The 125,893-nt window shown below is 46.5% G+C and overlaps 7 protein-coding genes and 1 pseudogene across 15 annotated transcripts; 3 read left to right on the forward strand and 5 right to left on the reverse strand.

Annotated features, from left to right (window-relative positions):
- Positions 1–2,152: 2,152 nt before the first annotated feature.
- Positions 2,153–8,887, reverse strand: ZNF691 (zinc finger protein 691). Of its 2 annotated transcripts, none has more exons than XM_019957690.2 (2): positions 8,762–8,887; positions 2,153–4,895 (listed from the first exon to the last, which is right to left on the reverse strand). In XM_019957690.2, exon 2 carries the CDS (start codon positions 4,884–4,886, stop codon positions 4,038–4,040), a length of 849 nt encoding a protein of 282 aa, XP_019813249.2. In that variant the 5' UTR covers positions 4,887–4,895; positions 8,762–8,887; the 3' UTR covers positions 2,153–4,037. The 2 variants fall into 2 exon arrangements, with proteins under 2 accessions (XP_019813249.2, XP_019813248.2); XM_019957689.2 differs by having other exon boundaries at positions 2,153–4,995; positions 8,762–8,823.
- Positions 8,888–11,280: 2,393 nt separating this feature from the next.
- ERMAP (erythroblast membrane associated protein (Scianna blood group)) lies at positions 11,281–46,182 on the reverse strand. The gene is made up of 10 exons (XM_070786718.1): positions 45,764–46,182; positions 22,195–22,284; positions 19,506–19,622; positions 18,814–18,846; positions 17,784–17,816; positions 15,662–15,682; positions 14,880–14,900; positions 14,758–14,784; positions 14,605–14,631; positions 11,281–13,028 (listed from the first exon to the last, which is right to left on the reverse strand). The coding sequence occupies exons 1-10, from the start codon at positions 45,945–45,947 to the stop codon at positions 12,304–12,306; spliced, it is 1,278 nt and encodes a 425-aa protein (XP_070642819.1). The 5' UTR covers positions 45,948–46,182; the 3' UTR covers positions 11,281–12,303.
- Positions 25,201–27,442, reverse strand: LOC109557102 (peroxiredoxin-1-like; annotated as a pseudogene).
- SVBP (small vasohibin binding protein) lies at positions 45,510–52,219 on the forward strand. 3 transcript variants are annotated; one of them, XM_070786723.1, is made up of 3 exons: positions 45,510–45,542; positions 46,182–46,356; positions 51,789–52,219. In XM_070786723.1, exons 2-3 carry the CDS (start codon positions 46,243–46,245, stop codon positions 51,873–51,875), a joined length of 201 nt encoding a protein of 66 aa, XP_070642824.1. In that variant the 5' UTR covers positions 45,510–45,542; positions 46,182–46,242; the 3' UTR covers positions 51,876–52,219. The 3 variants fall into 3 exon arrangements, with proteins under 3 accessions (XP_070642824.1, XP_070642825.1, XP_019813252.1); XM_070786724.1 differs by having other exon boundaries at positions 45,528–45,542; positions 46,207–46,356; XM_019957693.2 differs by lacking the exon at positions 45,510–45,542 and adding an exon at positions 45,831–45,906 and having other exon boundaries at positions 46,207–46,356.
- On the reverse strand, positions 47,462–77,602 carry TMEM269 (transmembrane protein 269). 5 transcript variants are annotated; one of them, XR_011565923.1, is made up of 8 exons: positions 72,489–77,602; positions 71,093–71,201; positions 67,867–68,005; positions 62,964–63,061; positions 62,147–62,290; positions 61,304–61,504; positions 59,343–59,507; positions 58,597–59,245 (listed from the first exon to the last, which is right to left on the reverse strand). XR_011565923.1 is itself a non-coding variant. In XM_070786719.1 (7 exons), exons 1-7 carry the CDS (start codon positions 72,501–72,503, stop codon positions 48,903–48,905), a joined length of 843 nt encoding a protein of 280 aa, XP_070642820.1. In that variant the 5' UTR covers positions 72,504–77,602; the 3' UTR covers positions 47,462–48,902. The 5 variants fall into 5 exon arrangements, 4 of the variants coding, with proteins under 4 accessions (XP_070642820.1, XP_070642823.1, XP_070642821.1 ...); XM_070786719.1 differs by lacking the exons at positions 58,597–59,245; positions 59,343–59,507 and adding an exon at positions 47,462–49,039; XM_070786720.1 differs by lacking the exons at positions 58,597–59,245; positions 59,343–59,507 and adding an exon at positions 55,913–56,585.
- Positions 77,603–77,739: 137 nt separating this feature from the next.
- On the reverse strand, positions 77,740–85,300 carry C3H1orf50 (chromosome 3 C1orf50 homolog). 2 transcript variants are annotated; one of them, XM_019957694.2, is made up of 5 exons: positions 85,153–85,300; positions 84,923–85,038; positions 79,283–79,369; positions 78,635–78,766; positions 77,740–78,262 (listed from the first exon to the last, which is right to left on the reverse strand). In XM_019957694.2, exons 1-5 carry the CDS (start codon positions 85,229–85,231, stop codon positions 78,062–78,064), a joined length of 615 nt encoding a protein of 204 aa, XP_019813253.1. In that variant the 5' UTR covers positions 85,232–85,300; the 3' UTR covers positions 77,740–78,061. The 2 variants fall into 2 exon arrangements, with proteins under 2 accessions (XP_019813253.1, XP_019813254.1); XM_019957695.2 differs by having other exon boundaries at positions 85,162–85,286.
- Positions 85,301–85,510: 210 nt separating this feature from the next.
- On the forward strand, positions 85,511–105,082 carry P3H1 (prolyl 3-hydroxylase 1). The gene is made up of 15 exons (XM_019957696.2): positions 85,511–86,058; positions 89,339–89,491; positions 91,513–91,702; positions 91,902–92,033; positions 93,101–93,240; positions 98,187–98,276; positions 98,546–98,598; positions 98,773–98,894; positions 100,877–101,004; positions 101,170–101,265; positions 101,933–102,083; positions 103,207–103,324; positions 103,733–103,808; positions 104,064–104,204; positions 104,609–105,082. The coding sequence occupies exons 1-15, from the start codon at positions 85,567–85,569 to the stop codon at positions 104,762–104,764; spliced, it is 2,238 nt and encodes a 745-aa protein (XP_019813255.2). The 5' UTR covers positions 85,511–85,566; the 3' UTR covers positions 104,765–105,082.
- Positions 105,083–110,967: 5,885 nt separating this feature from the next.
- On the forward strand, positions 110,968–116,954 carry CLDN19 (claudin 19). Its single transcript, XM_019957697.2, has 6 exons — positions 110,968–111,096; positions 111,770–112,518; positions 113,780–113,944; positions 114,053–114,137; positions 115,950–116,102; positions 116,817–116,954. Exons 2-6 carry the CDS (start codon positions 112,296–112,298, stop codon positions 116,863–116,865), a joined length of 675 nt encoding a protein of 224 aa, XP_019813256.1. The 5' UTR covers positions 110,968–111,096; positions 111,770–112,295; the 3' UTR covers positions 116,866–116,954.
- Positions 116,955–125,893: the final 8,939 nt, after the last annotated feature.

Consider the following 125,893-nt stretch of genomic DNA (forward strand, 5'->3'; position numbering starts at 1 on the left):
GAGTTCACTCATTTTCCCTGGGTGTCTCTCAGGTTTGTGAGATATACCCATGAATAAGCTTGTTTTTCTCCTGTTCATCTGTCTTTTGTGACATGAGTCTCAGGCAAGAACTCTGAAGGGTAAAGTGGTAGTTATTTCTCACCTCTTCCTGGAGGCTCCTCCCTCTCCCATCACTGGCCTGCTTCTGCAGGTGAAGCTCTGCAGGTTGTACCCTGGTCTGCTGTCTCACATTAGGGTTGGTGAAAATTAAACCCAGGGTGGGAGCCTCAGGGCAGTAAGCTGAGGCCCGGGGCAGTGTCCCAGAGCAGGGGAAAGACAGTCAGCTTCTCAGTGTCCAATGAAGAGGAAGAGCAAGCCCTGGTTGTCCCAGGGTCCCAAATCACCATGGGGACTAGAGCAAGATGTTGTACCGCCCAGAAGACACCCTGTGGGGGAGGGAGAACAAGGAGGAGCCTCACAGGGCTCCAGCTGATCCCTGTTCTTGTTCAGACCTTACCCTCAGCAGCCTGGCTTTGGCTCAGTACACCCCATCTTCTCTAGGAACATCAATTCCTAGGCCAAGCCAAATAACCATGATAGAGATGTGAAAGAACATCCTTCTGGGTGGGATAGGACCACTCTAAGGAGTAGTGGGACCTGACAGGGAGTGGGGGTCCAGGGAGCAAGGCTCAATTACCATGTCATTAAGAAGGCCTTACTATCGGGTCTGGGTTGGTTAAAATCCCAGGTGAGCCACCTAGGGGCCCCATGACCTTAAATGGGCAAATTACTTAATCTAACTGAACCTCGATTTCGTTGTCAGCAAAATGGAAACAGTAATTACCTCGCAGAACTATGAAGACTTAAAATTAGGATCAGTAGTAAATGCTGTTACAATCACCATTTCCCAGTACCCAAACCTGTGTAGGGCTGGTTCCAGGCCTCTCTTCTGGGCTCCATCAAAAGCAATCCTGTAATTTGCCTGCATTATGGTTTTTGTGAGACTGAATGGGAAAGAAGTATTGTTACCCAAATCCTAATGGGATGACGTCTCTCTGTGGACTAGAGCCTGGGAAAATGCCTGGATTCCAAGGAGTACTGGATGGTAGGTGGCAAGTTACATGTGGGCCTCTGCTTTCATCTGGGATCTCATAGCAGAAGGAACCCAGAACTTTCAGAGCATAAGGAGACCAGGGGTGACTGTCCATCCCAACAGAAGTCAGGACCCAGGAGCTCTGTCTATGGCTGTGTTGATGTCCCTTAGATCTTTCCTATCATAGAGAGTTCAGGGGTTAAGGTTCTCCAATGCTGAGGGGAGAGGGCCTGCACATAGGCTATGCGTGCTCAGCTTTTCCCTTCTCCACACCTACCCACAACATCCCTTCCCTGCTGCAGACCCTCTCAGGCATCCAGTTAGGACCCCCTTAGGTGAGGCAGGGAGAATTCCCTGCTTCCTGACGCGTTAATAGCTGCTTCATAAATGTTGGTGGATGGAACTGAATTGCATGCAGGCTGATGGGAAGTCCAGGGGCAGGGAGGCCGTGGGTGGTCACCACACCAGGATCAAGTGCCAGGAGTTGATGGGAGCCCCACCCTTCCAGGTTTGCCTGCTGTTGAAACCTAGCAGCCACCCCACACTAGAGAATACAGAAGCCATATCTTCACTGTCAGTATTCCTAGTAACTAGGAGGAAGAGAGAGGAAGAGTGGGGAGGGAGGAAAGAAGGGGAAGGGAAAGGGAGGAGGAAAAAGGAATGAAGAAAAGGAAGTTAGCAAAAAAAGAAATCAGAGTGAATAAATGGACTAATCAGAACTCAATAGCCTGGACCAAGACCAAAAACATAGCCTATGCAATTGTTAGAAAAGGGTAAATGAAACGGGCCAGCAAGCTCAAAGCAGGTCCTAGGTCTTACTGGCAAGACTCCAAGTCACAGCAGTTGTCACTAAGGCTCTGGGTCTGGAAGGTTAATGTTACCAAGCTCCCCAGACTGAAAGACCACCAGCAGACCTAGCTTGGTAATGAGCAAAAACGAAGAGCTGGCCTAACTGGAATCCCAGCTCAGCCATTAAGTCAGGTCATTTAACCCCTCAGAATTTCCTTATCTTCAAAATGGGGATATTGCTACTTTGCAGATTAGTCATGCAAATCAGAAATAACTGGCACTCAGTAGGTGTTAGATGGCAACTTCTTAAGTTTTATTTTTGGCCACGCGGCATGTGAGATTTTGGCTCCCCAGCCAGGATCAAACCCACAGCCCCTGCAGTGGAAGCAGTCTTAAGCCACTGTACAGCCAGGAAGTCCCTGGCAACTTCTATTATTAGGGAGCAAGATATACATACAAGTTGGGTGACTATATGTTTAAAATACTTTGTATGAAGATTTTCAAGGAGCGGGAAAATGTATATGAAATAAAAGTCCTTTGTAAACTGAAAAGGACCCTACAAATATCAGGGAATTGTTTGGAAGTCATGTTTTATGGTTAGAAAAAATAAAGGCACATCCCTTCCTGGGTGGGTGGCAGGATCCCTTTGCAGTAGGTCAGGTCATCAGCTGTGCCAGTCATTCTGCCAGCTGGTGACAGATGAGGGCCTCTCACCCTGGAAGAACAGAACCCCAGAGTGGCCAGAGGCGGGGTTGGGGGAGGGTGGTCTTTTCTATTTGTTGGAGGAAATCTGGGTGAACTCTACAAACTTTAATGCAGAAAACACTGAAAACTTGCCACATGGAGACAGGCCTTCAGAAGGGCAGGAAGCCAGGCCTGACCTCTACCAAGCTATCCCAACCTTAGGAACTAAACTGCTGCTAAGGGCAAAGACTCTCTCTAGGTTCATCTTGTCCCACCCCTCAGCCCCTATTCCAAGTTCCTGTCATATTTCCTAGGCACAGAATAGTGTCAATCAATTATCAATCTAAAGCTGAAAAGGTTCTCATGCTTGGCACTGACGTCCCAGAGCAAAGGGTCCAGGACTGTCTCAAGAGGCCACGCGCCAGCTCCCACTTCCAGGAAATCACCTGGTCCCAGGCCAGCTCCCTAAGTGGCTCCTCCTTCAGAAGCCAACAAGGTGAATGTAGTCAAAGAGCCTCAGCTCAGAAACAAGGGAGACCCAGGTCTGAACCCTGGCTCTATCAACATACCCATGTGACTTCACAGCAAGCGATTTCACCTTTCCTCACTTGTCTCCTCCACATACTCCCTTGCAGGCTGCTGCAAAACTAAGTAAAGAATGGGAATGTGACCTGTAGCATTGAGGGCACACAGTAGATGCTCAATTAGTATTACTTCCCTCTCTCTCCCCTTCCTCCTCACAGACCTCAGTCGGCTGCTTCCTTTTGCTTTTCAGAGCAGTCACCTGTTCTTTCTTGAAATTCAGCTCCCTTCCAGACTGGGGGCCGTGTGACCATCTCTCCACCTCTTTGATGCCCCCAAATAAGTACACAGGTCCTTTTCATTAAAGGGTTTTACTGCTAATCCTGGAGAAACAGATGCACCCTGGGCTGGGGGTGACAAGTCACAAACATGAGGGAATGTGAAGGTCCCTGGATCAAGGTTCCTTGAGGGTTTCCCTTTCATTCCTAAAGTAGGACCTGAGACCTCTTCTCCAGGCCTGGGAAGCCACTTCCTCCCTGTCCAGCTGAGGCACAGTGGGTGGAATTAGTGGACCCCTGCAGTGCGCCCTAAGCTCAAGCAGTCCATACACAATACAGAGACCGTCCAGACAGCGATGCTTATCTCACAGGCACTTCCTTAAAGGCCAGGAGAAGGTCACCCTAATGATATAAGCAAGTACTAAACCTACCCTATTTCTCTTTCACCCCAAGGAGATGAAACTAAGATGGAGTCCTCTGACTATCTACCACAAGAAACTGGCCTGGAAAAATGTAAAGATTTTTACTCAGAGTCCCTTCTCTGACTTCCTGGAGATCCTGGCTTCAGAGGCAGCAGAAAACCCGTCTCCAAAGTGGGAGAAGGGCTTGAGGTCAATGGAGCAGCAGCGGATCCTAAAGGTCTTTCTACGTAGGCTGGGGCCCCTTGCTCTGTCCGCGCTCCCTCGGCCTCTTCAGCTGGACTCTCTCCCGGCCTGCTCTCCCCGGTGTGTTTTCTGGTGGCGGATGAGATTGGAGCTGCGGGAGAAATGCTTCCCGCACGCGGTGCACCGGTAGGGCTTCTCGCCCCTGTGGGTCCGCTGGTGCGCCCCGAAGTTGGAGATGTCGCTGAAGGTCCGCCCGCACTCGGTGCACTCGTAGGGCCGCTCGCCCGTGTGGGTGCGGTGGTGCACGCCGAAGCTGGAGCTGTTGCTGAAGCTCTTCCCGCACTCGCAGCAGATGTAGGGCGCGGGCTCCAGGTGGGTCCGGTAGTGCACCGCCAGCGCCGAGCTCTGGCCGAAGCTCTTGCCACAGAGGTCGCAGCGGAAGGGCCGCCGGCCCAGGTGGTCCTGCTGGTGCGTGGTGAGGTCCGCGTGCCGCCGGAAGCTCTGCTCGCAGTTGGGGCACTTGTAGTGCTTCTCCTCCAGGTGGATGCGCTCGTGCCGGATCCGGTTGGAGCTTCTGGAGAAGCTCTTACCGCACTCGGAACACTGGTAAGGCTTCTCGCCCGTGTGGATGCGCTGGTGCGTCCTCAGGTTGGAGGTGTTGTTGAAGGTTTTGCCACACTGGACACATACAAAGGGCTTCTCATCCACCTCGGGCCTCCGATGAGCAGAGAGGTCCTCCGGCTCTGCAGCAGAGACAGCGACTTCCTGCGTGGGCTCTTCTAGACTGGGCCCTTGTGGCGTCTCCGACGGGTTTGCTTGCCCAGGCTCTTTTTCCCCATCCGGTACCTTGGAGTCATCCACTCTCCAGGGCTTATTACCCCGTTCCCCTTCCTCGGGTAGGTGCTGTTCTGGGCTCTGCTCCTTCTCACTGCCCATCTCTGAACCCTGAGAATGAACACAAATGGCCAACACCTTTATTCCATGGGTCAGGCCAGCCCCCAGCGAATCTTCTATCCTGGGTTGATTCTGTCCCGGTACATGATCCCTATAGAAAGAACCATTTCATTCCATTAATTGGAATACTTGGAAGAATGCCTTTACTAACTTCCAAGTGACAAACCTCCACAGATATGTAAAGTTACCCACCACAGCAAAAGGAAGGCCCCCAGCTTTGTCCACCCCCAAAAGATGTTATCTGTGAAATTTGCATAATGCCACTTATCTTACTACCACACTAAACCATAAGTCTAGACTGTAATTCACCTGCAAGTACAGGACCTTCCATTAGGGGGTGAATTTGATTTTTCTGCCTAAGTTAACTGAAATTCCCATTCTGTTTAATCTTATCTGGAAAAATCTTCCTTACAAGTATCCCTCTATCTGCCTGCTTTCAAACTGAAAATAACAGAACCTCTAATTCCTGAGGCTCTCCTACTCACTTACAAGGCCGAGCTCTGAATCCTCTGAAGTGTTCTGCCACCCTTCCCTTCGCCACATCTCACCATAGTCTAACAAATAAAGGGTAACATCTGGGTCCTCCAAGATCCACTGCAGAGCCTGGACTGTGTCTGTTCTGCCTGGGCAGTGCCCACTTCCACTCACACACCCCACAGAACAGTGCCTACACACACAGTCTCACACCACACACACAGTCATACTCACCATACACACACACTCTTACAACACACGTGCATATCATGCAATCACACCTACACAGCCACACACGTACCAATCACACACACCATACACAGCCCTCCCATACAAAGAACCATATACATGGCTACACCACCACACACCATACACACACGCAGCTACACACTCACACCACACAGTCTCACAGGCACACACTGCCCCCTCTGCCCCACTGCCCCCCACACAGTCCCCAGCACGGGGCCTATTTGTGCATATGTCAGTAGATGCTCGCTAAGCCACTCAGACTCCTTTAGAGTTCCTACAGACACGGACGGCAAGTGAGGGAGAGAAATACTGACAAGAGGAGAGTGGTATTTCCTCGGAACCTTGAGGAAATAATGGCATTTCAAAAGGCAGAATGGACTGGTGGAAATACCGCAGAGTGACATGAACAAGGGGATGTGGGAGGCAAGCCCGGGCTATGACGGGACACTGACAACAGGGAATGAAAGATTGGTAATTCTGCATCCTTTGTGGAAAACAACAACAAACAATAATGGAAGGGACACCAACTACATTTAGGGCTGGATCTCAATGGTGACATATACTGTCTTTACAACTCTGCAAATTACTCAACCACTCTGAGCCTCAACTCCTGTATCACTGAAACTGTGAGACCAACTGACACAGCAGGACTGTTAGAGGAAATGCCTATCATATGCTCAGTGTGAAGTGTGGCATGTACTAGTCATTCAGTACATGACAGCTGCGATTAACTGCTGAAGACACTATATGCTAGCCCTGTAAAGAAGGCAAGAATGAAAAAGATTCCTTATATGATCTTGTTAAAAATTCAATTAAAAAAATGGTACAGTATATATAATCTAAAATGTGAAATATGGACAGTACATTAAACCTTTAAGGAGTGGGGTGGGGGGATGGTCAGTAAACTTTTTCTGTAAAGGACCAGGGAGTATATATTTAGTAAATATTTGGGGTCATAGGATCTCTGTTGCAACTACTCAACTCTGCCATTGTATCATAAAAGCAGGCGTAGAAAATCCGTAAATGCTTGGGTGTGGCTGTATCCTAACAAAACTTTATTTCAAACAAAAGAAAGCAAACTATAATCTACCAATCTCTGTTAAGAGTGTTTCTTTTTTCAATAATCTAGGTAAGTAATGTTTAAAAAAAAAAAAAAAAAAAACCAGAAACTATTCCTTGATACTTAGTCACTATCTTCTGACCATCCCTTTAAAAAATTACAACCCCTCCAAAACTAAAAGTTAAAAATAAAAATTATAACCCCTTCCCCCACACTCAGTTCCCCCTTGCCCCATAGCATTTCTCACCTTCTAATGATCTGTTCTTTGTGTCTATTATTTAGTATAAGCCTCCCCTTGCAAAACATAAGTCCCATTAGGGCCAGGTTCTTTGCCTTATTCATTAATGTAAACCAAACTCCTAGAGCAGTGGCAGTCATACACAATAGATCCTTAATAAATATTTACTGAATAAACTGAGTGAAGACCAGGTCTGTCTCCACAACCCATTTTATGCTTACCTGTGTCTATTCTCACCCACGATTCCTTAGCAATCTCTTAATTCCTGCCCACTTCCTCCTTTATGCACTCACAGAATTTTGTACTGGCTTTTACGGTGTTTTGCAATTATCTGTTTACATGTTTGTTCCCAGTATTAGTTTATTAGCAATTTGTGGGCAGGGACTGGTCATTTTAGTAATGTCTCCAGCACAAGGCCTGGTGCTCAAAATTTTTTAAGTATGAGTGAATGGATATGATCTTAATTTACCTCCTACTCCTTCCCATCCCACCTACGGCTCCAATATCTCTCTCTATGCAATGAGCTACACGGCCTCCACTCATAACCAATCCCACTATACTGAGAATTCACAATATACCAAGCCCTGACTCTTCCCAGAGCTGAATGCTGAGTTGAATAAGAAGATTTAAGACTAGAGTCACCACCCTAAAAGACTTTATGGTACAGTGCAGCGTCATGGGCCACCAACTCCAGAAACTGTCATGTAAGTGTAGAAGGTTAAGTTCCAGGCGAAGCAGGAAACTTGTAATTCGCCCAAGGGCACACACCAAATGAGTGGCAGAACTGGGAGCCATGCCCATTGCTCCAAAGCCAGTGCTTTTAAGCGCTACACCAGTAATAAATACAGTCCCGTGGGAGTTCTGATGACACAAGCATATCTCCCTGAAGAGTTCAGGGATAAGCAGCTTCATGGAAAAGGTAGTCTTTGAGTCAGGACTTGCAGGATGGATGAGCAAGACTGGAACTGACACAGATGGGGAACCCACCATCTACTAAGAAGACAGTGCCAGGTAAAGAAGCATTTCCATATCACATTTCAGAGATTGGGGAGAAAGGGACTCATGGGGTTTGTCTTCCCAGGAGGTTCAGAGGTACAGGGAGGACCACAGGTGGAAGGGACTGAGACGGTGTGCAAAAGGAGCCAGATCTAACAAGTTAGAGCCAAGAAGATGGGGCTTGTGATTAGAGATGCTGAAGGCCAAGAGCCTGGGTTAGATGGAAGGGACAAAGCTGGAAAGTGGTCTGAGGAGCCTTTAGGGTCATGTCAAGACTTGCAGGGAGGAAGGAAAGAGGGGAGCTTGGAAATATCAGGGGAAATGTGTGAAAGAACTGCGAACTGAACGGGGAGGTGGGGGTGGTGGATAAGGAGTCAGAGAGAGAAGAGGACCAAAACAGTCAGAGGGTCCGAGGAGAGACTGGTTAGGGTTGGGAACCCGACTCAAGAAGCTAGGTTGTGTGCAGACGGGCGGAGTCTGAGGTTGGAGCGGTCTACAGGAGCCAAGTTCAGAGCTGCCGGGCGGGCGTGGGGCCGGAGGGGTGAGAGAGAAGGAGAAGCTGACCCCAAAGATATGGTCAGTGGCAGCGGAACTGGGTACTCAAAGGCCAACAGAAGGGCGGGAAGGCAGGGGCTTGGAGCCAGACGCTGGCCATGCAGGCGGGAAGGGGCTCCAGGAGTTGGGACGAGAGGCCACAGGGCCCCGTTTGTTCCCCAGGGGGTCCGAGGAACAAAGCCACAGCCCCAGCTGCCCGGTGAGAGGAAAGGGACTAAGCTGAGAGTTCCCCCGCGAAGCCACTAGCACCTCCCCACGGCAACCTCGGGCCCGACCCCAACCCACCTAGCTCCAGCGTCTCGCGGTCAGGAACAGTACCGCCTCTCTGAGCCGGGGGGCGGAGCCGGAACCGGAACCCGGAAAGGATCCGCCCTACCTCTTCAGGATTGGTTCCTGAGGATTCCCTTTCCTTTCTACTGGCTGCCACAACGCTAGAATCCTGGGAGTGGCCTGCTGGGAGTTGTAGTCCTGTGGAAGATAATAGGCTCGGAGAAGAAATTTGAGAAGTTTAGAATTTAGTGGTGGAGACTGGATTCCCTCTAAAGTCGAGGGCTTCCTGCTGCGCTCCGGCGTTAAAAGCCCAAAGTGTGGGCCACCAGTGTGGTAAGTAGTAGGCTATGTAGCGCTAACCTACATGATCTCCTGCTGCTGCTAAGTCACTTCAATTGTGTCCGACTCTGTGCAACCCCATAGACGGCAGCCCACCAGGCTCCCCCGTCCCTGGGATTCTCCAGGCAAGAGCACTGGAGTGGGTTGCCATTTCCTTCTCCACATGATCTCCTGCTGCTGCTGCTGCAGCTGCTAAGTCGCTTCAGTCGTGTCCGACTCTGTGCGACCCCATAGACGGCAGCCCACCAGGCTCCCCGGTCCCTGGGATTCTCCAGGCAAGAACACTGGAGTGGGTTGCCATTTCCTTCTCCAATGCATGAAAGTGAAAAGTGAAAGGGAAGTTGCTCAGTCGTGTCCGACTCTTAGCGACCCCATGGACTGCAGCCCACCAGGCTCCTCCGTCCATGGGATTTTCCAGGCAAGAGTACTGGAGTGGGGTGCCATTGCCTTCTCCAACATGATCTCCTAGGGGCCATGAATTCAGAATTTCTTCTTCACTCTAAATTTGACACCCTTGGTGGTCCTGTAGACATCCCCCGAATCCAGAATCCCGCGCCCCACTGGAGGTTTTTAAAGTCAAAGGATTTGGGAACTGGAAAGGCGTCTATTTATTATGAAGTATAGGTGATTTACAATAATGTGTTAGTTTCCGGTATATAGCATAGTGATAAGGGGTAGTTGTTGTTTACAGATTATATTCCATGATAGGTTATTTCAAGATATTGTGTGTAATTGCCTGTGCGTTACAGTAAATACATGTTGCTTATCTATTTTATGGATACTAGTTTATATCTGTTAATTCCGTACTCCTAATTTATGCCTCCCCCTGAAAGGGAGTTGAAAGATCAACTAATCCCATACCTACTAATCCAGTACCTTTGTCGGAGAAGCTAAACATTCCCTGGCCAAGGAACCACCTCCAGTTTCCCAAAGTCCCTGCACAGGGATTTTTCTGAGTGCTACTTAGTTAAACTTGACTTTTGTTCATCAATTCAAACACAACAAGACCACTATCCAGGATTAAGACTTTTTTCTTTCAGGTTTAATTTTTTAAAAATCTAATCACTGCAGATGGTGATTGCAGCCATGAAATTAAAAGACGCTTACTCCTTGGAAGGAAAGTTATGACCAACCTAGATAGCATATTCAAAAGCAGAGACATTACTTTGCCAACAAAGGTCCGTCTAGTCAAGGCCATGGTTTTTCCAGTGGTCATGTATGGATGTGAGAGTTGGACTGTGAAGAAAGCTGAGCGCCAAAGAATTGATGCTTTTGAGCTGTGGTGTTGGAAAAGACTCTTGAGAGTCCCTTGGACTGCAAGGAGATCCAACCAGTCCATTCTAAAGGAGATCAGCCCTGGGTGTTCTTTGGAAGAAATGATGCTAAAGCTGAAACTCCAGTACTTTGGCCACCTCATGCAAAGAGTTGACTCATTGGAAAAGACTCTGATGCTGGGAGGGATTGGGGGCAGGAGGAGAAGGGGACAACAGAGGATGAGATGGCTGGATGGCATCACCGACTCAATGGACATGAGTCTGAGTGAACTCCGGGAGTTGGTGATGGACAGGGAGGCCTGGCGTGCTGCAGTTTATGGGGTCGCAAAGAGTCAGACACGACTGAGCGACTGAACTGAACTGAACTGAATCAAATATGTAGACTAAAATTCTACAATCCTCTCACATCTTCAAGGTATTTCAGTGCAAAGAGAAAAAAGAGTATTGTCTTCAGAGACAGATACACTAGGTTTATAAACCCAGTTCTACCACCTTGCATTATTTCCTTCCCTTATAAAATCCCTGGCTGAATTACTGTAAGAATTAAATAAGTTAACATATGTAATACTTCTACCACCACAAATGTCAGTTCTCTTTCCTGTTGGTAAGTTTTCTTGGGTGCAACCAGTGTGAACAATGTGAATCAGTTTTAAGACTGGGATAGTCACAAATTATGGTTGAAACTAAATATGGATGAGTGAAATATAAATTGCCCACATACACTACGACTTTATAAATGGATATAAATGAAATACTGAGAAGGCAGACTCAGAAATAAAACTGTGGCTTTATTTTTAACTGTGGTTAAACTCTCATGGGTGGAATCAAGGCTCTTCAAAAGCAGTCTTGTAATGTGCCTTTTGCTTATCAGCCCAAAGCCTTTCCCCACAACTTCTCATTCCCAATGAAAATAAGAGCATGCCAAATACCAAGCTTTTATTTAAGGACTGTACAAAAGCAAACAAAAAATTCCTCTCTGAATCTCAGAGGGGATTCAAAAGGATCAGTGTAACACAGGGCCTCACTCACAGCTGCTTTTTCAAGGCCACACACAGCTGGGCTACTCTGTATGAAGCCTTGCTTCCTATCTTCCTGATGGTGATCCTTAGGTTTTTCAAAATTAAGGTTACGGCTACCACGTTTAAAGTCCCCATACCTGGCTATCACCAAGTTAGCTTTGAAAACATTCTCTGGTGGCTCAAATGGTAAAGAATCTGCCTGCAATGTGGGTGACCTAGGTTCCATCTCTGGATTGGGAAGATTTCCTGGAGGACGTCATGGCAACCCACTCCAGTATTCTTGCCTGGAGAATCCCCATGGACGGAAGAGTCTGCAGTCTATAGGGTCGCAAAGAGTCGGACACAACTGAGTTACTTAACACACCCATATATTAGTTCTGCTTGTCACCAAAGTATGTTGTAGATAGCATCAAGGAAATAGAAAACAATGACTTTCTTTTTTTAAATCCCTCTGGCCCTCTGCTCTATATTCCAGAAGAAAGAAGAAACAGTACGTGATCCAAAAAAAGTTTGGTTAGAGGCCTGAACTGAGAAAAGGAGAAAAGCAATTCTTGATGTGATAAGTCAGGACTGGGCATCCTAACTTCATAACTACAAGCCTGAGTGCAGGATGAGGCAGGATGAAGGCTTTTAAGAAGCCCCTTGAGTACAGAGTCCCTATATCTCAGTGACACACATTTTACACTGTCACCTAAACCTAATCTGATTGTTCATTTGGTTTTCAAGAATTCTTCCAGGGCAATAGAAACTTCAAGTTCCCAGAAATTCTAAAACTGAGCCCTGGGAGAAAGGTGGTGCAAGAGAAACCATAAAGGGGTTTGGGTTGGGTGAAAGGAGAGGAGATGGTCCAGAATCACTGGGCCAGAAGACTGAAGTCCAGGGCACTGGGCTAGAGAGTCTGAGAATCAGGTGACGAGGCCCATCCCTAAAAAGAAGGAACCTTGAGCCCCTGAAGGGCTGGGCCAAGGTCAGAAGACCAGGACAGGATCATATCTCTGAGTGGGATGAGCTCTGATGCCTGAGCAGGGAGCAAGAAAGGGTCCACTTGCAGGGCCACATCTCCATTAGCCTGGCCTTTTTCTTCTGTGTTGGGGACAGTTGATTCCTCTGGTTTCTGGAGTTCAGAACAGATAATTAGAGGTGCCGTGTTTTTCCCTCCATCATGAAGGCAAGGTTCAAAGAAAGGGCGGAGGGGGCCGGAGAAACTGTGGGTGAAAGTAAAGATGTGGGACTGGTTGGTCACGTTGTAGAAGGAGATGACTCCTGCTTCATAGTCCAGGAAAATCCCCACGCACCTCATGGGCTCTTTCAGGCGGAAGGAGGTCTGCGGGGATGTGAGGGCCTCGTACTCATTCCCGTGATTCTGTCGCAGGAGCCAGTGTCCGTTGGCGGGCGAGGCGGTGACCTTCCCCTTCCTGCTCACTGACTCACTACACACCCCCAGGGCCCATTTGGTCTTGTCTGCCACAGACACCTCCCAGTAGTGACAGCCAGCTATGAAGTACTCGGAGCCCAGGACGCTGACAACGAAGTCAAATCGCTCGGGATTGTCGGGCACGGGCTGCCTTGTGTCTCCAAGCTTCACACACTTGCGGTCCTCAGACAGGATGAGTTTGGGATGCGCTGTATCTGGGTCCAGGGTCACAGTCACTGCAGAGAGTCACAGAGAGATGAGGTTTAGGAAGCTAAGTCTCCAGCGACCTCTGAGTAGCTGTGGAGGGAATAATCATCTCTAGGTCTGCAACCATGGTGCCGTCATCCCCACATGTCCTGGAACTAAAAAAAAATACATTGTCCAGTCTTCTAGATCTACTCGTGGATTAAGTAAAAGAGGGCAAAGTTTTTCATCTGTCTGTGAAGCTGTCTTAATCCTTAAGAAATATTGCCTTTGTCTTTGCTGGTCCAAAGGACTCTCACATATGAAAATAAACAAGTTTTGATGTTAGACCCAGTAGCGTGATAGCATATTGGAGCCCCAGCTATGTCTTACACTAGTTATGTGATACTGGGCTTGTTATTCATCTCTAAACCTTCATCTGTAAAGTGGGAATAATAGCAACACCAATGTTGGAGAGTTGTTGTGCAGATTTGATGAGCTAATGCACTAGATAATGAGTGTGTGATGCTCATTTTCTTAACTAAAATTATTGCTTATAATCATCATCTTAAAATGCTAATGTAGAGAGATAACTTCCTTAAAATTATGGATTAGGAGGGTGACAATGAATCTCCTTCCTTCCCCAAGTCAAAAAACAGGCTCATTTTGGAGAGTTAAATCCACAAAATGCACACTCAGTTAAGCAGTGGGAATGAATCAGACTGGGAGAGTGAAAAGGGTTTGTGAGTTCCCAGAATGTCAATAGAGGTGACCCGGTGTTTTCTCAATGGGCCGACTCATGGATTCTATTGATCCTGCCTAAACAAAAACCTTCTGAATGGAAGGGGGATGAGCATCTTGGAAAACACAGGAAGGGCAGAAGAGCAGTGAAAATAACAGGTCTCATTCAAACAGCAACAAAAAATGTGATCTATGAAAAAAATTGAAGAGATGTGCAAATCTTTTCAAATAAAACTATGAAACCTTTTTGTAGTCTACATTGCTGGGGCTGCTGCCCAACTCACTCTCTTCTCTGAGAAGCACCACTCACCAAGGAAACGGATCTTCAGAGAAAGAAGGATGTGGCAGATGCGCAGAAAGAGACAGGAGCACTGACTAGCTGTCCAGTAGTGGGAAAGGAAGGAGTGCTCAACCTGAAAGCACAGGAGAGACTACAGGAAAAGACGAATAGACTTGACCACAGAAAAATAAAACACTCATGCTTCAAAAGAGGACATTAACATGCGAAAGAAAAACTCAGAAACATACTGTGTGAAAAATACGACCAAGGGTTAATACGGCAAGAAGTCCCCACAAATTGAAAAGTAGCCAGAATAGGACAGGAGCAGACAAGTCACAGAGAGAAAATACAAATAACCAATGAACCTAAGAAAAATCTCAAAAATCATAAAATACCCTTAAGAAGAGTAAACCAAATATTTATCAGTGTTTTTAAAAGAAAGGAGACTTTCTAAATCTAAATTTGATCCTCCCAAAATAAAAGATTGTCAAAATTTGAATTACAGATAAACAGATTAGATTTAAAATTTGTTAAAATTACAGTCTGCCTCCTAAAGGAACAGAGTCATGGGCTCTCAACTGTGGATCCATCTGACTGGTGTACCTTACCAAAGTGCAGCCGGGCCCTTCTCCAGCCTGAAAGACAGAAAAAAAAGGCATTGTTAGAGTGACGGAGAAATAAATGGAGACTTTCTGATACAGGGTGGGGGTGGGGAATGGTGGAAGGATGAGTAGGGGCTGGATGGGGAAAGTGCATCTCACCTGAGTTTGCTGCAGCTCTTTTTAACTCTACAAAAGAAGAAACACAGAGAATGAGTTTTCATTGGAAGCAGAATCAGCAGGAAAGAAGATGTTATGGCAGTTATAAGAGCAGGGTTACTTACTCAGTTCTCTCCGGAGTTTCTCTAGAGAATAAAAACAATTTGACAAATCAGAATGAGGGCTTCTACATGCCTGTGATGCTCCAGTCCCATCCCAACCACACTCCTAGAGCAGATCCTTCCCCCATGACAGTGTTTCAACCGCAATGACTCCCAGCCCGGGTCCCCAGCGATAATGCAGAGGGTCAGCAAGTTCCTATGGGAGCCAAAATGACCTGCAGACTGAACGTACAACGCATCTCACGTAAATGTATACAATGTTGTGGGAGAAAAATAAAATATAGATTCATTTAAAACTGGTATTGAATTTCCATTAGATTTGCTAATGCATATTTTCTCAGTGTGAAATCATATAGATACGTCACGTGTTTGAGGATTTGGGGTAGTTGTTGTTATAACGAGGTTCTCATACATGAAAGGGTAGAGAAGCACTGCTCCGTATATTCACTTGAATGAGGATCCATCTACCTCGGATTCCACCTAACCGAATGTCATGCCTGAGTGATAGCAGTGTCTTCCTGATGACTTCACCTGGAGGAGGTACCTCTCTTCTTGCTAAAACATGTCCTTTTTAGAGACCAGATAACAATTGTGCAGGAAACAGGAGCAGGGAATATTTGAGGAAAAAAAAAAAGAGGCCTTTATGAAGCCAAAAAGTTCCCAACCCATATGCTTTAAGTACCCTTGCCCCCTCTCTTCTGCCCCAGGAGGTGAATCTGGGACTCTCATCCTAAAACAAAGATGTCTGCAGAAGGTTTGGAGCACAGATGAGAAGCAGAACTTACTGAGGGCTTTATGGAGTCGTCCTAGAAAACAGAGAAAGAAGCACAAGTGAGCAGGAGGGCTCATCATGCCACCCCCGCACCGCCCCCTCCCCCCCCCCCCCCCCCCCCCCGCCGGTGGAAAAAATGATGATGATCCCATCAGCCCCCAGTCCAGTCACATCTCCCTAAGGGCAGATGTGGAAATTCACTAGTGCCCGTTCCACTTTCCAGATGACCTGGACTACCATGACTGTGGTTCCTCTTCCCTTCCCTTTGTCTGTCTGGTTTCCTTTCCGCTGTCTGTATGAATTTTTCCATATGTTTTTAACTAGTGTCCATAAGTGTATGCCTTGCTGCTCTTTTATAACTGTTGGGCTTCCCTGGTGGCTCAGATGGTAAAGAATCTGCCTGGAATGCAGGAGACCTGGGTTTGATCCATGGATCAGGAAGATCCCCCGGAGAAGGGAATGGCTACCCACTCCAGTATTCTTCCCTGGAGAATTCCTTGGACAGATGAGCCTGGTGGGCCAGAGTCCCTGGAGTTACAGAGAGTCAGACATGACTGAACACGCCGTAATATCTATGGTGTAAAACCAGCTGAAGACCCACTGTCCACTTACTGACATGTTCTTTTATTCTCTACAGTAGCCCTCCCTGAAGAACTGTGACCCCAGGAGGTCTGGGACATGTGCATATGCTTCTGTGCTGTGGGGGAGTGCCTCCAGCTTCTCTGGAAGGGTCACCCGTCCACGTTTCCACTCAGCACTGGCCCCACCACAGAGCTGAAGTTATTCATCTGAGTTTACTGTCAGCCTTGTGCTAAGGGCTGGGCATGCATTAGGTGCTGGGCATTGGGGCAGTGAAGCTGAATATGATACAGCCTCCCAACAAGACAGTATTTTATCATTCTCACTACCAACAGCCTCCATTCATTGTGTCCTGTTCTTATGACGTAGGTCTTGAATCCTCTCAACAATGTGAGGTGCATATAATGATTATTCCCATTTTACAGAGTGGTGGCCTGGGGCTCAGAGGGACGTGGAAATTTGTCCAGATTATCCAGCTAGTAAGTGGCCGAGGAGGCAGGATTCACACGCAAGTCTGTCTGACTCCTAGCTGGAGGCTTTCATACTACCCCACACTGTCCCTTCCCTTCTAGGACAGGATGGTCATTGCACGGTCATTGCATCCTTGAGGCTGCATCCCACACTTTAACCAGCCCGGAGGAGATGAGATGGGGGAAGGGAGGAGATGCCGAAATCATTGCATGTGGAGCCATTTCTGAGCTAGAAGACAATGATTTGTCTTCCCAGATAGACTTTCAAAGGGCAGAGTCCCACCTGCTTTTTGAATCCAGGGTTCTATCTTTTACCCTCAGTGGCCCAGAGCAAGCATTTAATTAATGAAGACAAAATGGTAATAAGAGAAAGGTTTCAGGAATTGTAACAGGAGGGTGTTTTTTTTTTTAAGTTGTCTTTGATAATACTGAAAACAATCAGGTGAGAGGATTTATTATCACAGTTTTACAGATGAGGAAACCAAACCTCAGAGTAGTAAAGTGACTTAAGCCAGGCCTGTAAGTGGCAGATCTGAACCAGCTGCTGCTGACTCCAGCACCTACGATCCTCCCACTGTATCGCACCACCTCTGTCGATGCAAAGTTTGTATGGATCCTTGAGATTCTCGTACACCCTGTAATACCTTGTTTTAAAAAAAAAAAATTGGGACCTGTACCACACAGCCTGCAAGGTCTTAGTTCCCCAACCAAGGATCACATCTGTGCCTCCTGCATTGGAAGTGCAGATTCTTAACCACTGGACCGCGAGGGAAGTCCCCCATATACCATTTTAATATATTTTTACATAGTATATAGATCTTCTTTTTAGGTGATTGGTGGAAAAGCCAATGAATGGACCAATGAACTCTGACCACAGGCATCCCCTCACCCATAGCTACCAACCCTTGATACTGGAAAGCAAAGTCCAATAATACGAACAGAGGAGATATGTGTGGGGAGTGTGTGCGTGTGTATGCACATACACACATGTATATTGTATGTTTAACAAGCGACTGTCAGCATTTATGTAGAAGGAGAAAAAATATGCTATCTGTTCCCTGCCCTTTATGCTATACATATAATTACCTTTTTCTTTTGCATGGTCTGAGAGAAGATTTTCTAGAGGAAGGAAAGTAAAAGGAAATGAGATTCTATGCCATTTTCTTGAGGATCCCTGCTTCTTACTGAGTTTAGGGCTCTTGAACATATCCTCCTCTACCTCCACCTCCTCCTCCCTGATCCAGGCCCTCATCACCTCCCATCAGGATGCCAGAAAGAGTGGCCCAAATTGCCCTCACGTTCTGTCTCCTCCCTCTGGTCTCCTTTCAACACAGCAGCCAGAGAGAGCTTTCTGGAAGCATAGTTCTGGTCGGGATATCCCACTCACAGCTTCACCACTGCTCCAAGGAGAAAGATGAAGACCTTCATGGGATCCCCAGGGCCTCACACGCTGGTCCCTGGCTCACTCTGCAGCAGCATCTGCTGCCACCTTCCCCTCACTCAGGCACCATGTCTCTTTCTCAAGCTCTTCTGCTGTGGGTGGCTTTCTGTGCTCCCTTCCCCCATGTCAGTCCATCCTCCAGGCCAAACATCACTTCCTTTGGAAAGTCCTCTTCTATCCCTGAAGTCTGGTTAGTTTCACCCAGTCACCGTCTCTCCAGCCTTCAGAACTTCCATCTGTGGCATCTGTCTCACTATTAAAGCCAGGTGTACCTCCCTGACGGGATCAAAGCTTCCAAGAAGGCAAAGACTGTGCCCACTTTCACTCACCATCGTGTCACAAGCATCTGGTATAGTCTGAACCACTTAGTAGAGAATTATCAATTATTTGTTGAATGAATAAACATGTCCCCTGTCTTAGACCTACATGACTCTTCCAGAATCAGATCAAGCCATGGGTTCACAGACAAAATCACCAAACACATTGGAAGGCAAGAGATTACAAAAAAGAATCATCAGAAAGTGGAAATGACAGGTGCTGATCCCCCACCCCACTACTGTCACCAGCAAGGACAGCAGATGCCAGGATCTGCAGGTCCAGAATTTAGATTAGTGGGTCCCGGGGACACAAAATGAACAAACGGAGAAACATCTCCACCCAGCCCAGGACACTTACCTACCTCCATCGCATGTTCATAGAGAAGCCTCTCTGGAAGGGAGAGAGAGAGATGTGAGCTTAAGGAAGGGTCTTTTCCTTTTTTTTAAGGAAGGCCCTTTTCTAACACCCACTCCAGTGTTCTTGCCTGGAGAATCCCAGGGACGGAGGAGCCTGGTGGGCTGCCATCTATGGGGTCGCACAGAGTCGGACACGACTGATGTGACTTAGCAGCAGCAGCAGCAGCTTTTCTAACAAGCAGAGCTGTCCACAGGTGGCCTGAGCAGGATTTTGCTCCCTGTCACTATGAGTGTCTGACCATTAGAAAGGATTAGAGGGTCTTCAAACCATCAGATGCAGAAAGGAGTGTTGGATTATGTGATTTTTCAAAGTCCTTTGCAACCCTGAGAGCCATGAAATGCAACCCTATTAAGGGTTTCATCCAATGGATACAACTGGAGTTCTTAATTAATTAGAAGATTGGCATGATGTGTTATGTGCTAATTTCTCTAAAGATGAGAATTCACAGCCCTGCCCAGGAGCTTCCTATTGATCCGCTCTGCAATGTGGACTCCGAGAGCATGGCTTTACCAGTTTTCTCCCAGACAACCTACCGATAACTGTTGAATCTGTGTCAGCATCCTCCCAGCCTTTCCCTAGAGAGTCTGCAGTACTATTTCCTGCCAGTCTGGGCTCCCTTACCACTCAGTTACCTTTTGACCTTCTTTGCTTCCAGATGATGTAAATGCCCACCATGATGAAAATCCCCAGAACAGGTAGGATCACAGTAAGAGCCACGGCTGATGGCGAGAAGCTCCCTGGAGATTCGGCTGAAACAGAAACCACCTGTGACCACCCACTCAGAGCTTCTCCCATGCCAAGGGCCCCACTTTGAATGGCAGGTGTCTCAGGCACATCCCACAGCCTTTGTCACCTCAAGAGACACCTTAAGCCAAGATGGTGAGGGGCTCTGCTTCTCTCAGCAACTCAAAGCCCAGATGATCAAGGGATGACTTTAAAGTGAGATGTTTATCTCTCAGGATTGGTTTCAATGACCCTGCCTGAAGACAATGAGTCAAACTCAGCAATTTGGACTTCCCTGGTGGTCCAGTGGTTAAGAATCCTCCTGCCAATGCAGAGGACACAGGTTCGATCCCTGTTCCAGGAAGATTCCACAGGCCATAGGACAACTAAGCCCGTGCATCACAACTACTGAGCCAATACTCAGGAACTACTGAAGCCTGGGCACTCTACAGCCTGTGCTTTGCAACAACAGAAGCTGCCACAATGAAAAGCCCGAGCACCAAAACTAGAGAGCAGCCTCTGCTCACCACAACTACAGAAAGCTGATGGGCAGCAAGGAAGACACAGCACAGCCAATAATAAAGTAAATTAAAAAAAAAACTCAGCATCTAGGGACTTCCCTGGTGGTCCAGTGGATAAGACTCTTTGTTTCCAATGCAGGGGGCATGGGTTCAATTCCTTATTTGGGAGCTAAGATCCCACATGTTGTGCAGCATGGTCAAATAAATTTAATTTAAAAAGAATAAAAGGTGTTAGACAAGACAAAAAAAAAAAAAAACTCAGCACCTAAACCACAATCTCACCCTACCCTATATGGAAAAACTACCCAGAGACTTTGCAGAACTGGAGGTGTGCCCTCAGGAATCCCCTATCATCTTGTGAGCACCCACCTGCTTCCCCTTCAAATCCTCACTCCAGGATAGAACAGCAGTCAGTAAACCCTTTTCCCTGAGCCCTATTGGCCAGGGCAAACCAATTTCAATAGAGCTACGGCAGCAAGCCAAATGTCTAAGCAGGAGAGAAAGGAGAAAGGAGAGACAAAGTGGAGAAGGAAATAACAGCAGAAGAGGCTCTTTGACAAGCGGCGAAGAGCATAAGCTGGATGCGAGTCTTTCGCTCAGCACTGCGTGACCCCAGGCCAGAGACTGAGGCTCACCAAGCCTGGCCTGCCAACTCTATTGCATTGGGTTCTTGGGAGATTTAATGAGATCAGGTACTTAGCTCTTAGTGAGAGACAGTGACAGTAATAAGAGAAGCGGGGGAGAGAGAAAAGACAAAAGAGATTGGCAGAGATCCATGACTCCTCCCCATCTGGGACCCAAGACCACAGTCTTTCTTGGCTCTAAAACCACTCTGCTCTGCCACAGGGCTCCATGTTTCAAGAGTCTTTAAAAGAGTCATACCCTTTTGACCCATTAATTCTACTTCCAGAAACACATTCTAAGAAAACAATCAGAATCACTTCCCAAAATGTGTGCTAAGATGTGCATTGCACCATTTATTATAATATAAGGAAAAAATAGAAACCTTCAGATGTCTAGAAATGGAGATCTGAATAATTGTATTATGCTATAACCACACAATGAAATACTATGCAGCCCTTAAAAACCATGCTGCAGAGAATGACTTAAGGACATGGGTGAACAATGTTCATGGCATTGTAAATGGAGGGAAAAATAAACCTGAGCAGAAGAATACATACACGTAAACACATAAACACACAGAGATACAGACATACAAGAAAGTCTTCAAAGAAATCCCTCCACTATATACGTATGTATAGACATATATAGTGTGTATATATATTATATATAGTGTGTAGACATATGTATGTCTATATATATAGATCTATGTAAAACTGAATCACTTTGCTATACATCTGAAACTAACACAACATTGTAAATTAACTATGTTTCAGGTTTTTTAATGGTTAAAAAAAAAAGAAATGCCCCCAAATGTTAGCAGTTGTTCTTTCCAATTTATGAGGTTCTAGGTCATTTAGCGGAGAAGGCAATGGCAACCCACTCCAGTACTCTTGCCTGGAAAATCCCATGGGCGGAGGAGCCTGGTAGGCTGCAGTCTATGGGGTCACTAAGAGTCGGACACGACTGAGCAACTTCACTTTCACTTTTCACTTTCATGCATTGGAGAAGGAAGTGGCAACCCACTCCAGTGTTCTTGCCTGGAGAATCCCACAGACAGAGGAGCCTCGTGGGCTGCCTGCCGTCTATGGGGTCGCACAGAGTCGGACATGACTGAAGCGACTTAGCAACAGCAGGTCATTTAGGGTTTTCTTTAAAATGTTCTGTATTTTTTCAAATTGTCCACAATAAACATTTGTTATTGACAGTATTTTAAAAACCCCCAAATTGCTTTCTTAAGTTTCAACTAGCATAGGAGTTTTCTCTGGAACCACCAGGGACTTCAAGCTTTTTTCCTACCCTGCATTTATCTCCTGTGACCATGGCTACGGTCTTCTCTTGGCCGAGGGCCATGCTGCAGATGGTGCAGTACACATTCCCCAGAGTGCTGTCCCTGCCTCTGTTGGACACCTTTGCCCAATGTCCCAGGCAGGGAAAGAGGTTCAGAAACTCTTACCTGACATGTGCAAAGGCAGCTGGAGGAAGACCAGTGTGATGAAGCATCTGGAGAGCCAGGAGCCTGAGCAACTTGGCATCTTCATCCAAACTAGGAGGACAGACACAGGGAGACATCAAAAGGAGTCAGTGAGCTTGATGTGAGAAAGGGTACCACCTAGCAGATGAGGCGGAGATGGAGGTTGCATAGAGTATGCTCCGGTGTCACAGAAACAAGGTGTCTAATCCCAGCTCTGCTGCTTAGCTCCATGTAAGCTGAGTCTCTGGGACTCAGTTTCTCCATCTTTGAAATGGGTATACTTACTGTGCCTCCTGGCAAGATTATTATGAAGACTGAAGGAGGCTGGCAACACAGAGGCTGGCACCATGGTTTAGTCTATAAATGCCTTTAGTGGGGACAGGAGGGTGAGACACCAACTATGAGTTAGAGAGCACAGGGAGGAGTCTGGAAGAATGAGAACTTATATCCAGAACTAGCCAGATAAACGTGGTAAGGACTGAGTGTTTTTGCATTTAGTGTCCCAGGTCAGGCTTGGAAAGTGCCTGTTGCAAGCCGATCATGGGCCCACGATGTGGCCCGAAGCACTTCCCTGACAGCTTTTCAAGTCTGACTGTTGGAAAACAAGAAACCAAGGCAGTGAGGTCCCTTCATTTCATCATGAAGGCACTAATTCTACAATTTCAGCATCTGGAGTTAGAAAGACCTGGGCCCAAGGCATAGCTCCATCCATGCATTAGTTCTGTGTCCCTGGGAAAGTTGTCTTTTTTTTTTTTTTTTTGATAGTGCTGTGCTGCCATGGGGAATTTCTTTGTTCCCTAACCAGGAATCAAACCCATGCCCCCTGCAATGTAAGCCCTGAGTCTTAACCTCTGGACTGCCAGGGAAGTTCTTAACGTACAAAGAGGGGACCTTCTTCACTTGCCAATGTGAGGGTTCAAGGAAATGATGCATGTAGAGCACCTGTCACCAATACCCGTTGTTATTATTACTAAACTGAAAGAGACCAATCATCCCTGGGAGGTGTGGGTCACCATCTGCACTTGCTATTGTCTGAAATTCCTTGTTGTTGTTTTTCAGTCGCTAAGTCATGTCCAGCTCTTTGCGACCCCATGGACTACAGCACTCCAGGCTCCCCTGTCCTTCACTATCTCCCAGAGTTTGCTCAAATTCATGTCCATTGAGTCGGTGATACCATTCAACCATCTCATCCTCTGTCTCCCCCTTCTCCTCCTGCCCCCAGTCTTTCTCAGCATCAGGGTCTTTTCCAATGAGTTAGCTCTTTGCATCAGGTGGCCAAAATATTGGAGCTTTAGCTTCAGCATCAGCCCTTCCAGTGAATATTCAGGGTTGATTTCCTTTAGGATGGACTGATTTGATCTCTTTGCTGTCCAAGGGAGTCTCAAGAGTCTTCTCCAGCACCTCAGTTTGAAAGCATCAGCTCTTCAGTGCTCAGCCTTCTTTATGGTCCAACTCTCACATCTGTACATAACTACTGAAAAAACCATAGCTTTGACTACATGGACCTTTGTCGGCAAAGTGATGTCTCTGCTTTTTAATACACTGTCTAGGTTTGTCATAGCTTTCCTTCCAAGGAGCAAGTGTCTCTCAGTTTCATGTCTGCCATCAAGAAATTCCTTGGTCAGGAAACAAATCTTTCATGCCACCCCTGGGGTTGAAGTGCAAATGCAAACCCTCAAAGAAGAGAGAATCTATCTCTTACATTCTCTTCAAGATTTCAAATCTTTTCCAAAAAGTCACAAGGCTGGGTCCCTGCAGGTCTTGGGAAATGGCAAAATGGAGCTTGGAGTGGGTAGGACGGTCAAAGCAAGGTTGTGAAACTGAAGATGGACTCAAGATTTGAACACATTTCCAGTTCTGTTTATCTCATGGCAAACAGCATACTGGTTTAGGGTTCTATTGTTAGTTTTTGCTTTAAAATTGTGATGCATGCATATAACAACTATGCATAGGGACTTCCCTGGTAGTCCAGTGGTTAAGAGTCCACCTTGCAATGCTGGGGACACAGGTTCTATTCCTGGTCAGGGAATTAAGAACCCAACCGCAGCTGAGCAACTGAGCCTACGCGCCACAGCTAGAGAGTCCGTGCACCACAGCTAAAACCCGATGCAGCCAAATAAATAAATATTTTTACAAAAATTATGCATCGTCTGATACAATTTAGGGAGAAGATGCTTAGAGAAAAGTCAAGAATGCAGACATTAAGCAGTGGTTATTTCTAAGAGTGGGAGAGGAGAACAAAGATGATCTTTACGGTTTTCTCTGTGTATTTTCTAAATTATCTACCTTGAATGTGTATAACTGTGATTATCAGGAAATAAATCTATTAAAAGAAGCAGTAGGAGGATGACCAGGAAGAAAAGGAGAAAAAGGAGGAGAAATAGAGTTCACTTTGGGCAAAGGAACACACAGTCCAGGAGGCACCTCTCTCATTCTTGCTATTGGTGATTTGTGTCTCTTTTTTCTTGATCAGTCTGACTAGAGGTTCATCAATTTTATTGATCTCAACGAATCATCTTTTGGTTTCATCTATTTTCTCTAATGTTTTTCTGTTTCTTATTGTATTCGTTTTTGCTCAGATCTTTATTAATTCCTTTCTTCTGCTTACTCCGGATTTAATTTGTTCTTCTTTCCTTGTTGCTTAGGTCAATGATCTGTGATCTTCTTTCCTAATGTTGTCACTTAGTACAATACAGATGACTATATTACTCATCTTTCCTAATATAGTCATTAGTCATTTAGTCACAAATTTCTCCTTAGGAATTGCTTTAGTGACATCCACCAAATCTTGATATGCAGTGGTTTTCATTTTTGTTACAGTCAGAATACATTCCATACTTCTGATTAAATTCAGGCATCCGTGGACCCAGGATACACGGAAGAACCAGGTGGAGAGAGGCATTTTAGGGTGACAGTGAGACAGTAGGGCTCTGAGCCTGAGTCACCACTTACCAACCCATTGTTTAAGCAGAACTTCTAAGCCTCAGTCTCTGTCTTTGTGAAATTGTGAATAAAGACAGTGCTCATTTCAAGAAGTAAAAAAGGAAAAATGTTCTAATTTCCTTTTAATTTCTTCTTTGAATTAAATGTGTTATCTAGTTTCCAAATATTTGAAATTTTTTGAGATGACTTTCTGTTAGTTTCTTTTTTCCCTTTAGCTCACGTTTCATAGAAACTACAAAAGATTAGAAGTGATACCCTACTACTATGCACCCTACTACTGAACACATCAGTTGGCCTGCCCCATAACACAGCTCAGGTCATTCCGTCCAGAGGAAGAGAGGCTTGCCTCCCCAGCTCCTGCAGGAAAGGCCTGTCCTGTACCATACCACATCTAGAATGAGTGTAAGGTCTTGGTTTGAAGCATGGCAGTAGGACAAAGGAGGTTTTGTTCTCAAGGCCCTCTACTGCAACCTGGCCCTAAAATGGCCCAGGGCTCAGTTCTACCTGGAGAAATATTCTTTGCTCTTCTGGACATCAGACTTGACGGTATTACTGCCAGGCTTCCAGCCAGCTGGGCATACTTTTCCACATGTGTCAATAAACTGAAAGTCCTGACCTAGTCTCAATGTCTCATCCACAGAGTGGCCAACAGGAAGGTCGTTGGTGGTGATCTTTCAAAGGATACCTTTATCGTCAGTAGTAAAGAGTCTGAATGAGATGCCTTCATCAGCCTTTAAGACCCCATAGTCCTGAGCAATGGTGCCCTTAGGGTCTGATATCAAGGGAATGTTCACGGGCCCCAGTCCTCCTTGTTTCCTGGGTGCATTAATCCACGCCAGATGACAAGAAGTGAAAATCCACAGAGACATCCATCACTTGGCAGTTGAGTCTCTCTTTTTTTAAAATTTATTTATTTTAGGCTGCACTGGGTCTTCATTGCTTCTCGAGGGCTTTTGCTAGTTGCAGCGAGAAGGGGCTGTTTTCTGTTGTGAAACAGAAAACCCCAGGCTTCTCGTTACAGACGCTTCTCTTGCTGAGGAGCGCAGGCTCTGGGGTGCACAGGCTTCGGTAGCTGTGGCATGAGAGCCCAGTAGTTGTAGCATATGGACTTTGTTTCCCCGCAGCACATGGAATCTTCCCAGACCAGGGATCGAACCCGTGTCCCCTTCTTTGGCAGGCAGATTCTTAACCACTGCACCACCAAGAAAGACGGGCAATTGAGTTTCTTCAATTCTTCTGCCATATCACTGAAAGCAATGATCTCCATGGGGTACACAAAGGTGAAGTCAAGAGGGTAAAAGAAGGACACAGCACATTTTCTCTATAGTCAGATAGGCTGATATCTTTGAATTGACCATCTGGCACAACAACTATTGCTTTGAACTGAGGGGCACGGTGCCCAGTTTTGGCATTTCCTGAAGACATATTGCTATCAGCAGTTCTCAGGCAGGAACCACGGAGACCAGTCAGGAAGAAGACACACCTCTCTTATTGATTTCTAGTTTAATCCTGTTGGGGCCAGAAAACATACTTCGTGTGGCTTCAACCCTTTGAAATGTATTTACTTATTTTATGGGCTAGTATATGGTCTATTTTGGTAAATGTTTCATGTGTATGTTGCTGTCATTGGGTAGAATGTGACTCACGTGACATGAGACTTGAGCATTTTTATTGAAGGTGTGAATGTTATTCCTCATAATCTCATATGAGAAGAGCAGAGAGTAAACTACTTGACAACATTCCCACACATCTAAGGTTAAATAAAACCAAGAGATAAAAGAAAGGCTTATGTCCCTAGTGAATTGAGGACTAGAGCCAGATGCTTGCTTTCAGTCTTGGCTTGGGCTCTCTATCTGTGTGACTTTGGAGCAAGTCACTTAAACTCTTAGGCCCTGATTTTTCATCTTAAATTGGGAGATTGACTTACATTTGCTGAGTACACTGTCAATTGGGAAGTAACAAGAGATAAGGAAATGTATTTGGCTTTTGATCCAGTAAGAAATATTCTGGAAATCTACCCTAAGGAAAGAATCTGAAATACAGAAGTTTACGTGATGCCAGTAGTATTTGTATAATAGTGAAAAACGGGACCATCTGTAAGTACATCAATAAGGAAATGACTAAGTTAATTACAGTTCATCAAGCCCATGCTTCAAATGTAAGATAATGATGTGTCAAAAGCAAAAAAAGAAAGGCCTATAAAATATGAGTAGTTATTAATCATTAAGGTGTTGGAAATATGGGCAATTTTTTCTCATCTCTATTTCCCAACTTATTAATAAAGTATGATATATTGATGAACAAATGTGTAACATGAAACTAAATTTAGCACAAAGGAAATGTATTTAATTAAAGAATTTTGACTAGATGAAGCTTTAAATCCCTTTCCCCAGCTCCATTATGCTATAATCTTGCTTCCTAAAAGGAAAAACAACATATCAAGGATGTCTAACTTTCAGTTCTCCATTCAGTTCAGTTCAGTTCAGTTGCTCAGTCATGTCCGACTCCCTGCGACCCCAGTTCTCCATTAGAAATATCCTAATTTGGAAAGTTGATACTTCAGATAACAAAACTACTGAGTTAAGAGGGGCATTATTCAAATTCTCTTTTTGAGAGAGCCTTCAGTGGGCAGAGCAATGGTAAAGGAAAACCATGTTATTCAATGGAAGTTTCCAAGCCAGATGGGAACTGGAAACTAGAAGATGGTAGAGGGGAGACAAGGCAGAAGAAAAAGACTGAAAACATAAAAGGGTAAACAGATGGTGAGGAAGAGTTTGCCATCATCAGCTGTCTAGATGTTACCTTTGCTGTAAGTCACCTGTAGGACACCAGGTCCAAAAATTGCTATATGTAAAAGAGTATTTTTCCATTGCTATTCATGTGATTTTAATTTTTTCTTGTATCCATCCTACTCTAAGGAACTTAAAGTCCTCTCTTCTTACTATCTCCCCTAGTCTTTAAAAAAATTTTATTAGAGTATAGTTGATTTATAACATTGTGTTATTTTCAGGGACACAGCAAAGTGAATCAGGTACACATATACATACGTCCACTCTTTTTAAGATTCTTTCCCCCATAGGCCATTATAGAATATCGAGTAGAGTTCCCCATGTTATACTATAGGTCCTTATTAGTTGTCTATTTTATATACTGTAGTGTGTATATGGGCTTCCTGATGGCTCAGACGGTCAAGAACCTACCTGCAATGCAGGAGACCCAGGTTTGATCCCTGTGTTGGGAAGATCTCCTGGAGAAGGAAATGGTAACCTACGCCAGTGTCCTTGCCTAGAGAATCCCATGGACAGAGGAGCCTGGCGGGCTATAGTCCATGAGGTCACAAAGAGTCGGCCACGACTGAAGTGAATGAGCACACACGCACAGTGTATATATATCAATTCCAATCTACCTCTCCCCCATCCTTACTCTCTGGTAACTGTAAGTTTGTTTTCTACATCTGTGACTCTATTTCTATTTTTTAAATAAATTTATTTGTACCCCCCCATTTTTTAAAGATTCTACATGTAAGCAATATCATATGATATTTGTCTTTCTCTGTCTGACTTACTTCACTCAGCATGACAATCTCAGTTCCATCCATGTTGCTGCAAATGGCATTATTTCATTCTTTTTAATGACTGAGTAACAGTCCAGTGTGTATATGTACATCTGTATCCATTTCTTTGTTGATGGATATTTAAGTTGCTTCCATATCCTGGCTACTGTAAATACTACTGCAGTGAACACGGGGGTGTATGTATCTTTTTAAATTATGGTTTCCTTCATGTATATGCCCAGGATTGGGATTGCTGGGTCATATGATAGTTCTATCTTTAGTTTTTTAAGGAACCTCCTTACTGTTCTCCAGGCGGCTTTATCAATTTACCCACCAGCAGTGTAAGAGGGTTCCTTTCCCTCCACATCTTTTCCAGCATGTATTGTTTGTAGAAAAAATTGTGGACAATGGCCATTCTGACCAGTGTGAGGTGAAGCCTCACTGTAGTTTTGATTTGCATTTCTCTAACAATTACTGAATTACATCTTTTCATCTGCTTTTTGACCATCGATAGTTCCCTTACCTTTGGCCTCAAATTCACTCAGGCTCTGGGAACCCTTCACACTGCCTTCTGGAAATGGGTGGTCCCTGCCCTGACAGGCACCCATGGTCAGCCAGCTCCAGCTCACCTCTAGCATAGCCCCATGATATTTCAGCTGTTTTACATTTTTTATCAAATAAAATTTATTACTTTCTCTATCCTAGTTATTTTAGAAAATCTGGAAATTAAAGGGAAAAAGGTGACCAAAACGTGTGAAATGATCTGTAATTCCTTTACCTAAAGATAATATAGTTCTTTAAATATTTTTTCTGTGTAAGTGTATAACTTTTAAAGTAGGACTATATCCTCTGGAGGAGGGAATGGCAACCCATTCCAGTATTGTTGCCTGGAGAATTCCATGGACAGAGGAGCCTGGCGGGCTATAGTCCATGGGATTGTAAAGAGTCAGACACGACTGAGCGACTAAGCACAGCACATACTGTATATGCTGTTTTCATACCCAGCATTTTTACCAAGAACTACATTATATAGTTTTTCCCTGTCATCAAATATTCTTTTAATAATTTCAGTATTCCATCATGTATAGGCAAGGAATTTAAAAAACAATATAATAATTTAAAAATAACTTTTAAAATAATATTATAGAATATTCAGGTTTTCCCCAGTGCATTTCTATTATAAGCTTTGCTACAACTGGCTGTGGATTAAAGGTCGGGTTATAAGGCTTAGTTCTAGTCTTAGTTTGGCCTCTAACTATGTGACTTTGTAACTTTAAGGAAATCACAAACTCTTAGGCCTTGAGTTTCCCATCTTTAAAATGATGAGACTTTTAATTTGCACTGCCAAATTGCCCTCCAGAGAGGTCATAGCAATTTACCAAAGTGTATGAAATTGTTTTTCCACAATCTTGCCATCACTGGGTTTTAGTTTTTTTATTCTTTGTCATTTTAATGAGTAAGAAAATGGTATCTTATTAAAAATAATGATGTGTCATTTTAACTTGCACTTCTTTGATTATTCCTTTGTCATTTGAACTTTGTCAGTTACCTGTCTTTATACTTTGTCCATTTTTATATTTGGACATTTGTCTCTTAAATGGTTTCTTTAAACAATATAATTCTTCATAGAATAACAATTTTTTTTTCTATTACACATGTTGGAAATATTTTCCCCCACAGGAAATCATTCACCCTTAAGTTTGAAACAGTTTAATTTCAAAAACTTCTAAATCAGAAAAAAATATGCAACCAAAGCTCCCCTGATAAGTCCAAGCAGCTTTAGAAGACCCTGCATATGTACAGATGTTCAGTCTAAAAGCACACAGCCAGGACCTGGCTTAGAGTAAGGGCTAAGTGTTAGCTGTCATATTTGACAACGATGACAGTAATAACTAAAGGAGAGTCTTTTGACAAAACCCATTGGGTCCCCTGGTCACTTGCCCCCTTTTTTGTTCCTCATTTCATCCTCTAAAACGTTCTTGCGAATATGGAGAAAGGAGATAGTTTCTCCAATGAACCTGAGGATCCCGAGAAAGTCACAGAACTGAAAAGAATGCAGAGAGGGGAGAGGGAGGAGGACTCACCACCTTTGGCACTTGGGGCCCTTTGTCCCTCACTGGCAGCACTGGAGTCTCTAAGCTGGGAACATCCTCTGCCCGTTCAGGGAGACCAGGCATCAGGCAGGAGCAGCAGGAAGGACTCCGGAGGTGGGCCTGGCAAGTTTTTCTTTTATTCTAAGGCCTGAAGCTCTCAGCCAGAGCTCCCTCTGCCACACAGTCTCTCTTCCAGCTGTTCCTAAGCACCAACAAGCCACGCCCTGCCTGTCTGCCCCTGATAAAGGAACAGAGCAAAGAGAAGGTTCCTAAAAGCAAGGAAGCCTCCCCAGCACCGCCAGGTAAGGAACAGAACCTCTGCCCCTCAGCTCCTTCTCCCATTCAAGCTAATGGCATGCTGATTGCTTTGACACGTTTTGCTCCTATCACACCCATGCTGAAAAGCTTGCTCCTCTTTACTTTCCAAATCAGAGTCAAATTGAAGACTGGTTTCAGACACCCACCAATTAGCCACCTTCTTTAACTCGCTACTTTTATCTCCAACTGCACTCTGACATGTGCTTTCTGACAAACCTGCTGACTGTCCCTCAATATGTGATAAGCCCTTTCCTGCCCATCTTGCTCCCAGAATATCCATAATTTTATGTTCATAATATACATAATGGTGTTCTTACCCACGCATTATATACCGTTACGTATTTTTGAACTTTACAAAGATGGAGCACATTGCACATGAGTTCCTGTGATTTCCTTTTTTTCACTCCACAGTAGTTTCTGAGTCTAGCAGCACCTATGGTTGCTCACACCATGTCCCCTCAGCCCACTCAGTTTCAGGGTAGCTGAGTGAGACTTGCAGGCAAGCTGCCAGCATTCCACCTCACAGCCCATAGCAGTTCTTTTCCTACCGAACTGGGAGTCTTTACAAAGTTGAGAAGGCTGTTCAGCCTGTGCGTAGCTTAAGAGTTCAGGAAAGTTAATGCCCCAGGGGGTCAAAGGGGCTTGGACTGTCAGGGATGGAAGTCAGTGGAAAATGGTCCAGCCCCACATCTCCAGAGGAACAATTCTAAGCTGTATTCTACACGATTCCTCAGGGAGTTCCCAGCAGGAATAAGGACAATCCCCACCATCATCAGTAACTCAGTAATGCACATTTTATTGGTTTGTCTTCCTTTTCTTCTCACTCACCATTTCTGATTCCTGGGATCATCACCTAAATACACTCTTGCACTGAAGAATTTATCTTGCACTCTGATTTTGTGGAGTACAAATTAAGAGAGTGAAATCTATCCCTACTGATTGATAGAGCTTTAATATATTCATCCAACACTGTGGTGTGTGTGTGGGGGGGGTGTGTGTGTGTGGTCAGTCGTGTCTGATTCTTTGCAATCCCATGGACTGTAACCTGCCAGGCTCTTCTGTTCGTGGAATTTTCCAGGCAAGAATACTGGACTAGGTTGCCGTTTCTTTCTCCAGGGGATCTTCCCAACCCAGGGATTGACCCCAAGTCTCTTGTGTCTCCTGCATGGCAGGAGGATTCCTTAGCCACTGAGTCACCTGGGAAGCCCCGCTGTGTGGTAGGTCATTGTATTTAATATGAGTATACCAACAGTCTGCCCATTTCCTCATCGATAACAGTGAGGCTTATTTCTGGGCTTTTGCTTTTACAAACAGTGCTGCTATGAACATTCTTGACCTATGTTACCCAGTTTATATTTGCAACAATTTCTCTGGGACAGCAGTTCTCAATGTGGATCCATGAATTCTGAGAGTCCCTGAGATCCTTTCAAGGGACCCCTGTGTGATCATGTTCACTGAGCCATCATTTGTCTTTTTCAAGGTGTTGACGTTTTCCCTGAACCTGCAAAATCAATGATGGCTAAAACTGACGGCATCTTAGTACAATTGAGGAAGTGGCACCAAACTGCAGTAGAAGTTGCTGATTTTATTGAAGCGCAACCACTGAGCACGTATCTTTTAAATATTCAGTGTGTCAAAATGGAAGTAGACGTAAGCAGTTCTGCTGCGTATCAAGATACAATGACTTTCTCCAGGAAAAGCACAGCAATGATGACTTGTGAGCTGAACTAGCCCTTTACTCATGAACTTCATTCCTACCAAAAAGTATAACCAACAGACAAACTATGATTATCCAGACTTGGGGACTCGGCAGTTGTTTTCTCTAAAAGGAGCAAAGGGCACCTGTCACTTCAAGGAAAACAACTGACAGTGTTTGTTGCCAAAGAGATTTGATATTTTGGTTGGAAATTATAAGTTTGGAAAACTTTTATCTGCTACTGTGAGCCTAATGGTTTCCCACTAAAGGAAGATTTTCCTGATGAGATTGGTAGTGACCTTAATGAATATGAAATGTGTCAACATTTGAAAGATCTGCACAATTCAGTGAACCAGTAAACTCAAATTGACTAATACATGTGTTGACAACCATGCATGAGTAAAAGATCCACCAAAATTCAAGATAATCTAGTGTATTTTACTGTAACAGTATGAAAAGTTCATTGGTATATAATATATTTGAAAGTTGCTAAAAGAGTAGATCAAACCAGATAGCCCTAAAGGAAATGAACCCTGAATATTCACTGGAAGGACTGATGCTGAAGCTGCAGCTCCAATACTTTGGCCACTTGATGCGAAGAGCCAACTCATTGGAAAAGACTCTGATGCTGGGAAAGGTTGAGGGTAGGAGGAGAAGGGGGTGATAGAGAATGAGATGGTTGGATGGTATCACTGACTCAATGAACATGAGTCTGAGTAAATTCAGGGAGATAGTGAAGGTCAGGGAGGCCTGGAATGCTACAGTCTTTGGGGTCTCAAAGAGTCAGACAGGACTTAGTGACTGAACAACAAAAGAGTAGATCTTAAATGCTCTCACCACAAAATAGAAATGGTAATCATGTGATGTGCTGGTGGTGGTAACTGCCTTTATGATGGTAATCAGATTGCAATCTGTAAGTGTGTCAAATCAACCTATTGTACATCTCAAACTTATACACTATTATAAACTTACACAATTATATCTCAATAAATAGGCGAGGAAAGATAGGAAAAGTTCACTGGTATAGTTTTAGATTCTAAGCGGCAATAACTTTTAAGACAAGTGGTAACTTGTCAAGTTTCTTCTAGCATCAAAGAAGAAAAATCCACAATTATCTGAGGTGATTGAAATACTCCTTTTCCAGAGAACCCTCCTATACTGTTGGTGGGAATGTAAATTGATGTAGCCACTATGAAAAACAGCCTGGAGTTTCCTTAAAAAGGTGAAAAATAAAGTTGCCATATGATCCAGCAATCCCACTCCTGGGGACATATCCAGAGAAAACTGTAATTCAAAAAGATATATGCACCTCAGTGTTCAAAGCAGCACTATCTACAATAGCCAAGACATAGAAGCAACCTAAATGTCCATCAACAGATGAATGGATAAAGTAGATGAACACACACAATGGAATACTGCTGCTGCTGCTAAGTCGCTTCAGTCGTGCCCGGCTCTGTGCGACCCCATAGACCGCAGCCCACTAGGCTCCTCTCACCCATTAAAATGAATGACATAATGCTATTTGCAGCAACATGGACGGACCTATAGATTATCATACTAGATGAAGTGAGTCAGAAGGAGAAAGACAAATGCCATTATGATATTACATGTGGAATCTAAAATATGGCACAAATGAACTTATTTACCAAACAGAAACTGGATCACAGACAGAGAGAGCAAAGTTATGGTTAACAAAGGGAAAGGGGGAAGGAAGGAATAAAGAAGGAGTTTGGAATTAGCAGATACAACATACTATACATAAATTAGATAAACGACAAGGACCTACTGTATAGCACAGGGGCCCAGAGTCAATATGCTGTAATAAATCATAGTAGAAAAAGTATTAAAAAATAATAAATATATATATATGTATATATATATATATATATATATATATATAACTGAATCATTCTGCTATATACTAGAAACAAATACAACTCTGGAAATCAACTACTTCAATTTAAAAAAAATTTTTTTAAAGAAAAAGAAAAATATCCACATATAAATGAACCTGGGCAATTCAAACCATCGTTGTTCAAGGGTTAACTGTACATGAACTTCCTGATTGAATGCAGTAGCTTGCATGAGGATACAGCTGACTTCTATTAAGCCAGACACATAAAAAAATTTACAGAAACAGAAAACAAGTCCATCTTTCTCACTAACTTTTTTGTTTCAGAAAATAATTGTTTTTCATAAAACATGTTGTACATGTTAACATGTAATGTGTTTATTATTTTTGTTTTCAAATGAAGCAATAATTGTAATTTAAGTATCTTTGTTTTAATTTCTAATATGGTAAGTTTCAAAAACATAACCCACAGAAACTGAAGCTCTTGGGAGTTCTCAGTAATTTTTAACACACACAGACACATACAACTACACCCTTCATGCCATCACTATACCTATCAAAATTGACAATCAGTTCAGTTCAGTCACTCAGTCGTGTCCAACTCTTTGCGACTCCATGAATCGCAGCACACCAGGCCTCCCTGTCCATCACCAACTCCCAGAGTTCACTCAGACTCACGTCCATCGAGTCAGTGATGCCATCCAGCCATCTCATCCTCTGTTGTCCCCTTCTCCTCCTGCCCCCAATCCCTCCCAGCATCAGAGTCTTTTCCAATGAGTCAACTCTTCACATGAGGTGGCCAAAGTACTGGAGTTTCAGCTTTAGCATCATTCCTTCCAAAGAACACCCAGGACCAATCTCCTTTAGAATGGACTGGTTGGATCTCCTTGCAGTCCAAGGGACTCTCAAGAGTCTTCTCCAACACCACAGCTCAAAAGCATCAATCCCTCAGCGCTCAGCTTTCTTTATAGTCCAACTCTCCCACCCATACATGACTACTGGAAAAGCCATAGCCTTGACTAGACGGACCTTTGTTGGCAAAGTAATGTCTCTGCTTTTGAATATGCTATCTAGGTTGGTCATAACTTTCCTTCCAAGGAGTAAGCGTCTTTTAATTTCCTGGCTGCAGTCACCATCTGCAGTGATTTTGGAGCCCACAAAAATAAAGTCTGACACTGTTTCCACTGTTTCCCCATCTATTTCCCATGAAGTGATGGGACCAGATGCCATGATCTTCATTTTCTGAATGTTGAGCTTTAAGCCAACTTTTTCACTCTCCTCTTTCACTTTCATCAAGAGGCTTTTTAGTTCCTCTTCACTTTCTGCCATAAGGGTGGTGTCATCTGCATATCTGAGGTTATTGATATTTCTCCCGGCAATCTTGATTCCAGCTTGTGCTTCTTCCAGCCCAGCATTTCTAATGATGTACTCTGCATATAAGCTGGTTTTGGAAAAGGCAGAGGAACCAGAGATCAAATTGCCAACATCCGCTGGATCATCGAAAAAGCAAGAGAGTTCCAGAAAAACATCTGCTTTATTGACTATGCCAAAGCCTTTGACTGTGTGGATCACAATAAACTGTGGAAAATTCTGAAAGAGATGGGAATCCCAGACCACCTGACCTGCCTCTTGAGAAACCTATATGCAGGTCAGGAAGCAACAGTTAGAACTGGACATGGAACAACAGACTGGTTCCAAATAGGAAAAGGAGTACATCAAGGCTGTATATTGTCACCCTGCTTATTTAACTTATATGCAGAGTACATCATGAGAAACGCTGGGCTGGAAGAAGCACAAGCAGTCCCTTAATATTATCTGGTGTCCAGTCTCTGTTCATATGCTTTCAATGATGTCAAACATGTCTTTTTATAATGGCTTGTTCAAACTTGGATCCAAACAAGGAACACACATTGTATTTTGTGATTAAATTTCTTAAGTGTCTTTATTCCATAATGATTCCTCTGCCCTTCTTTCAAAAGCTTTCCTTACACACTTGATTGTTGGTAAACTGTCTTATACAAAGGGACACATTGTGGATTTGGCCAATTATATTCCTGTGGTAACATTTAATGTATTTCTCTATTTCTCAGATTTCCTAAACTGGAAAGCTGCAAGCTTGATTACATTCAGGTTCACTTCTGAGCTGTGTGACCTGGGTGAGAGGTGTAACCTACTGTTTCCCTACTAGTAAACTTCTTGTTCTGGCCTCACCACACAGTATGTGGGATCTTAGTTTCCCAGCCAGGGATGGCACCCACACCCCCAGCAGCGAAGGCTCAGGGCTCTAACCACTGGACTGCCAGGGAATTCTCCTTACCAGTAAAATTTTTTACATTTCTTTGTAATTTTTTCAGGAAAATCAACTTTTAAAAATTTTACCACAGCCTCATATACCAGAATAGTAAATAAACCAATCACTCTTTTTTTAAAGGTTATACTCCATTTATAGTTATTATAAAATATTGGCTATATTCCTTGTGCTGTACAATATATACTGTAGCTTATTTATTTTACAGGACTTGAAGGTGGCACTAATGGTAAAGAACATGCCTGTCAACGCAGGAGATTCAAGAGACGAAAGAGATACGAGTTGGATCCTTGGGCCAGGAAGATGCCCCGGAGAAGGCAATGGCAACCCAGTCCAGTATTCTTGCCTGGAGAATCCCAAGGACTGAGGAGCCTGGTGAACTATCCACAGTAGTTTGTTTCTTATTGGTAAATTGAGGATAAGAATGGTAACGCCTTAATTGGGTGTAAAGATTAGTTAAAACATGTAAAATACTTAGAACTGTGCTTTACACCCAATGAAAGTGTTAGCCGCTCAGCTGTGTTGGACTCTTTTCTACGCCATCAACGGTAGCCCGCAAGGCTCCTCTGTCCGAGGGATTTTCCAGGCAAGAATACTGGAGTGGGTTGCCGTTTCCGTCTCCAGGGGATCTTCCCGACCCAGGGATCGAACCTACTTCTCCCCCATTGCTGGCAGATTCTTTAAGGTCTGAGCTATCAGGGAAGCCTGTTAGTTGCTCAGTCATGTCCAACTCTTTGTGACCACATGGACAGTAGCTCCCCAGATTCCCCTGTCCATGAAATTCTCCAGGCAAGAATATTGAAGTGGGTTGCCATTTCCTTCTCCAGGGGATCTTCCTGACCCAGGGATGGAATCCAGGTCTCCTGCATTGCAGGCACATTCTTCGCTGTCTGAGCCACGAGGGAAGCCCTTACACCCAGTAAATGGCAGCTATTATTATTATCTGAGGAAAGTCTGCAACTTGAAAGTGAAAGTGAAAGAAAGTGAAGTTGCTCAGTCGTGTCCGACTCTGTGACCCTCTGGACTGTAGCCTTCGAGGCTCCTCAGTCCATGGGATTTTCCATGTAAGAATACTGGAGTGGGTTGCCATTTCCTTCGCCAGGGGATCTTCCCGACCCAGGGATCGAACCCGAGTCCTCCCGCATTGTAGGCAGACACTTTACCGTCTGAGCTACCAGGAAAGTGAACGACAATAATAAACAGAGGCAGTCTAAGAAGTGGGAGAAAATGGGAGAAAACAACAACTGATATCCTCAGAAGCATGAAATAAGATCCTGAATCAACAACACAAAAGCAAGAGGCTACCAAAAGAAAGCCAAGGAACCGGGAAGAACACTGGAAATTAAAATTTTATAGCAAAAAATGAGCAAATTCAACAGAAAAACTAGAGGGTAAAGTTCAGAAAAATCTCTTATAGAGTTAGAATAAGCAAAGCCAGGAGATAGAAAGTAAGAGAAAAAATGATGGGAAAAAACAAGGAAATCTAACACAATGAAAATTTCCCAGAATTGAAGACTATATGTTTCCTGATTGAAAGGGGCCACTGAATACCTACTGTAATGCATGAAAAAGACTTACATTATTATTACTTATCATGATAAAGGTTCAAAAGATCAAGAAGGGAAAATACATGTCCTAAAAGCTTCCAGAAACAACAAACAAAAATTACATAGGAAGTAACAGAAATCAGTATAAATCAGACTTCTCAAGAGTCTGCATGCGTGCAAAGGTGCTTCAGTCATGTCTGACTCTTTGCAACCCTATGGACTCTAGCCCACCAGGCCCCTCTGTCCATGGAATTCTCCAGGCAAGAATACTGGAGTGGGTTGCCATGCCTTCCTCCAGGGGATCTTCCCGACACGGGGATCAAACCAGCATCTCTTACATCTTCTGCATTGGCAAGTGCGTTCCTTACTACTAGTGCCACGTGGGAAGCCTTCTCAGAGTCTAGCCACATGAAAAGCTAGACAACAATGGATCAATGCCTTTAAAATTCTGAGAGAAAATGAGTTCCAATCTGTTCCACGCTAAACTGTCAATCAAGTGTGAGAGCAAAATAAAGCCATTTTTAGACAAGCAAGATTTCAAAAATTTACCTCCCGTGAAACTGTCCTGGGGAAATTACTGGGGAATGAACTCCTCCGAAGTGAGAGAATAAACCACAAATAGGAAGATCCAGGAGACAGGGGCTTTGGCAAGAAGAGGAGATGGAAGTCCCCAAATGTGGTTAGGGGAAGTCTCAGAACTACAGTGGGACAGCAAAGCTAAGAGTACAGCTTGGACTGCGAAGAGGATAAGCCTAAGGAATGTTTTTTTCTCCAAGGGAAAAAAAACAGTTGAAATATATTGGATTTTTGTGTGACCAGATTAAAAGACATTTTACAGTCCTGATGGAGAGTTTATGGAATGATTATCAGTAGATGCATAGATAATTACACAAAGGAAAAAAAACAGACAATTTTTGACTCCAGGGTAAAAAAAAAATGTTGCTTAATAAAGTGAATGAAATATTAGTACAATATACACTGTAAAAATATTCTACAGTTATATTCATGTAAACACTGACTCAAGCAACCAGGGAATTGAAAGACTAGTCAAGACTCTGTTGACAGTCCAGAGACAGAGAGGGAGAGAGAAATTATAAATTCTTGGATGAAGAACAGAGAGGGGACTTTCACTCCCTCCTGGCTCCAGCCTTCACCTTCCTGATGAAGAATCCCAAACCAGTACCTCCACACCTATGACTCTCTGGAGCCCTGTGCCTATTGCCATCTGTAAGTTTAAACGAGCTCTCTCTCTATATATATTTCTCTCTCTCCCCCACCCTCTCTCTCTCTCTCACACACACACACACACACACACACAACACACACACCCCTCTGATTTATCCTCTTCCTCATCCCTTCCCAAGCCAACTCATCATACCTTCACTTTTTATCAGTGGTCCACTGTTTCTCCAACCTTCCAGTTTAGCTTTTCCACTACTTAATACTCTATATATCTAATCTGTTTCCATTGGCTTTATAAAGCCTTCCAAAGGTCCCTGCCCTGTCTCCAGCTATAATCTAATCCAGAGTTTATACGAATTTTATAAACTGTACAATGTGATAAAAGTGTAAAAAAATATAAATCTTGCTGAAGTTTAAATGTTCACTGAAAAAAATTTGGAAAATACAGAAAAGCACAGAGAAGATAAAATAATCTCCACTCAAAGTAATTTGAATATGCAACTTGATGTGTTTCTATCCAGCCTCTTTTTCATGAAATGAAATGATAAAACAAATATTGTGACTATGTTGTATACTTAATATACTAAATTTATATTTAATATACTTGTCATATTTAATATACTAAAAACATTTAAAAAATATTCTTCTATGTCACTATAATGAGTGCATAGAATCCCATTTTAGTTATCCTGTGATTTACTTAATCAATCTCTATTCGTAAATATTTTGGTTGTTTTGGTTTTTTACTCTTAGGAATAGCACCCACTCTGATTATTTAGTTAGGATAACTTAAAAGTGCAGTTGTTGAGTCAAAGGTTGTGCTTATTTTTTTGTTGTGATTTAAAAAACCCACATAACATAAAACTTACCATCTTAAATCTTTTAAAAAAATTTTAAATTGAAGTATGGTTGATATAGAATATTACATGTTACAAGTGAAAAATATGGTGATTCACAATGTGTAAAGGTCATATTCCATTTATAATTTCTACAACATACTAGCTATATTCCCTGTGTTGTACAATATATCCATGTAGCTTATTTATAATTTGTACCTCTTAATCCCTTACCTCTTCTTGCCCCCTCCCCATCTTCCCACTGATTACCACTAGTTTGTTTTCAATACCTGTGAGTCTGATCCTTTTTAGTTATGGTCACTATACTTTTATTTTTTAGATTCCACATATAAGTGATATCATACAGTATTTGTCTTTCTCTGTCTGACTTATCTTACTTTTAGCATAATACCTCCAAGTCCATCCATGTTGTTGCAAATGGCAAAATTTCATTCTTTTTTTTTTTTTGGATTGAGTAGTATTCCACTGTATATACATACCACACCTTCCATATCCATTCTACATCCGTTCATCTGTTGATGAACACTTAGGTTGTGTCCAAATCCAAATTGGCAATTGTAGACAATGACACTATGAACATTGGGGTGTATGTATCTTTTTAATTAGTGTTTTCATTTTCTTTGAATATGTATATCCAGGAGTGGAATTGCTGGGTCAGGTGGTAGTTTTATTTTTAGTTTTTTGAGAAATTTCCATATGTTTTCCACAGTGGTTGCACCAAGTTACATTTCCACAAACAGTGTACAAGAGTTCCTTTTGGTCTACATCCTCAGTAACATTTGTGTCTTTTTGATGATAGGCATTCTGACAGATGTGAGATGCTATCTCATTGCCGTTTTAATTTGCACTTGATGAAAATGAAAGAGGAGAGTGAAAAAGCTGGCTTAAAACTCAACATTCAGAAAACGAAGATCATGGCATCTGGTCCCATCACTTCATGGCAAATAGGTGGGGAAACAATAGAAACAGTTACAGACTTTATTTTGGGGGGCTCCAAAATCACTGCAGATGGTGACTGCAGCCATAACATTAAAAGACCCTTACTCCTTGGAAGAAAAGCTATGACCCACCTAGACAGCAAATTAAAAAGCAGAGACATTACTTTGCCAACAAAGGTCCGTCTAGTCAAAACTATGGTTTTTCCAGTAGTCATGTATGGATGGGAGAGTTGGACTATAAAGAAAGCTGAGCGCCGAAGGATTGATGCTTTTGAACTGTGGTGTTGAAGACTCTTGAGAGTCCCTTGGACTGCAAGGAGATCCAACCAGTCCATCCTAAAGGAAATCAGTCCTCAATATTCATTGGAAGGACTGATGCTGAAGCTGAAGCTCCAATACTTTGGCCACCTGATGCAAAGAACTGACTCATTTGAAAAGACCCTGATGCTGGGAAAGATTGAAGGCAGGAGGAGAAGGGGATGACAGACGATGAGATGGTTGGATGACATCACTAATTCAACGGATATGAGTTTGAACAAACTCTGGGAGTTGGTGATGGACAGGGAAGCCTGGAGTGCTACAGTCTGTGGAGTCTCAAAGAGTCGGAAATGACTGAGCAACTGAATTGAACTGACTGATGATTAACGATGTTGAGCATCTTTTCATGTGCTTGTTGGTCATCTGTGTATGTTCTTTGGAAAAATGTCTATTCAGGTATTCTGCCCATTTTTCAACTGGATTGTTTGGTTTTTTTTTTTATACTGAGTACATGAAATGTTTATGTATTTTGTATATTAACCCTTTATTGAACAATGTCATTTGCAAATATTTTCTCCTATGTCTTTTCATTTTGTTGATGGTTTCCTTTGCTATGCAAAATATTTTCATAATTTTCCACTTGTGTGTTACTTTTATTTCCTTTGCTTTAGGAGACAGATCAAAAAAACTGTTATGATTTATGTCAAACTTGTTATGCTCATGTTTTCTTCTAGGAGTTTTAAGGATTTTGGTCTTATATTTAAGCATTTAATCCATTTTGAGTTTATTTTTGTGTATAGTGTTAGGGAGCATTATAATTTCATTGTTTTACATGTAGCTGTCCAGTATTCCCAACATAAATTGTTGAAGACACTGTCCTTTCTCCATTGTATATTCTTACCTCCTTTGTTGTAGATTAATTGACCATAAGTGCATGGGCTTATTTCTAGGCTCTGTATACTGTTCCATTGATACATGTGTCTATTTTTATGCCTATACCATACTATTTTGATTACTGCATCTTTGTAGTGTAGTCTAAAGTCAGAGAGCATGATTCCTCCAGGTCTGTTCTCCTTTCTCAATATTGTTTTCACTATTCAGGCTCTTTTTTGTATCCATGCAAATTTTAAAATTACTTGTTCTAGTTCTGTAAAAAATGCTCGTGGTATTGTGATAGGGATTGCACTAAATCTAGATTGCCTTTGACAGTATGGTCATTTTAATAACAGTAATTCTTCCAGTCCATGAACATGGTTCATCTTTCCATTTGTTTGTGTCTTCAATTTCTTTCATCAGTGTTCTATAATTTTCCAAGGACAGGTCTTTACCTCCTTAGGTGGGTTTATCATCTTAACTATTTTTTAAGTGTGCAGTGCTGTGGTATTAACTATTTACACATTGTTGTAGAGAAGGCAGTGGCACCCCACTCCAGTACTCTTGCCTGGAAAATCCCATGGACAGAGGAGCCTGGTGGGCTGCAGTCCATGGGGTCGCTAGGAATCAGACACGACTGAGCGACTTCACTTTCACTTTTCACTTTCTTGCATCGGAGAAGGAAATGGCAACCCACTCCAGTGTTCTTGCCTGGAGAATCCCAGGGATGGGGGAGCCTGGTGGGCTGCCGTCTATGGGGTCGCAGAGTTGGATGCGACTGAAGTGACTTAGCAGCAGTGCAGCTGATCCCTAGGACTTTTTCATCTTGCAAAGCTGAAATTCTATACCCATTGAACAGTTTCCCTTTCCCCCACCCCAGTCTGTGGCAATCACCATTCTACTTTTTTAAGAATTTGACTACTTTAGATATCTCACAAAAACAGAATCAAGCATTATTTGTCCTTTTGAGGGGTTATGCTCATTATCAAAGCTTTTGCTGTGCAGTGATAAACTGGCTTCTCAAAAGGTTGTGATAATTTACATTTTGACAGAAAAACATCTATTTCTGCTTTATTGACTATGCCAAAGCCTTTGAGTGTGTGGATCACAATAAACTGTGGAAAATTCTGAAAGACATGGGAATACCAGACCACCTGACCTGCCTCTTGAGAAACCTGTATGCAGTCAGGAAGCAACAGTTAGAACTGGACATGGAACAACAGACTGGTTCCAAATAGGAAAAGGAGTACGTCAAGGCTGTATATTGTCACCCTGCTTATTTAACTTCTATGCAGAGTACATCATGAGAAATGCTGGGCTGGAAGAAGCACAAGCTGGAATCAAGATTGCTGGGAGAAATAGCAATAACCTCAGATATGCAGATGATACCACTCTTATGGCAGAAAGTGAAGAGGCACTAAAAAGCCTCTTGATGAAAGTGAAAGAGGAGAGTGAAAAAGTTGGCTTAAAGCTCAACATTCAGAAAACGAAGATCATGGCATCTGATCCCATCACTTCATGGGAAACAAATGGGAAAACAGTGGAAACAGTGTCAGACTTTATTTTGGGGGGCTCCAAAATCACTGCAGATGGTGACTGCAGCCATGAAATTCAAAGACACTTACTCCTTGGAAGAAAAGTTATGACCAACCTAGGTAGCATATTGAAGAGCAGAGACATTACTTTGCCAACAAAGGTCCGTTTAGTCAAGGCTATGGTTTTTCCAGTGGTCGTGTATGGATGTGAGAGTTGGACTGTGAAGAAGGCTGAGCGCCGAAGAATTGATGCTTTTGAGCTGTGATGTTGGAGAAGACTCTTGAGAGTCCCTTGGACTGCAAGGAGATCCAAGCAGTCCATTCTAAGGGAGATCAGCCCTGGGTGTTCTTTGGAAGGAATGATGCTAAAGCTGAAACTCCAGTACTTTGGCCACCTCATGCGAAGAGTTGACTCATTGGAAAAGACTCTGATGCTGGGAGGGATTGGGGGCAGGAGGAGAAGGGGACGACAGAGGATGAGATGGCTGGATGGCATCACTGACTCGATGGACGTGAGTTTGAGTGAACTCCGGGAGCTGGTGATGGACAGAGAGGCCTGGCGTGCTGTGATTCATGGAGTCGCAAAGAGTCGGACACGACTGAGCGACTGAACTTAACTGAACTGAACTGAAAGTGTGTGAGTGTCCATCAGGCTATACATCACTGCTGCTTAGAATCCCCTTTTTGTTTCGATTCGTGCCTAGTCCTTGAAGGAACAACAGGAGTGGACATGCCTGGGATTTCCCGGGCAAGAATACTGTAGTGGATTGCCATTTCCTTCTCCAGGGGATCTCCCTGACCCAGAGATGGAACCTGCAACTCCCGCATTGCAGGCCGATTCTTTACTGCTGAGCCACCATCGAAGCCCCAAATTATTGTATATAGTTATAAAAATGTAATTTTTTAAAAAGTAACTAAAATTATCGATTTTCAGTGAACTTGAGCGTTTCTCTTCGTTTATATCGGCTGCTTACACTTCTGTCAGGATTTCCTTTCTTAAAAGCATTCTAGTAAACGGGGTCTCATTTGATCTTCCTAACAAGTTTCCGAATCCAGAAGACAGCAATCACCATCCCTCAGCGAGTTACAATTCTAGCCCCGTTTCAGATCTCTCCCTTCAAAGCCTAGTAGCTGTCCCAGGAAAAATCCCCCAGGAAAAGTTTCAGCTACAGGTACCCACCCACCCGACCCGGCCCCAGCCCCAGTCCCAGCCCCAGCCCCAGCCCCAGCCCCAGCTCCAACTCCTGAGCTTTCTGCGCCCGCGCAAGCTGGCCTGTGGGCGGGGCCTAGGCCCGCCGACCCGCCCTTCGTTTCCTTGCCCCGCCCCCAGGCCCCGCCCAATCCGAGGCGCGGCAGGCTCAGAAGCTAGGCCAGGAGGTAGGGGAAGGTGAGGGTCCACGCGTGGGGCCTTGTCCGCGCCGCGGCGGGGCCGGAGTCCTGAGGCCGGGGAGGAAAGGCGCTGAGTCCCGAGCGCCGCCCGCCTCCCGCCGCCATTTTGTACCCGAAGAGGGCGGTGGCGGCGGGAGGGGAGCTCCCCTGGGGCCGGGCTTGGGCCCCGGGCGGGGCGGTGGCGGAGGGCGGGCCCGGCAGGCTGTTACCGTCTGGGAGGACAGAGGTGGGGTCCCGAGGTTGGCGGCCGCGTGATGCTCGGGCTCCCCGCCGCCCCGCTTCGAGACTTCGGCTGGCCGGTCCCTCTGGGCCGCGGTGTCCTGCAGTGCCACGCTGGATGCAGCCCGCGAGTGTAGGAAACCGTTCGCTGTGCTCTTCGCGTTTCGTGCTCATACCGCAGCTGGTGGGAGGGGCCAGGGAATGGACCGTTGTCTTGTGCAGATGGGGAAAACTAAGGCTCGGAGTGGGGGTGAGATTCGCCTAGAGACACTCAGTGAGGTGGTGGCAGTAGGGGTCTTATTCCTCCAATGCAGCGCCCTTTCCTCTGGGCCCCTCTGCCTCAGGAAGGAGCTGAGGTAGGGCCTAAGTTTCTGGGAGTTCGTTCATTCGTTCGTTCTTTGTTTTTAGATCAGCCTTCCTCTGTACCATCCAGGTTAGAGCTTACTAAGAAGTATACGGAAATCAAGTCATGGATCCACCTGCACGTAAAGAAAAGCCCAAAGTTAAAGAGCCTGTCAGCAGAATCGAGAAGGCCAAGCAGAAATCAGCCCAGCAGGAGCTGAAGCAGAGACAGAGAGCAGAGGTGAGAGTGAGGAGGGCCCTTGTACCTGTAGTTTGCTGGAGGTGATGCTGGAATAGGGAGAGCGGAGAATGGTATAGGAGAGCTCCGCCTGCCTCCAGCCAAAAACAGGGTTCTCCTAGGTGTTCAGAGGAGAGCACTGAGGACCAGAAGGTGAGGTGGCAGACCAGAGTCACATGCCAAGTGTCAGGAACCCCACCCCAACCCCGACCAGTCCCAGGTGGTCTCCTGGTGACCCCGATGCAGAGCTTTTGTGGTGGGGTCCTGAGGGAAGGAAGAGAGGAGTAGGAGAAGGGCCCTGTGAGGGAGGGTCCTGTAAGGGAGTCCAAGAACGCGTGTCACACACCCTAGCACGGATGGCCTGGATTTGGCCTGGAGAGTAGCTGCTCCTAAATCAGAAGTGGAGGCCTGAGCTCTACACTCAGCACTGTGTTCCTCTGTTCAGTCTGCCCTTAAAAGTCCATTTGACTGTTTACATGAATGTTTTACTTTAGTATTTAATATTAGGAAAAAGCTCACTCTGGTCTTTCCCCACTATTTCTTTTGTTTCTTTTTTTTTGAAATTTCAAAATACAGAAAAACAGAATATTATAACAAACACCTGGGTACTCAGCACCCGAGATTGGCAGTGTTTAACATTTTGTCATATTTGCATGTAGTCTTTTTTAAGATAAACAAAAATTACCTGTAAATTTGGAATCCCCTCTCTCCATTTCCTGTCTTATGCCATTTTTCCCCTCTTTATGGACAACCATGATTTTTTTAATACTTTTACACTCAACTATATTAGTAGATATTCTTGAACAATATAAAAGTTTTTGTTTTAAAATCTTACATTAAACTAACTGCATATATTTTATTTTGCATTACGTTTTTTAGAATTATTCATGTTAATATAAGAATCTAGTTTATTCCTCATCACTGTTTACAGTAGTCTACTTTGTGAGGCCACTTAGTATATTTACCCTGTCATCCAGTGATGAATGTTTAAATGATTTATAAGGGGTTTTTTTTGCTGTTACAAACAGTGGTGTAGTGAAAACCCTTTAGATGTTTCCTTTGACTCCTGTACTGGAATTCCTATAGGGCGAATATAACTAGAATAGAATTACTTTTCTACTTTTCAAATTTATTCAGTTATTCAGTTCAGTTCAGTTCAGTCGCTCAGTCGTGTCTGACTCTTTTCGACCCCATGAATCGCAGCACACAAGGCCTCCCTGTCCATCACCAACTCCCGGAGTTCACTCAGACTCACGTCCATTGAGTCAGTGATGCCATCCAGCCATCTCATCTTCTGTTGTCCCCTGCTCCTCCTGCCCCCAATCCCTCCCAGCATCAGAGTCTTTTCCAATGAGTCAACTCTTCGCATGAGGTGGCCAAAGTACTGGAGTTTCAGCTTTAGCATCATTCCTTCCAAAGAACACCCAGGGCTGATCTCCTTCAGAATGGACTGCTTGGATCTCCCTGCAGTCCAAGGTACTCTCACGAGTCTTCTCCAACACCACAGTTCAAAAGCATCAATTCTTCGGCACTCAGCTTTCTTCACAGTCCAACTCTCACATCCATGACCACAGGAAAAACCAAAGCCTTGACTAGACGGACCTTTGTTGGCAAAGTAATGTCTCTGCTTTTGAATATGCTATCTAGGTTGGTCATAACTTTCCTTCCAAGGAGTAAGCGTCTTTTAATTTCATGGCTGCAGTCACCATCTGCAGTGATGTTGCCAAATTGTTTTCAAAGAGATTATACAAATTTGTACCCATATTAGCAGAATAAGAGGGTTCTCATCCCTCACTTCTTTTTCAGTGCTTAATAGTGTCAGACCTTAAATTTTTGTTAATCTGATCCAGTCACTAACGATATTGAACTGCGACTACATGCTAGGCACTGTTGTGGGCATGGAGGAGTCCCTGCCTTTGTGGAGCTTGCATTCAGTGAGGAAGGCTATCATAATGAGTAAACTTAATAGTGTGTTTGAAGTTAATCTATAAACTGAAATCTGCCTTTGGATTAAGTCAGACTATCTGAGAGCTGTGGACCTGGCTTCCAACAGATTGTTCCCACTTTACTTCACCTCTGCATCCCCCCTGGACGCAGGCCCCCAGATGATTTTACTGCATTGCACTTTGGTGAAAGTTGGAGAACCGCTATAAGAAACAGCGCTAGGAAACTGTGCTTTGTGCACACTGCAGTGGTAGATGTTACTGAGGACATTGTTCATGCACTCATTGACACCCTGTTGGTGAGCTTTCACGGGTTACACTTACTTGTCTGACCTCAAATCCCAGCTCCTCCATAAGTTCCAGTTCTTCCCAGGTCAACTTGGGCAAGATACTTAACCTCTCTGAACCTCGGTTCTTCATTTCCTCCTTGGTAAAATGAGGATTGATGATATCAGTCACATGAGTTTGTTGTAGGCAGAAATGGTGTATCTGAAGCACGTAGTGCCTGCCCCAGAGAAGGCACTCGAAAATGGCAATGCTGGTTACCACGAGTCTGTGCTTTTATTGTGCTCAGTCTAAGTCGAATTGTGCTGACTTGCTAAGCTGTCATATTGGACTTGCACTGTTGTAGCAGCTGGCACTTGTTGAGCCCCTCAGATGTGCCAGGCACATGCCTGACCACATGTAATCTTCATACTGCTGTGTATTACTGTTGCTCCCACTTTGACCTTTGTAAATCCATCCTGGAATAAAGATGGGAGATATAACATACGTGACCTTGTGAGGTAGGAGGCATTATCATCATTTAAAGTGAGGTATGGTGACCAGAATCCCTAGGTGGTGATGGACTGAGGGGCAGGGCTGCCATCTAAACAGGTCTCTTGACATTCTTCCCTGCTTCCAGCTTTGCCCCACAGCTGCTAGTTCATCTGTGTGGCCTGGAATGCAACCTCCTAAGATAAGAATGTAACAGGAGCCCATGTAGGGAGGCAGAAACACAGTTTCCATTCAGTTTTGCATAGATGCCACATTCTAGGAAGTGAGATGAGAGGGGAGAATGGACACAGAGGCCCATTTGGCAGTTGAAGCAACATTTAGAACTTTTGATGACCCTTTCTTTCTTGAAAGTCTTTCATTCCTTGGCTTGGACCCTTGACCCATTTTAAGTCTTCTTTCTCTGCTTAGTATAAATATACACTTAATACATAATAATATATATAATACATATAGATAATATATAAATTATATATATAAAATGTATTTGTACTCTTGAAGAAGATGAATAAAACAAACACCCTACCACCCAACTATAGAAATAGAACATGACCATACATTGGCAGGCCTCTCTGGCCATGTCTCCAACCTTCCCACGAGCAGTACCCGTACCCTCAGTCCTTAATTTTATGCTAATCACCCCCTTGCTGTTCTGTATTTACTGTTTCTATGTGTACTCCTAAATAATACTGTATAACATAACAGCGTATCATCTAGTTTTGCGTGTTTCTAAACTTCATGTATGCTACCATATTCCATGACTGGCCCTGTTCATTGAGCATGTTTTTTTAACCATTCAAATTTATTTGTGTTTGTTAAACATACATAAATCGTGACCATTTTAACCATACATTTTGAGAATCATTGCAGTTGTTTGAAAGTGTTTTTATCACTGTGTGGAGTTCTATTTTCCTTGAAGGTTACAGAATCTTACCACAATTTTTAAAAATTGGGGGAAAAAAGATTGTAGGATTATTCAAGCTTTCTGTTTAGTCAGTTTTGATCATTTTACTCTTCCTCGGAATTTGTATCATTTAAGTTTTCAAACTTATTGACACAAAGTTTGTAAATTTTAATTTCTACTCTGGCTTCCCTGGGGGTGAAAAGTGTTCCTGCAATGCAGGAGACCCAGCTTTGATCCCTGAGTTGGGAGGATCCCCTGGAGAAGGCAATAGCTACTCACTCCAGTATTCTTGTCTGAAGAGTTCCACGGTCAAAGGAACGTGGCAGGCTACAGTTCATGGGGTTGCAAAGAACTGGATATGACTGAGCAACTAACACACATGTATCAGTAATTATGACTTCTTTTTAATTCTGATAATATTCGTGCAGCCTCCCTTTTATGTCGACAAGTCTCAGAGGTTTGCAGTTTTCTTTAGAATTTTCAAAGAACCATCTTACAGTTTCAGTGATCCTCTCTGTTGTACATTTGGTTGCCTTTTCATTAATTTCTGCTCTTATTTTATATTTTTTATTTGTCTCACTTCTCAGGGTTTTTTCCCTTCTCTTCTTTTTGATTATTCAAATTTTATCCCCTACACACAAACATGACCCTTTTCCTCTATACAAATTTGGAAGTTTTATGTTGTTTCTGGTTCTTTGGTGGACTGATGAATTACTGCAGGGTGAAGCAATAAGGTAGATAGCCTGCCTTTCACCTTGGAATGGCTCTTGCAGTTTTCTTCTCCCTGCACTGCCTGCCCTGGGTCACGTTCCTACTCCCTCCTACCTGGACTGTTGTAATAGATGTCTCCTAAGTGCCTGTGATCTCCCCTCCCTGACTGCATCCTTCACATGGTCTTCAGTTTTCTTTCTCAAAGCACAGATATAATCAGGTTTCTTCCCTGCACACTTATCTCTCCAGAGTTGGTCAGATAAAGTCCAGATTACTTGGTATGGCATTTAAGAGCCTAACATACCTTTCTTTCTTTCTCTAGCTCCCCAACCTTTCGTATTTAGCATCCTTGAAGTTTCTAGAACTAATGCTGTGCTTTTACATTTAATCATAAAATCCATTGTTCTGTCACTTGGGTTCTTTCCCCAGTCTCTACCTGTTTAAATCCTGTGTGTGTTAGTCTCTTAGTCGTGTCTTGACTCTTTGCAACCCCATGGGCTGTAGCCCGCCAGGCTCCTTTGTTCGTGGGGATTCTCCAGGCAATAATACTGGAGTGGGTTGCCTTTTCCTTCTCCAAGGGATCTTCCTGACCCAGGGATCGAACCCAGGTCTCCTGCATGGCAGGCAGATTCTTTACCATCTGAGCTATAGGGAAATCCCACCAACTCTTTTTTTTTTTGGCTTTGCGGGCTCTTCATTGAGGTATGCAGGCTTTTCTCTAGTGCTGTGTGACTTCTCTTGTTGCGGAGCATGGGCTCTGGAGTGAACAGGCTCAGTAGTTGCAGTGTATGGGCTTAGTTGCCCCGCATGTGGGATCTTAACTTCCCAACCAGGGATTGAACTGCATCCTCTGCATTGGAAGGTGGATTCTTAACCACTGGACCACCAGGGAAATCCCCTACCAGTCCTTTCAAGGCCAGGTCAAGCCTCACTGCTTCTTTCCTGATTCCCCGGTGGAGCTAATGTTTGCCTCTCCAGTTGCTTTATCACTGCCCCTGCATTACTGATGCAGTTCTGGCATTTTCAGATGACACAGCCTGTGGTGTCTGAAGACAGGTTGAGCAGCTGCCTCCATTGTTAACATATCTTTTTTTCCCATTCAGATCTATGCCCTCAACAGAGTCATGACAGAACTGGAGCAGCAGCAGTTTGATGAATTCTGTAAACAGATGCAGCCTCCCGGAGAGTGAACCACCCCTGCGTTCACACTAGATGGGACCCTGGAAGCTTTGTTTATGAGCGTGTTACCAGTTTTAAGCTGAGATGGCCCATTTGGAGCCTTACACAGCTAGACAAGAAGAGATTTGTGTTATTCCTGAAACTGGATAAATCAGAACTTCCTGTATGTAACTTGCTTCACTAGTTCCTCCGATCTGAATTGGCCCATTACTTGCTGAAGAGACTTCTTCTATTCTTCTAAGACAATACATTCTTTTGTTTTTTAACTTTTTCTATTGTTTGAAAAAAAAATCAGTGTTTCTTCTGAAACTGTAAACCTTCTCCAAAAATACAAATAAAATACTAATAAAATGTTTGTTTGCTCATACTTTAGGGGTGCCTAGTCATAAGAAAGTGTAGTCAAAATGAATGTAATAGGTAGGAAAAGTTGACATGAGCAGAGGGGAGCCTTTTTCCTTCAGGAAGGGAGCAGAGGTGAGAGGACAGAAAGAACATGACTGTTTCCAGATTCATTCTTCCTGAGGCTAGGGCTCTGCAGACCCTGTAGATCCTAAGTCTTTAGCTATACAGGTGTAAATATATGACTTTTACTCCCAGATGAGCCACTACTCAGAGCCTTGAAGCTAAGATTCCTGTCACCCTATGAATGTGGAGAGCTAGCAAGAGGCTTGTACCAACAAGGGGAGGAGGGGAGCGAAGTGCTTTTGGTTTTTCATTTTATATTTTATTGGGCATAGAAGCAGAATATGCATGGAAATGAGGCTGATTACTCAGAGCGTACAACAGCCAACACTGCCTCCTCTGTTACTCTCTGCGCTAGAAATACCTGTATTTTCCCTAGTGGTCCTGGGAACATCTCCAGCAATTCCTGCCTCCTCTTTGTCTCCCCACTGCTCTGAAGTCACTGAGAATTCTGTTCCCATTCCTATGCTTATTTTGGCAATAAACCGTGATGTTAAGGAACTTGCTGTTCCTATGGAGAATGTGTTCTGAGAGCCTAAGTCTTAGTTAAGGATAACCTTTACACAGATTATCCCCATAAGTAGTAATTAGGTTCTATAGTGTCCTATTGAATTTGGACTGAATGCAAATTTTTCAGTTTTATGTTTTGGAGGAATGGGGGTTTGGAGTAAGCTGTCATCATAAACATAAGGAAATGATGTAGTATACTAGAAAGAACACTGTTTTGGGGTCAAGTATAGTTCTTACTACTTTGGATAAGTTATTAACCTCTCTAAGCCTCACTCTTCTCCCATCTGTGTAATGGAGTAATATTTTCTTCCTCTCAAGATCATTCATCAAGAAATAAGTAAGATAATGTATGTAATAACTACTCAGTAAATATTACTTCCCAGCTACCTTACTTCATGGGATATGTTTCAAATTTCAAATAACCAATTAATATATGAGTGTTGGTTGGAAAGATTCTGATCCTTAGTTGGGAACTGCTTGTATTAACATGTCACAGCCCTGGATATAGTTTATCCTAGAGAAGTGTTCTAGTATTGCAAACTGTAGGTGGTTGTCAAATCAGTTTAATAAATTATGACTAAGTTATCTTTTTAATTAAATAATAGGGGCCTACCTGGTGGTTCAGTGGTTAAGAATCCACCTTGCAATGCAGGGGATGCCGGTAGATCCCACATGCTGCAACTAAACATCGGCATGCCAAAACTAAGACCCAGTGCAGCCAAATAAATTTTTTTTTTAAAAAAAGCTTTTAAAGAAAGAACAGAACAGATTTTAAAATATCAATGTGGTGAGGATATTGTTTCATGAAGCTTTTGTTTCAGCTTTCAGTTTTTTACCATTGAGTATAATGTTAGCTGTGTGTTTGCATATGTGGACTTGAATATGTAGAGGTACATTCCTTCTATACCCACTTTATTGAGAGTTTATCATAAATAGGTGTTGAATCTTATCAAACACTTTTTCTGCATCGAGTGAGATGATTATGTGATTTTTATACATAATTTTTTTAATGTGGTGTAGCACATTGGTTTGTGCATCCTAGAATCCCTTAATCTTAACAATCCACTTAATCCTTTTAATATATTGTGTATTTGGTTTGCCAATATTTTCTTGAGGATTTTTGTGTCTATATTCAGTAGTGACACGTGTCTGTAATTTCCCTTTTTTGTGTGTTTTCTCTGTTTGCTTTTGGTGTAGGGTGACGTGGGCCTTATAAAATAGGAAGTATTCCTTCCTCTTCAGTTATTTGGAGTAGTTTGAGAAGGATATTAAGTCTTCTTGCAATGTGTGGTAAAATTCACCTGTAATCCCACCAGGGCCTGGACTTTTGTTTGGGGGAAGTTTTTGATTACTGTTTCAGACTCTACTAGTGATCGATCTATTAGGATTTTCTATTTCTTCATGATTCACTCTTGGAAGACCTTCCTTCTAGGTTGTCCAATTTGTTGATTTATAGCTGATCTAATCTTTTGTATTTCTGTCATATCCATTGTTATTTCTCCTCTTTCACTGTTGAGTTTATTGGTACCTCCTCTTTTTTTTCCTTAGTGAGTCTAACAGTTTGTCAGCTCTCAACTGATCTGTAACTATCCTCATATCGCTAACCTAAAGTTTTGTTTGAGGTGATGTAGTATGATTATTCGGAGAAGGCAATGGCACCCCACTCCAGTACTCTTGCCTGGAAATTCCCATGGACAGAGGAGCCTGGTAGGCTCCAGTCCATGGGGTAGCTAAGAGTCGGCCTGACTGAGCGACTTCACTTTCACTTTTCACTTTCATGCATTGGAGAAGGAAATGGCAACCCACTCCAGTATTCTTGCCTGGAGAATCCCAGGGACAGAGGAGGCTAGTGGGCTGCCATCTATGGGGTCGCACAGAGTCGGACACGACTGAAGCGACTTGGCAACAGCAGCAGCAGTATGATTATTATTGTTATAAACAAAGTACAAAGTGTATTTTCCCTTTCAAAGTATTCCTCTGGAAGTCTATATATTTATTTCAGCTCTGCTGCTATGGCTCAGAATGGATATGGAAATCCTCTTTCAGAATTGCATCTTCTTCCTTTGAACATAGTTCAAGTTCTAGAAATAGCCAGAAGTCATTTGAGGCCAAAATCAATAGCTAATTTAGTTTTGGTTTAAAAAGAGGATATCATTGGCTAATATTAAATATTATTAGGTTTTTGAACTAAATTTGGTTGGCTCGAGCAAAATAAGTATTTTTTGAGCACCTATTATATCTAGGCACTGTGCTAAGTGCTGACCTCTAAGAGCATATGTGAAGACAGTTATCATCTTAGAATTCCTAAAATATTTTGGTGAAGGATAGCAACAGTGAAATGAGGGTTCAGCATTAAAGGGCATCACACTGAAATGTCTGAGCCCATGTATACTTGTAAGATTCCTACTATATTATTCTAACCTTGTACAGAACTCACTAGAATGCACAACCAAATCAATTCATCTACAAAGTATATGTTTCTGAGTGTGGAGCACCGCTGTGGCAGGCAGCAGAAACACGAATATGTAAACTGAAGGAACTTAAAAATCTAAGAAACAGATCTATTCATCTATCCATGAAAAAAAATGTAAGTACTGTAACAGATATAAACAGAAAGCCATGGAGAAAAGAGGGTGCTGTCTTTTCCTTTAGAGCCAAATCAGAGCAATGTGGACTTCACTGGACTTTTTTCATATAACTTTAGAGTTAGTGCATATTTGCAATATATATTTTTCTGCAAACTTCAATAAGTTAGACCTGAGGTAAAGGTGGTCTGGTGCGCTGGCCGAGGAAGGGGCAGAATGAGCCAATAATCCTCTAGCACACCACCCGGAGGTGGAAGTCCAGAGGCAGTGCTGCGAGCGTGACTTTTAGTGGGCCTGAGTTCTCTGTGACATGCCACTTTAGGGTTCCGTACACTTCTCTTTATTTCTATTCAATTTGGATTTTAGAATATGAAATGTCCTTTGAATATCTGGAGTTTAGTATTTTTTAGAGCTTAGGGAAAAAAAACACACATAATGAGATCCTGGAGGCCAGATGATGCCCTCAAGATGCCAATGTGTCTAAACAAAGCAAAAGGCATAAGTTTTAATTGTGAAAATAGAGAATATTAAGTTGCAAAATCCTACACATAAATGGGGCAACAGGATTGCCCTGCCATCAGCTCTGCTCTACAGAGCCAGAGTCTATAAATGTAAGAAACCCGTTAGTAAGCCCCACCTTAGCACTGGAGTCATTACATTCAGGCAGGACAAGGTGGAGGCTACACCAATTCTGAAGGGTTTCATTCATTTCCAGGGGACAAACCTTAGTGCACCAGGTCACATAGCTGGTAACAGAACTAGAACTCAAACCCAGCCCAAGTTTAGCTTGGAGAAAAATCTGTTCTGTATGACACAAACAACTATTGTCACCAAGGGATTCAGAATCCTGAATAAAGAGGAAGAAGTACAGGCCACTGGCTCTACTGTGGGTTGCTCTGGTTCAAGGCCACATGTATCTAGCACTGCACAACACAGACACAAGGACAGATTTATGAGGGTAAGGTAAGCTTTGGCCCACCATGCTGGCAGAAACCCCACAGAGGCCAGTGGGAGTGGGTAGGGCTGTTTAATATCTTCAGTACCATGGCCTAAGACATGCTGCCTTGCCCCACAGAGCATCTGGAAAGAAGATGTAGGAGAGTGACCACGTCAGGCAGTAAAAAGCAGCTATCGAGAATGGACACAAAAACAGCATGATGACACCTGGAAGAAGGAAAAAGGCAAACACTCAATTTTTATGAAGCTGTCTTATGTGTATTTTCCACCCTCTAAGTTCAACCCCCATCTTTCCAGCCTCCAATTTTTACTCACACTAAAACCATTGGCACATGAGCCTTACCTTTATGAAGTTTGTGTAACTAGATAATTACAATCCAATGCAATCTCTATTTCTTTGCATTGGTCACTTAAGGCTTTCTTATCTCTCCTTGCTATTCTCTGGAATTCTGAAAGTGAAAGTGTTAATTGCTCAAAAATTCTGAAAGTGTTAATTGCTCAATTGTGTTTGACTTGTTACAACCCCATGGACTGTAGCCCGCCAGGCTCCTCTGTCCATGGAATTCTCCAGGCAAGAATAGTGGAGTGGGTAGCTATTCCCTTCTCCAGGGGATCTTCCCGACCCAGGGATCAAACCCAGGTCCCCTGCATTGCAGGCAGATTGTTTACTATCTGAGCCACCGAGGAAGCTCTGACTATTGAATATTCATTGGAAGGACTGATGCTGAAGCTGAAGTTCCCATACTTTGGCCACCTAATGTGAAGAGCAACTCATTGGAATAGACTGTGATGCTGGGAAAGATTGAGGGCAGGAGGAGAAGGGGGCGACAGTGGATAAGATGGTTGGACAGAATCACCAACTCAATGGGTGAGTTTGAGCAAACTCCAGGAGATAGCAAAGGACAGGGAAACCTGGCGTGCTGCAGTCCATGGGGTCACGGAGTCAGACATGACTGAGCAACTGAACAACAACAATGCCATCTCAGATTCTGTGTTGTCAAACTCAGATCAGAAATTGGTCTTAGCCAAGAATACATTTGAGTTGCCTGGATCTCTTGTTAGAAAAAGAAAAGGAAAAAAAAGTATATTCATATTGTTTCAAGTTTAACATGTGATAGGGGTCAATACAGTATTATACACATGTGGAAAAGAGTTAACATAGCAGGCCTAAGACTGCTATCCTTAGAAAATCCTGCTTGCAAGGTGAGCCAAGAGCCTAGAATCTTGAATAATAAAGTTTCCTACACTGATAAAAACTGATGAGAGCAACTGGTTATACAAGTGAGGTAGTTAATGCAGAACATTGATTTCCTTCTGTGTAAGTCTGGAATTTTGGTACATGCTAGGCAGAGGGGAGGGGCTTCCCTAGGGGCTCAGTGGTAAAGAATCTGCCTGCCAATGCAGGAGACTCAAGTTCAATCCCTGGGTTGGCAAGATCCCCTGGAGAAGGAATGGCAACCCACTCCAGTATTCTTGCTTAGGAAATCCCATGGACAGAGGAGCCTGGAGAGCTACAGTTTATGGGGTCACAAGAGGTGCACACAACTGAGCAACTAAACCACTGCCAGGCAGAGGGGACCTATGTGTCCAGCCCTGTAAATGCCTTCAGCACTGAGTCTCTAAAGAGCCTCCTGAAGACAGACCTTCACAAGCAGTGTCATAATTCAGTGCTGGAGAATTGTGTCCTGTGTGACTCCACAGGGAGAGGATGCCTGGAAGCTTGCACCTGGTTCCCTCCAGACTTGGTTCCTTTCAAGTTTCCCTTGACTGATTTTGCTTTATCCTTTTGCTATAACAAATCTGAGCTATATGTGTGACTCTCTGCAGAACCCTGTGAGTCCTCCTAGAGAAGCACTGACCCAGGGGTGGTCTTAAGGGAGCTCCCCCGCTCCACTCCCGCAACACAATTTCAATCTCAGATTTACCACCAAAGGGCACCAACATTTGTGGAGATCTACTCTGCACTAGAGGCTTCACAGGTGGCTCAATGATAAAGAATCTGTCTACCAAAGCAGGAAACATATGTTTGATCCCTGGGTCAGGAAGATCCCCTGAAGGAGGAAATGGCAACCCACTCCAGTATTCTTGCCTTGGAAATCCCATGGACAGAGGAGCCCAGTGGGCTACAGTCCATAGCGTCACAAAGAATTGTACATAATAGAGCACAAGCACACACACTTTGCACTAGACAGTCTGCTAGGTAGGTTACAAAAAGTACTTTATGCGCATTTCAGAATTACCCTGTGATTTAGGATTAAGTCTCTTTTTCAGATAAGGAAACAAAGGGGATATAATTCGGACAAGGTCCTGATTCAATCCCTCGTCTGCCTGGATGTTAAAAACTAGACACAGACTGCTTCAGAAAGCTCAGATGGAGGGAGGGAGTGTATAGTCTATGACATTTCCACGGGAGGAACCAGCATATATTCCTCAAGAGAAATCAGAACATGGGACCTGAAAAAAACCACGTCTAAGGATAAGAAGCAGTTACAGAAAGGTATTAGAATATTGGAATACTACATCCAGATAACAGTCATTGATGGTTGAGTTAATGAGATAATATTTTAAACCAAAGTTGTCTTGGAAAAAGGTCTCAGTAGCCATAGAGCAGCTCCTCAGATGTACAGAGCTCTTGCGGGGAGAAGGGAACTTGGTCTAAAAAGATGACTGGCTGTGCTCCAAAATCCACAGCAGGCATTTTGAAATCTATCCAGCAGGGCTTCAGTATCAACCAGTGTCAGGTTTTGAGGTTCAGTCTCCCCCTTTACCCACACAGCACAGATAATCCATGGAAGGCTGTCAATGTGCCATCAATTTTGAGAAGAGGGGATCAATGGTGTCTACAAAGAACACTGCAGGAAACACTGCTGCAATGAGATAAGAGAAGGGTGAGTGGAGGGAAGAAGGGGGCTAAGAAATATCCATTTACAGGACACACTGTGCCGGAGGATTTATATACATTACTTCATTTAATCTCAAGAATCTTGCAAGGTAGGGATTATCAGCTTCGTCTTATAGATGAAAGCAGGCTCAAATTCAGGCAACTAATATGTGCTGAAGTTAGAACTTGAACTCAGGTCTGTTTAGCTCCAAACCAGGTATCTTCTCCCCTCATTGTGCCTCTGCCAACTGGGACACAGGAGGAGCCAGCACTTAGAACTTGGACAGGGCTGTGGGTGCTAATGCTACAGAAGAAAGGGTGTGAACTTAAAGGGGAGAGTCAGGATGGAACCCAGGACCCTTCAAATCAAGTGAAAGTGAAAGTGTTAGTCACCCAGTCATGTCTGACTCTGCGTCCCCATGGACTGCAGCCTGCCAGGTTTTTCTATCCATGGGATTCTCCAGGCAAGAATACTGGAATGGTTCCCATGCCCTCCTCCAGACTCAAGGATTGAACCTGGGTCTCCTGTATTGCAGGCAAATTCTTTATCATCTGAGCCACCGCTTCAAACCAAGTGGACCCACATATAAACTAAGCATAGATGTCATCCTGTTCACATGAGTGCATTTTAAAAGAAGAAAAATCGATGTTCCTTGAAGAAGACCATAAATCAGGGAAATCTTAGAGAGACATATTCCAGGGCCCCAGTGTGACCAGGGCCTCAGGGCCTGGCACCCTTTACTCAATTGCTATAGCCCAGAACCTGCTTCCTCGATATCAGCTGTACAATATTTCCAACACTCATGTCGCATCTCTTCATCTTTACCCCCACCATCACCTTTTATGTGACAAAAAGCTGGTTTTCCTACTTCCATTCTGAGTCTCCTACAATCTATTCTCCACATTACAGTCAAAGTAAACGTGTAAAACTGCTGCTCAGAAACCCCTTCAGAGACTTCTCTTTTGCCTCCAGGATCCAATCCCCAATCCCACCCAGCCTGCTCGCTTCACTGGCCTCCGTCTGTCGCCAGCCCTCTCTCAGAAGTCCAGCACGCTGCTGCTCAAAGGCACCTGGTGGCTCCTTGCCTCGGAGCACTCACAAAGCTCTACTTCATTTTCTGAACCACCCCCTTGCCTTGGAGCACTCACAAAGCTCTACTTCATTTTCCGAACCACCCCTCCCACTGCTTGGCAAATCATCTTGTAGTTTTCATGTGTTTTTAATTTTTTCCAGTTTTATTGAGATATCACTGACATATAACTTGGTATTAGTCCAAGGTATATCAACAACTTTGATATTTTTGTATATTGCAACATGATAACCATAATACATTTAGTTAGTATCCATCACCTCACAAAGTTACAATTTTTTTTTCTTGTGATGAGAACTTTTAAGATCTACTATCTTAGCAACTTTCAAATAGACAGTACAGTATTGTAGACACCATGATGTACATTATTACATGCACAGAACTTACTTATCTTGTAACTGGAGTTTTTACCTTTTGACCAATTTCACCCAGGTTTCGTTCCCTCTAGGCATTCCCATCTAAATTAGGTCATCCTCTGATGCCCTCTGAGAACATGCTACAGTGTCACAACACATCAAAACTATATATTTTTAGTTATTTCTGCCATGATTCATTTGGTGTCTGACTCCCCCATTGGAAGGAAGTATTTGTCTGGTTTACCAATTTGATTCTTAGTATCTGATTTATGGTAGGTGTTCCTAAATTCCTATTGAACTGAAGAACATCCAACAAATATTTACTTGAGTATCTGCTACGTGACTGGCACAATCCTAAGTACTAGGGATTATGGCACAAATAAAAAAAGGCCTCTATGGGTGGAGGGGGGCAGGTTTGGTGTATATAGACAACAAACACGTAAATACACTTCAGGGGATGATATTACAAGTTCAGTGGAGAAAAACAGAGCAGGGCGAGAGAGAGAGAGGGAATGCGGGGTGAGAAACAGGGTGGCAATGAGCAGCAATGATAACAAATGATCACTAGTGACATTAAGAGCAATATATGTCACTTACCTCCCAGATAGACTATTTTTTTCCAGCTCTCAGACTCCAGGATTTCGTCATGTGGGTAGTAGCTCTGGTCCATCATGAACAGAATCATGAGTGAGGCCATGCAAGACAGAATGAACGTGTTGCCTTTGGTCAGGAGGGAGGTGGAAGCCAAAACACAGGAAGCATAGGGGCAGGGTAGGCCCTTGTATGTGAAAGGAATGCCTGCAGGGAAAGAAAAGATGGGGTTAGCTGCTTCCCACTGCTCCAAAGCGTCCACAGGAGGAAGCCCTTCTCTCTTTGGGTCTTCCCTACCCCATATTCCAAATTCCTTCACTCTTAGGGCAGCGGCCAGCTGTAAAGAACTTAGTTATTCAGAGGTGACGTGTGGGTTTTGCACTGGATCCGCAAGGTAAAGCAGGCAGCTAGGACCAGGCCTGTGCTCTGGCCCCTAGGAAGCCTCTGTAGAAGAGGCCTTTGAGATCTTTCTGTCTGCCTCTGCAATCCCTTGCATTGTTACCTTAGGCAAGGCAATTGCCCTCCCTGGAGTTCAGTTTTCCCATCTGTTTTGGGAAACTGGAGTATGACCTCTAGTTTTAGGATCTGTGAAGCCATGTGCTCCATCCAAAGGTCACACAACAAGAAAAAAGCACAGCTGGTTCAAGAACCAAGGGTTCCCGCCCCCTAGACCAGGGCTCAGGCAAGGCAGCCTGAAACCTCCAGTGGGCCTGCAGCAGGAGAGAAGGAAGGAAGAGGGTGCCCATAGAGGGAAGGAGAGGAGTCAATCACTGCTCCTGGGTTTCTGACATCCAACAGCTTCTCCCCTCCAGTTTCCTACCCTCAGCCATAAGTCTGGTTTCCACTCACCTGTCGAATAAAAACAGAGGCGGAATGAAACAGCTAACACATACATGACGGCTAGTAACCCATTCAGAGGTCCATCCACGCCTAGAAGCAGGGCTGAGGCCAGGCCAAAAGTGGTGAAGACTGCAAAGTCATTCAGTTCGGTTCCTGCTCCAGAAGGCCAAAGTTAGAAGAACTTCTGCTCTCATGTCTGTATCTTAGTCCCCTCTGCTGGGGGAGCTGGAGTGGTGACAAGCAGGATCCTGCTGTCAGGTCCCTGAGGGGCCGGAAGGCAACGCTGCTTCCTGCGGTGGTCTGCTGATCAGAGAATGGAGTCTCCTTCTGGCTCTGCCTCAAACTGACCATGTGGCCTTAGGCAAGTCTTTCTCTGTCTAGGTCTTAGTTTTCCTGTTCTTCAACATGCAAGGGTTGGACCACAATTGGAAACAAATTAATGATGTGGAACCCTTTTTTTTTCCAAGCAAAATCTTACTTGGGAATATTTTATTATATTTTAAGTGAGTTTCTCTGCTTGAGGTATTTTTCATTTCTCCACACCTCCATTACCACAACCATGGCTCCCACTCCCAGATCCGCCCTGAGAGGGAGACAGGGCAGATAAACCAAGTGAAGGCCAGGAGAAGGACAGCCAGAGACCCACAAGTGAACCAGCAGAGTAGCTAGATATAGGCTGCGGGGCTCACACACTCCTGTTCTAGGGCTGCTTCTGTTACACTCAGAGGGACTCAACAGGGGTGGTGACTGCCAGAAGCCCGCTGGATATCACAGGACAGGGGAGCTGACCGGGGTCAGGGATGATGAATCTGAGGCCTGGACTCACCGGATCCGGAGCAGATGTTCAGGTGTCTGGTCACTGACCCGATAGCCATGTCTAATAGAAAGCTGACCAAAACCATCCAGGAGGCACAGGAGCATTTCCTAAAGTACAGGCCCGCAGGCCAAACAGGTCAGCTCTCTCGCAGTATCACAGAGACTCCACCCCTACCCAGCCCCAGCTAAACCAATGTGCTTCCTATGCTAGCCAGCACACATATACACACTCCTACATGCTCCCTAACTCACATCCTTTCTGATCTGTGCTGCCTTACACACCACACACACACAGACTTACATCCCTTTCATACTCATATTCTCAACCCACGTTCTTAAAGGGCTGCCCTCTATTGGTAATCATTAAGAAATAGGGTCCCTTCCAATTCTAAATTCCAGGTGTATTCGATGGCAAGGGAGATCCTAGGTCCTAGCCCAGCCTACACAACCATCTCACTGTGGCCTCTGTTCCTCCATCTGTAAAATGAAAGGTTTGTTTCAAATGATTTCTTTAACAGATACAAGCCTATTTAGATTATCTATTTCTCCAATGTGAGTTTTGTATCTTTGAAGGAGTTGATCTGTTTCATCTTAGGCTATCAAGTCTGTGGACACAGAGTTGTTCACAATATTCCTTTATTATACTTTAATGTCCATGTAATGATTCCTCATTTTTCATTTCTGATATTCATAATTTGTATCTTCTCTTTTTCTTGGATAGCCTGGCTAGAGCTTTATCAATTATATTGATCTTTTCAAAGAACTAGATTTTGGTTTCATTGATTTTCTTTATTTGTTTTCAATTTCTTTGATTGACTTCTTGTTTTCAATTTCATTGATTTCTATTCTAATTTTTATTATTTCTTTCCTTCTGCTTACTATGGATTTAATTTGCTCTTTTTTTTTTCTAGTTTCCTAAGATGGAAGCCTACGTAATTGATTTTAGATCCTCCTTCTTCTCAGTTTTTTCAAAGACTTTATTTTTTAGGGAAATTTTAGGTTTACAACAAAATTGAGAGTAATGCAGAGATCCATTACCCTTGTTCTCACATGTGCATAGCCTCTCCCATTATCAATATCATTCAACAGAATGATACATTCTGGCCTTGGTATATACCAAAAGTGACCCTACACTGACACATTGCAATCATTCAAAGTCCATAATTTACCTTAGGATTCATTCTTGATGTTACATTCTACGGTTTTGGGCAAAAGTATAATGGCATATATCCATCATTATAACATCATGCAGAATATTTTCACTGTCCTAAAAGTCCTTTGTGCTCTACCTATTTATGTTCTCCCCAACCCTCCTGACAACTATGATCTTTTTACTGTCTCCATATTTTTGGAGACATATTTCCTTCATATTTCCTTTTCCAGAATGTCATGTAGTAGAGGTCATATAATATGTAACCTTTTTAGATTGGCCTCTTTCATTTGATTATATGCATTTAATGTTCCTCCATGTCTTCTTAGGGCTTAATAGCTCATTTGTTAACACGGAGAGTGATAGTCCATTGTCTGGATGTACCACAATTTATTCATTCATTTATCTACTGAAGGATACCTTTGTTATTTTCAAGTTTTGGCAATTATGAGTAAAATAGCATGATCATCTAAGTACAGGTTTTGAACATAGTTGTCAATTCATTTGCTTGATTGTACGGTAGAAGTTGGGCTTCCCTCGTGGCTCAGAGGATAAAGAATCTGCCTGGAATGCAGGAGACCTGGATTCAATCCCTGGGTCAGGAAATCTGAAAAAGGGAATGGCTACCCACTCCAGTATTCTTGCCTGGAGAATTCTGTGGACAGAGGAGCCTGGCAGGCTACAGTCCATGGGGTTGCAACAAGTTAGACATGACTGAGCAGCTAACACTGACACACTGACTCATGCTAGGAGTATGCTTAGTTTTGTAAGAAGCCACCAAACTGTCTTGCAGAGGGGCTGTACCATTTTGCGTTCCCATCAGCAATGAGTAAGTGCTCCTGTTGCTCCACATCTTCAGAAGCATTTGTTATTGCCAGTGTTCTGGATTCTAGTCATTTTAATATATGTGTAGTGATATCTCATTGTTATTTAATTTGCATTTCCATGATGACATTTGATGAGTATCTTTTCATGTGCTTAAATGCCATCTGTATATCTTCTTTGGTGAGGTGTCTGTTAAATTCTTGGGCCCTTTTCAAATTGAATTAATTTTTTATTGTTGAATTTTAAGCTTTGTATATTTTAGACTATAGTTCTTTATCACATGTATCCTCTGTAAATATTTTCTCCCAGTCTGTGGCTTGTTTTCTAGTTCTCTTGACATAGACTTTGGAAGAGCAGATTTCTTTTCTAATATATGCGTACAATGTATAAATTTCCCTCTAAGTACTGCATTCACTGCATCTCACACATTTTGATAAGTTGTATTTTCACTTTCAATTAGTTCAAAATATTTTTTAATTTCTCTTGAGACTTTTTTTGTCTATGTATTATTTAGAAATGAGTTGTTTAACCTCCATGTACTTTGGAATTTTCTAGTTATCTTTCTCTTACTTATGGTTTAACTCCATATGGTCTAAGAGCTTACTTTGTATGATTTATATTCTTTCAAATTTGTTAAAGTATGTCTTACAGACCAGAATGTGGTCTATCTGAGTGAGCTTGAGAATAACATATATTCTGCTATTGTTGGATCAAATATTATATAAAATATCAATTAGATCCAGTGGGTCAAGGGTACTAGTCAGCTCTATCCTTCTGATTTTCTGCCTGCTAAATACCCAGTTATGGTAACAGATCCATAAAATTCTGCTGGCAGTTCTATCAGTTTTCATCTCATGTGTTTTTGACACTCCAAATGATTGCCAAGGTATCTTTCACACCCTACCTCCGGGGATTCCTTCTCTTTGGCTGTGCTGGATGTCCGCTGCAGCGCGGGCTTTCTCTAGTGGCACACAGTGACATGCAGGCTCAGTAGCTGTGGGGAGCTGACTTCTCTAGTTGCGGCACATCAGCCTAGTTGCCCCACGGCATGGGGGATCTTAGTTCCCAGACCAGGGATCAAACCCACATCCCTTGCATTGGAAGGTGGATTCTTAACCACTGGACCACCAGGGAAATCCCACCTTCAGGGATTCTGTGTTTCTCTCCAGCACATGCTCCCAGACCCCCTATGAAAGCAGCTATAACAATCTCAGGCCAACTTGCCCTAGGAGGCCACACCCAAGTTGACGCACTGACTGCAATGCTTGGGTGGCCCAGCAAAAGCAAACAGAGAGCCTGACCCTAGACCTCAGCTGTCCCTAAACAACCTTAGAATTTCCTTTGTTTAGACCCATATTTATGTGTCTAGGGGGGCTTCCCTGGTGGCTGAGCAGGTAAAGAATCCCCCTGTAATGTGGGAGACCTGGGTTCGATTCCAGGGTTGGGAAGATCCTCTAAAGAAGGAAAAAGCTACCCACTCCAGTATTCAGGCCTGGAGAATTCCATGGAGTAAACAGTCCATAGGGTCACAAAGACTCAGATACGACTGAGCGACTTTCACTTCACTATGTGTCTAAAGGGAATTGGGCCCACCATCGTGGCCTTAAAGACTACATTCCCAGAAGATTAGGTTCAACTAAGAAGATAGAGATTTTCTGCTGCAGGTATGTCCCAATCTATGAGACCCCCAAACCTAGATTTAGAGAATTTTCAAACTGGAAGGGAACTTAAACATCCTTAGGTAAAACCATCTTATTTTATGGATGAGAAACAGATCCAGAGAAGTTACTTGCTAATGGTTATAAAGAATCAAATAGATTAAGAGGACGTTGCTTATATTATAAAGGACTTGTGTGTGTATGTGTGTGTGCACTCAGTCTCTCAGTTGTGTCTGACTCTCTGCAACCCCCATTGACTATAGCCCACCAGGCTCCTTTGTCCATGGGATTTTCCAGGCAAGAATACTGGAGTGGGTTGCCATTTCTTCTCCAGGAAGGAATTTTCCTGACCCAAGGATCGAACCCACATTTCCTGCATCTCCTGCATTGGCAGGTGGATTCTTTACCACTGAGCCACCTGGGAAGCCGATAAAGAACTTATATTTTTTAAAATATTTATTTATTTGACTGTGCTGGGTCTTAGTTGTGGCATGTGGGATATTTATGTGGGATCTTCAGTTGCAGCATGCAGGATCTAGTTCCCTGCCCAGGGATCGAACCCAGACCCCCTGCACTGGGAACTCGGAGTCTTAGCCACTAGACCACCAGGGAAGTCTCCATGAAGAGATTATCTTTAAAGCTCTGATTTCACAAAGGCATTGAAATACAATTCAATTCATAGAAATATAATTTGCTGACAATTTTTGAGGGGACCCATACTCATGTCTCAGACTTTCCAGAACAGGGTTAACTTTAACTATTCTGCCAGGTCATATGCTGTAATTTAAGAATCAAAAAAATATTAATGGTACCTGCCTACCCAAGGATTGTGCAAAGGCTACAGGAATGGAGTCTCTTGATTTTCTTATAGAAACCATTCTAGATTGCCATATCTGGAAAGATCTATAGAGATCATAGTTCCTTGTTTTACAGATGGAGAGGGACTTCCCTGGCAGTGCAGTGGTTAAGACTATGTGCTTCCAATGCAAGGAACATGGGCTTCATCCTTGGTTGGAGAACTAAAACCCTACATGCTGCAAAAAAAAACAAAAGATGGGAGAAACTGAGGTTCAAGATATGACCTAGCCAAGGTCACATATTAGGCTGGTGGTTAGAACTGAGGCTAGGATCTTTGCCCCTTGACTCCTAACCCACTGCACTTTCTCCTGCCCCGAGTCAATCTGTATGTCTCAGTGCTTTGTTCTCTAGACAAATCCCTCCCTCCCTCATGCCATTGGTTCCAGCTCTTGGCAAAGAGCTTGCTGGGCTCCCAAACATACTTGCAGAAGCTGCAGAAGATGGAGAAGAGCCCCAGGGACATGTTGGCCAGGGACAAGGCATTGACAACATCCTTCCAGGTAAATTCATTCATCTGGGGATGGCTCTGCTCTTTGGTCAGGAAGAAACTGCTGCACTCACCTGGGGCCCAGGAGAGAGGGTAATGGGGTTGCCAAGGTCAGAGAGTCCCAAAAGAAGCTCCCCAGGGACCAGATACCTCCTGGTCCCCTAGACCTCACCCCAGAACTGCACCCTCCCAACATCATTTCACTGGCTGGAATGAAGGAGACTACAGGTTAATGGAGGAGACCCAGGAGGTGAGACAAAGGTGCTGAAGATGAATGCCTGTGAACGTTCAATAGCAAAATGAATGAACCATAGCTATGAATCATGACCACAGCCTCCACCCTTCTCTGACACCTCTTGCCCTACAGCACAGACCTCTCTCCAGCCCATACAGTAACCCTCCTGGCACCCCCATGGCCCAGGGTCCAAGGGGTATGGGCCATTCCCCAATCTGAGAGATGAGCCCCTTGTCATAAAGACCTTTAACATAAATGAGCCTCCTTTATTTTTACATTACAAAGTAAGTAAGTGTTAAGTGTTAGTTACTCAGTTGTGCCCGACTCTTTGTGACCCCATAGACCGCAGCCCATTTTCCAGGCAAGGATACTGGAGTGGGTTGCCATTTCCTTCTCCAGGGGATCTTCCCAACTCAGGGATCGAACCCGGGTCTCCTGCACTGCAGGCAGATTCTTTATCGACTGAGCTACAGGGGAAGACAAAGCTACTTTTAATACTCTAGAGTGAGCCCACAGGAATCAAAACACTGGCAAGCGGTAACCCCTCACCCCTAGGAGTGGCCCAGGAGGCGAGAGGCTGCCTGATGGGAGGGAAGCACAAAGGGCCTGCTGCAGATCCAGGCTCCTTTGCCCTTCCAGCCACACTCCCTCCCTTAGAAGGAGAGGGTGTGGCTGAGGTGCCCCAGGGTCCTAGTTCAGACAGCCCCCAGCAGCAGGCCGGGTACCAACAGCGGAAGAGATGAGAAACACGAAATGAAGACAGACAGCGCTGGATAGTTCACAGGACACTTACCACATTCTCTCTCCCAATCCTGACAACCTGGAGAGATGCTACTATAATTTTCCCCATTTCACGGTTGAGGAAACTGAGGTCCTGAGAAATGGACATACTTGCTCACAGTCACATATTAGGTGAGTAGAATTAATTCCACCTGTTTGATTCTAAATCTGGTGCTTCTTACTAGGGGCGTGATCTCAGCAGGAGGAGGTCTTTGGGGCAGGGAGTGATGAGGGAGCTCCTCCCAGTGGGGCAGCTACAGCCTTTCCACGCAGAAGCAGCCCCTGCCCGTCCTCCTCTCTCCCCCAGCCTCCTTTGGCAGCAGGGGTCAGCTGGCCCTGGCCATTTTCACAGTCCTGCTGTGTCTGTGTTCACTCTGAGACCAAATACGTGCACTCCTTACACATAAACTGCATTGTGAACCTTGCTTTTAGAGAAAGAGCCCCAGTGCTCTCTGAAACAGGGAGGCCCCGCCGGTTGTAAACACACTGCCCACATACAAAATCCTGCACTTGAGTAAAATATACAAGTTCCAAGGTGTTTCCACGTCTGTTTTCTCATTTATTCCCCACTCATTTTCGAGGTGAGGAAGCTGAGACTCTGCTTCCATATAGCCCCTCTGTACAGCCCCAGGCATTTCTGGTCTTGGCAAGAGCTAAGACAAGTCATGGTCCTTTCCCATAAATACTGCTGCCAAGATGCATAGGGTGAGAGGGGGCCAGACTTGGAGTTTAGAGCTAAAAGTTTATCAGGCAGCACAGCAGAACTAACTGCTCCCATAGGCCAGCTTTATTCACCAAGGGGTATCAGTAGCTATAATAATCCCAAAGCCACTGGGACTCCTGAGACCTTGTCATGCCAGATTCCCTCAAAACGTAAGACAGGAAGCAATGCTAGCCAGACAAATCTGGGATGGGAAGGGGAGCAAAGGACTAGAGTTATGTTCCCTCCCTGTCAACCCTTCCCTCCGGGTCTGTCCTGAGTCTCAGGGCTCAGCTGGCAAGACCAAACACCTCTATTCCAGTCTAGCCTACTGTTGCCTGGAAGATTAGCATCCTAGCATCTCTGCCTCTCTGCAGAGATACCTGGGGTATGTCCAACAGTTATGAGACATACCTCATCTATACTGCTTCACCGTTTAATTAATGTTCAATTAATTGTCTACCAGATTATCTTGTTCATTCACAAAGCATGTTCATTTCTGCCGTTTCCAATGGCCCTGTGAGGTCTGCCAGGTAAAGCAAAGACTCAGAGAGGGGAAGAACCTCATTCAAGGTCACACTAGAACTGGCAGAACAAGACTTCCAACTTCACCTTAAGGGTTCTTTCCTGTGTACTCTGCTGTCTACCAACCAACAGGACTGATCATTTTTGTATTTGTTGTAAGCTCAGATCAAGCCAGGTGCTGAGGAAAGTCCTTGGTACCTGCCTGGACCATACAACTTACAGTCTATTCAGGAAAAGAAGACTCATGCATGCATGTGGAGACTTACAGACTGTTCATGGTGATAACTCATCTTACAGGTGGAGAAACTGAGGTTTCAGGACAGTTAAACAATTTGTCCCAGTAAATGGCAGAGCCAGGATTGGAATTGGGCCTCCTTTTTCCCAATTAAAAGCCATCTGCAGCATAATGCATAGGCTCCAGGTATGAAAGGATATGGACCTGAGAGTAAGGGCTGGTGAAATTTAGAGGAAAAAAAGAACAGTCCATTCATTCAGCAAACATTTTGTCTTGGGACAAAAAAGATTAAAACCTGGTCTTGTCTCTCAAAAACCTGGTCTGGCAGAGGCTTCAACCCTGCACAGAAAGGAAGAGGTCACAAGGCTGCTGAGAGAGCATAGAGGAGGGGTCCTGCCTGTCAGGGGGCTCAGAGGAGGGATCAGAGCCGAGGCCTTGCCCAGCAGTGGCCGGCAGGACTAGCTTGTGTCGCTCCCCAGCTGCTTGGAGGTCATCAGTGGCTCCCAGCACCCTCAGGATGGAGCTCAACTCCTTCATCTGATATGCAAGTCCTTTCTGCATCACCCCTCGAGCCCTTCTCTGCCCCCTTCTGGTCTCGGGTTGAGTGGTGGTCCTCTTTGGGAAGCCTGGCGCGCCCTCAAGTCTTGAGGTGCTCCTCCTCTGCACTGCCACATCTCCTTGCTCACCGTGTGACAGTTGGCACTCTGTATTGGCACCGCCTATGTAGTCTTCCTTCTCTAGTACAGGGAAAGGAACTTGAGTGCCGACCGAGATCCCCGGTGCCCAGCATGAGGCCTGACAATAGAAGTTGTTCGGTGATTGTTAAATTAATAGAGCACTCTGGTGCTTGCCTGAGATCCTCTCCCTGCACTCAGTCCCTCAAAGCCTGTCTAGTCTGTCCCATGAGAAGCCTTCTCAAACGAACAATCCAGCCTCTTCAACACACCCAAGCATCTACCTGATGCTTATGATCTTCTATTATTCATTTTAAAAAATGTGTTTGCTGATGCTTGCCCTGAGCCCAGCCTGCATGTTCTGGGCACACAGAGCACCCTCAGGAGGCTGGGAATCTGGTCGGGGAGGCAGATGTGTGCAGGGACAATGATGGCGGTGTGACGAGTATTGTTGGACAAAGGTTTGTCCGGTTGCTGAGTGTGTTCAGGGAAGACTAAGTCTGTGAGGGGGGCAGGGGAAGGCTCCACCAACAGGATATTTACGACTCTATAAGCATAAACAAAAGGGGTGGGTGGTAGCGGGGAGGGCGGGGCGGTGGCGAGGGCAGCTTCTTGGCAAAGGAAATTGCAAGAAGGAAAGCACAATGAGGAGGCTGGATCCCAAGGAGAGGGGCGCCTGGAGGCAGAGCCGGCAGGGAGGACACCATTGTGATAGCTGGTGTGATCTTGCATTGCCGCTGTGACTAGGCAGTAATGTTTATTTAGTAAGAGGGTGTAGGAGGGTGTCTTGCACAGATGTGGGTTGCGAGTGGAGGGTGGTCTCAAGGGGAGAGGTTGAAGAAAAGGAAATCAGCCATGAAACTGGTGAGGAGAACGAGGTGAGCGAGCCGGAACGGCAGACGCTGGGGCTGCTCCTGAAAGGAGTAGGGAGGGTTGCGTATGACTCGGGGCTTTCTAGGGAAAAGCAAGGACAGCGGTGTGGGTTCCGTGCGCAGGAACCCGGCAGCATTGGTGCGAGAACGCTCCGGGTGACACTTCCCCGCGGGCAGGCAGTGAGCCACGGGCACAGCCACTTGTGTGAGAAACAACCTGCCTCCCCGCGGCCACCCCACTCCACCCGCTACCCTAGAGGCCAACAGCCCAACAGAGAACCGGCCTCCTCCTGACGGTGGTCCGTCCAAGCTGAAGACATCAGCGTGCTCCTCCTCGTCCCTCCCTCTCCGCTATTCCTCGCGCCCTGCGGGATGGCAGCAACGGCGAAGACGCCCAGGTGAAAACACAGAAGAGACCAAGCCGGGGCTGGGCGCCAACACGTCAGGACAGCTCTTTCCCCACTCCCGCCACCCCTGCTCCCCGCCCCCACCGCTGACAGCACGTGGAGGAGGCACGTGCTGCTGCGGATGCTTACCTGGGGACCAGACATTCTTACGTGGGGTGGGGGCCCACACTCCTCCCCCGCTTCCTGTGCGGTGGAGGGGCCAGCCAAGGCAAGCGGGAGCTGCCGACCTAAGCCTCTCACCCCTGGCTCTTAGCTCACAATCCCCAAGAGGCAGGGGAGGGGCAACAGGGCTTTAGTTGGCATGAAGAGGGGCCTCATTTTGCAGGGGAGCCCGAGGTCTTGAAGCGGCAGCACGGGTAGGGGGGTGGTGGAATGGAGGGATCTGGGAGGAGCGGACTAGTGTAACACGACGAATGTGCAAAGGCTCAGCAGGTGAAGAGACGAGCGTGTGCAGGTTGCATGGGAGGTAGGCGGGGAGCTGGGGGTAGGTAAAGCTGTAAAGAGACGCTGGGGGTCCAGCCTGTGAAGGGCCCCTGGAATATAAGGCCCCTCCTCGTGGGCAGGGCTTCGGCTCTGCTTGGATCACTGCTGTATCTTTGAGCCTGTATGAATGCTAGGCATACAGTACCCTCCCGCCCCCAGCCTCAGTATTTGTTGGATCAATGACAAGCCGAGTAATCTACACTCAGTCCTGAAAAATTGTACATTTTAAGTAGGGAAATGACAAGCTCAAGTTGATTTAGAAAGATTATCCTGGCAGCCATTGTGGAGGAAGGCTCTCTTAAACACCGCATGAGCTGGGGCTGTGGTGCTGGAGCAAAGACATCTTGTTAGACAGCAGCAGACAGGACCAAGAAGTAGCCTGACCAGGAGCCCCTGTGAGAGGGAATGCCAAGACAGCAGAAGAGTGAGAGGGAGGAGGAAAGAGCCCCTCTGAGGTATCCAGGTTCCGTAACTGGAGGAGTATGTGCCACAGACACCTGTTAGTGTTCCGGAGGATCCCAAGCACTACTTCTAATACTGCCCCACATTCTCTACCCTGTTGCTAAGTCACTACAGCAAGAGCTTCCAGGGCCGCACAGAATATGCGAGAGAAGGGGTGGAGTCAGGTCAGGTGACCCCTTGCCTCACCTGGCAGCCTGGAGAGGGACGAGAAGAATAGGATCTAGCCTGTCCTGAGTGGCTGCTAGCCACTGGGCACTGTGCTCAATGCTTTACAGACATTATAGTCATCTTACTGGGTTTTTTCAAATGCCTCTAATGTTAGTATTAGCATTCCCATTCTCCAGAAGAGGAAATGGGCATTAGTCAATTTTACCATTACTAGTTAGTGGTTCTAAGAATTGAACAGTTTGACACTAAAGTCACACCTAAGGTATTTGAGAAACTAAACTGGAGATCCAGGATGGAGGCAAGTAAAGCTGTGCTACAAGTCTAAGCCCAAGTGTCAGGTCAGCTTCTTTCTGTCATTTGTATTTCTCTTCATTTTCCCAGGCAACATGAACCATTAAAATGGCAAAATAAAAACTGTCACATAATGATCATAATACTGGCCTTGACTTTTAACCAGATTTACATCCCAGCTCTAGCATTAACAGAGGTGTACATCTGAACAAGTTACTTTGGTTTCCTGAACCTATTTCCTTATCTGTAAAATGGGATTGCTGTGACAATAAGCTTATAATTTATATTAAATAAAAATACAAATAATATATTAAATAATGCTCAGCACAGGACAGAAGCTCAACCATCATCATCATTATTCTAAGGACATGATCATGCATCTGTTACCCCGGACATCCCCAAGGCTTCCTTCAGAAGGGGGAGAGGAAGTAGGGAGATCTAATAAAAACCCTCCTCTCGAACTGGCAGAAGTTTCTCCCTTCCTCTCATTCTGGATCTCACAGAAGTAGAGAACAGGAATAGGGGAACATGTGCTTCTGGCTAGTCCAAATTGAGGCGGCAAGAGTCTGGACTTTATTCTAAGTGTAAAGAGAAACGTGGAGGTCGTTTTTTATAGAAGTATTATAACCTGATATGCTTTTAAAGGATGATGACAACAGCCTCTGTGGAAATGGACTGAAGGAGGGTGAGAACAGAGGCAGAAGGCACTTGAGGAGGTTACTGCATCCATCCAGGCCAGAGATGCTGGCGGCTTGGACCAAGAGGGTAGGGGTGGAGGCGCTGAGCAGCAGTCAGAGTGGGATATATTTTGAAGACAGAGCTGAGACTTGCTGACTGGTGTGGGAAGAACAGGATGACTTGGGTTTTGGGTCTCAACAGCAGTGTGACACAGGTGCTGATGGAAACAGAAGGACCGGTGACAAAACGGCCTTGGGGTGTAACTCAAGACTTCCATTTTGGACACGTTAGGTTTGTAATGACATCAAGTGAGACTGTTGGATAAATTAAGTCTGCATGAAACTCAGGGAGAGATCAGGATAGGAGACACACATGTGAGTCAGCAGCATGTGGGTGGCATTTAAAGCCAAGGGAAATGATTAGATCACCTAGCAGAGAAAGAAAAGAGGACCAAGGACTCAGCCTCAGAGCAGTCCGAACTATTAGTGTCATGAGACAAGAAAGATGCAGGGGGTAAAGTGGAAGATGGTAATGTTCCAAATCAAAATGAAGAACAAAGCTTTTAAAAAGGGAGTAGTCCACGAATCGAATGCTGCTTGGACTACAGAAGTCCAGTTACTCCAAGCATTCAGTCTCCTTCCTCCCAAGCTCCAGGTTCTTTAGGGAAGATGCACCTCATCTTGTGTGTGGGGGTTCTGCACATGGGCTTTCATACTAGAAGTGTGGGCTCAATTATTCTTAAGTTGTGTGACCTTAGCTAAGTTACTTAATTTCCTCAGACTTTGATATATACCCTCTGCATGTTCATCACTACTCAAGTGAACTACTTCCATAGTATCCCCTACACACGTTACTCTGTCACTTCTGTATTTATTTCTTCACACTTCTATGAAGAAATCTTCTAGGACTGTCTTAATCAGCCAGAACAGCTTATAGATGTGAACTAAACAGGAATGTTAGAACCTGACCTCTAGCACTTTGTACCTGTATAATCACAGGTCAGGTGCTTAATCTCTGAGATGATCCAGCTCTGTAAAATAGGAATACTATATAATACCTTATGAGTGAGTGAAGTCGCTCAGTTGTGTCCGACTCTGCGACCCCATGGACTGTAGCCCACCAGGCTCCTCCGTCCATGGGATTCTCCAGGCAGGAATACTGGAGTGGGTTGCCATTTCCTTCTCCAGGGGATCTTCCTGACCCAGGGATCGAACCCAGGGTTTCCCGCATTGCCGACAGACGCTTTAACCTCTGAGCCACCAGAGAAGTCGTATAATACCTTATAGATGGTGATTATATAAAGATTAAATCAGACAATGGCTATGCCTGGCAGAAAAAGAGCTCACGAAACAGTATTTATCATCTCTGAATCTCTACCACCAGTGATCTCAGTGCTTGTGGACTGATAACTTAGAAGCCAAGGACACAGTCAGGCCTCCTTTCCCTCCTTCTAGAGCCCTCACAGGAGAATGGGAGGCACAGTCAGTTGTTACTCATACTCGGTGAACCTAAGTAGGGCCAGCTGGGTGGATTATTGAGGCAAATACAGATTGCTAATTATTTTGGAAAATTATCAGGGAGTGGATTCCTACCATCCACACACTCAAGCAAGAAATGCAAGCATTATCTAAGATTCTTTCCTTCCATTCTTTTTGCCACACGGTACCAGTTAACAAGATGGTGATCTACTGTACTTTTTAAATGCCACACTTCATCAAGCCTAAGATGACATCCATTGTTAAGACACACGATTATTTCATGTAGCTATAAGAAAGAAAAAAAAATGCTGCCACTTAAACAATGACCTACCACTGACTTCTAGAAGCATCCAGGTCTCAAGAGATTAAATGTGGAGGAAGAAAAGTACATCTTACGATTGATAAAATACAGCACTTCTCATTCCATCACCATCTTAATCCAGACCTCCAATATCTCTTGCCTGGACTGGGATGAAGGCTCACAGAGGTTTTGCCTCCACTCATCCTCTGTTGTCAAAATGAGATTTCTAAAAAGGTCAATTTTATCAACTCCCTATCCCCAATCCTTCAATTAGCTCTTTTCTCATACCCCTCGGCCAATACTCTTCACTTTAAACTAGCTCCAATTCCCCAAATGTTATATTACTTCTTGTCAACGTCCCTCACGTGCAATTTTTTTTATCTAGAATTGTTTATCATCCTATTCATCTACCTATCTCCTAGCTGTTAGAAGTAGAACTGTTCTGGTCAGGAGATGTCTCAGTCCACCCATGATTGGCAGGATTATTTTGGTTGATGTGGCTTGTTAAGTGGATATTCCTTTGTTCATTCACAAATAAATTCTATCCAAAAATGAACCCTCCCCCTACCCCGAAAGACAGCCTTTCCATAGAGAGGACAGTTGGTACCCTCCAGATAAGCTCTAACTCTTGTTTCTCAGTTCCCAAGCAGGTGTCAGCTCCTCCAAGTCTTCTTAGGTTCTCTAAGCTGAGTTAGGTAGCTCTCCTTGGTGCGCCATGACATTCCATGTGTACTTCCATCATAGCCCTTTTTATACTATGTTGTGATGGCTGAGTTACTTTCTCCCCAACTAGACTGTGAGCTTCCTGGAAACAGGGGCCTGTCTTACTCAGCTGTGTCATTCTCCAGAATCTTGAAGCTAGAAGGCACTTAATACTTAGTAACTAAGTATTATTTACTTATGGATGGGTGGATGGATGGGAAATGAAAAATGGTTACTGTATATAATCACTGGGTATTAGTCCCTCTAGGAGATGCTACCTCCAAAATAACTTCACAATGCTCCTTTCTCTGAACTTGGTAACCAGCTTAACCAGGAAATCACAATGGCACCACCTAGTGGTCAATGTAGGGAGTAGAGTCAAGTAAGCCAGACCTTATCAATTGCTTCACTTTCACTTTTCACTTTCGTGCATTGGAGAAGGAAATGGCAACCCACTCCAGTGTTCTTGACTGGAGAATCCCAGGGACGGGGGAGCCTGCTGGGCTTCCGTCTACGGGGTCGCACAGAGTCGGACACGACTGAAGCGACTTAGCAGCAGCAGCAGCAACAGTCCATAGGGCGGCAGAGTCAGACTCGACTGTTGCAACTTAGTGCACACACATACACACACACCGGAATTACACACTATCGCTAGCCAAGCCAGGCTGTTTATCATCCTCCAGTACCCAATATTCTGCTTCCCAGATGAATTTGAAGCTAGAGTTACACAAACTATTAAATAGCCTCAAGCCCAATCTTAAACACTTCTAGTTACAAAAGACTGTTAACAGTGTTTCTGGAAAATGACTCGCCAGCCTTTTTTGCAGGAAGAGAACTTTCCTTCTTTAATGCTCTAACTCATGAGAGAATAGATGGAGATAAAGGAGAAGCAAAGTACACTGGATGGTCCTCTGAAACTGACTGGTTGGGTACATGTGACCCAGAGAGGATCCCAGGAGAGACTGATATGATTCTACCATCCCACATAAAAGTAATAACAACAGCGTTTCCATTCACACAGGATTGCCTTCAAAGAAGTTCATGATTCACCCACATGCTTTCGTCTCTCTTGCTACCTCCCACCAGGGCAGAGGTTGGGGCAACAAGGAGGTGAGAGGTCCATGTCCTGACAGCCTTTGTCAGAGTCCGCTCTCGGTGGACCTGAACCCCGGGAAGTTGGATTCAGTGCTTGGAGGCAGAGCCACTGGCTGGCTTAGCAACTTGCTCATGACACTGATTTTAGCATCCTGCTTCTCAATGTCCTCATACGGAGTCCAGGACAGGTCGTGCTGTAGCTTGTAGGCACCAAGGAAGTCATGTGGACGACTCGTCCCCCATTCCTAGAGAAGGCAAAGGAGGCCGTTCTGATCAGGGCGGGAGGTAAAGAAGTTGAGTCCATTTCCTAATTATACCACAATTTTCTTTTTTTGGCTTTTCACTTCAGACCAGTCAGAATCATCCTTGACAAGCACTGCATTACACATCAGGTACCTCCCTGAACAGAGATAATGATTGTGAAATAATTTAAGTGCATATATTTTTCAGTCACCTCTGGGCTCATGCCACCTCTAGTTTTCTAGAAAATCACTTACCAACTCCTATGCCTACATTTTCTCACACATAACACATACGTGCGCACACACACACACAATACACCAAGAATTTCTTAAAGACAGGAGTAGGTTTCTGTAGCAACAATTAAATGTTCTTACCTCTGGAGAAATAATGGAGAAATACTGCTGGCCACTCTCCCGTTTATAAAGGTAGTAGATGCTGCCCGGCTTTTTCACCATATTACAAGCCACATGGTGCAAGTCAGCATCCCTACGAGCATCTTCCAAAACCTGAAATCCACAGAGACAGAGCCAATCGGATATGAGAGCAAACAGCACTCATACTCAGTGAGCATCCCACCGGAAAGCTGGAACCTGTTCCATGCTGAGGGTCTTGCTCCCTCACATCAGTGAATCATGACTGAGATCCAGATGACACTGAAGAGAAAAATTAGACTACATTATGCGACTATGCTATAAAAATGCCTTTGGAAAACTTATATTTCAAAATGTCAAGTACTACTGGCTTTGGGTGGTTTTTAAATTTCTTCCCAGTTTTTTAGTGGTAAGTACATTTCTTTTATAACTGAAAACAAATTTTCCCCTTTAGATGCTTTTTACCTCACTGAGCTTTCGCCCAGTGAAAAACCTTATACGTAACCTCTTGGGCTTATCCTATTTTGCTCAACACTTCTATATTTCTAGGAGGTACCGAAACAAGTTAAGTTACACTGATTATGAGCAAGTTCAGTCAATCCTGTGGACTAAATGAAGAAAATGAAAGCTTACCAAAAAGCTACTACTTACCTTCCTGGCTTGTTCTTGCAAATGTTCGATTTGCTCAGCTATGACTGTCAGTTTGTTGGTGGCATTTGCTCTGATGAATTCATTAGCCTAAGGGTGAGAAAAAACTGAACTGTGGGTCAGAAAAGGGTAAGACTTTACGATGCTCCTATTTAGAGCCCAATGTGAAATTATGTCAACATGTTGGCTTATGCCTTTCACACCCTTCCCATTTTCACCATTCCCCCGTGAACACCCACTCACCCCAAGGCCTAGCTCAGAAGGCACTGCCCAGGAGAAGTCAACACTGCCATGACCCCATGACCCCATAACATGGAAATAAGTGCTCTTTTTCTATCTCCCAAACTATCTATCTTGTTCACTCTAGATTCTGGTCACACTCAAAATTTTCAGTCTTCCAACATGCCCCAATCTCTTTTGCTTCCAAGTAATTTTGCATATGGCCTCTCCTCCATCCAATACATTTCCCCTCTTGCTCTTTTGCCTGACTAACCCCACTTATTCCTCAGATCTCCATCTGTTTTCTCACATTTAAACATTTCTGAAATCAGGGATGGATCTTACAATGAAAACCTGAAGACACTTGTGCTATGTCTCTTATGGCCTGCGATATAGAAACCTGACTATATATAGAAGGTATCTTTTTTTTAAATTTATTTTAATTGGAGGCTAAATACTTTACAATATTGTAGTGGTTTTTGCCATACGTTGACATGAATCAGCCATGGGCATACATGTGTTCCCCATCCTGAACCCCCTTCCCACCTCCCTCCTCATCCCATCCCTCACGATCGTCCCAGCACACCAGCCCTGAGCACCCTGTCTCATGCAACGAACCTGGACTGGCGATCTGTTTCACATATGATAATATACATGTTTCAATGCTATTAGAAGGTATCTGTTAAACTGACCATTATTCAGTTGAGTTATTTACATCACACTTAATTATATTTAACTTATATTTGCATTCCTGTCACTTAAAATGTATTTTTAAAAGACTGGAAGCTCAGTGGGTAAAGAATCTGCCTAAAAGGCAGGAGACCCGGATTTGATTCCTGGGTCAGAAAGATCCCCTGGAGAAGGAAATGGCAACCCACTCCAGTATTCTCGCCTGGAGAATCCCATGGACACAGGAGCCTGGCAGGCTACAGTCCATGGGGTCGCAAGGGTCGGACACGACTTAGCGACTAAACCACCACCACTATGATGTACACCTGGAACAATTATCATATACACAGAAGATTGTCATGTCCTAGGAAATTCAACTGAAGGCACTGGAAATTGCTTTAAAGAAAATAACTTTCAAAGCTAGGAGACACATATGTAACCAATTCAAGTACTGGGAAGGATTATCATCCACACATCAGAAATTTGTCAAAAAACTTCCAGATTTTTTTTCACAAAAAGCTGATTAACTTTTTTTTTTTTTTTGGCTCTGTCCAACCAGAGACTGAATCAAGGTCCCAGCAATGAAAGCAGAGTCCTAACCACTGGACCACCAGAAGAGTTTCAAAAAAAACAAAACACTGATTAACTTTTAGTGGTATACAACTGTTAAGGAAAAGAAAGTAAGAGGTTAAACTTGAACTAAGAAATATTAAGAGAATTTGCTGGTTAGTTGAGGAAGCTTATGATCAAGGTCAGGTATCAGTCGTGTTCTGAGTGAAGAGAAAACAACTGAGTAGGCTGAGTCAAGCCTTTATCTGTTTCACAGACACACAGTGAGCAACTACCATGGGTCAGACACCACGCTAGGCACTGCGCTGGACACACTGGCAAACATGAGAAAGAGGCCACAGCCTTTGTTAAGACTACAGTCTAATGCAACTATCCTTGAGGATAGAAACAAGTCACATGTGAAATTGTAAATTTTCTAGTAGCTGTGTTAAAAGTAAAAATAAATAAGTAAAATTAATTGTAATAATATAGTGAATTACCTGGTAGTCCAGTGCTTAGGACTTGGCACTTTCATTGTGGTGGCCTGGGTTCAATCCCTGGTTGGGGAACTAAGATTCCATAAGCCACATGGCACAGCCAAAAAAACCCAAAAAACTACTAATATAGTTTATTTAACCCAATATATCAAAAAATTGAGCACTGAAGAATTGATGCTTTTGAACTGTGGTGTTGAAGAAGACTCTTGGAGTCCCTTGGACTGCAAGAAGATCAAACCAGTCAATCCTAAAGTCCTGAATATTCATTGAAAGGACTGATGCTAAAGCTGAAACTCCAATACTTTGGCCACTTGATGCAAAGAACTGACTCACTGGAACAAAGACCCTGATGCTGGGAAAGATTGAAGGCAGGAAGAGAAGGGGATGACAGAGGATAAGATGGCTGGATGGCATCACCGACTCGATGGACATGAGTTTGAACAAACTCCGGGAGTTGGTGATGGACAGAGAAGCCTGGCATGCTGCAGTCCATCGGTCGCAAAGAGTCTGACATGACTGAGTGACTGATCAGAAAATTTATCATTTCAACATGTAATCAAATAAAAATTGTTAAGAGATATTTTACATTTCATATTAAGTGTATATTTTATATTCACAGCACCTATCAATTTGGATGCTATATTTTCATTGGAAAAACTTGATCTGTATTGAGACTTCATAAAGTTTATAGTTGGAAGAGTCAATTCACATACTCAAATTGTTCCAAATATACTTGTTTCCAGTCATTAATTCAATTACCAGGTTTTAAAATTTAAATTAATTAAGATCACATTAAAACTTTTTTTTTGAGATCACATTAAAATTTAAAATAGTTTATCAACTGCACTAATAGATAAGAAAGTCTCACTGAGGTTGTGACATTTGACTTGGGTCTGAAGGAAAGGGCTAGCCATGCAAAAAAATCAGAGAAGCAGCTTCCAGGCATTTCTGAGGCCAGTGCAGCTTGAGTAGTTAGTGAGGGGAGATGTAAAAAAGGGTGCAGGCATCAGATCACGTAAGGCTTTATGACCCCTGATATAAGAACTTGCACTTTGTTCCAGGGACAGTGAGGCACCTCATGGCCAAGCAGAGAGTAGGTGGTCCCTGAGCTAGGATAGTTCTGGTTAAGAGTGGCCTTGAAATAAATCTTTTTTCTTAAGGTGGCAACAAATCTGTTCTTTGTACACAAAAGAACCTAATTAAAACAGAAATAAGAGAAAGACTACCTCTAACCACTAAGCACAAACTCTGGCCCTAATCACTCTGAGGCCCTTTGCATATTATCTCATTTAATTCTCGTAATACCTTATGAAGCTGGAGCTGATAACTTCACTTTCTCATTTTAGGATTAGACTCAGACAGGTGAAGTAGCCTGTCCAAGGTTTGAAGGCTTCCCTGATGGCTCAGCGGTATAGAATCCGCCCGCCAATGCAGGAGATGGAGGAGAGGCTCCCTAGGTTGGGAAGATGTCCTGGAGAAGGAAATGGCCAAATACGACACTATTCTTGCCAGGATAATCTCATGGAGAGGAGCCCGGCAGGCTACAATCCAAAAGGTCACAAAAACAACTGAGCACACACACACATCCACAAATCTCAACACAGATCAGTCTGATTCTAAATTCCGTGCCTTAATACCAGGCTTCTTGCACTTTCGAACACCCACGAATACCTAAATTGCATGTAAGAAGTCAGTCCTGCTACAAAGTACCTTTCAGTTCACAAACTGAAATACTCTTGATTCTGTTTATCTTCAGAGTGCTTTTTCTTCAGTTTCTCAAAGAAAATGGAAAAATGAAGGTAGCACAATAATGCATACTAGATTACAGACTAAAGGACAAAAACTGTCTTCCTTCTTTCTTTTCCACATCCTTGTAATAAACATGTCACTCAGGAACCCACCAAAAATGTTTGCCTAAGATGTGACTCTGGGAGCCTTCCTGCCAATAAGTGATTTGATTCAACAGACACATAAAGTGAAGGTGAACTGTCCAACTCTTTGCGACCCCGTGGACTATACAGTCCATGGAATTCTCCAGGCTGGAATACTGCAGTGGGCAGCCTTTCCCTTCTCCAGGGGATCTTCCCGACCCAGGAAGCGAACTGGAGTCTCCTGCATTGCAGGCAGATTCTTTACCAACTGAGCTATCAGGGAAGCCCACATAATGTTTTCATAATCCATAAAAGTCAGATTTTACTTTTCACCTCTCTAGGAAAGAGAAAGCACATAATATATCAAAGGAGATTTCCTAAGCATTTGAAAACAAAACTGAGATACCGAGACATACATGTAATGGAATTTGAGCACATTATTAAATTTTTTTGAGCAAAATGAAGGCCTTTGAATATAACCAAGGCCAAATGTGATCATATACACCAGGATGAGGGGATATCATAAATTTTAAAGTAGCAATGCCCTGTATCTGTATATCTCAAAGAGGGTTCTACAACTGGAAGTCTTGGGAAGAATGATTAGAGGAAACCTGGATTTTCAAGAATTTCAGACTTAACAGTTCTCCTAGTTCACACCCTGCATTTTACAGATAAAGAAGCTGAGGTCCAGAGAAAAGTAATTTACCTCAAGTCACAGTGCAAGTTAATATCAAAACTGGGATTAAAAATTCATGTGTTCAAATTCCCAGTGACCCTGGGAGAACTGTTTCCAGGAAGAAAGGGGAGGAGTCAGTTATACATAAGTTTTGCAACAAAGGGCAGGTAGTCTGAACATCAAAAGACTATTACTAATTAAAGAAAACCAGGTAATCCAAACTAAAGAATTAAGCGCTTTTCTATATATGTGAAGATACAAGAGTCTGGACTCACTGAAATCATTCCTTTGATATGCACCTCAGCTATCTGAGGCAGCATCCTGTTTTCATCCTAAGCTTCCTCAGTGCTCACTATAAGCAGTGGCTACAGTCTGATAGATGACTGCTAGATGGGAGATATTCTCTCCTTCCTGAGTTCCCTCAGGGCTCACTACCTGTGAAGGCAGCAATTGCTAAGGACTGTCTAGTCAAGGCTATGGTTTTTCCTGTGGTCATGTATGGATGTGAGAGTTGGACTGTGAAGAAGGCTGACCGCCAAAGAATTGATGCTTTTGAACTGTGGTGTTGGAGAAGACTCTTGAGCGTCCCCTGGACTGCAAGGAGATCCAACCAGTCCATTCTGAAGGAGATCAGCCCTGGGTGTTCTTTGGAAGGAATGATGCTAAAGCTGATACTCCAGCACTTTGGCCACCTCATGCGAAGAGTTGACTCACTGGAAAAGACTGATGCTGGGAGGGATTGGGGGCAGGAGGAGAAGGGGACGACAGAGGATGAGATGGCTGGATGGCATCACTGACTTGATGGACCTGAGTCTCAGTGAACTGCGTGAGTTGGTGATGGACAGGGAGGCCTGGCGTGCTGCGATTCATGGGGTCGCAGAGTCGGACACGACTGAGCGACTGAACTGACTGACTGTGACATCCTTATTTACTCATACAGCATGAAATATTCCATTTCTCAGAGATTATGGGCACTCAAGCTGCAACTGAAGGTGTGTTTGGTCTCAGAAGATCAGCTGGAGTCAGGCCACCAACTGGCCATGAACATGTATTCCCCGAGTGTAATATGGAGTCAAAAAAACCCACTACTCCACACTAAGTGGCTGGGAGGACCAAATATGCAAGAAGATAGTCATTCACTATCCCAGCCCCGCCTCCTCACCTTCTGCACCTGCTCTGCGAGCGCCACGAGGTCTAAAGGGTCCCCGGCCCGGTGGGTGTGGTAGGGGCTCACCAGGGCCAGGCCGCCGGGATTCGGGGTGAGCTCCACCAGGGCTCCTGCGACACACACCCAGGAACAGAGGCCGTGAGCGCCCGCCCTCGGCCTCCCGTGGAGCCCGGCAGACTAGCTGCTCCGGAAGGGCTTCTTTTCCCCATCTGACTCCCGCCTACCTCCCCGACCTGCCGCCGACAGAACTCCTTGGTTTTCTGTGACTCCCTGGGTCCCCCCGGGCGTTGCTGTATCTTCCATGACAGGACTTTGTTCTTCTCACTACCCAGGCGGCGCGAGACTGCAGAACATGCGCAAAAAAGCCCGTGGGCGGAGCTTCCGCGTCTTCTGACCACTAGGCGTCGGAACTGCCAGGAGTCCGGAGGCGGGGCTCCTGCTGACGCTCAGGGTTCCGCTGAGAGGCGGAGTCAAGGCTGGGGGAAGGCAGAAGAGATGGTGCCTTCTGGCAGACGCCGCAGGGTTTGGGAGGCGGGGCTTCGTCTAGGGCGGGGCTTCCCTCGAGGGCGGGGCTTCGCGGAGGTGGGACTCCAACCTCCCTGGCCGGTGACCAAGGGTCCCGTTAGGTCTGAGCGGCCATGGCGGCACGCGCTTTAAGGCTGCTGACCATATTGCTGGCCGTCGCCGCCACTGCCTCCCAGGCTGAGGCCGAGTCCGAGGCGGCCAGCAATATGGTCCATCCCGAGGCGGGATGGGACCTGACGGCGCCTGATCTGCTGTTCGCGGAGGGGACGGCGGCCTATGCTCGCGGGGACTGGGCCGGTGTGGTTCTGAGCATGGAGCGGGCGCTCCGCTCGCGGGCCGCCCTGCGCGCCCTCCGTCTGCGCTGCCGCACTCGGTGTGCCGCCGACCTCCCATGGGAAGTGGACCCAGACTCGCCCCCAAGCTTGGCGCAGGCTTCAGGTGCCTCCGCCCTGCACGACCTGCGGTTCTTCGGAGGCTTGCTGCGCCGCGCCGCTTGCCTGCGCCGCTGCCTCGGGCCGTCGACCGCCCACTCGCTCAGCGAGGAGCTGGAGTTGGAGTTCCGCAAGCGGAGCCCCTACAACTACCTGCAGGTCGCCTACTTCAAGGTGCAGACCTGCCCGAGCCCCGGGCGGCTGGGGGTCCTTCTGGGCGTGGTTGGTTCGGGGAAGAGGGGCGAGGGACGTGTCCGCGGAGAGGGAAAGTGGCCTCTTGGACGAGAAACTTTTCCTGGATCCAGGGAGAGCAGGGACCCTGCCAGGAGACCAGCCTCTCCGGGTTCGCATAGGCAGATGGTGACCCCAAAAGTCCAGCCTGGGGTTAAGGCACATGCCAAGCAAAACTTGGTCTTGTGTTACTCGGGAAGGCGCTTATAGGGAACTACAGCGTCAGCTGTAAATCCTGATTTCATTGTAAGTTACCCAGTGAGAAGCTAAGACCTTTCTACAATATCTTCCTTCCGGTTTGCTTTTCAGTGATGCTCTTCCTGCCGCCTGAGTGCAGCAGCCTTCTTTCAGGACGTGAGGTTGCCACGTCGCCAGTAGGGGCTGTCTGGCCCCTCCCTGTGAGGGACCCTCTGGCTAGTGTGTCAGGTTTCCAAAGAAAATGAGCATTTTTAGAAATTCCAGAGTGCCTTAAGTCCAAGTGTACACCCAGATTTGGAGCGTTTCTGATTTATGATAATGATAGCCAAAACAGACTTCCAGGCATTATTAAATACTGTGTTTGTTAGTTCATTTACCCAGATCCTGGCAATATCCTGTAAAGTAGATGCTATTAGTAGCCCCATTTTATTGGGGGAAAATGGAAGGAGGAGCTGTGTGGGCTTGTCTATTATATCCATAGTTTAACAGACCTTCAGTTCAACTTAGAGACTTACAAAGTCTTGGGGGCCTCAGATTTCCACCTCTGCACAAGCATTCTGCTTACACAGTTCTGCTCCATTCCTCCTAGTTTCCCAGAGGAGTACCGGATTTGACCCCAAAATAATTGGGCTGTGTCTTTGGTTATGTCACTTAACAACACTTTAAAAAATTCTTTGACAAACATTTACTAAACACTTACTACATTCCAGTTTTTGAACAGGTAATGTGCTTGACTTTGTATTTTTTTGTTTTACCCTGCTTTGCAGTTTAAGAGTCATTTTAGTAGTAAGGGCTACTAAAAGAGTATCTATATCCTGCTGTGGAAACACAACAGAGGAAGAATCTAACTGTGTATCAGAGAAGTTGGACTTGAAAGAAGAGGTGACATTTGAAGCTGATCCCAACTATTGCCGGAGGAGAGGAAGGATAGCCATTTCCGACAGAGTAGGGCCAGAGTGGGAAGAGAATTCTGCAGACCTCATGGACTCATCATCAGAACTAGGTTGTAGGATGCTGATTCTGGAAACCATGTGGGATAAGCCCTGGGAGAAGGAGAAAGTGGTGGCAGAGTGAACCATTAGGAGATGACTGCAGTTGTCCACACGAGAGGGAGAAATCAAGTGCCTTGCGCTCAGAGGGTAAAAAGCTGGAGGTGAAGAGTGTAGAGATGGAGGAGAATGGAGAAAGGCAAGAGTAATGCTGAAAGATACAAAAGAGTCAGTCCATAAAAGAGACAGACTTGAGAGAATTTCTGGAGAAGGAAATGGCAACCCACTCCAGTACTCTTGCCTGGATAATCCCATGGATGGAGAATCCTGGTGCAGGCTACAGTCCATGAGGTCACAAAGAGTTGGACATGACTGAGCGACTTCACTTTCACTTTGAGAGAATTTCTGATTTTACAGTTAGGGATACTTAGGGACAGAGATGGGGATTGTTGACCTTGGGTCACCTAGCTATTTGGGGGTCACAGCCAGGGCTGACTCCTTGTCTAGTGTGCATTTACTAGTACTAAAGTCAGAAAAGAAAAAATTTTTTCTTGGCATATTAGTCATGTGCTGGGAAGAACTGACACAGTGGAAAAGACCCTGATGCTGGGAAAGGTTAAAGGCAGGAGGAGAAGGGGACAACAGAGGATGAGATGGTTGGATGGCATCACCGATTCAATGGACATAAATTTGAGCAAGCTCCAGGAGTTGGTGATGGACAGGGAAGCCTGGTGTGCTGGAGTCCATGGGGTCACAGAGTTGGACACGACTGAGCGACTGAACTGAACTGAGGATTTACATTCATTGAGCTGACATTTATTAAGCATTTAATATGTGCCCAGTGCCATGTGTTAAAAGCTGCATATATATCCTCTCATTTAACTTTCCCTGCAATCCTGTGAGATTAGGGGATGTATCTATATATTCATTCATTTTTGGCTGTGCTGGGTCTTCATTGCTGTTCGGGGGCTTTTCTCTAATTACAGTGAGTTGGGGGCTGCTCTCTAGTTGTGGTGCTCGGGCTTCTCACTTCTGTTGCAGAGCACAGGCTCTAGGGCACGCAGGCTTCGGTAGTTGTGGTGCACAAGCTTAATTACCTGCAGCGTGTGGAATCTTCCCAGACCAGGGATTGAACCCCTGTCCCCTGCATTGCCAGGCAGATTCTTAACCACTGGACCACTAGCAGAGTCCAGGGAATGAGTTTAGAGAATAAACTTTAACTTGTCTAAAACCCCAGCAAGAGAATAATTAAACCTACCATTGTTACCAGTCTGATACCACAACCCATGTTGTTAATCATTATATCATCAGCGATTTCTTCTGGATTCTATATATGAAGCTGTATAATTTTGGAATGCTGGAGTCCATTGCTCTACGCGTTACTGTGGCCTGTAGCACATTTCTTCCCCTCTCATATTTCTGTAAAGTCACTAGTTTTAACCTCATGAGCCCTGGGCTTTGAGAAGTCGGAAGATGTCATGTCTGGATTTTGTATAGGACCTTAAGACTTTTTGCCACCCACCTTTTCCTTGAATGAGTCAAAAGCACAAAGGCAAAAAAAAAAAAAGCTGCTTTTCTTTTTCTAGGCAAATTCTTAGGCATGGTCTAATTGTTAGCTGCGCTTTCTCCCCTACCCCTAAATCCTTGAGTTCTTGGACTTTGCCAGCTCAGTCCCTACATCTGAATCTCGAGACTGTATTATCTCAGGCAGTCAGTCTTCCATAGCATTCCCCCTACAATAACACCTTTGTTTTAGAATAGAATGTTTATACTTTTGAAGCACAACCTCCTGTAATTTGAGGAATCCCTAATCCTGATTTGAGAAATAGCTGGAAATCTGTTCAGGGCCCCATGCTTCTAATCTCTGGTATGTAGTTTCTTGCGATAGGTGTGTTTTCTGGGCTTGGGAGGGGCTCGGGCACACTGAGTGGAAGGCTCAGGAAGGCAGGGATTTCCTGTTTACTGTGAACTGCATATTTGGACACCAGACTTCAGGGTTTGCATGTGACAATTATCTTTTTATTCTTCATCCTTAGATAAACAAGTTGGAGAAAGCTGTAGCAGCAGCCCATACCTTCTTCGTGGGCAACCCTGAGCACATGGAGATGCGACAGAACCTGGACTATTACCAGACCATGTCTGGGGTGAAGGAGGCTGACTTCAAGGATCTTGAGGCCAAACCCCATATGGTGAAAAAAAAACAAAAAATGTTATCCTCTTCTCTCACTCTTTTTTTTTGAATTTTATTTTTTTTAAATTTTAATTGAAGGCTAATTACTTTACAATATTGTGTTGGTTTTGCCATACATTCACATGAATCAGCCATGGGTATACATGTGTTCCCCATCCTGACCCTCCCTCTCACCTCCCTCCCCATCTCACTCTTTATTATAGTGACATTCACTAGGGTTGTTTTCAGATTACAAAAGTTATGTATGTTCATTGTACAACATTAGAAAAATGCAAATACATAAAAAAAAAACAGGAATTAATTATCTGTAACAGTGCTACATTCAGAAAACCAGTGGTTGATATTTTGGTCTATTTTTAAAGTCTTTATTACCTAATTTTTATGGGCTTCCCTGATGTGCTTAGTGGTAAAAAATCCAACTACCAATGCAGAAGACAAAGGGTTCGATCACTGGGTCAGGAAAATTCCTGGAGAAGGAAATGGCGACCCACTCCAGTATTCTTTCCTGGGAAATCTCATGGACAGAGAAGCCTGGTGGGCTACAGTCCATGGGGTAGCAAAAGAGTTGGACAAAACTTAGTGACTGAACAATAGCAACAAATCTAATTTTTAAACCTAATTTGGTGTCATATTGTGTATATACTTTTAATCATCCTTTTGAATTAACATTTTATCATGTACTTTTTCTCATGTCTTCAAATTTTCTTTGAAAACAATTTTTAATAGCTGCATGGTAATCCATCTTATTCATCAATTGTATTCATTTACTTATCAAATATTTTTGGTTGTATAGATTTTTGCTTTTCACAACAGTGGGTAGTACCATAGTCCTCAGTGTTCTTACCTCTTTAGCAGCTGGTGGCTCAGACAGTAGAGAATCCTCATATAATGTAGAACCCAATCCTGGGTTTGATCCCTGGGTTGGGAAGATCCCCTAAAGAAGGGAACGGCTACCCACTCCAGTATTCTGGCCTAAAGAATTCCATGGACCAAGGAGCCTGGCAGGCTACTGTCCAATGGCATAGTATTTTTATAAAGGGCTTATGTTCTAGTTTATTAATAGAAATAGGCATATTAGAGACAATATCAGAATAGCTTTTAAAAGTAAAATGTGTACATATAGTACTTTATACAACTCTACACAGTTTAGGTTTTGTGTTTGTTTGTTTGTTTTTAGTGATTCTGTAACAAATGAAAATGGTTACTGTCCACAAGAAGGGAGCTGTGTCCCACAGAGAGCAGAAGCAGAGTCTGTAATCAGCAGTCCTTACTGCCAGAAAGATTGCTTTCATCACCTCAAACCACATTCTAACCTCTAAGAGTTCAATGTTTTAAATTAAATTTTATTTTGAAAACTTTCAGCCCTACCAAGAAAAAGTGGAGGAAGGTGACAATGAGAGACTTCCCTGGCGGTCCAGTGACTGTGACTCTGAGATCCCAGTGCAGGGGCCCCAGGTTTGATCCCTGGTCAGGGAACTAGATTCCACACGCTGCAGCTGAGTTTGCCTGCTGCAACTTAAAGATCCCACGTGCGGCAACTAAGACCCCCGCACAGCCAAATAAATAAAAAATTTTTAAGAAAATGACAATGAATTCCCATATAGCTTTCATCTAGATTGAGTTTGAAGTGAAGTGAATTTGCTCAGTCATGTCCGACTCTTTGCGACCCGGTGAACTGTAGCCTACCAGGCTCCTCAATCCACGGAATTCTCCAGGCAGGAATACTGGAGTGGATTGCCATTTCCTTCTCCAGGGGATCTTCCCGACCCAGGGATCGAACCTGGCTCTCCCTCATTACAGGCAGACGCTTTATCGCCTGAGCCGCCAGGGAAGCAAATGCTTCTAAATTTCAAAAGAAACAAGGAAAGACCCTTTGTAGAAGGCCTTCATTATACAGCAGCCACCCTTTCCGTCGGTAACCTGCGAGGGCTAGGGGAACGCCCGCCGAGGTGGCCGCGGGATAGAAGGGAGAGCCGTCTGCCGCCTGCCCGGCATCTGAGTACCCCTTCCTCCCAGTAGCACGAATTTCGGCTGGGAGTGCGCCTCTACTCCGAGGAGCAGCCGCAGGAAGCCGTGCCCCACCTGGAGGCGGCGCTGCGGGAGTACTTCGTGGCGGCCGAGGAGTGCCGCGCGCTCTGCGAAGGGCCCTATGACTACGACGGCTACAACTACCTGGAGTACAATGCCGACCTCTTCCAGGCCATCACAGGTGCGGCTGGAACCCCGCTCCCTATCGGGCCGCTGGGCTCTCAGCGCGGCAACGTGACAGGGCATCTTAGGCCTCATTCCTGAATCTCCTAGAGCTGGGAATCCGACTGAAAACTGCTTCCTCTTGATTTGTTCATCTTAACCAGAATTGGAATCCTGAAGTTGACCTTACAGTTCTCCCTCTCTTCGATTCCTTTCAGATCATTACATCCAGGTCCTCAGCTGTAAGCAGAACTGTGTCACGGAGCTTGCTTCCCACCCAAGTCGAGAGAAGCCCTTTGAAGACTTCCTGCCATCTCATTATAATTATCTGCAGTTTGCCTACTATAACAGTAAGGTCTACTTCCCTCTTTCTCAGCTGCTTTTAACTAAGCCTAAAGCAAGGAAGGCAGGGATCGTGGCCACTGTGCTTCTTTGGCCTGTTTGGCTTCTCTCTGTGGCTCTGGGAGGCACTGTGCCAGGTGATCCCTGGGTGCCTTGTTACAGGCCACCTCCTCGGAAGCCAGTATCAGCAGCCCAAGAAGCTGGGAGAGGGAGACTCTAGGACCTCACTGGTCTCCTCTATAACATTTATAATCTGATTTTGCACTTGAGTTAAGTTATAGCAAGGGCTTCCCTGGTGGCTCAGATGGTAAAGAATCTGCCTACAATGCAGGAGAGCCAGGTTCAGTCCCTGGGTTGGGAATATTCCCTGGAGAAGGGATGGCTACCTACTCCAGTATTCTTACCTGGGGAATTCCATGGACAAAGGAGCCTGGTTGGTTACAGTCCATGGGGTTGAAAATAGTTGAACATAACTGAGTGACTAACGCTTTCACTTTTTTCACTTTAAGTTATAGTAAAGGCAAGGATGTATTTCCATTTAAACCAGCTCACAGGACATTTCCCAGCCCTTCTCCTTCATAACAGCACTGATGCTCTGGAGTAGTGAGAGGGGCATGTCAATATCCAGAAAAACAAGTCAGCAGGTCTTTACTGAGTTCCTACTGTGTGCTAAAGTAAGCTTTATAGCATATTCAAGAATATATGCTTTTATAGTTGAGGAAACAAACACATATCAATAAAAGAGGTAATCTGCTATTACAGTCTTCCCTTCTCTTCTGAAAGTCCATAGAGGAAAAAAGATAGGAAGGTGGGAATATTCCTGATATTGGTCTAATGAATGGGACTATTAAGGCCAATGTTTGAATTACCTGAGGACACTGAGCACCTTAAAATCAAATACATATTCTATGTGGATTCTGTCATTTCTCTCCCCTAATCAGGCAGTTGTGTTGTGTAGCTGGTGCCTCCTGGCTGTGTCATTATCACCTGGAGCTGTGCTGAGACTGAACTCTAGGTGGTTGGTGGTACCCAAAATGAGATGCTTTCTTTTTAGCCATTTTTTTCCCCTTTGCAGTTGGGAATTACACACAGGCCATTGAATGTGCCAAGACCTATCTCCTCTTCTTCCCCAATGATGAGGTGATGAGCCAGAATCTGGCCTACTATACAGCCATGCTTGGAGAAGAGCAAGCCAGATCCATTGGCCCCCGTGAGGTGAGAGACTTGCGTTACTTAGGGCAGCTGCCAGCTGAACCCAGACCAGAGAGCAGAGTGGGATAGAGAAGGGGGAGCCAGCTGCTGCTTGGGCAGGGTGAGGCAGGGTTCCCAGGCAGGCGCGAATGCATGGGAAGCGTAGGGAATAAGCCGGAGCCTTCATTAGCACAATCTGGGCCCAGAAGTCTGTTCTCTGAGTTGGCAAAGAAAAGCAGAACTGCAGAACAGCCACGTTCTTTGCCTTTTTTAGCATCCCTACTTTAAGACTTGATACTGTTTGGCCAAGATTAATCATTTTCTACTTCATGTTAACTTTTTTTTTTTCACTCACCACTTTTCTGCCTCCATTTTCCTCCCTGTCCCCTCTTTCTGCCATTGTCTGATCTGTCCCTGTTTCAGCATTAATCCCATATCCTTCCAAAACTGGAAGGAAAATCTATGTGATACAAAGACTAAAATGAAAAGTACTGAAGTGAAAGCACCCCCCATCCCTGCACTGTTGGGAGGACTGTACATTGTGCTGTTCATTTAACAGTGGCTATTTCAGGAATTACAGGTGATTTTTTTTTTATTTTGCTCATTTGTATTTTCTAAATTCCCTGCACTGAATGAGTATTATTTTTGTATTAAAAACATGAAAAGAGAGGATTTTCCTAGATGTCCAGTGGTTAAGACTCCACACTTCCACTGAAGCAGATGCAGGTTCGATCCCTGGTCAGGGAACTAAGATCACATGCCTCAGGGCATCACCAAAAAATAAATAATAAAATAGCCTAAAAAAAACCCACACACACACACATGAAAAGTTCTCTGTTTTAACTTAATGAAGTTTGGCACTGTGAACCTTCTTATTTGTGCATATGCCACGCACAGGCCCTAGATCCTCTCCTTCTTGAGCCCAGAACAATAAGGTGGATTTGAAGTCACTAATCTAGGCTCAAGTCCTGACTCCTCCACTTACTAGCCATGTGATTTTTGGCACATCGTGTGGGATCTTAGTCATGCTGCTTTGCTCTTCTGAGTCTGTCTCTTCTGCTACAAAATAGGACTGTGTTTCTTGCTCTGTCTTCAACACAGGATGAGTATGAAGGTCAAATGAGATAGTGAGCTGGGACTTCCCTGACAATCCAGTGGTTAAGACTCAGCACTTTCACTGCTGTTGGCCAGGGTTCAGTCCCTGGTCAGGGAACCAAGATCCCACAAGCCTCGAGGTGCAGTCAAAAAAAAGAGAGAGAGTAAGCCAACAGGCACTGTACAACATGTTGTGTGGACAGGTAGCATCACAGGGGTCTGGATGATGGTACATGAGTAGCAGTTGGAGGGTTTTCTCACTTCTAACCTCAGTTACCTCCTGAAACCAGGGGGCTTATCACTGTGGCCCTTGATCACTTGTGTCCTGCTGGCCTCACCCAAACCCCAGCCTGTAAAATTGGCTATAACTTTGGACGAACTTTTCACTTTGTCAGCAACAACAACAAAGATTAATAGCTACAATTGTTCTAGAAGCCCCTCAGTTGTTAACGCATCACACCTCTTGGACAAATGAAAGGGATAAGAAAACAGGTCCACCCCTGGGCTGTTTAACCAATGATTCAGCGGCCTGGGATTCACCCCGCAGCTGTACTGCACATTTGTGCAAAGGTAGTGTGCACAGCTGTGCATCAGAACACTGCTGCTGAAAGCAAAATAACTAGAAACAAGCTCAATGCCATCAATTTGGAGACTCGTTGAATCAGTCTTGGTACATTCATTCAGTGACATACAAGATAACTCGTAAATTGCATAAGTAGATTACTATGCACCAATATGATATTGTCTCCATGATAATAATTTTAGGTAAAGAAAAAAATTTAACATAACTGTTCATGGAGATTATTCCCCCACCCCCAACCCCCAGGCATGGGCCTGTAGGTCAGGGGTTGGAGGAAAGACCTGAACATTTCTATCTATCAGCTCTCTGTGGGTTTAGCTGTGTATGTTTTACCTTCATGTCTTTTTGAGTGCCATCTGAAACCACCTTGGAAAGGTATACAATATGACATTTGTAGGATACTGCAGTGAATATAATAAAAGAGGTGCCAGCAAGCTAGAGTGGACGCATGGGAGAGAAGGGAGTGCCTGGAGAGTCAGGGAGGGCTTTGCAAGAGGCAGTGGTGGTGACATTCGGTTTTTAAAGCCTACAGTAGGTGAATGAGACAGGGAAGGGCTGTTTGGATGGAGAGCAGCATGTACAACACCTACCCAACTATCCCATGCAAATGGAGGATGGTGCCAGGGAGCTGCAGGCAACGGGCCCTGGGAGGATCAGATTCTGAAGGTTCTTGAGTGCCTCTCTAGGACCTTGGACTCTATGCGGCAGGGAGTGGTGAGTCCTGGAAGGGTTTGAAGCAGCCTGATGAGCTATTATGGTGCAGGGTTCAGAATGGGACGTGCTAGGGGCCATGTGGCACCAAGAGAGCTGCCAAGCTCTGAGGGGGGCAGGGGAGCCAACCAGGTGGAGGAGGGAGGTGGAACTGGCAGCCTGGGTTGGGGGGGTGGTTTTCACTCCTCCCTTCTCTCCATGTCTAATTAGGTACCCTGTTTCAGTCTGGGACCCACTCCAGTATTCTTGCCTGGAAAATTCCATGGGCAGAGGAGCCTGGCAGGCTAAAATATTTGGGGTTGCAAAGAGTAGGACATGACTTACAGACTGAGCAATAGAGCACACACCCAAAATTCCCAGTCTGGGAGACCTGTGTGTGTTGCTGGCCACAGGGCTCCAGAGTGTACAGGTGGCAGGGTGGAAGGGACTCACAGCCTCCCTTCCTGCCTGCACTCCAGCCCAGGGGGGCTAACTTTTCCTCTGTTCACTGGGAGAAGCAGGGAGATGATGTGGTAGTAACACACTTCCCATTCTGGTTGTTGTGGCACTTTCCTGTTGAAAATAAGCACCCTTTAAATGTGTGTGGCATTTTATAGTTTACAAAAATCTTTTGTAGCTTTTCTTTCACTTGATTCTCATAAAAGCCCAGTGAGGTGGCATCACCAACCTACCCTGAAGTTAAAAACCAAGGTTCTTCCTTCCTAGATCTGGCGTCCTGAGCATCTCCAATAGAAGGAGTCCTCCTCTTGCCATCCCCTCCCATGTGGAGACTGTTTACCCCTGTCATTGTCCTCTTTGGCTGCTAGATGGTGACCACCTGGCTTTGAGATGGCACTTCTCTTTGCTCAGTTAAGATCCCCCTCACCCTTACCCTTAATGGCCATATTAGTGAGTCTTCGGCAGAAAGAGAAAATGAGTGGTCAGTCTACCATTTCTAACTAGAACCACCCTTCTGGTAAGAAGGTAACTCACATCTGTTGAGCCCCATCCCAGGCCAAAAACTGAGCTGGATCTTTACACCCATCATCTCGTTGAGCTGGGTGTTCACACCCATCTTCTCATTCTGTCATCACAGGTGCCCTGTGAGGTGGGCGCTGTTCTCTCTTTTTTAGAGATGAGGACATTTAGGCTCCAAGAAATGAGTTAACCTGCACGGTGGCCTGTCACTGCCTATGGTGACGAGAATCTCTGCTCCCCTGCTTTATCCCAGTGCCAGCAGAGTTCTGACACAAAGCTGCCACTTGGAAAATCAGTGTTGAAGGAGTAAATGGTAGAAGTAGGGCTTGCAGCCTCATAGGGCTGCTGCAGAGGGTTAAAGGAGTTAACACATGCCTGGAAAATCCCATGGACGGAGGAGCCTGTTAGGCTGCAGTCCATGGGGTCGCTAAGAGTCGGACATGACTGAGCGACTTCACTTTGACTTTTCACTTTCATGCATTGGAGAAGGAAATGGCAACCCACTCCAGTATTCTTGCCTAGAGAATCCCGGGGATGGGGGAGCCTGGTGGGCTGCCGTCTGTGGGGTCGCACAGAGTCGGACACGACTGAAGCGACTTAGCAGCAGCAGCTTTGTGTCCAGCACTTGGTGAGGGAGGCCAATCATTTCAACTCCTCAGGAAGGGCTTCGCTGGTGATTCAGTGGTTAAGACTCCATGTAATGCAGGGGGCCCAGGTTCCATCCCTGCTCAGGGAACTAGATCCCACGTGCCATGACTGAGAGTTCACATGCTGCAACTAAAGATCTTCCATAAAAAAATAAAAAGATCTCGCATGCACAGTGAAGATCCTGAGTGTCACAACTAAGACCCGACACTAAGATCCACATAAATAAATATTTTTTAAAATATTTTATCCCTTAAAAAATGTAAAAGATGAACTCCCTCAAAAATTTCCATCTTCCTCTTGAGTAAATATAAGAGGTGATATAGGTAGGCCTCATTGACGCCTTTCAAGTTTTCCTTATTGCCCTCATCTTTTGTTTCAACTGACACCGTCTTCTTTTTCTTTTCCTTCCTTCTTCTGCTGCTAGGAGACTAGCAGGGCACGTAGGGAAAGATGGGATCCGGAAGGTACTTAGTTTCCCTACCCCGGGTAAGCCCACCAGTGGAAGGGCCGTGGAGTCTGGATCAACCTCAAGGTGGCCGCAAAGATTGAATGAATAACACAGGAGTCACCTAACACCTAGTTTTTAAGTTGTTTGTTTGTTTTTCCCTGAGTACCAAACTCCTGTAAAAGTTGAGAAGGCGTTTTCCTTCTTTGAAGACTAATTGTTCCTGAGAATCCTCAGGTTTTCTGTCTCAGAGAGTAATGGCAGAGGAAGGAAGGGGGCGTTTTCTCTTCAAGGGAAGCCTGGCTCTGCCACCTCAGACATGCTGCTTGTGCCAGGCAAGAGGAACCCTCGAGCACAAAAGTGAGGCTTTTGTCCCAAACTGGGGGACAGACACACGAGTGGTGGTGGGAGAGGAAGCCTTGGGTCACACTGGGAGCAGAAGTGTAGATGCGGGGTGGAGGGCAGGGGGGTGGGGGGCCGGGAGCTAGCGGCAGGGCTGAGTTCCAGAGCGTTCCTCCCGCTGTGTGCCCTCAGAGTGCCCAGGAGTACCGCCAGCGGAGCCTGCTGGAGAAGGAACTGCTTTTCTTCGCCTATGACGTTTTTGGAATTCCCTTTGTTGATCCGGTGAGCCAGGGTGTGGGGGTGAGTGGTGGGCAAGGAGTGGGGTGAGCTGTACACCAGGTGACTCCGGGGAGAAGACTGGTGGACAAGAGACAAGGGGGAATTCTGGCTAGCTAGATATAGGTGACTTGGTCCCAAAGACATCTCCCTTTGTCTCCTGGAAGGGGTCTGGTGAGGAGGTGGACTTCCTGTAGGCCCTGGCCCGCTCATCAAGACCTAGAGGATTCACCAGGCCCTCTGGCACTGTTCATTTCCTCCTGCTCTGCTTTTAGGATTCATGGACTCCAGTGGAGGTGATTCCTAAGAGACTGCAAGAGAAACAGAAGTGAGGCCCTTGAAGAAACTGCATGAGTGGATCGGTGTGATGAAGCACTTGAGGCTTCCCGAGCCCAGGCAGATGTGAACTCCTGGCAAGGGGTGGGCAGGTCCAGTTTGGGGAGCCGGGGCGGGAGCCTGGGTGGGCCCCAGGATGCAGGGCTCAGAGCGGCTGTGCTCACAGGTCAGAACGGGAAACAGCTGCCCGCATCTCCCAGGAAATCGGGAACCTTATGAAGGAGATCGAGACCCTCGTGGAGGAGAAGACCAAGGAGTCACTGGACGTGACCAGGCTGACCCGGGAAGGTGAGAGGATGGGCTCGGGGCCGCCTTGGCCATCGTGGGGGCAGAAGGGATAGGGTCCCCATGTCAGCTGGGCAGCTCCCATGAGAGGGCAGCCTCGGGAGCTGAGCCGGCACGGGTCACAGTCAGGGTCACCCTTCCTTACTCACCCACGGGACTTCTGCTTGCAAAGATAACTGAGAATTGGCCTTTGGTTAAGAAATAAGACGCCTGTGTCACAGGGACACTAGTTCACTTCGGTAAGTATTTAGAGGAGAAAACTCGTGTCCTTGCCCCCAAACCGTTTCCTCCCAACTGCCATCAATCGTTCTGTAACCAAGCTTCAGAGTCTTGAGGTGTCCTTTGATGCCCCCTTGCCTGTCGCCTCCAGTCCACTGGCGAGGCCTACCGAGTGGGACTCCGCTCTCTTTCTATCTCCCCAACCCTTTTCATGTCCCACTGCCTCAGGCCAGTGACACGTCCCCAGCCCCCCGTCTGCACCCTTCTTTCCTCTTCCAGGCTGTCCTTGCCCTTCCCACGGGGGGGCAAGAGCAGTCTCCAAACACCGGGGCTCCTGACACCATCCCCCTCATCTCCCCTTTAACTGCAGGCTCTTCCCACTGGGGGGCAAGAGCAGTCTCCAAACACCGGGGCTCCTGACACCATCCCCTCATCTCCCCTTTAACTGCAGGCTCCACTCTTGCCTTGTTTACACCTTTCCTCATCCTTGAGCCTCTCTCTGCCCACAAGTCCCTGTTCAGGTCTCTCCGTCCTCCTGCACACTTTCTACCATCCCTGCCCGTGTGGCATCTCAGATACACCCCACAGAGTCTTTCTTAAACTCAAGGCCAGTCAGGAGCCCCTGCCTATTATTTATTTGTTTGCGCTGGGTCTTGGTTGCGGCATGCAGGATCTTTAGTTGCAACATGTGGGACCTAGTTCCCTGACCAGGGATCGAACCCAGGCCCCCCTGCATTAGGAGCACAGAGTCTCAGTCACTGGACCACCAGGGAATTCCCTCCCCTCCCTCTTTCTGTTGAATTTTCAAGGCACTCTGTGCTTTCACAAGACCTGCTTTGTGCGGCTTATTGTGTGATTATTGGAACAGGTTCTGTCTTCAGGTGTTAATCCCTCACCTCTTCTAGCACCAGTGCCTGGCACATGCTGAGGCTGGAATAAATAGAGTTGATTTGGTGTCTGGGATGTCCCCAGCACAAAGAGATACCAGGAGAAACTGAAGAGAGAAAAGACTGGCCTTTATGGTTGCTTCAATTAACAGTGGTTAATTTAAAAAGATTAGCACATTAAATAATTTGTCTGTCATTCGTTTATTTTCAGAGAGCTTTCACTCTACTCTGTTATTTGTCTTGATTCTCATAATTGCCTGAGAGGTGGGTTTGGGCAGATTGTAAGATCCTCATTTTTAAATAGATGATGGTATGGTGGTGGCTAAACTTTTTTTTTTTTTTCCTAATTGAAGGATAATCACTTTACAGTGTACCACTGGTGATGGGTAAACTTTTAAGCATTTACTCCAAGCCAAGTATTGTGCTAAACTTCTTAAGTTGTTTTATTATTCTTTATATTAAGCTTATGATATACCAGGAGAAACTGAAGAGAGAAGGACTGGCCTTTAAGATATTATTTTGCAGATGAGATAAGGCTCAGGGAGGTTAAATAACTTGCCAAGGTCAGACAGCTAGTAAGTGGAGGACCCAGGAGTCAAACCCAGTTCTTTCTGGTCTTGAGCTCATGTTATAGGAATGTCTATGATGTTTCCCCAACAATGTGTGAACGCCCACGAGCCAGCAGCTGCGGACCAGTGCTTGGACCCCCTGTCCTAAGTTCCGTCCTCTGGTTCAGCCCACCTTTGGAAGTGACCAAATGGAAGGTTTCTCTGGTAAACAGGAATCAACTGGAATTTCTATTCCTTACAGGAGGGTAGTATCTGATGGAGAGTGTCTGAACCGCTGCTGGATTTAGCTAGTCTTGTCACTGCTTTGCAGGTGGCCCCCTGCTGTATGATGGCATCAGACTCACCATGAACTCCAAAGTCCTGAATGGTTCCCAGCGGGTGGTGATGGATGGCGTCATCTCTGACGAGGAGTGCCAGGAGCTGCAGAGACTGACCAATGTGAGGGAGCCCGGTGACCACACTGCCTCCCTAAGGGCCCAGCATCCCCCGACTAGGTGCCCCTTAGGTCTGGGCGGTTGCCTGCCCCTTGCTCTGGGCAGTCGACCACCTCTTCCCGGGCTCTCAGCTGCCTGGCTAACTCTACCTGTTCTGGGGGCCTCCTAGGCAGCAGCAACTTCAGGAGATGGCTACCGGGGTCAGACCTCCCCACACACCCCCAGCGAGAAGTTCTACGGTGTCACCGTCTTCAAGGCCCTCAAGGTAGGGTCAGTACTCTGTTCTAGGTGTGGGGAGGAGGGAGGGGGTGCCCAGGCTCTGAGGGGGAGTTGGAGAAGGTGGCGGGAAGGGGAAAAGTATCTGCCTGTCAGCATTCCAGCTGCCATGGAGGCAGGATAAACCATGCTGGGTGAGGCTGACTTTTGAACCGTGGCTCTTAGTGTAATAAAACTGAGGCAAGCGAGTAAGACTAATACCCCAAGTTTGAGAGTGCTTTCTGAAGAACAGCTACACTTTTTAAAAATATTTACTTTTATTTCTTTGGTGGCACTGGGCCTTAGTCGCAGCACGCGGGATCTGTAGCTGTGGTACCTGAGCCCTTAGTTGCAGCATGTGGGATCTAGTTCCCTGACCAGAGATCAAACCTGGGCTCCCTGCATTGGGAGCACAGAGTCTTAGCCACTGGACCACCAGGGAAGTCCCAGAATGGCTCTACTTCTGAGCAGGATGCATGAGTTATTTATAAAGAGAAATGTGAAGGGGAGGGGAGCGGGCGACGGCAGAGGGTCACGTGCGGGAAGCAGAGGGACTGCGCCTTCACGAGCACCGAGCACCGAGAAGTGGGGCCAGGTGCCTCCCTGGTCTCTGTCGGCCTCCAGAAGGAGGGGCGCCCAGGGCCCCTGACCCAGGCTGACCCTGCTCTCGTTGGCAGCTGGGGCAGGAAGGGAAGGTTCCTCTGCAGAGCGCCCACCTGTACTACAACGTGACGGAGAAGGTGCGCCGCGTCATGGAGTCGTACTTCCGCCTGGATACCCCGCTCTACTTCTCCTACTCCCACCTGGTGTGCCGCACCGCCATCGAAGGTGGGCCTCCCTCACCCCGCAGCCCCCGCCCGCCCGGCAGACCCCGCCCCAGGCACTGGACGAGGAGAAGAGCAGGCACGGGCCCTTTTATCCTGCTGGGGAACGCAGTGTGCGCTGCGGAAGGAGTTAGAGTCAGTCTCCCTGGGCAGTCAGGAGGGCTTCCCAGAGGCGGTGACGGCGGTTACACGGCATGAATAGGGGTTGTGGAGTACATGGGGCGATGGGAGGATGTTTAAGCCAGAGGGAACAGCAGCCATGTACAAAGGAGTGGAAGCACTGACCAACCAGCAGCTGGGGGAGCTGAGAAAGTTACCATTTCTGGAGAGGAAGGTCGGGGAGGTGGGGAGGCGGGGCAGCCAGGTGAGGCCGCCGAGGGCCTCAGAGGCCGAATCACAGAGCGCTGCTAGTTGGACATGACTTAGAGACTAAACAACAAGCTTCAAGAGCACTTTTCATCCTCTAAGTCAGTGGTTCTCAGCATCAGGGTTGGGCATACAGGTGTCTAGATGAATCATGAGCTGTGTTTTAAGTTTTCTGCCACTAATTTTTAAATACCAAATTTGTGAGAGAACTCCTTATTTTATAAGTTAGGGCAGACTGGAGGTCACTCATCGTTCACTCTCCCTCTGTCAACATTCCCTTTTGCGTCCCTGCGGAGGGGTGAGGTACAGCCAGTGTCCAGGACTCACATATGACCCACAGCCGGGTCTGTCCTGCCAGAGCCTTCAGTGGCCCCGGTGCTGACGTTCCGCTGATGGTGGCAGAGGTTAGGGCTTTACTGTCCCTCAGAATGTCTGGAATCCTACCATAATCTGGGCGCACCAAAGGAATATGCCAGACTTGCAACTGTGTTATGGTCTCCAGGTAGGGGTGCCCTGGGGCCTGGCCAGGAGGAAACCAGTGGTCAGGCAGGGGAGGGCTGGATGAGGCCTTGTCTTTATCCCACCAATGTTGAGGATTTAAGGTTGATCTTGCTGCTGTGTCAAAAGACTCGAAGGTGTGGATCAAACCAGAGGAGGGAAGCTGGTCGGCAGTGACCCAAACGCACCCCCCAGGCCAGCAGGAGAGCTGCATGGCCGTCCCCTGAGAGCCCCAGTGCTAATGTGTGTCCCCTTGGCCGCAGAGGCACAGGCTGAGAGGAAGGACGGTAGCCACCCCGTCCACGTGGACAACTGCATCCTGAACGCTGAGGCCCTCGTGTGCATCAAGGAGCCCCCTGCCTACACTTTCCGGGACTTCAGGTGCCAGTGGTCCTCAGGTCCCCAGGGCCCCGTGCCTTGCTCCCTCCTCCAACACATGCACGCTTGGGACCAGCTTTTCCCAGAGTCCAGGACCCTCTGGGTTGGAAATCAGACAGTATGGGAATGGTTACAGTGTAGTGGGAGAACAGAATGGAGAGAGGAGGATGTGGTGCAGAAACAGCCCAGAGAAGGGCATGGTGTGTGCTCAGGGCTGAGGGTGGGGAGGCGGGAAGGTCAGGAGTCCTGTTCGTGAGGCTTCAGAGAAGGTTCTGGAAAGCTTTCTTCCTATGAAAGGCCCCCCCTCCAGCTGCTGGCTGGGAGCACTTGGAGGTGACAGCACTGGAGCTGCGGGTTTTCTCGGGGGCGGGAGGAGGAAGTTGGTGTCGAGATGCTCTCTGCCTTTCCCAGCGCCATTCTTTATCTGAACGAAGACTTCGATGGAGGAAACTTTTATTTCACTGAACTAGATGCCAAGACCGTGACGGTGAGTGCGCCCGTCCTTGGGAGACAGAAACCCTCAAGGTGCAGTGGGCAGAATGGCCGGCTGGCCTTCCTGGTAGCCAGCACTCCCCTCCCCAAACCAGGAGGCTTCTGACCTGTCACCTTTTCTCTTTAGCGCTGGGCTTTGGGCAGGCAGGCAGAGGAGCCATCCCCCCAGCCCGACCTGAATGACCTCATGTCCCTTCTGAAGGCAGGTTTCAGTCTCTGACCTGCGCACCCGCCTCGCTGTCCCCTTTAGGCAGAGGTGCAGCCCCAGTGCGGAAGGGCCGTGGGATTCTCTTCCGGCACGGAAAACCCGCATGGAGTAAAGGCCGTCACCAGAGGGCAGCGCTGTGCCATCGCCCTCTGGTTCACTTTGGATGCTCGACACAGCGAGAGGGTGAGAGCAGCTGGTGCTGCCGTGACCTGTTCCCGGCAGGACCCCTGTTCTGCTTCCTCCTTCCCCAGTCCCACTGCCGATGCTTAGACGGGAAAGAAACGCTGGGCTTGGGAGTCCAGAGAGACTCTTCGCTCTGGCACTGTGTCACCGTGGTCCCTGGCCCTTCCTTCCTTGTCAGTAGGGCTCCAGCTGGGGGACCTGGGGGACAGGATGGGGGAGTGACCCTGGTTCTTGGTCCCTCACTGGGTATCACCTCTGCTACCTCTGCCCACGACCTGTTAGGAAGAGGATGAGCTCGGAGGCCGCAGAGGAAGAACCTTCTTGTTCTCCAGGAAGTAGCACCTGGGTGATGGTGAGTACCTGGTCCAGAGGCCTCCCTGAACAGCCAGGGTTTGTCCTTGCAGGACCGAGTGCAGGCGGACGACCTGGTAAAGATGCTCTTTAGCCCAGAAGAGATGGACCTCCCCCACGAGCAGCCCCAAGAAGCCCAGGAGGGGACCCCCGAGCCCCTACAGGAGCCCGTCTCCAGCAGTGAGTCAGGGCACAAGGATGAGCTCTGACAACTCCCGTGGATGGTGATCAGACCCACACGAGGGACTCTGTCCTGCAGCCTGGACTGGCCAGCCCTGGGTGAGGAGCAGTGGGAACCCAGGCCTGCCGCCCAGCTGAGGGGGCTCTGCTCACGGCTGTCCGCATGGTGCTGCTGCTCTTGGAGTGGACATGGCGAGATGGCCCTCTCCCCTCTGGGCCTGACTGAGGGCTCAGGACGCAGGCCCAGAACCACTCTGGGGGCCCGCACAGGCAGCCACGTGACAGCAATACAGTATTTAAGTGCCTGTGTAGACAACCAAAGAATAAATGATTCGTGGTTTTTTTTACCTGGTGGTTTGTTCAGAGTGGAAATATGCCCATTGGCCCTAGAGGTCTCACTTGATGAAAATTGTTCTGGGCAGGACACAGTGGCAGGCCCGCTGTGAGGAGGCCTGGTGCCACACCTGGCTTGGCCACTTCCTGTGCAGCCTCAGGCCAGACACTTAACCTTGGGGACCTCGGGGTTGTCATATGTACGAGGGGGACCATAATCCCTGGTCTGCCCACCTCCCGGGCAGTTGTGTGGCCCAGAGGCGGTATCGGATGTGACAGCATTTTGTAAACTGGAACGCTCTGGGTGGATGGCAAGGATTATCTTTAATCCTTCTCTGGCAGCCAGCATCGGTCAGCAGTGCCCTGGCGTGGTGCCCCCGTGTCGGCCACATGCATCCTGCTCTGCTGTCTGGCCTCTGGGTCCTCAGACCTCAGGGTCTCCATGTGCAGGACAACGCACACCTCTAGGAGACAGTGACAGACCTACCGCTTCAGCTCCTCTGGCCTCAGGCTCATCTCCCATCCTGGGCTTGAGAGGCAGGGGGGTCGTGAGTTGGGAACCTGCAGTCTGAGAGCCCATTTATTGATTTAACCCACGTTTATTTATTGAGCACCAGCTATGTGTCTGGTGCTGGGAACATGGAAGCAAACAAAACAAGTCCCTGCCCTTGTAGAGCTTGTACTTTAGTAAGGAGACAGGTAACAAACACATAAGTGTGTGTGTGTGTGTGAGAGCCTTTGAGGTAGATAAGAAAGCAGGTTAGGCCCTAAGTGGGGACCAGCAACAAGGAGGCCAACCTGGTGGCACAGAGTGGGCAAGGAGAGCAGCCAGTGAGGTCAGGGTCCCAGGGGCCACAGGGAGCACCTGGGCTTTGACTCAGTGGGACAGGAGCCCTTGGAGGATTTTGAGCAGGGGTTGGGGGCGTCTGACTTACATTTTAAAGGCCTCAGTGAAGAATGTACATGGAAAATGGGCTCCAAGAGCAAGTATGGAGACAAGGAGAGCATAGCAAAGGCTGCTGCATTGACCCTGGGGAGAGATGGAGGCAGTGTGGATCGGGCGTTGGCAGTGGAAAAGGTCAGGTTCTGGATCTCTTCAAAGTAGAACCAAAAGGGACTTCCCTGGGGGTCCAGTGGCTAAGACCCTGCATTCCCAACTTTGTAGGGGACCCGAGTTTGATCCCTGAACAGGGAACTAAGATCCCACGTGCCACAGCTAAAACCTGGCACAGCCAAGTAGATAAATATTCTTAAAATTTTTTAAAGTAGAGCCGACAGGAGTCACTGATGGGTTGGCTGGCATAAGAAGGAACAACAAGGATTTAGCCTGAACAGTTGTGGAAGTGGAGCCACCTTTTTTCCCATGTCGGGCAGACTGCAGACAAGAGGGTTATGGGCATTGAAATGTGTTTTGTGTGTTTTGCTCAAGTTTAAAGAGCCTGTTAAGGAGAAGATTCCTGAATCTGGAGTTCAGGGAGAGGTGGAGGTAGGAGTTGACATTTTGGAGGTTGCCATCGGCACATGGTGGGTGTTCAAAGCCAGGAAACTGAGGTCAGTGTAGACAGAAGAGGAGTCAGAAGACTGGGCCGGGCTGCAGGCAGCTGGAGGGCAGTGGGGTCCAACAGAGGACACGAGGACCAGCCGTGAGCAGGAGCCAAGACGTCTGGTCCTGGAAGCCGATGAGAGTGTTTCAGGAAGGAGGGGGTGAGCAGTGTCTAAAGCTGCTGAGAGGTTGAACAAGCTAAGAACCGGGAACCCGCTTTTGAATTTGGGGATGGACGTGGAGATCAGTGAGAACTTTAGCAAGAGATGTTTCAGTCGTCTTTCAAGTGAGAAGGGGAGGAGAATGAGTAGTGCTGGCAGGCGCAGACCACTCTTCTCAGGAATTTACTCGGGGGCAGGAGGAGCTGGAGGGAGCTATGAAGGAACAGTTGTTTTTCAAGTTGGGAGACAGTCTGCTTATGGGAACCATCCTGTAGGGACAGTCACTATTCCTTTAGTCATTGGTGGTCTGTGTCCTGTTTGGATGACCCCCTTGCCTAATGAGGAAAGGACCACGTTAATGGAAAGAACTGCAACTTCATCCACATGCTGAGCTGGACAAGACTTTCACTTCCCACCACTTCCGGCTGTGTGATCTCTTGAGTGTGTTTCCTCACACACTCAGGGGCTATAACATGAGATTATAGCCCTTACCTCCTGGGATGGCTGAGAGTATCAATGAGGGAATATTCATAGAGAGCCTGGCATGACGCTTGACACACAGGAGATACTCAACATTACAGAAGACTAATCAGCCTGATTGTGGTCTTCCAGGAGTTTTCACTTCAAGGCAGATGAACTTCACAATTTCAAAGTATGCTAAACCATAGAGACAGCAGACTGTCTCAGTGTAGCGCATGAAAGGCCAGATGTTTTCAGTGGCAACAGAACTGGAATAAGTGCATATGGTTCGGTGGGTGAGTCCTGCCAGCAGCAGGAGGTGATGGCAGGGTCCAAGCTAAGATTGCTTGGCCTGTGTGTGTGACACATGCACACAAGCGGATCAGCACTGGGGAAGGCTGCTTGAAGTAAAGGGAGAGCAGCCACAGGAGCATGAGAGGGGATCGAGGCAACTCAGCAAACTCAGGGAAGATCTGGACATGGAAGACGTCTGTCTCGACACTCTGGGCAGCTGGCAGAGCTCTCAGCAGGGGTGCAAAAGAGAGCCATTGCTCAGGACTGTTTGGAGAGGAGAAGAGGGCACTGCCAGACACCCTCACCCTGGTTTAGTTGTTCAGTTGCTAAGTCATGTCCGACTCTTTGCAACCCCATGGGCTGCAGCACGCCAGGCTCCCCTGTCCTTCACTATTTGGAGCTCGCTCAAACTCATGTTCATTGAGTCAGCGATGCCATCCAACCATCTCATCCTCTGTCACCACCCCCTTCTCCTCCTGCCTTCAGTCTTTCCCAGAATCAGGGTCTTTTCAGTGAGTCAGTTCTTCGCATCAGGTGGCCAAAGGATTGGAGCTTCAGTATCAGTTCTTCCAATGAATATTCAGGGTTGATTTCCTTTAGGATGGACTGGTTTGATCTCCTTGCTGTCCAAGGGACTCTCAGGAGTCTTCCCCAGCACCACAGTTTAAAACATCAGTTCTTCAGTGCTCAGCCTTCTTCATGGTCCAACTCTCACACCCATACATGACTACTGGAAAAGCTATAGCTTTGACTAGGTGGACCTTTGTCGGCAAAGCATTGTCTCTGCTTTTTAATACACTGCCTAGGTTTGTCATAGCTTTTCTCTCAAGGAGAAAGCATCTTTGTAATTTCGTGGCTGCAGTTACTGTCCACAGTGATTTTGGAGCCCAGGAAAATAAAGTCTGTCACTGTTTCCACTTTTCCCCCATCTATTTGCCCTGAGTTAGTTGTGGGACACAGAAATGAAGCTGGTGGTAGGGCCAGCAGATCTCTTAGTCCTTGGGAAGGAGGCAAAGGAACGATGAGCCAAGTGCTGTGAAAGGAAATATGCAAAGAACATGAAGGATCCCAGATCAGAGCACCTGACCCTGCCGGAGTGGGCGAGACACTGAGGTGGCCACCCTGCTGGGTCACACTGGGGTGGCCACGCTGCTGGCGGCACTGCTTTCTAGCTGTGCCGCCTAGGGCAAGTCCTCTCCATTTTAAGCCTGGGATTCCACGGGAAAGTCAGACTCCAAGCTGGGGGGAGTTTGGCCAGCACCACCACCTGAGCCGCCAGCGTTTCAGATGGTGGCTGCAGAGAATGTGCTGGACGGCAACCAACTGAGTCAGACCCTCTTAACTGGCAGGGGGAAAGGACCGGGGGAGGTGCTCCTGTGTTCCACTGGGAGGGAGGCAGAAATGTCATCTCCACACCCATCAGTCAGTGGTCACCACAGATCTACCTACTAAGCACCCGCCCTGCCAGGCACTGCCAGGCAGGAAGGGGCAGTGGGTCTTCAGCCACACAGGGTGAGAAGGCAGCCAACCTGCACCCAGGGTGAGAGGGCACGAGGGGGAGATCGCCCTGGAGGGGGCAGAGCCCTCATTAGCCACAATTCTTCAGGCGTATTATGTTTTCCAGAAGCACTTCTCACCCATATTGATCCTTCTAAACTCCCTCATGACCCAGACAGATGAATGCTATTGTCTCTATTCTTCAGGTTGAGGACCAGAACCAGAGAAGCAAAGGGACTTGCCTAGCATCACACAGCTTTTCAGTGGCAGAGATAAAGCTAGGATCCCTAAGTTTCTTGTAATTTAAGTGAAAGCACTTTTTAAACAGTGAAGTGTGATACCCCAGGGAAGTTTCTAGTTAGCTCTTAATGGAGGCTGGGGTGGGTTCCTGAGCCTTGTTGCTTTCCCCACATGCCTGGGAGTTGCTGGACTGCAGGGGGCCATGGGAATTGCAGAAGCCCTGGGTGGAGAAGCTGCGCCTGGTTAGGGAACTCAACTCCAGAAGCAGGATCTGGATTCCAAAGGGCTTTGGGACATGGGTGAGGGAAGGCCTTTGGGGTAGGAGAGAATGTTTTGGTAGAACAGACTCAAGACCACAAGTAACAGAAGGGATAAGAGTTTCCAAGGGAGATGTGAGCATCATTGTGGATCATAAAGTGGGTCTGGTCCAGTGTGGGGAGGGCTTGGGGTGGGGGGCCTAGCCAGGAGGAGCGAGCAGTTCCTGAGTGCAGCTGGGTGACCCTAAGCATCTCGCTTCCTGTCTCTGATTCTCAGCTTTTCATTTGTCAGTGGAGGGCCTTGTAGTCCCTGATCTCCCGGACTGTGTGGCCTTGAGGATCCTAAGGCTCAGAGACCTGACTCAGGTGCTACTCGGGATCAGAATGACTCCTGGATCCTCCTTACAGAGGAAGCCCTGCATCAGGCTGGAAGAGGGCTTCCCTGGTGGCTCAGCCATGAAGAATCCTCCTGCCTTGCAGCAGACACAGTAGACACAGGTTCCATCCCTGGGTGTGGAAGATTCCCCAGGGGAGGAAATGTCAACCCACTCCAGTATTCTTGCCTAGAAAATCCCATGGACAGAGAAGCTTGGAGGACTACAATCCATAGGGTCACAAAGAGCTGGACATGGCTTAGCAACCTAACAACAAAGGCTGGGAGAAGCCAAGCCCAGCCGGGAGAGGGCAGTCAGTCCTTCAGGAATGAATAACTGCTGAGTGGCAGCCCCATGCAGGCAGTCCGCACTCTCTCAAACACTGGGCAGCTCTCTGGGTGATTCCATGAAGCTAATTAGATTTCATGAATCTAATTCCATGATTTAGAGGTGAGGACACAGGCTCCACAGCCAGCCAGCCAGCTCAGGCCCGTTCCTCCTGGTGCTGCAAGAAAGGTGGGGTGTGGACTAGACAGATCTGATAGGAAAGCACCCTGACCCCGGCTTCCTAGCTTGGGGTAGGTCACCTCTCTCAGTCTCGGTTCCTTATCCGTGAAGGGGCGCCCATCGTGTGAGGGGTTGTCTACGAATAGAGGGATAAGGCCTAGAAACCCTTGCCCGGAGTTTCCACTCTGGGCGCCAGGAGTCCCCTGCTCCTCTACATCCTTCTCTCGCTGTCTGTGGTGGAGGGATCGGAATTAGGGACTGACTGTACCATGGCTCTAGGCCCGGCTAGCTTTGGGGGACTCACAGGCGGCCCCAGGACAGCCAGATCCACGTGGCTCGGGACTTTCCAGATCCGAGGACAGCGGTGGGAGATGAGGGGGTGGGGGGAACAGTATCGGGAACCACAGGCCCAGCAGCTCCCACCGCCCCCTTGAGGGCAGGCCCCTCCCCCAGCTGGCAGGCGCGGGGCCGCGGGCCATAACAGGGCCCACGCCCCGGCGGGCTCACAGGGCAGCATTGTCTGCAGAGCCTGGCACCCTCTCGTTTGCATAGCCACGTGAAGAATGCGAGGGAGCGGGCGGGGCTGCCCCTGCGGAGGGGTTCTGGGTGGAGGGTGCCTGGAGCCCAGGGTCGGTGGCAGGACCCTGCCTTCCCCCAGCGCAGCATGGGGAAAGGCGAGGCGAGTGGGACGCTTGGGTAGGAGCGGGTGCGGGGGCGAGGGTGGGGGCTGGCGGGAGCAGGAACAGGATTGTGACATTCCCCGGCACCCACGCCTGGGGAGCCGAACTGAACGTGAGGGGATTGCTAATGAGGTCGACGAGAGTTAAACATTCCCTTGCTCCAGAGGGCTGAGCTGGGACTGGAGAAAGGAGGGGAGGGGGCCTCTCAGAGGGGGCAACCTGAACCCCAGGAATGTGCAGAGGCCACTGCTCCCCACCAGGCTGTTCTGGAGCTAGGGGCCAGGGCCTGGTGCCTCAGGCCCCAGCAGGAGTGTTAAGCCAGCCAGCAAAGGGATTAGCAGCCTGAGCAGTCTGCCCTCCTTCAGGCTGATGCCAAAGGTTGGTGATATCTCCCACCTCCCTGCCAGGCTCCTGGCTGGCTGGCAGCCAGCTCTGTCCCAGCCTTCATGAGGACTCTCTTCTGCCCCCAACCTCAGATCTCAAACAGACCCCCTGTTTGAGTGAGTCTGGCCCTCCCCTCTTTTGATACACATGGTCCCAGGGACCCAGGACCTCTCTCCCCAACATCCCCTCCCCAGCCCAGTCTCTCCATAGCTGACCTCAGAACCCGCTCCAAAAAGTTCTCCTTGATGTCTAACCCTAGTCTTACCGCCTGTAAATTGGAATTCCATTCTCTTTCCATCCTACAGGCAAGGGACAGAAAACCCCAAGGGTCAGATCAACTGTGTGATGGCAACATCCATCATCTCAGGGCTGATGCTTGGGGTAGGAATGAGAAATTTAGGGCACTTGTATCAGCTTCTAAAGGGGTTCCCCTAGGGAAAAGGCCCTGAGAGCCAGCCTGGGTCACTCCTCCCAGCCCCTCCTTTCTCTATCCCTGGGGAGGGGAACCCACCTTGGCCACGCCCCACCCCACCCCCCACCCCAGGGGGCTGGGCAGGAGGAGCTTTGCTGGGGACCTTGCCCTGGCTTAGGCGGCTACTGTGGGCGGGCCCCTGGCCTTTCCAGCTTGGGCCTCCCCCTGCATTCTAGAGCCTGGATCTGCTGCCTTTGCTGCTGCCACTGCAGGGCTGCCGCCTCTCCTCTTCAGCCTCTGACCACTTGCTTCACCCACCCTCCCACCCTGCTGCTCCTGTCACCTGGCCATGATCTCGGCCCCCCCAGGGATCCTGGCCCAGCCCTGAGCCCTGGAACCCCCAGTCCCCTCCCTTGGCCATGGCCAACTCCGGCCTTCAGCTCCTGGGCTACTTCCTGGCTATGGGTGGCTGGGTGGGCATCATCGCCAGCACAGCCCTGCCGCAGTGGAAGCAGTCCTCCTACGCGGGAGACGCTATCATCACCGCTGTGGGCCTCTATGAAGGGCTCTGGATGTCCTGCGCCTCCCAGAGCACCGGTCAGGTGCAGTGCAAGCTTTATGACTCGCTGCTCGCCCTGGAAGGTAGGCCTCATGCCCTCTGGGATGGGGAGGTGGGAAGTGGGGGTGGGGGGCCCGGAGCAGGCTTTCCCACAGTCTGCCATCTGCCCTGGGCTGCACTCGCCAGCCCCTGAGCCCGTGCACTCGTGAAGAGCCAGGTCAGCCTGTCCCCTGTCCGGGAACAGGGGTTCTAGGTTCTAGCAACTGTGGGTCCACATGCCGGCTCTGCCACTGCAGCCTTGAAGGAGTCCCTGACCCTCTATGTCCTCATCTGGAAAGGGGAGGACTAGGACTCTGGCAGGACTCTGGGAGGGTCGGAGGAGATGACTGCCGGCACTCAGAGGGGCTCGGTCAAGACCCCTCCCTCTGTTTCTCCCCACACTCTGTGCAGACACACGTGTGCACATATCTACTTGTCAGTCCTGCCACGTAGACAAGTGTGCGGGCACTCGGGTGCACCTACACACACACACACCGATTCAAGGGACATGAACTTGAGAAACTCCCGGAGATGGTGAGGGACAGGGAAGCCTGCATGCTGCAGTCCATGGGGTCTCAGAGTCAGACATGACTAACACACACACAAGCGTGTGCATGTACACGCACGTCCACACACAGGCACCTGAGTAGGCAGGCAGTTCTCCTCCTCCTGAGGTGTGCGACTGAGTCTGACAAGTTGGCTCATAAACAGATACCACTATATAGCTCTACCCTGGCTGGGAGCCCACCCACCGCCCTCTGCCCAGGGCCCCACAGGCCTGAGCCAGGCTACTGTCACATGGCCCCCGCCACTGCAGACCAGACAGGTCATCTGGCCTCCATCAGGGACCCAGATCCCCTGAGCTGCCCCTGGGCCCGGGACTGACCCCAGCAGCAGGCATCCAGCTACCATGGGTGACTCAAGGGGCAGAGGGAAAGGTGACCAGAGTCAGATCCCTCAGCTCCTCCTTCTGCCGGATCTGAAAGGCCCCAGGAGAAGCTGCCTCCCAACCCCACTGCCTGCGAGGGCTGTGCCAGGCCCCAAGGGGTCGCCTGGTCAGAAAGCAGCAGATGGGAGAACTCATGCCCCCCATCACCACACACTATCCCAAGGACCCCGCAAGCGAGAGTGAGTGGTGGAGTTCACTGGTGTGGCTCAGCTCCACACCCTGCTCTCACACCCTCCCCATCCCCTCAAACCTACGCAAGTAGCACCTCCAACTTCAGCTCCAGGCACCCCCATCTTGGGCTCCTCCCACCCGCCTACTTCTCCCACCCCCGGCTCAGTCCCTCCCGCTCCACCCAGGTCACATCCAGTCAGCACGAGCCCTGATGGTGGTGGCTGTGCTCCTGGGCTTCGTGGCCATGGTCCTCAGTGTCGTCGGCATGAAGTGCACCCGGGTCGGAGACAGCAACCCCATCGCCAAGGGCCGTGTCGCCATCGCTGGGGGTGCCCTCTTCCTCCTGGCGGGTAAGTGCCCAGCTCCTCCCCCACCATCTTGACCGTAGCAAGTAGCCCCATGCTGGCTGGCCATCTGGGGGCCGGAGCAGAGCTGAGACCTCCCTCCCCTGTCCTTAGGCCTCTGCACTTTGACGGCCGTCTCATGGTATGCCACCCTGGTGACCCAGGAGTTCTTCAACCCCAGCACACCTGTCAACGCCAGGTGAGTGCCAGGACATGGCTTGAGCCATGGCTGGGCCTCTCGCTCCACCTTCTCTGAGGCCACTGGCCTTCGTCCAGCAGGGTGCCCGGAGGGGAAACAAGGGACAGGCCCCAGGAGCTGTCTCTGAGAAGTTCTTTGGTGTGGGGAGCAGACAGCATGTGGCTGGGCCCTCCAACGGGGCGGGAGGCCTATGGAAGCCACCCCAAGGGGTAATGCCCTGGCTCTTGATTTAAATCCCAGCTCCACACAGGCTGTCTGTCTGACTGGCAAGTTCCTTAATCTTTCCGTGTCTGATTTCCTGCCCTGGAACATGCAACTAGGACCAGGGACACAGCTTAGTGTGGTTGTGAGGGTTCTGTGAGATGGTGCAGGTAAGGGACCTAGCACAGTGCCTGGGTTCTTATTTCTGTAGGAGGCACAATGACTTTGAGCCAAAGAGATGAGGTTGGAAAAGTCTTAAGGGAAGATGGCAGAGGCCCTTGCAGCCATAGGAAGCTTTCTTTTCCCCCTCCAGGGGTGGAAGGCAGGACAATCCCTCTGGCTATGGTGTGAGAATGATGGGGAGTGGGCAAGGCCAGTAAGGTTCTGTTGTAGAGGTCTGGAGCAGAGGGCTTAGGGCTGAGGGGCAGAGATACTTAGAGGCTAAAATGGTCAGGACTTGTAAGGTCAAGGTGTGGGGGCCAAATAAGGGGCTCTGTGAAGGGACTGGCCCCTCCCCTTACCTCTCAGCTCTGCCAGGAGCAGAGAATGGGACAGTCTCAACCCCAGATATCCCAACAGACCTTGAGGCCTGGGGTGGAGGATGAGGAGAGATGGCTGGGTCATTGCAGTCTGGAGGGCTCCCTGGAGGAGGCAGCAATATGGAGAGGGGAGGAAAAGGAGACTTCAGGATGAGGTTCAATCCCCGAGGCTGGCAGCTGTAACCACAAAAACCTGCGAAGCAAGAGGTAGCGCAGCTCAGAGACGCCAGGCTGACACTCAGCCTGTTCCTTCAGCATTCCTCAAGGTTGCCCGAATCGCAGGCCCTGTGCTGGGCCCTGGGGACATAGATGAATCCGGTGCTGTCTGCCCTTAAGGTGCTCCCCAGGGAGCCAGACAAGCAAGGAACTGATCAGCCACCATGTGAGAGTCAGTGCCAGGTGGCGAGCAAAGCGGTCAGGGAAAGCTGCTGGAGGAGGTGGTATCTACACTGGGTCCGGGAGGCAGAGGGGACGCAGGTAGGGGACACTCCAGCAGGGGGCGCCTCGGAACCAAAGGTGGCTGCAGAGGGGACGCCGGGCTGTCCCACCTAGTCTAGGGGTGGAGAGGCTGGAGTGCCAGATGGAAAAGGCGGAGGAGTCTGGCCTTCCCCAGAGGGCAGTGAGAGCCCAGTGGCGAGTTCCGTGGGCCAGACCATGACCAAGAGAGGTGGCTGGACTGCCCCGTTCCTCCCCTCCCTGACCCCCGCTCCCCCTCCCCCCCACCCCCCCTCCCCAGCCACACACACCCCACCTTGCACTGGCCAGAGGAGGAAAGAGGCCCGAGGTTGCACGGAGCAGACCAGCCTGGGCCTGGGTCACTCTGGGTCTGTGGTGTTGATGTGCTGCGACAGGGGCTGAAGAAAGGATGTGCGTTCATCCCAACTTCCTCAGATGTGGGTTCACCCCAGCTTCCCCAGAGAGCCCAAGGAGGCTTGTGAGGCCCCAGCCTCCGCTCCCCACGCCCTGCCCACCCTCCGCTCTGCCAGGCAGAGGCTGGGAGGCCCCCGGGGGAGGTCGGGGCGGGGCGGGGGTAGGCACAGTCACACCTGATGGTGTCCTCCACCCCTCGCAGGTACGAGTTCGGCCCAGCCCTGTTTGTGGGCTGGGCGGCCGCCGGCCTGGCCCTGCTGGGCGGCTCCTTCCTCTGCTGCACGTGTCCGGAGCCGGAACGAGCCAACAACAGCCCGCAGCCCTACCGGCCAGGCCCCTCCACGGCTGCCCGAGAGTACGTCTGAGCCTGCCCAGCACCCGCCGGCCTGTGCAGCACCCCGGGTGGGGCCAGGAGGGCTCGGGGGGTCCCCCAGGTCGGTTAGGGCTCTGAGCAGCTTGTCCCCAACCTAGGCACCCAGTCTGCGTTCTGAGACTTAGACCCAGACATTCAGAGAGAGGCAGGAGGCAGGCCTCAGCCCTCCTGTGCTGCTGGGGCCAGGGCCAGGGCCAGGTACAAGCAGGGACCTGTCCACACCCCAGCCAGCTGCAGTTCCTTTCATGGCCACTTATTTACTCATCCACTGGTTGAGTGAGTGACTACTCTGTGCTGGGCCTGGAGGACGCAGCAATAAAGACGCCCTGGAGGTGGCCAGAGCCCATTGTCCCCCTGGCCCACGGGGCTTCTCACAACCCCAGGAAGGAAGTAACGTCAGGATGACACTTGTCCCCGATTACACACACAAGGAAGTGGGTTCAGAGAGACCAGGAGGCGTGGCCCTGCTGCCTCTGAATTCAGGTCTTCCAGTATGCCTGGAGCTGTGTGGATACTCACACAGATGGCTGAGCGAGGCCATGTCACCCCTGCCCCAGAAATGGGCTCCCGCTGCAGGGCTGCTGTGAATTGCACTTGCCAGTCCCTGGGTCTGGGCCTGAACCCCACAGCCCCTGCCCCAGCCCCGCTGCCCTCTGCTCACCCCACTAACTAGCTCTCCTCTCTTTTGACTTTCAGACCAGTTGTTAAATTGTCCGCCTCCACCAAGGGCCCCCTGGGTGTGTAAAGTCCAGGTCCCCAGCCTGGCTCTGCCCCGCCTTGCCACACCTAGACTATGGGCTTGATATTTTTTTTGGAAAGAAAAGTGAACATCCAGCTCCGAGTGTGGTGTCATTTGATCCGTCTCTGGTACGGCAGAGCTGGACCCTGGGCTCCTTGGGCACAAAGACGGGGAGACAGGTCCAGTAAGCGTTACACAGCACATGCGAGCTGAGCAGGATCCTCCCTGACCGTCCTTAGGTTGGCACCAGCACCTCCTTGGTCAGAGACGCAGCCCTGCTGCTCTGGCTGTCCTGGAGCCCTCCTGGGAAAGGGGGTGATCCCAGGGAGGCCCTCTCACTTGGAGCTGAGGGTCAGAGCTGGGTGAGAGCCCACTGAGAGCCCTCCAGGAGCTGGCTGCCTGGAGAAGTGCCTGAGGGTAGGACGGTAGGGCCTTGCAGGAGTGGCGGAAACTCTGCTCCCAGCCCAGTGCTGCCACCTCTCCCACACCCACACCCCTCTTCCTCTCCAGTCTGCTGAGACCCCACTGTTTCTGCCCTGGAACCAGAGTAGGGAGGGGCAGCCTGAGGCTGCTTGAGGCAGTGGCTGGAGCTGTGGCCTCACACAGGGCTGTGGGCAGAGCTGGAAGGGCTTTGGGTCTTGGAAGTACAGTTATCACCTCCTTAGTATAGAAGCAAGTGTGTGCACGGCTTAGTCGCTCAGTCGTGTCCCACTCTTTGGTACCCCTTGGACGGTAGGCCGCCAGGCTCCTCTGTCATAGGATTTTTCAGGCAGGAACACTGGAGTGGGTTGCCATTTCCTTTTCCAATAGACGCAAGAGACGTCCTCAAAGGAATGTAGGGAAAATGAGCCCTTGCCCTCATGCTCAGGTGTTGCCCACCCTAGACGTCCTCCCGGGACCCTGGGTCTCTCTCTGGCCTCTGCCCTCTGTCTCTCCCAACCAGAAGGAGCTGACCACAGCTCTCAGAAAGAACTGTCTCTTGCCTTCTCCTGCCCTCCTTAGCCAGTTCTCTTCTGGCTTTCTCCACCACCCATCCAGTGACATCTCCTACCCAGTCAAGATCCCAAGGACACAGCTCAACCGTCTCCCCCTGACATGCCCCTGAGAGGTGAAGTCAGACGAGATGACCATCCGGCTCCAGCAGAAGGGAGGGGAGAAGCAGACGGCAGAGCTGCTGTGGGATTGTCCACGGGCGGCCAGGCGTGGCAGCAGCTGCGCCTACAGGGGTGCGCCTGAGGGGCTAGAAGGGGTGGGTGGCTGCGCCTAAATGGGTTCACTAGAGCCCTGCCTCTCGAACGAGGTGAGAGGTGAACGAGAGCTATGGCAGAGTCTCTCTGGGTGCCTGACACTGTAACGTAGGGGTTCTTGGCTCTGCTCACACATTCAAGTCACCTGGGGAGCTGATGTCCAGCCCTCCCCGCCGCCTCTAGGCATCCCAACCTAATGGACTTGAGGTGGCCATGTGGCGGACCTGGGCACCAAAGGTCAGCACACTGAGGGCACTTCTGTGAGGCCTCAGAGCTTCTGTGAAGCTCGGGGCTGTGACAGCCACATTTCTTGCCCCTCTGAGGCAGTCTCGAAAGGCAGGTAAAACAAGAGGCGAGAAAGACGAAAGGAAGCCCCTCTCCCTCTGCCTTTCCTGAGACCAGGAAGCCCCTCTCCCTCTGCCTTTCCTGAGACCAGGCCGTTCCGTGAGAACACCACACCCTCCCAGTGAATAAATAAAACCCTTTCCACTGAAACGGTTTTGAGTGTGACTTCTGTCACACACAGCCATGTGTTATCTCTTGTGGTTCAGGGGCCACCAGAGGCTTGGGACTTGGTAGGAAAATGTTGGGATAGAGTGTGCTGGCTGCTTCAGGGATGGGCTGTGAGGGAGACAAGCACCAGGCCAGCCGGTGGCCCTACAGCCGGGCAGGAGCAAAATTCAGTGTGATCCTTTGTAAAGGGAAGTCTTTTGTGCCCAGAGCCAAAGACTGGACAGGTGGAGAGTCAGACGACCGCTCACAACCCAGTGGGTCCTGGCAATGGGTGGATGTCTGGGAAGAGTTCGGAGTTTGCAGCTAGAAGAGCGTGGGAAGCCTGATCCCCCCAGGCCTCTTCTCTTTCAAATGTTTACATCACAGTCACCTTCACATCACAGTCTGCCAACCTGTGACAGGGTCCACTGTCCAGGCCTCCTGTTTCCTACCCCAGCCACAAGGCTAGAGGACTGAGAGGAGACCCAGGTAGGTTGCTGTTATTATTTTACTAGCGGAGTTCTTTCAAGGATGAAATTAAGTGTTAGTTGCTCAGTTGTGTCTGACTCTTTGCAACCCCATGGACTGAAGCCCTCCAGGTTCTTCCGTCCATAGAATTCTCCAGCCAAGAATTACTGGAGTGGGTTGCCATTCCCTTTTCCAGGGGATCTTCCTGACTCAGGGATCAAACCCAGGTCTCCTGCATTGCAGGCAGATTCTTGATCGTCTGAGCCATCAGAGAAGCTAAGAATGAAATTGGCAGGCCATAAAAGATGGTTTGGGGAGGGATATATCTGTGCCCTCAGCCTCGAAGGAAATCCTGAGTACCATGGTAACAGATGTTCAGCTAAGGGGTGTGAACCAGGTGCTGGAGTATCTGACCAGACCTCATCTATTGCCTGCATCTGAGAGTATAGATAGGAACTGAGTATTAGATGATGTCAAGGAATTATGGTTAACTTTGTGTTATATATTATTCATTTTATGTGATAATGACACTGGTTATCATTTTTAAGCCTTGTCTGTCAGAAGTGCACATTGAAACAATGTAATGGTTGGGTTTTCTTTAAAAAACTCTAGGAATAGAAAAGTCAGAGGCAGGGGATTATAAAATAAGACTGGTAAATGCCAGTGGTACTTAGGGGTTCACTCTGTTCTTCTCTGTGCATTTGAAAATGAAAAAAAAAATCAAAAGGTTAAAAATACATCTGAGTTTTGCTGGTTTGTAATTTTTATACTTTCCATTGGAATAAAGGTGATGAAGACTCTTGTCACTCAAAGCAGAGTCTTCCGGCCACAAGCATCACACCACCCAAAACCTTGTTAGAAGTGCAGAATTTCAGGCTCCACTCCAGACTAGGAGAAACAGACTCAGCATTTTCAGGAGATCTCTGGGTGATTCTGGAGCATTTCGGAAAGGCAGGTGTAGGCTAGTGAGGGCTGTGTGTGGCTTCTCCTTTTCTGGATGAGAATTTCAACTGAGCTACCATTGAATAACTGGATATAATGAAAGTGGTTCAATTTAAGATTTTGTCTAGAGTTGGGACGATTGTGGGGAGCACAACTAAACCTGATCCAGGCCAAACTGGACATAAGAATGGACAACACCCAGAGAAGTGCTTCCTGACCACCTCTCCTCAGAGAGCACACAAAACTAATACTTAGTTCAATTTATGAGAATATTGCAGGCAATTTTATTCTGGATACTATATATTCTTGTTTAAAAAAAGTAGAAATGTGGAGGAAACAATCACTTTGCGGAACAGCAGAAATTAACATTACGTTGTAAATCAACCGAGAGTGAGTGAAAGTTGCTCAGTCGTGTCCGACTCTTTGAGACCCCATTGACTATACCGTCCTTGGAATTCTCCAGGCCACAATACAGGAGTGGGTATTATTAGTTCCTTCTCCAGGGTACTGTACATCAACTATAAATCAACTGTACTTCAGTAAAATTTTTTTAAAAAGAAAAAAATTATTAAGGAAAGGTTAATCAATTCTTGAGAGCATCAGAGGACTGACACAATGCTATGGAGTCAGAGAGTCAAACCTGAAGCCCTGCTGCTCGCTCTCTGTGTTGGTAGCCCATGTGGTTGCCACAAAGCTGAAGAGCCCTTGGTTGGCGGGTTTGGAGATTGGTTACATATAAAGGGATTGAACAAATAAGTAAATTTGTCATTGTTTACCCACTCCAGTATTCTTGCCTGGAGAATCCCGGGGACAGAGGAGCCTAGTGGGCTGCCATCTATGGGGTCGCACAGAGTCGGACACGACTGAAGTGACTTAGCAGCAGCAGCAGCAGCAGTCGCTCATTCATCTCTGACTTGTGACCCCATGGCCTGTAGCCTGCCAGGCTCCTCTGTCTGTGGGATTTCCCAGGCAAAAATACTGGAGTGGGTTGCCATTTCCTTCTCCAGGGGATCTTCCTGACCCAGGGACCAAACCCTCATCCCCTGTATTGCAGGAGGATTCTTTACCACTGAATCACCTGGGAAGCCCCAATAAGTATATACACAGGAGGTAATTGGAGCCAGTCTTCTCACTGTCAGAGAATGGATTTACAGAGTTGGAAAGGGGGAAGACTAGAATAACTCTTGAGGTGTTGGATCAGAGTTGGAGGTATGCGGATGAACATACAACTTTTGATATATGTAGATAAATGTAGAAATAGGTACAGTTGTATACGTATATGTGTGTAATATACATACACAGAGCCTTCTGTAACCACGGACATGGAACTGGAAATATGGAGAGCCCACTGTACTACAGTATTTTATATAAAGGACTTGAGCATTCAGGGATTTTGGTATGATTGTGGTCGGCAGGGGAGGGGGTGGATGGGTGTGGTTCTGGAACCAATCTCCCATGAGAACTGAGGGCTGACTGTACATCCCCTAGACAGGCCAAGAAGCAATGACCCCCAAGGGCAAGCTCATGTCTTGATTTCTGAATACCACGCAGAACCCCAGGGAGATTCAAGGAAAGTACAAAATAAGCTTGGAGCATCTTGTTCCAGAAAGTAAGAATGTGCTCAAGGAACGATGGAGAAGTGTCTAAAGGATTCAGGAGCCGGATTAAAGGGTTCCCTCTGATTTTATCTGGAACAATTTGATCATCAAAATACATAGTGACAGTAATGGATTTTAACTCTGTGAATAAAAATAAGAATCCACTAGTTCCTAGAGATATGAATAATTAAGTGGGGGAAAAGCTTTACAGTAAAATGGCAGTACATGTAACTTATTAACTAAGAAGTACAAAACACTTAATTTTGCAATGATAAGCACAGTGGACATATCTTAATCAAGTGATGAGTTAATACCACCAGTAATGAAACAAGACAAGTGTAGGTGACTCCCAAGATAGAGATGGAAGCTTTGAACTCACCTATGACGAAAACAGAATCTTTCACCTTCATTTTTGAAAGATGTTTTTGCTGAGTACAGAATTCTAGGTTGACTCCTTCATCCTTTTTCAGCACTTTGTAGATCTTGTGCTAGTGTTTTCTAGTTTACATAGTTTTTAAATCAAAAGTCTGCTGTAGTTCATATTGTAGTTCCTTTGTTTCTCTCTGGCTGTTTGTCAGATTTTCTCTGTCTTCAGTTTTCTTAAATCTGACTATGATGTGCCTAGATGTATTTTTCCCTTTGTGTTCGTTTTGCTTCATGTTTTCTGAACTTCCTGGATCTGTGATGTATTAACTTTCATTGACTTTGGGAAATTTGCAGCCATTATTTTTTCAAATGTTTCTTCTGCTACATTTTTCCTATCTTCAGCAGCTACTTCAATCACATGCTGGATATTGTGTCACAGCTCTTCAGTGGTCTGTTTTCCCCATGTTTTGGTTTGTATAATTTCTACGGACTTGTCTTTAAGATCAAGACGTTTTCCTCCACTGTGTCATCATTTGATGAGCACATCTAAGCAATTCTTCACTTCTGCTGATACCTGGTGCTTAGTTTGAGACCTGGAATCCGGAGTTTTTCTTAGTGTTACTGAGCCTTGGCATTCAACACTTTCTGCATGCTGGCACCAAAGGAAATCTCTCTCCATGCTCTTGTTCCCTCCCCAGAAACAGCTTGCCATTGCTCGCCTTATGACACAAGGCTCATGTTGGTGGCAGAGGTTTTCTCAGTTCTGTTCCAGCCTTAGTCATAGATGGGCCCTGTGCACCTGAGCATCTGACCCCTGCCTTGTGATGACTTGTGATGTCTTGGGTGGGAGTTTCCTGCCCTCCCATCAGGAAGCAGATTTCTGTTTTGTAGCAATTCAGGATCTTAATAACAAGTTTCCGATTTCTCTCTAGTGTCAGGCAGTTTTTGCTTCTACCCCAGCTCAGAGGTAGGCAACCTTGGTTTAGGACTTACTTCTTACTTTGCTTTTCATTCCTTTTGTATCTCCTAATATTTCAAATAGGATCATTATCTTCTGCTTGTTAATGCCCATCTGCTGCTTGTGAGTGTTCTTCATTATTATCTCTAAATGTCTTTTTTTTTTTTTCACCTTCATATCCTACTGTGTATGGAATCCTAGGTTGGCAATTATTTTCTTTCAGGTCACTGAAGATATTTTTCTACTCTAAGACTATCATTTTACTATTTTCTGGCATCCATTGTTTCTGTTGAGAAATATCAGCTTAAATGTCACTTCTCTGAAAGTAATCTTTTTTTCTCCCTGGCTCCCTAATATATTCTTTTGCCATTTAAAAAAAAATTGTGGTATCATTTTTGATGTGTTTAGATGTGGATTTCTTTTTGTTTAACTTCTTTGGGATTATTGACTCTTTTGGTGCCCCTCTCCCCACTCCAGTCATTTCTGATTGAGTCTCAGTCATCATCTCTTCAATTTTTTCCTTTTTTTCTTTCTTCTGTGGCTACAATTACAGACTGGTTGATTTTCTTACTATATTCTCTCTTAGCTTTTCTCCTGTTTTCCACATTGTTTATTCTCTGTATTTCATTAGAAATGATTTCCTTCAACTATCTCTAATATTTATTTTTATTTTTTGACTGTACTGCATGGCTTGTGGGATTTTCATTCTCTGACCAGGATGGAACCCAGGCCCTCAACAGTGAAAGCGTGGAGTCCTAGTCACTAGACCGCCAGAGAATTCCCTTTTTATCTTCAGCATTTAACTAGCTTCTGAACTTGTGTATTGATTTCTTTGGTGTATTGTGTTTTTATAGTCTCAGATTTCCATCTGGTTAATTTTTAAAAATCTGCTGTCAATTTATACAGTTTCTGGTCCCCTCCTTTATTAGTTTGCCAGGGTTGCTATAACAGAATAATGTATGTTGGGTGGCTTAGACAACAGAAGTTTATTTCCCCACATTCTTGCAGGCTGAAAGTTTAAGGTGTAGGTGTAGGCAGAGTTAGTTTCTCTCTGCACACTCTGTCTTTACGTGGTAGAAGCCTGTCCTCTTCTGGTGCCTTGGTCCTTCCTTGTGCCTATGTCTTAATCTCTTCTTATAAGGACACCAGGTATATTGGATTAAGCCTCACAGTCCACGATCTCATTTAACCTCATCTCTTTAAAGACTCTATGTTCAAATAGGGAGCTTCCCTGGTGGCTCAGAGGTTAAAGAGTCTGCCTCCAATGCGGATGACCCGGGCTCGATCCCTGGGTCGGGAAGATCCCCTGGAGAAGGAAATGGTAACCCACTCCAGTATTCTTGCCTGGAGAATCCCATGGACTGAGAAGCCAGGTAGGCTACAGTCCACAGGGTCACAAAGAGTCGGACGCGACTGAGCGACTTCACTTTCACTTTCTTTCATGTTCTAGAGTCACATTGGAAAAGTACTGGGGGTTAGGATTTAAATATATGAATTTGGGTTGGAGAGAGTCCCAATTCAGCCCATAACACATCCTAAAATTTTCGAGTGTCTTTTATCTAATGAAGCAGTAAACACAGTTGCTTTACATTCTGTGTCTAATATTTCTGGCCTCTGGGATGCCTGTGGGGCTTTTTCCACCGTCTGCTAGTCTTTGTTTGTGATGACTTGTCCCCTGTAGACTTAATCATCTTTGAATGTATGCTTGATTTGGCATTTGTAAAACATTTATAGAAATAATTCAAAGCCTAGGATTATATTATTTTCAATTGCTTTAGCTGGGTGCCTGGGGTAGGGGGGTAGTGGAACCAGCAACTCAGGATTACCTTTATTGAAGCCTAGGGCTTGAGATCTCTGGGCCCCCATATGACTCCAAGTCAGGTGGCAATCTATGTGAGGGTTGGTTAATTTACTACCATGGTAACCATTCAAAGTCCTCAACTCAAAGCATGGGGAATACACAAGGGTTCACATGCTCAGTGGGCCCTCTAGCAGTTACAACTGCCTCTTCCAGGCCAGCAAACTTAAGCTTCCAGATAAGCACCCAGGCTCTGTTGTCTTGTCTAGATTTTCAAACATATCCAGGGGAAAGGAAGCCCTGAAAATCACTTACTTTTCTACCCTTTCATCCTCTCCTGGACCTAGCCTAGTAGTTTGTAGTTTAATCTCTTAAAGCTTAAAAAATTATATATTTTGCCTAGTGTTTTTATTTTTTTTGGTGGAAATTTTGCTTTATTTCAGTTGCCAGCAACTAGTAAAATGATAGTCTCCTGGAATCAAGATTGCCGGGAGAAATATCAATAACCTCAGATATGCAGATGACGCCACCCTTATGGTAGAAAGTGAAGAGGAACTAAAAAGCCTCTTGATGAAAGTGAAAGTGGAGAGTGAAAAAGTTGGCTTAAAGCTCAACATTCAGAAAACGAAGATCATGGCATCTGGTCCCATCACTTCATGGGAAATAGATGGGGAAACAGTGGAAAGTGTCAGACTTTATTTTTTTGGGCTCCAAAATCACTGCAGATGGTGACTGCAGCCATGAAATTAAAAGACGCTTACTCCTTGGAAGGAAAGTTATGACCAACCTAGATAGCATATTCAAAAGCAGAGACATTACTTTGCCAACAAGTCTGTCTAGTCAAGGCTATGGTTTTTCCAGTGGTCATGTGTGGATGTGAGAATTGGGACTGTGAAGAAAGCTGAGTGCCGAAGAATTGATGCTTTTGAACTGTGGTGTTGGAGAAGACTCTTGAGAGTCCCTTGGACTGCAAGGAGATCCAATCAGTCCATTGTGAAGATCAGCCCTGGGATTTCTTTGGAAGGAATGATGCTAAAGCTGAAACTCCAGTACTTTGGCCACCTCATGCGAAGAGTTGACTCATTGGAAAAGACTCTGATGCTGGGAGGGATTGGGGGCAAGAAGAGAAGGGGATGACAGAGGATGAGATGGCTGGATGGCATCA

This window comes from Bos indicus, chromosome 3 (assembly GCF_029378745.1).
Source record: "Bos indicus isolate NIAB-ARS_2022 breed Sahiwal x Tharparkar chromosome 3, NIAB-ARS_B.indTharparkar_mat_pri_1.0, whole genome shotgun sequence".
Classification (NCBI taxonomy): Eukaryota; Metazoa; Chordata; class Mammalia; order Artiodactyla; family Bovidae; genus Bos; species Bos indicus.

Excerpts from the sequence above, each read along its gene's own strand:
- SVBP (XM_070786723.1), top strand. The coding sequence starts at position 46,243 with ATGGATCCACCTGCACGTAAAGAAAAGCCCAAAGTTAAAGAGCCTGTC. Across the intron at positions 46,357-51,788 it reads AGCAGAGACAGAGAGCAGAG|ATCTATGCCCTCAACAGAGT; the intron begins GTGAGAGTGAGG and ends TTTCCCATTCAG.
- C3H1orf50 (XM_019957694.2), bottom strand. The coding sequence starts at position 85,231 with ATGGAAGATACAGCAACGCCCGGGGGGACCCAGGGAGTCACAGAAAAC. Across the intron at positions 79,370-84,922 it reads TCGCAGAGCAGGTGCAGAAG|GCTAATGAATTCATCAGAGC; the intron begins GTGAGGAGGCGG and ends TCTCACCCTTAG. Across the intron at positions 78,767-79,282 it reads TGCAAGAACAAGCCAGGAAG|GTTTTGGAAGATGCTCGTAG; the intron begins GTAAGTAGTAGC and ends TGTGGATTTCAG.
- TMEM269 (XM_070786719.1), bottom strand. Across the intron at positions 63,062-67,866 it reads ATCTTCTGCAGCTTCTGCAA|GAAATGCTCCTGTGCCTCCT; the intron begins GTATGTTTGGGA and ends CCTGTACTTTAG. Across the intron at positions 62,291-62,963 it reads GAACATCTGCTCCGGATCCG|GAACCGAACTGAATGACTTT; the intron begins GTGAGTCCAGGC and ends CTTCTGGAGCAG.
- P3H1 (XM_019957696.2), top strand. The coding sequence starts at position 85,567 with ATGGCGGCACGCGCTTTAAGGCTGCTGACCATATTGCTGGCCGTCGCC. Across the intron at positions 89,492-91,512 it reads TTGAGGCCAAACCCCATATG|CACGAATTTCGGCTGGGAGT; the intron begins GTGAAAAAAAAA and ends TCCTCCCAGTAG. Across the intron at positions 92,034-93,100 it reads GCAGTTTGCCTACTATAACA|TTGGGAATTACACACAGGCC; the intron begins GTAAGGTCTACT and ends TCCCCTTTGCAG.
- ERMAP (XM_070786718.1), bottom strand. The coding sequence starts at position 45,947 with ATGAGCACGAAACGCGAAGAGCACAGCGAACGGTTTCCTACACTCGCG. Across the intron at positions 15,683-17,783 it reads AGACCATGCAAAAGAAAAAG|GACGACTCCATAAAGCCCTC; the intron begins GTAATTATATGT and ends TCTGTTTTCTAG. Across the intron at positions 14,632-14,757 it reads AAGAGCTGCAGCAAACTCAG|GCTGGAGAAGGGCCCGGCTG; the intron begins GTGAGATGCACT and ends TCTGTCTTTCAG.
- CLDN19 (XM_019957697.2), top strand. The coding sequence starts at position 112,296 with ATGGCCAACTCCGGCCTTCAGCTCCTGGGCTACTTCCTGGCTATGGGT. Across the intron at positions 113,945-114,052 it reads TGCCCTCTTCCTCCTGGCGG|GCCTCTGCACTTTGACGGCC; the intron begins GTAAGTGCCCAG and ends CCCTGTCCTTAG. Across the intron at positions 116,103-116,816 it reads CCCTCCACGGCTGCCCGAGA|ACCAGTTGTTAAATTGTCCG; the intron begins GTACGTCTGAGC and ends TTTGACTTTCAG.
- ZNF691 (XM_019957690.2), bottom strand. The coding sequence starts at position 4,886 with ATGGGCAGTGAGAAGGAGCAGAGCCCAGAACAGCACCTACCCGAGGAA.